The sequence below is a fragment of the Pagrus major genome, chromosome 7, assembly GCF_040436345.1.
Source record: "Pagrus major chromosome 7, Pma_NU_1.0".
NCBI lineage: Eukaryota > Metazoa > Chordata > Actinopteri > Spariformes > Sparidae > Pagrus > Pagrus major.
The window spans coordinates 27,143,253-27,287,431 of NC_133221.1; the positions used below are offsets into that span (position 1 = coordinate 27,143,253).

The window sequence follows — 144,179 nt, forward strand, 5'->3', positions numbered from 1 at the left end:
GTTTCCTCTACTATTAATGCTGAAAAGACAGAGAATGTAACCCCTCCCAATCCAGAGTTACAGGGTGCAGTCACTTTTCAGCAGGGCCTGCCGAAAAGTGACTGCACCCTGTAAGTCCTTATTGCAAGGAGTGATATTGACCAAATTCACTGTACATGCACCTGGTTTCCTCTACTATTAATGCTGAGAAGACAGAGAATGTAACCCCCCCCCCCAATCCAGAGTTACAGGGTGCAGTCACTTTTTGGCAGGGCCTGCCGAAAAGTGACTGCACCATGTAAGTCCTTATTGCAAGGAGTGATATTGACCAAATTCACTGTACATGCACCTGGTTTCCTCTACTATTAATGCTGAAAAGACAGAGAATGTAACCCCTCCCAATCCAGAGTTACAGGGTGCAGTCACTTTTCGGCAGGCCCTGCCGAAAAGTGACTGCACCCTGTAAGTCCTTATTGCAAGGAGTGATATTGACCAAATTCACTGTACATGCACCTGGTTTCCTCTACTATTAATGCTGAGAAGACAGAGAATGTAACCCCTCCCAATCCAGAGTTACAGGGTGCAGTCACTTTTTGGCAGGGCCTGCCGAAAAGTGACTGCACCCTGTAAGTCCTTATTGCAAGGAGTGATATTGACCAAATTCACTGTACATGCACCTGGTTTCCTCTACTATTAATGCTGAAAAGACAGAGAATGTAACCCCTCCCAATCCAGAGTTACAGGGTGCAGTCACTTTTCGGCAGGGCCTGCCGAAAAGTGACTGCACCCTGTAAGTCCTTATTGCAAGGAGTGATATTGACCAAATTCACTGTACATGCACCTGGTTTCCTCTACTATTAATGCTGAGAAGACAGAGAATGTAACCCCTCCCAATCCAGAGTTACAGGGTGCAGTCACTTTTTGGCAGGGCCTGCCGAAAAGTGACTGCACCCTGTAAGTCCTTATTGCAAGGAGTGATATTGACCAAATTCACTGTACATGCACCTGGTTTCCTCTACTATTAATGCTGAAAAGACAGAGAATGTAACCCCTCCCAATCCAGAGTTACAGGGTGCAGTCACTTTTCGGCAGGGCCTGCCGAAAAGTGACTGCACCCTGTAAGTCCTTATTGCAAGTAGTGATATTGACCAAATTCACTGTACATGCACCTGGTTTCCTCTACTATTAATGCTGAAAAGACAGAGAATGTAACCCCTCCCAATCCAGAGTTACAGGGTGCAGTCACTTTTCGGCAGGGCCTGCCGAAAAGTGACTGCACCCTGTAAGTCCTTATTGCAAGGAGTGATATTGACCAAATTCACTGTACATGCACCTGGTTTCCTCTACTATTAATGCTGAAAAGACAGAGAATGTAACCCCTCCCAATCCAGAGTTACAGGGTGCAGTCACTTTTCGGCAGGGCCTGCCGAAAAGTGACTGCACCCTGTAAGTCCTTATTGCAAGTAGTGATATTGACCAAATTCACTGTACATGCACCTGGTTTCCTCTACTATTAATGCTGAAAAGACAGAGAATGTAACCCCTCCCAATCCAGAGTTACAGGGTGCAGTCACTTTTCGGCAGGGCCTGCCGAAAAGTGACTGCACCCTGTAAGTCCTTATTGCAAGGAGTGATATTGACCAAATTCACTGTACATGCACCTGGTTTCCTCTACTATTAATGCTGAAAAGACAGAGAATGTAACCCCTCCCAATCCAGAGTTACAGGGTGCAGTCACTTTTCGGCAGGGCCTGCCGAAAAGTGACTGCACCCTGTAAGTCCTTATTGCAAGGAGTGATATTGACCAAATTCACTGTACATGCACCTGGTTTCCTCTACTATTAATACTGAAAAGACAGAGAATGTAACCCCTCCCAATCCAGAGTTACAGGGTGCAGTCACTTTTCGGCAGGCCCTGCCAAAAAGTGACTGCACCCTGTAAGTCTTTATTGCAAGGAGTGATATTGACCAAATTCACTGTACATGCACCTGGTTTCCTCTACTATTAATGCTGAAAAGACAGAGAATGTAACCCCTCCCAATCCAGAGTTACAGGGTGCAGTCACTTTTCGGCAGGGCCTGCCGAAAAGTGACTGCACCCTGTAAGTCCTTATTGCAAGGAGTGATATTGACCAAATTCACTGTACATGCACCTGGTTTCCTCTACTATTAATGCTGAGAAGACAGAGAATGTAACCCCTCCCAATCCAGAGTTACAGGGTGCAGTCACTTTTTGGCAGGGCCTGCCGAAAAGTGACTGCACCCTGTAAGTCCTTATTGCAAGGAGTGATATTGACCAAATTCACTGTACATGCACCTGGTTTCCTCTACTATTAATGCTGAAAAGACAGAGAATGTAACCCCTCCCAATCCAGAGTTACAGGGTGCAGTCACTTTTCGGCAGGGCCTGCCGAAAAGTGACTGCACCCTGTAAGTCCTTATTGCAAGGAGTGATATTGACCAAATTCACTGTACATGCACCTGGTTTCCTCTACTATTAATGCTGAGAAGACAGAGAATGTAACCCCTCCCAATCCAGAGTTACAGGGTGCAGTCACTTTTCGGCAGGGCCTGCCGAAAAGTGACTGCACCCTGTAAGTCCTTATTGCAAGGAGTGATATTGACCAAATTCACTGTACATGCACCTGGTTTCCTCTACTATTAATGCTGAGAAGACAGAGAATGTAACCCCTCCCAATCCAGAGTTACAGGGTGCAGTCACTTTTCAGCAGGGCCTGCCGAAAAGTGACTGCACCCTGTAAGTCCTTATTGCAAGGAGTGATATTGACCAAATTCACTATACATGCACCTGGTTTCCACTACTATTAATGCTGAAAAGACATCCAAAACATCAAATCAAATCAGTATCAAAAACATACCTCAATTCCCACATATCAACTAAACATCTGACCAAAATCAGACTTTTCTTTTTACCATATTTTTTGCATTGAATTTTTAAATGGTGCAGCAGCCTTAGTAGCAGTAGTAGTAATGACAGTCGTGTCAGTTCAAAATGTATTCATATTAGAGGGAAAGGTGTTTTGGAGGGTCTGTTGGCAATATTCCATTCAAACTGGTTTCCTCAAACAGTGCTTATTGACTGCAATATGTAACAGATGGGCTGGCATGATAATTTCTAATTATTTTCAGCCTGGTTATATATAAACATATTAATTAATGAGCAAATGAAAAATTGGAATATACAAATGTAATTCAATGTAGATCAACCTTTTGAACCACAAACTTGTTTGGCCAGTAAACCTGTTGGAAACTAAAAAACACTTCCAGTGAACTTACTTTGATTGGTTTAGAATTATTGGATATAGTGTTTTATGTAAAATTTTAATATGACCAAATACAAAATATATTATTGGATGGAACATTGGCAAAGGGTCGGGGTTAGGGTTGGTTAGACCCACCTCAACCCCTTTCACATTGTTACTGAGTCATTACTTCATCATTCCTGTTTACATATCTTAAAAAGAAAACACACACACACAAACATTTTAAATGGTGAAATTGAAAAAAAATGTGAAAAACATCCACACTCCCTTATTTTTACTTAGACTCAATAATTACATCTCAGTGTGTGAATATTTCTCCTCTTCTTTAAGTTTTTTATTTTGACTTTCAACTGCAGGGTCTCTAAAAAACTTTTATTTTGAAGAGCAGTGATTCTCATAAATCAGACTTTAAAATATATGGTAGCCATAGTAACAGTGGTAATATTAGCGCATCAGCAAAATGTATCATAGCAGAGGGAAATGTGGTTTGGAGGGTCTGTTGGCAATATTCCCCGAAAGTGTTCTACTCAGTTTGGTTTAATCTTAGTACTGTGTTTGATGACTAAATGAAAAAAAAAATAGATTAGTGTGTGGGGTTTTTTTGTGTTATTTTTTTCCCATGTTTTTATCCACAAGCTCTCAGCTTGTTTTGACTATTTAAAAACCTGTGTGCTACTGAGCTCTTTTGGAGAAGTAAAACACACTATGGATGAGTTCATAATCTCCTGTTCATTTTTTAAATAGTTTCAACATATTGGAGTCTTGTTACAGTGTATATTAAATATTAACAAGGTGAAATACATGTTGGATAGAATATTGCCAAGGGGTCGAGGTTAGGGTGGGTCAGACCCTCCTCAACCCCTTTCCTTCTGTTACTGAGTCATTAAGACGAGTGGAGAGCAAACTCTTCACAGGGATTTTTCTACGGACCAGGAACCATGTCAGGAGCTTAGGAACCTTGCTATAAAATGTAGTTTATCGGCCATAGTCCCTGTTCCTCTAAGTCTTCCTCTGTGTCTTACCTTTTAGCTGTACTGATACTCATATCTTAGAAATGAAAAAACTGTGATAGTTGTGCAGCTGCTTGAGTAGCTGTGGTAATAACAGTAGTGTCAGTTCATAGTCAAAATGTATTCATACAAGGCAGATTTATCTGCTCAGCTGTAGTCCTTGGTCCCAAAAAGTCCCTGCTACAACTTGTGAACTACATCATCCACACTGTAAGCAACTGTGAATGCTGCAAATGAAATGCCATTTGAGCGCTGCTTCTCAAAAATGGATCTGAAAACCTGGACACATACAACATACGAAAACTAGAGGTAAGAGGTTATTTATTGATTTATTTATGATTTAGTTGAATTGACCCTTTAAGTGCACAAGGTGGAGCCAGAGATGACACTAATACCTCACAAGTGGTGTCAACTCATTCAATCTAGATACTCTTGCATACAACAGATGTTTGTGCAGCTCAATGTCAGAAGATGCATTTTGATTTAAAATGAATGTGTACACAATACTTTTAGTGAGTATGCTTTGCCATCCATTGACTTTATATAATATGTAATGTAATTAAACATATTTACGTTAATATGAGCATCTTTTGGAACATATTATGTTTACTTTCTAAAATTGCATTTAAATTTTTGCATATTTAGGGTTCAGCTGTTAATTGTTTCAGTGAGTTGTTATTCTTTTTCTAATATTACTGTAACGCGTTGCTTTTGTAATGCATTTCCTCCAACACTGTTCTCAGAATTTATGGTCAGACAGTAAATCTGAGTAAACATTCATCTATTTCAGGAAGTGAAATCTATGCTTCAGTATTCTTATGATGTATTACTGTATATTTTGTCACCAGGGACAAAGGATACAATACCTGCAGTTATCAGTTATTTTGGAAACAGTCGAAGCCACCTCAAATGGCCTGGTCTTTTATTTAAGAGATTGCTTTGAACTTTCACTGAACTACTTTAAATGTTTTTTTCACTGAGCTTTACCCTGGTAGTTGACCTACATACCTCAAATGAAAAGTCCCTTGAATGCACCGTCTAGACTCTTTATTAAGACATGACAACAGTGAAGCAGGTGGCAGCCGATGACTGTTTCCCCTTGCACTGTTTACAGGCAACACAAGACATAAGTGCATGTGATTCTACAGTATGTGTGTATGATACCAGGTTCCTCCTTTTACTGTAGATCCAAGGACGGTCAGAAACACAACCCTGTACACTTACTTTACATGCACACAATGAACCACACAATGTTGGATAAAATATGAATCTCTTGTCAGATACATTTCTTATGTTCTTTGATTTGTGCTCTGTGGTTTCCAGTAAAGTAGGGTCCTGATACATCCTTTCTAAATTCCAATATTAGTTTTGAGGATGTGTGTATAATACTGTCATGTGCAGCATATTTTAACCATCAACAGCAACCCCTATGGTGCTATGAATTCCAGGTAGAACAAATGTCAGGGCCTTTTGGAAAGGAATGCTGCTGTGCAGACATTTGTGGATACACCTCCTGCCCTTCTGATAAGTAGTTCAAGGCTGCTGACTTCCTTGTTTGCTCTGTTTACTGCTTGTATTACCTGTTTTCATTTTAGATTCACCTGGAGCCTCGCTGGGTGAGAAGCAAGAGACACAGTGAAGAAGAAACAAAAGAGTTTTACAACAAAAACTGAAAGGCAAAGTAAGATGAGGTTTTGACAACAAGGGTGACAGGAGAAGAGCAACAAGTAACAGAAGAAGCTACCAAGCTCATCAACTCTCATCATGTCTTTGTCCAAGCCAGTGGAGCAGCTAGCCCACGAGCTGAGCTGCTCCATCTGCCTTCAGCTCTACTCTGATCCGGTGGTTCTCCCCTGTGGACACAACTACTGCCGAGCCTGCATCTGGAAGACTGCAGACACAAAGGACAAAACACTTCCACGTTGCCCAGAGTGCCGCGAGGAGTTCCAGGGGGTGGATTCCCTGCAGAGAAACTTCAAACTCTGCAGCATCATCGAGGGCTTCCGAGCCAGCGCGCCGGAGCTGGACAGGCAGCCTGACACTGACACTGAGTCTGAGAGGATTGAGGTTTTCTGCGACCACTGCATAGATGAGCAGTTGCTGGCTGTGAAGACCTGCCTGAAGTGCGAGGTGTCGCTGTGCTCCAGGCACTTTCAGAAGCACCAAGAGAAGGAGTCATTCAGGACACACACAGTGGTGGAGCCCCTGAATGAGATGGGGATGAAGGGCTGTGTCACCCACCACCGTCCCCTTGAGTACTTTTGTTCCAACGACATGACCTTGCTGTGTGCTACGTGCTTCATAGAAGGCCATCACCACAACCACGATGTTCTGACCTTCAGTGCAGCCGAAGAGGAGATGAGACAAGCGCTGGAGAGTCGCAGCAAGGTAGTTTTATTGTTCCATGAACTTTTATTCTCATTTTTTACTAGTGTTAGGGGTAATGCGTTACAAAGTTAGAGTACTCAGATAACTTTTTGTTCTAACAAGTAACAGAACAATTTAGTTTTGCAATTCAAGTAATCTTTTATTTAGTTACATTTTCAAATAAGTTATCTGTTACTGTAAGAATTTCAAGTTATTTCCCTGTTTGTTTTGTTTCCAGAAGGAAACACAAAAGGAAATCCCTGATGCATCAGCACTGTTTCTGTTTCTCTCCTATGTCTTGGCAGGCAGTATGTAGCACCTGTGGATGTGTCGGTGCAGTTGTGTTGTGTCAATGCAAAGGTGTAACTCAGCTGCCAAGATGGCCAGAGCAGAGAAGGCAGCCTCTGGTCATTAGTCATGTGTTGAAACATGATGTACTGTAGGCTATACGAGCCTGTGTTTCATTGATTCATAGAAGCAGCTGCTAAAACTGTATGTCTCGGCTAAGCTTGCGTCTGATTGTTTGCAGCCAAAAGGCTGTGCTGCTGCTACCTGTCAGGCATCCTCGGTTTCTGTTCACTTTTATATCCTTCAAAATAATTCAACCTTTTTTTTATTATAGTCGAAAACTAAAAAAATACATATTGTATGAACTTGTTAGACTATACATGCCCCGTACAAACCTGGTGTCATCTTTTGCAATCACACATAAAAGATTAAAGGGCTGTGAAGGGGATAGTACATCTGTCATTCCTCTTATTACTAGCCCGCAGTTACAGATTATGGGTCGTGGAAAATGCTATTCAGTGTGGATAGAGTTAATACATTTAAAGGAAGATGTGTGTCCTCTGGGCAACACAACATGTGCAAGTAATCACAAAGGGCTTTTCATTTTTGGTAACGATCACGAGTTACAGTACTTTTCTAAGTAGGATATGCTGTAACTTAATAAGTTACTTTTAATAGTAGTAATCTCGTAACAAGTTACCTTCAAAAGTAAGGCTACCCAACACTTCAATTTACATTAGACTTTTATTCAACAGACATTTCTCCTACAGTAATATTGTAGCATCACAACAGGAAGTTTCAAAATGGGATTTTGTTGTTAAACACAAACAAGCCAAAATTTCTGAATCATTTCCAAATATTTTCCGAGCAGTTTCCTCAAAAGAACTCTGTCAATTGTTCTTAATTATAGTGAAATGGCATTAAACTGACAACCTAGTTATTCTTTTAGTCAGTGCAACAGTATGTCAGCTGAACCAAAAAAATGTGTGCACAGACAAACATACAATTTGACAAACAAATAGGAGAATGACATTGCAATAATAAATTGATGATAAATTAAAGTTGAATTGTGTTTGAATCAAGCCTTTTTTTCTAAGGAAATTCCTATTTTTCTTAAATTGGCACTTAATAGCATTGTTCTTTCCAGGAAACATATTCAGATATTACAGACCTATAAAATAAAGAGTTTTCTAGACATAATGACGAAGCTTTGCTGTGTGCCCGTGGGAAAAAAAAACAATGAAAACATGACAGTAGAGGTTTGAATAAGTGGCCGGCAGCATCTGACAAACTGCCATTGTACTTTGGAACTGGTGAATGACAGGAACGTAAAAACTGTCTGACTGGTGAGAAAGGCGTAATGACTTATGACAGAATAAAGAGAGTTCTCAGTTCCATGTGACTGATTCAAATGCTTAAATTACATCTGTCTGTGCCATTTTAACAGGTGGTTACAAGAGAAGTACATCCAGTCATTCCAGATTCTCTTCTTAATGTGTTGAACACACAAATCTCAAATTCATTCAACCTGTGTTTGCAGGTGGTTTCCTGCAGGCTGCAGATGACAGAGAGTCTCCTACAGAAGACAGCAGAGGAGCAAGGGGCCTCTGAAGCTATAGGAGACAAACTAGTCAACAAGGCTGTCAGTCTCATGGACAGTATGGCTGCACTGGTGGACAGGTAATACATTGCACGTGTGCTGGTAGTGATACTTCAAAAGTAACCTGTGGTGTACTTGAGCAGATACACTGATGATTTAAAGGTTGAAAGGGCCCGAAAACATATTTTTTTCTTACTATGAGCAATGTTACACATGAAGACACAATTTTCTGCTCAGCAGCTTTGATTATTTCTCACGAGAGATTACCTGTGCTGATTTGAGTGTCCTCTTCTCACTGGTGTGAAGTAGGCGGGGCTTAGTTGGACAAGGGTGAGGTCACATACCAGTCAGGATTTAAATCAGTCAGATAACAGCTGACGGTTGTTTGTTCATGTTTCTAGGTCACTGTTAATCAAATCTGATCTTTATTATGCTTGATGCTTACGTTGACATGAATATTTAATGTGTTTAGTTTTTTTAAACATGCTTTCATTTGCTTAAAGAGGTGAGAAAACTTCTGATAGTAACATCAAACTCAACAATTAGTAGGAAGTAGGCTACTATGCAAGTTAAAAGAAGACGTGTAAACTCCTGTTGACGTGGTGGTTGAGGTGGGTTCTGTTTTTTAGCACCCTCTCTGTATTGTAAAGATATTGTGTAAAGTCAATGACAGTACGTGCATTAGATTATCTCCAGCAGTTCCTCCTTTAGCATTGATGGTCAGGAGGATCAGGCAGTGACTTTTGTAGGTAAAAATATATGCCAAAACTCGTAGCGTGGTGTATCAGTCATTCACTGTATGTGATGTGCCGGCAAACTTTTTGACCTAAGTAGTAGTGTTTAAAATGTGATGGACAGTTCAAGAGCAGCTCTGAATCTCATTATTCGGTGATGTAAAGTTTGATCCATTCATTTGGTCATTCATTTTAGTCAACTTTAAGTCAAAATGTTTTCTCTCTTTTAAGTCATTCAATTAGGCTAATAAGCCTCTGCATAATCAGCAGCTCCATATTTGCAGATTTCTTTTCAGATGTGTCAGTTTGATCAGGCTCTTGTGTTGGTTGTACTTAGAAATACTACCACTAAAATAACGATTGCGCTGAAACAATTTGTCGGTTAATATTGCAAACTGGCCTTAGAGCTCAGAGCTAAATAACTTCCAACTAAACTCTGGACAGATTTGAGAAACTGACTTTGTAACAAACTGAATTTCTATCTTGCGTTGTTTATGGTGAATCTTGAAAACTCTGGACTCTGCACACAGCTCCCAGGATGAAGTCAAGCTGTTGTTGTAAAATACGATCTCTTGATCTTTACGAATCCCAATGACACAGCCGTCAGTGCTGAAAAATAGTTTCAATCAAAAATCAAATCGAATTGGGGATTTAGAAAACCATGACAGTTCTACTAGTAATAATAGGAGAAGAATTATATTTACAGGGGGAAAATGGTTAAGATGAAGTTTGCTCATTGGTGCTCCTATTTTACAACCTATTTGATGTACTGTTGTTGTGTTGTGTTCAGGTACAGGGAGCGCCTGGGTATTCTATTGGAGGAGGAGAGAGGTCAGCGCAGAAAGAGCTGGCAACATGGGATGTGTTCACTCGAAGAGCAACAGCAGCAGTTACTGGAGGCCCAGCACAGTGCCACACAGACCCTCAATGAGACTGACACATGCACGTTCATACACAGGTAGAATTGAAAGAATTGTTTTTACAACTATGGGGTCCATACATGTCCCATAAAAATGTAAGTCAAGTCAGTCATGTTAATCTGAGGTTATACGTATATATGGAATTGTAGATAAAAATGTGCAGTGTCAACACATTTGCAATATTAGCTATTAGAGCATTTAAAAGAAGTAAGGGTTTATACATTATGTCCATATAAGGCCAAACACATTCAGAATAATGTTTGCTGGGCTTTATGTAAAGATATGCCTGTGCATTCATGCAGCCTATGTAAGTAAAGACATGTGATGCCAAGCAACAAAGCCAAGCACGTGGGGCTAATACAATGGAGATCAACTGAGTTAATACGTTTTCCTGTCCAGGTTTGTGCTGATTGATCAGAAGCTGAGAGAAGCTGCCACAGGAGCCATTCCCTCCAAGGTCTCCTTAAAGGCTCCACTCAACACCAAGCGTCTCCAGGCAGATCTCAAAACCCAAGATTTCCGCTCAGAAATGATCCGCCTCCTGGATTCCCTTCATATCCTCCTCAACCCTTTGAGCCTCACCTTCAACCTCTGCACCGCCCACCCCAGCCTGATCGTCTCCAATGACCTGCGCACAGTCAAGTACAGCCCCTCCAAGCAGGCGTATGCGGAGCACCCAGAGCGTTTTACAAGCGCACCCCAGGTTCTGTGCACCCAGGGGTTCTCAGGTGGCGAGCACGTATGGGTGGTAGAAGTTGGGGCCAACACCATGTGGTCCCTGGGTGTGTGTTACAAGAGCATCCCTCGCCGTGGTGACCACAGTCGTCTAGGACACAACTCTGTGTCGTGGCGCCTGCAGTGGAAAAATAACAAGCTGACAGTGTGTCAGTCCTCCTGTAACGTTGCTCTGGGGGAAATGGCCTATCATCCGCTTAGGATTGAGATAGCTCTGGACTATGAGGGAGGGACATTAACATTCAACAGCACCAAAGGGCGTAGGGAGCACCTCCACACCTTCAGGGCTGTGTTTAGGGAGCCAGTTTACCCAGCATTCAGTATACATTCAAACACAGCAGAGTCATGGATCACACTGCAGAGTGGTATGTGAACACAACAACTGTTCAATATATATCCCATGTATAGAATTTATTTTGGTGTTCAAACAAGTAAATTAACTAAGGTCTTGTCTTTGTACTTTTGGATTTTTTGTTTTAATTTCTTTTCAAAGTCACTGTAATAACACAGTAAAAAGTGCAGGCGGATTCACAATTCTGCCAAAATATTGAATCCATGTGTAATAGTACTGTGGTGGAAAATTTACTCTCCCACTTAGAAATTAGTTTTGAGAAGTGATGTTGTTTTGCAGCTGTCATATGCCATAATTCAGAACTTTGGCTACCACAGTTGAATTCTCAGCCACTGGGAAACAGCAAATAAACACTTTGGTTATTACAGCATGGCATTATAAAGCTATGTAGTATGAATACATTATGGAAATTGAGCATTTTAATCACAAGATTTGTTTACAAAAACGTCTTTTTTTTCTTTATGATTAGGGATGATTTCTGTGGACTATAGGTATAGATCAATGCAGGTGCTCCATAAAGTAATTTTGGGGGATTTGGGTGTTGATGTTTTTTTTTATTATTATTTTTTGTATTTAGCATGTTTCCATTTGTCTGTCTACTGAACGTTAATTGAATGTCTGCTGTTTTTTTTGTGTTTGACTGTTATTTTCTTTATATACAGTAAACACTGATGTGCGTGAACGCTGACATTTATGCTAAATATGGGACAAGCTTCTGTTATGCAACAAATAAACCCTGATGATCATGTTTCTGTGTCTGTTTACAAAATGTCTGTGTATCCATAGTTGTATGAATTAATGACTTTATATGCATATATATCTACATGCTATATGAGTGGCGCTGGACAGATCATTTATTCAAGCGTGGTTTATAGTTTGACAATGGGGGTTGCCAGGTTTGGTAATAGGTAAGAACAGCGGTCCCACCGTGTATATTGTCCCTAAATACACATCAAACACACAATTTTTACACATGATAGCAGACATGAATTGTGTTTTGAATTATGTAAGGTACTCGCTTCATCTCTTCACTTCATTAATGGCAAACTAGTTTTACACTGATCTGTCTGAGGGGGATGGTAAAAGACGAATCTGGCAACCCAGATCCCATCTGTCACTTATTCTGTCATTGGGCAGGACACTAACATTATTCCATGTTAGTAACGTTATTCTACGCAAGGCAAAGCAAAGCTGTCAGAAGACATGGGCTCAGGAGAGAGTACGACCAGAAAAGTGTCCTTCGGTGTCGATGATGAGGACAGAGTCAGGATTCTTCGTGGAGTCAAGGTAATGCTATTTTAGCTAGCGTTTGATAAGCCATGCTAACGTTTCTTTAATGTTACGCCCAGCGCGAACTAGCCGTTAGCATGTTGCTACACAGCAAATAAAGTTACCACGTTATTCTGAGATGAACTAATGTAAAGTGTACAACCTGTAAAGCGGCTGCTGAAGTGGGGAGGATGTAAAGGGATGCAGGGGCTGGGTCAGGATGACATACAACCTCAAACATGCTCCTATTTCGTTACGCCAAACTTCAGTTGTAAAAAGCCCCATTTAGAAATATGCCTTGCTTATCGGCAAAGGAACATACCTGACAGATGACCACCGTATTTTGAAAACCTTCAAGGTCTTCTGGTACATTCGGCATATACATTATCCACCAATTACGACTAAATGTATTATAAATCCCACATTTTTCACAACTCACTAGCTACCGTCTAGCGTTTGCTAACAACGTGAAAGACAACACGGTCAGTTAGCAGTTCAGAGACAAACCAATCGTTAATATCTAAATTTCTTATTGGAACATGTCAGGTGCACAGTGGATGTATAGCTAAATCAAGCAGAGGTTCCTATTGACATCTCAGTGGTCTCAAATGTTCTTGTAGCTAATGTATGGGAATATTCTTCCACAACCACGGCTTTATATCGGCAGATTTTGAATGAAGTCTGGTGTGCTGTGCTCTGCCTCTTGACACTGCTGCCTTCCAGTGCTGTTGCAAATGTGGGACTTCTGCGTTGTCATGATCAACCAATGAAATGGTAATACAATCGTAGCTGTAGCCACAAATACTAAGCTACTCTACGTTTACACATGTTAAATTTAGTCACTAGTAAAGCCTGCAATTATGGCTTGTATGCACATAATTAATCAGATTAAAATGGAGAGTTTGATTCTCAATACTAAGTATTGTTTATTGTTTTGCACCTACAGACCACAGTAAATTCCTTGTGTGTGTAAACTTACTTGGCAATAAAAGCGATTCTGATTCTGATACCTGTAGTCATGTAATAACATGAATATGATTCTGCTGCCTTTACATTAGCAAGAGAGATTTGCTGTATGAAAGCAAGTACTCTTAATCCTAATGTGCATTAACAAAGTACAAGACTTCATGTCTCCACAGGCAGGGGGTGTGGAGACAATGATACTGTGTGGAACACTGTGAAAGAAAAAGATGAGCAGGAAAAAAAAAATAAATAAATATGACACCTTAAAACTATTTCATCAGTGTAGGAAAACTACTCTCACAGAATGCACATGAACGCCTTTGACCTTTGTTGCATGCCAGCATTCTCCTCACCTACATCAGATGGAATAGATAAAGGAATGCTCCGTAACAGATAAAGAGCAACGTAACACCATCCTAAAATGTTACTTTTAATTGCTGATCTCAAGTGGTTGTGATTCCCACCTTGCTGCAGAGATGTAGGATTTACTCAGTGCACCCTGACCTTCACAGCCTGTTGAGAGTGGTTACAGGTAAAGCACTCTTCTGACCACACCCAACACTGAAGCTGGGTGTGGTCACAGATGCAACGCACCACAAACTTTCAACTAGATGAGATCTGTGACGGAGTGCTTTCAGCTTGGTGTTGTCTCTTATCTTTCATTATGTGTTGCTTTCAAAATCAAGGGTTAAAGACTGATGCATGCATGCACACTGAAAGTGTATGAATGCCTGATGTGTGCCTGCAGTCATGGCAAATTCCTGCTTTCTGAGTTGTATGAGAACTTGTTGGATGTCCAAATCTCCCGTAGGAGTGAACGCACCTTAAGACCTAGCTGTCCTCAGCTACTCAAGTACTGCATAACAGCTACTTGAATATAAAAGATAACTTGCTTGAATAGCTTAAGTTTAATAGTTTATAGTTGTAGTACTTCCATGCATCATAATGAATTTTGAAAATGTCTGTAAAACCCCAAAAAGAAGAGCCTCACAGATAATCCCATTTACCAGCCGTGCCTGCACATTCAAATTTTGTGAGTCATAGAAACAGTGAGTCAGTAGCTTGTGCTGCCTACTGTGGTTTTTTTGGTGTAGCTATGTTTAATCATTTCCCTGGACACACACAGACACACATGCACACACTGGCACACTGTAGAGGTTCATGTGTTTTGCTTTCCTCCGACTTTCCTCTGTCCTCTCCAGAGCATTTAAAAAGATAAAAGGATCTTTGAATACAGACACCACATGATGTTCATGGTGTGCTTTATACTCTAGTAAACTGTTATTAAGTTAGTTGAAACGTCTTCTTCTGCAGAAAGGCTTCTCTTTGTTTCTGCTGTAAAGTAAACAGATAAAAGAATGAAAAGCTTTATGGGCAGTCCTAGGTTCTCAGCTCTGTGTTGATTTTCTCGTCTGTCTCTTTGTCTTTTTGCGTGTCTGTTCAGCTATCAGAAGATGTCCTCCAGAGGATGAGAGGAGTAGCCAACATCGCTCCAGAACGCAAATCATCAGCCTCAATCCCTCAGAAAGACACAGGTATATTCACCTCCACCTAACAACAGGTTTTCCAGTGAAAACCTGAACAACAAAGTTTGCTGGCTGATCAGGTTGATGTTCTGTTTACATGTTATCAAGACCACATACACATGCTGTATGTGCACAGAGTGTGTGTTCTGAAAATAAAAATTTTGTTCCTTTTTCTGCAAACTTGTGGACCTAAAGTTCATCAAGTTACATTTAGGGGAACATGACAGATTTGTACTACACTTAACTACACTGACTTTAAGTATTTTAATTACATGTAAACATTCCATCTAATTTTACTGCATGAGTTCAATGTAAAGTGTCAGATTTCATACAAAGTTTTGAGTCAATGTGAATAAATTATATCTGGCTAAATTAAACTACCGCAAACATATATATAAACCATGTATGTTTTTTTGGTTATCACAAATACAGATGAGGGGAACTTTCACAGAAACATAATGTGTTGACTCACATGATGGCAGTGGTTCCCAAACTGTTTCTGCAGGGCTCTACTTTTGTATATAACAATATTTTCAAGCCTCCCCCCCACAAAACACATACTTATGTCTTTTGCTTGCAACCTCCTGCAGAATGTATTGAAAAAAACAAAAGAAGGAAAAAGTTACTGCATTATGAATCTACTGTGTAGCAGTTTGGTAAAGTGACTCTGTTGTGCATGACAGTTGAGTAGTTTTTTTTCTGAAGAACTCAACAGGCTTGTCTTTGTTCAGGATGTGTAGTCTCCAAGTGGCATCGTAACTTGTTCGGCTTAATACTGTCTGATAAACTACTATTTTTAATATTTTGAGACACAGAACACACTGCAGTCTCTCTTCATTACCCACTGTTGAACTGGTGAAGCCGAGGGCGAGAAATGCCTCGTCATATTTTCTTATCTTTGTTTTGGCTGTCTGGTAGCCTTTCCACACCCCCCTAGGGGTCCCACCCCCCTTTTTTTGGGAACCACTGCATTATGGGAAGTATGGATCCATCGTGTTTGGAGCTTGATTCATATGGTTTTACTCACTGATTTTCTATTTTTAATCTCTCACCTGGAAATCCTTCCATCTATAATCAGTAAATGTAAAACATTTAATTAATAAAATACAACAAGTACTGCATTGGCTTGAATTCAAGATAACCCTCAGTAAAAGATGACCCTGCAGATAATTTGGCCACGAGTCAAAGATGCTTTTCACTTGTCAGGAATTTATGTCCTCCCTGCCGGAGAAACAGGTTATACATTCAAGCCATCAGAAACTCCCACAAGTTGAATCAGACAAGCCTTCCACAAGTTTTAGGCTGACTGCCTAACAGAGAACCTATGAACAGAGTTGAAGAACTCAACATAAAGGTAACATTCTCTGTAGGAGGTGATATTACACCAGTGCTCTTATCATTTAAAGGAGTATCTGATGTTGTGGATATGTTGGCCCGATAATGTAGTCTTCAAATATAAATAGACCTTCACTTTTTCAAACATGAGTTTCACACATGAGTTTTCGTATGCATGATTATATATTAGGTCTTATTTTATTAGTAAGACTGTCAGTCACCAAACTGCCACAGTTCATAAAAGCTCATCTTCTGCTAGAATTTTGTCCTCTGATATCCACTCTCTCTGTCCAGGTGCCTCTCGCAGCCCCAGCTCAAGCCCTCGACCCCAGCAGAGCCCACAGCACCGGGCCCAACCCAACACCCAGTCCAACACGAGCAAACCAGCCTCCCACTCCAAGGAAGAACAGAGAAGGTGGGTTGAAGTAAATGTCTGATTGGTTGACAAAATTTCAATCTGATTTACAGTTTGTCTGGTAAACATACAACCATTGATGATAAAAGTCACTTTAAATATTGATGTATGAAAATGGCCACACCAGGCTTTGTGTATAGCAGCTAACAGAGCCTCTGTTCTGCTCTAGAGTCTTGGTTTAGTTTACATTGCTCAAAAGGACTTAAACAAAGCACTGTTGTTACTATTCTGCACAGTTTTAAACGCTCAGTCAACAACTTCTATAAACATTCATGGTGGAGCTTGATCTGAAATTAACTGGCCAGCAAGTATGCCTGAGCTTTTTCAGATGTGTCATGCATGTGTGAAACTATTGACAACAACACTGATATCGCCGTGTTGGTGTTGTTTCTGGGACACCATAATTAAAGTTGCTCCAGGACCATCATTTCAACTGCCAAAAGTCAACGTCTGGAGAAAGCAGTCATGGCTTACGTGTTGTTATACTGTACGCTAATTATTTTTAAACTCAGGTCACTTATTATTTCTCATTTTGGATGTTCTAGGGCTGGGCGATAAAACGATCTCAATCATTTTCATGATAAAATTTTCTCTTCCATCATCTCAAAAGGTACCATCCCAAACAGTACTCTGAAAGCATGAGTTAGCGCTATCATGCTAGCATCAGTCTCCCCTCAAGTAGCCACCAGCCCAGCCCCACTGTCTCTACTAGTCAAACTTCAGTTCAACCAACAGTTGCCGCTTCTTTTTCAGCCATTACCCTATATGATAAGAAACCGAAGCGACACAAAGACATAACCAGCGCAGTTATGTACTGTATCACTATACATATGATGCCTATAAGCACAGTGTGGTCTGGTCGCACGTCCGAACCACATCAGGTCTTACAGAACAGGAGGCATTAAAGCTGAACTGAACAACCACCTGCAAGCTCAAGAATGTGCAATATTCAAAGAATACAGCAGCATAATCATCCTCAGCATTTACCTTTTTATTTTATTTTCTTTAATCAATGTTCAGTTCAGTATACTACCTCTAAAATGTTTTAGACACGTTTGAAACAATCAATTTGTTGTACATATTCATCATTTTATTTATCCAGTGTTTAACATAAAGCCATTTGGTTGGTTGGTTCTGTTGAATGTTTGTCACCTATTCATTCTGACAATAAATAATTGTATTTTATAAACCATAATTAACCTTCTGGTTTGTTTTGGATTCTGTCCTAAGGAGAATACTCTTAAAACTGTCAATTCAACATTATTATTGTTGAATATACTGTATATCCTGATAAAAGCCCTAGGCTGTTCTTTTCAATCAGACATGCCTCCTTTCAATAAGGTCTAAGTCAGACTGTCAGATAGAAGATTTAGAACATTGATCAGACACATGCAGTGTGGGCAGTTTTGCTCACATTGTAATGAGATTTGTATCCTGTTGTGGAATCAGAGGGCATCATCACAAAACCAACAAAGAAAAGTGCCGGAGATCAAACTGAACCCTGACATGTTATATGTATTATGTAGGCAAAACAAAACAGGAGTTAAAAAAAAAGAATCTGTGAGCGTAAGTGTTCTATTCGTAACTTCAATGTTAAATCATCGGTAGCTAGGTACTTTAACAGTCATAACCACAGTTTGAGTGAACTACACTGAGGCAGTGAGAATGCCACAGAGAGGTGGTAACCGGGACAGAATCCTCCTCCAGAGAGAAGCCCATTGGATACACTTCCTCGACACTCTGATTACAAAGGGCCTGAATGAGGAGATTTCATTTACTTGTTTCCTGTGATACAAACATGTTGGGTGCTATTCTGCCATGAGATTTTGTTTTGTTTGTATGAGACCCTGTGTGGTCCTTTGCGCTCCTTCAAAAGGACACAGCTCCCCTTATTGGGGTATAGCTGTTGTGCAGTTTTAGATAACCTATAATTAGCACACCTGTGTAGTTATACTGTGATTTTGCCAGAATAGATGCTGAAGAAGTGCTGTGCTTTATTTTTCTTGTGTTTATTCACTACAATAGGGATTCAGCACCCCGTACTGAAGCTATGCACATGAGTTGAGCGCATTGTTTCTTATCTGTATTTCCCTGACAGATTCAAGCAACTTTATTTGTATTGTTTTTCTCAGTCTCTCTCCATGTTCTTCTCATTACAGGAGAGCTACTATTGTCATTTGAGAGTACAACTTTGTCTGGTCTTGTGAAATATATATGCTGGTTTATGCTGCCCCCTTGTGGGGAAATGTGTTACTGACCACTGATGACAGTATGCAAAGAAAAGAAGCATTAGTATGTGTGTGTATGTGTACAGGTATGAACAGCAGCAGACAAAACTGAAGGAGGAATTGGCCAAGGTGGCACAGAGAGAGAGCGAGGAGATGACCAAAGCCAGGACCCGAGAAAGACTACAAACACGTCTTGAAGCTGAGAAGGGCAAAAAACTGGTACGCACTCATCCACCCACCCACACACACACACACACACACACACACACACACACACACACACACACACACACACACACACACACACACACACACACACACATCTTCTTTCCATAACTGAAAGCTCTGTTGTTTGTTTGTGTGAAATGAAATACATGACATTTAAACTTGCTAGCTCAAATAAGGACAGACGGCATCAAAAAAGCGCTGCTCAGCTTTTGCCCGGAAGATGCTGTTACGCGTCTGTTTGACGTCTTGTGCGTGTTTAATTAATTGAAGTTCCCTACCTACAGCAGGTAAACATGAGCCGAAGGTAGGTAGGTTAGACATACTAATCCATAATTAAAAATAAAACTACCCAAAAGGATTATTTTCAAATTAAGGTGGATATGACTTAAAGAACATTAAAAATGGTTTAGTTTTGAGCTGCTTATGAAAAAGTGTTGTCTTTTCCTGGTTTTAAAGGCTGTTTCACAGTAGATTGATGTAACTTTCTGAACTTATAAAACTGTTCTACCTCCAATACGTGTTTTTACCCACTTGGTCACTATATCCACATTACTGAAAAACCTCATTGTGTTAAGATTTTCGTGAAAGTACCAATAGTCATTCCTACAATATTGGTGCAATATTGCTTTCAAGGTATTTGATCATAAATATAGTGATATTTGATTTCGTCCATCTCGCCCCACCCTAGTAAACCTAACACTACTTCAGAGAGTACTTCATATTTGTTTCATGCAATATATTTTATTTTGTGTGTGTGTGTGCATGTGTATTATGTACTTATAAAGCATATATATATATATATATTCATGTATAATGATTTGTGATATTATTTAGATACAGTATCGCCCAGCCCTTCCTCCTGGGCTGTGTTTCTTGGTCAGAGACACTGAATTGGTGGATGATTTTAGAATTCTCTTCCCACTGTAACGTTCACTGACCTGTTGGTGGAGCTGTTGTAGTCTGTGTGTAATGACACTGTACCTTTTTGAGTTTTGGTCAGCAGTCATTCCAGCACTCTGGACTGAAGGCCTTTTATTTATTTTATATTTTTACATACAGTGATAAAGCTGTAAAAGCGGATTCATTTGAGTGTCTGTCAGTAGCTGGAGATACATTTGTATAGGGTCAAGTCATGATTCAGTTCGGTGAGGTTTTTCCCTGGTTTAATCACATGTTGGAGCATTTCGCTCAGACACAAATTGGGTCTTTGGATTGCATTTGTAATTTCCATGGTGATACTCCCTCTGCCTCCTCCTCCTCCTCCTCCCCCTGCTTTCACCTTTTACATCCCTGTTCTCTTTCTATTTCCCCCTCTCTGTACCATTTTCTCTCTCCCTCTCTTCCTTGCTTTCTGTCTGTCATCACACTAACCCCCACCTTCTATCTCCCTCTGTCTTTCTCTCTTTTCTATCCCAGCCCATCACTCTCTCCTTCCTGCCCTGGAGACAGTATTATCAGTGCAGTGCAAGCGGTAAATTGCACCCTGAGAGTTTCCTGTAGCTAGAGATAGGAATGGTGAGGGGTTGGAGGTTCGGTCGTAGGAAGGGGAGAGCTTGTTTTACACACCAGCTGCCGCCTGTTTCACTTGCCTCTTCCTCTTCCCTCCTCCTGTGTTGAGACATGCTGTAGTGCCCGTCTAATCTCCACTCCACCACACTCCCACACCGCTAATAGAAAGCCGCTGGAGGGATGTCATGAGCAGAGTGACCTGTCGAGCGGGACTGGACTTGCTGATGCCGAGGGCTCCTTGTAATTACTGTTCCGTGTGATATGAATACATATACGCACATACGCATGAAGTGTGGGCAGATTTGCTCACATTGACATGAGACTTGTTTCCCTGTTGTGGAACCAGAGGGCATTATCGCCTATCATCTACAGCTCTTTGTCCCATGCAACCAGAAATCCCTGTGAAGACAAGCAAGCACAACGTCAGTGTTGAACTCAGCCCAACACAACCAAGGTTTTGGCTGGTATATGCATTACATTTCTTCAAACTCTGGGAACACTTATTATTCGGAGGCCCTGTCTAAACTAGCCCTAGCTAAAAAATAACACCCTTTGAACTGAGAGCAGGAGAAGCTTCTAGGTAGACCTCTTTAGTCCTTTGTGGCTCAACAAACAGTGTGTTGCCCCTTAGGGTTGTTCAGGAGTCACTCAATACGGTACCTTGCAGATAAAGATCCATGAAAAGACCAAAGTCTGTTTTTGAGTGTTGCGTTGGCCTCTCATCACCCCCAGCTTCTCACCATTAAAGCTTGGCTACTCTGAGTTTACTCATTTTTAAAATAAAAACTCATTCCACCCCGAAATGGAGTAGAAATGGGTATTTATATTCTCTGTCTCTGAGACATAGATGCTACACAGAGACTACCATCTGTGTTTCCACGTAATGACTCTTAATTTTAATTAATATAACCAGAAAATGAAGAAGGAACAAGTGGTTATGCACTGATTCATTGTTGATACATGGATACTGTCAGTTGTATTGTAAACGGAAAGTATCAAGACATGTGGGCATGTGAAGTTTAAAGTTTCCAATAGTACTGTTGAACAAAAGAGCATTTTTTAATGGAGAAGGAAGCAGGATTTCTGTATTGATTTAAAGATGTAATATGTAAGAATTGGCCATCTGTCAAATGCATACTGAAAACCAATAGGGGGCAGCATATCACCAGATTAACCGCTTACTGCTGCTAACTAGAGCTTCCCTTAGCTAGTTGGCTCAGTTAGCTGTGCAGGTAGTGGTTCGGACTGGGAGCTTGAAAGACCAGGGCAGTGATACCGCTAGCACAAGGCGTTCTCATTTCTAAAGTTATTGCTTGAAAGCACTTTATTTATTTATTTACTTATGTATTTATCTATTTATTTCTCACTTTGTGACGACTCCACAAAAAGCAGAATAGCACATGGGTTTGAGGTACAGAGGTGGGTAGTAACGCGCTACATTTACTCCGTTACATTTACTTGAGTAGTTTCAAAGCAGCATACTTTTTACTTTTACTTGAGTACATTTGTGAAGAAGGAGCGGTACTTTTACTCCGTTACATTGGGCTGATTCTGCTCGCTACTTTTTTTTTTTTTTTTTTAATCGATCCGTCTGCCGCATGGTCTGTTTTGTTTATATGGGGAGAGCAATGATTTAAGGTCGGGACTTCCCAGAGGCTCTGTGACTATCACATGACTGCATCTCACCAATCAAATGTAGCCACTAGCGACGTCTAACTCCGTTTCACCAATCAGGCAGAGCCTAGCCATCACATGACCGCACAAACACTCCCCGCGGCAAACAGGCGGAAAAGAGCACAGAAACAAAACGATGGCGACGGCATGCAATTCCGAAGAAGCCGAAGAGGAGGAGGCACAACACCCCTGGCCCCACATAAAAGAAATGTTCACACTCCAGGCAACAAAAAGAAAAGTATCATTGCCATAATATATTTTTGTGCATGCATCATGTGCATTATTTGACATTATTTGACCTGATAAATAAAAGAGGTTACTCGACAGTTACTCTGTACTTGAGTAGTTTTTTCACCCATTACTTTTTACTCTTACTCAAGTAACACAGGGTGACAATACTTTTTACTTTTACTTGAGTCATATTATTCTAAAGTAACAGTACTCTTACTTGAGTACAATTTTTGGCTACTCTACCCACCTCTGTTGAGGTAATATCTCTGTATAAAGATGATGTAAGCAAACAATTGACCATTTACACGTCTAGCAACAATGGAGCAACATTACCATTCATTTAGAGTCGTGTGTCTGACCACCTGGTGTATGTAAATCTAATTTTAAGCCACTATCGTTTATGTAAAAATATTGTTAAGTGCTCCTTTTAAAAGACACAAAGACATGAACGTGTGCATATCATAAATATGGTTTGTTATGACTTAATATCGACTGCCATTTGCTACTTTGTATCATAAAACACTTTAAACACCATGAGAACACCTTTACTGCAGCTATGTACATGTACTTTGAAAATACACAGATTTCTCGTGTATTTTCATAAAGAACCCTCAAATTAGAGGACGTGTCAGCATGGCTGCTGCTACCTGGACAAAGTTAGTGGGCTGCTGTGGTCAGAACGACTTCCATTTGGCGGATTGCCAATGTTAATTTCACATCCTTTTAGGGGAAAGTTTAAAGTAATGCAGTATTGCCTGGAGAAAAAGGATGAGATAGGCTTCACGTATGAGAATATGAGAAGTAAGAGGTGACAGCTGATTAACCATTGACTAAGTAATTGGGCGGAGGATGTGAGGATGAAGAAGAAGTGACTGAATGTTTTTGTGAAGGGGTTAGGATGAAGAACGACGAGGAGCCGAGAATGAATGGGAGTGAAAGAGAAGATGACACGCATTTCCTGTAGAATTGAGCTGAAGAGGAGCGAATGAACCAGAGGGTGAAAAAGAAGCCTTCACAAGTGATTTAACATTTCCTGGAGTATCGTGAAGAGGTGGACGAGTATAGCAACAGTGCGAAGATGAGATGGAGCGACTATTACTTATCTTTGTTCAGTGCTTTTAGGAGGATGAATTCAAGAATATGGAGGGAAATATGAATGAAGGAAGTTTACAAGATGACATGACATTGTTTGCAATTAAGAGGATGGCGGGCTGAAAAAGAGTGTTTGGCAGTAAAGATCAATTATGGTGGACAAGTAGGAAAGGAAAAGAAAGAAAATATAGAAGGAAATAGAACAACATTTGGCACAACATCCCAGCATTCCTATGGATACGAGACAGAATACACTTTTGAATATTTTTTTTTCTTTGTAAAAAAACCTGTACGTCATAAATATTAACATAAATTTAGTTATCTTTGGAAGTATATTGACAAAATAAATGAAATTAATGTGCAGTGCAAGCTTTTATATTTAATTTGCATATTATAAAACAACTAGACTGATCGTTAAGCATTTGTGCATCAATATGTAAGAATCGGGCACCTGTCAAATTCTTACTCAAAACAAATAGCTGTCAGCATATCACTCGAGTATCCGCTAACTGCTGCTAAATGTTGCTGCTATTAATTAGTTAGCTCAGTAAGCCATGCTGCTAGCCGTACAGACTGGGATTTCGGGAAGCGTTGGTATTTTTGCCACTAGCACAGGAGCTTTGGGCCGGAGCTAGCTGGTTAGCATGGTAACACGGGTAGGTCTCTGCATTCGTCATAACGTCATAACTGTTCTTTCTACACATACTGTTGATCAGTTTTGTACATTTTAGTATTGGACTAAAATTCTTGCATATTGCACCTTTAAGCCCAAGGAGGAGACAGTGGAGACAGATAACAAGGCAATCTCTCATCAGCTTGTGCTGGAAAACAGGGAACAGTAGAAAGCAGCAAATCATACAGTAAGTCTACATCCAGATGACATTAAAACTTTTTTTTTATAAAATAGTGATCAATAACATACTGAATTAGACACATTTAGTTTAGTAGTTTAGTAACAATGACAGATGTCAGTGGGTGGTATTTGATTAGGGGTATTTTAATTTTATAATTTGATATTTTTTTTTGCAAGTACTCGAAAAGTAAGTTGCCTTTAATGCCCATCACGTGTGGCAAACGGGTAAAGAGACTGAAAGAACAAGCTAAAGATGACAAAACATCAGTGTTTCATTTAGAATTACTGCAGGAAAAATGGGTGATGATGAGAAAGAAGGAGAAGGGTGCAAGAGGTGAGAGTTTACAGTATACATGCGTGGCCAATCGCTTTGTAAAGAATCACTGCAGGAGCAGATAGAAACAAGGTACGGAGTCTAGCCTTGAGTGTGGAACAAAGGTGTGAGGAGAAGGGAGACAGGTGACTAAGTGCTTCCTGTCCTGTGTGTGCGTTGGCGCAGCACTGAGTCACAAGTCAAAGAGGGCCAGACAATGATGTGCAGCATCGGCTATTTGGTTGCGTCTTTCTTTTCTCCGCCTTTCACTCCCTCACTCATTTCCTCCTGTCTTTTGTCCTCTTCCTGGTGAACTGCCTGATCCCGCTTTTTCTTCTGGCTCTTTCTTCATCTTTCAGCCAAGGCCCTCACCCACTGTGCTGCGCTCTGTCAATGGTCTTTGTTAATGGCAAATCTTCCACAGATTAATTTCAGAATGAGAGAGGGGAACAGGAGAATGGAAAGAAAGGAAGTCGAACTAAAGGGCTAAAAGGGATTTTCTCTTTTTATAATGTATTAATGGCCTTTTGGTGCCTGTTGAAAGCAAAAAAAAAAAAAAAAAAAAAAAATGGTTATAAGTCACATTAGCATATGGTAAATTTCTCTCTCTCTGCAGAACAATTAGGAGGCCTATTTTATTAGCTGCCCTTTAACTTTGTCTGATGGAGCTTCAGTTAATACAAAATGCCATCCAAGCTTTTGGTGATTCTTTGAACACAACTGCAAGTGAATCAGTTGTATATTACTAGGACATAATGTGATGGGGAAAAATGTGAGCTGGTTAAAGTTGCCATGTGTGAATAATCAGGTTTTTCAGGTTATTCTAAAAACGTTTTCTGAAGATGTTTAGGAGAACAATTGTTGGGGCCTCACAGATCTAGAGGCACTTAACTGATACTACATAACATTAACATTTCATCGACTTTTTTAAGTTGACAAGGCGAATTTGTGAGCAAACAGCTGTTTATTTACACATCTAGGAGATATGGAGCAACATTATCCTTCATTCGGTGTCATGTTTCTGGCCACCTGGTCTAATATTCACTCCTCCTCTTTAGTAGTAGCGATTATACTCATTGGTCACTAAATGCTCCACTATGTTGACCAGCCTGGTGTTGAGAAGGTAGTGTACAGTAGGTTTTCATTCAGAGGCTTTTTTTCTGAAAGCTTCTGCCTGCTGTGGCTGAAAACAACACTTTGAGAAGGTGAGAGTGAACCAAAACAGTAATGTTGCGAGCTAAATAGCTAAACATTGAGCTGAAAGTGTCTATTGTGCTTCTTAAAGGAGACCTATTATGCCTTTTTGTTTTCTTCCTTTTATATAGGTTCTTGTGCATATTAAAGATCTTGAAAGTTAAAACACTGTATGCAACAACAGAAACTCCTCTCTCCCACGTAAAACACTGCTCCTGAAGTACCTGACACGCCTGGTCAGCAGTTCTGCCTTTAATTCCGTGACTTCCTGACATCACACTACGTCACCATGTCACACATGTGCATGATTTATGCCCATACTCACGGTAGAAGTGAAACTAACTGGAAGCTGAAAACACAACAGTGCCGACTTAAGACACGGTGAGCAGTGCTGGCTCAGGCATGTGTAAGCTGACCAATCAGAGCAGAATGGGTATTTGGGAGGGGGGCCTTAAAGAGACAGGAGCTAAAACAGAGCATTTCAGACAGGGGGAATACAGTGCTGCTGCACTGGACAGGATGAGAGAACTGATGAGCGCTACAGCATGTAAACCTACTCTAGTATAAACACAACACAAAATTCTGAACCTGAAAAAGAGCACATTATATCTCCTTTAAAGTCGAGTTGAGCTACAGATAAGGGTGATATTCTTTTGTAGGTTCAACACTACATGCAAACCCTTTCACATGTTTCAGGATGTTATTTGAACAACATTGTTAATGGAAAATTATAGCTGCTTGAAGTCTTTTCTTGAGGTCTTCTAGTCCTCAGCCTGTGCCAACATTATGTAAAGTCTTTTGTGACTTTGGAGATCTTCCCAAAGTCTGGAAAAATAAGTATCTGGACCTGGAATACCCACTCTTTAATACAAATGATGTACACAAACAATAGCTAATCAGTTAACATAGAGTCGTGCTCAAAAGTTTACATACACCTGCAAAGAACATTTATATGATGGCAGTCTTGAGTTCCAATGGTTTCTACAGCTCTCAGTTTTCTGTGATGGAATCAGTGGAACACAAACTACTTTGTCACAAAAAACATTCATGACATTTGGTTCAGTAATGAAATTATTATAGGTCTTCTGAAAATATGAACAAATATACATACAGTAATTCTAGTATTTGGTTATATGTCTCTTGGCCATTTTCACCTCAGTTAGACCCTTTTGAGCCACGCACAAGCTTCTGGGAGTCCTCTGGTTGAATATTTAACCCATCCTCTTGACAGAGTCAGTGAAATTTGTTGCCCACCTGGCAGGGACTTCAGCACAGTCCACATGATTTCAATGGGGTTCAATACAGGACTATAGGAAAGCCATTCCACAACCTCAATTCTAGCCTGATTTAGCTGTTCCTTCACCACTTTTGATGTGTGTTTGGGATCATTGTCCTGTTGGAATACACAGCTGCACTCAAGACCCAATCATCTGGCTGATGACTTTAGAACGAATTTTGAGATAATCCTCCTTCTAGACCTAATAAATCCACTATTGGACCAAACTTCATTAATGTTTTTTGTGACAAAGCAGTATGTGTTCCACTCATTTCATCACAGTAATGAGAGCTGCAGAAATCATTGGAACTCAAGACTGCCGTGATATACATGTTCTTTTTGTTTGTAAACTTTCGACCACGACTGTATATTTGTGGTGCATATTCAGGATTTTCACTGGTGATTGTAGAACAGTTGGTTAAGTCTTTCCATGGGTTAGACAGATTGATAGAAAAGCTCAGCAGTGTGTGACAGCTACGTCCCAGAGGGAACACCTTTTGGAAGGGATTTTGACAGAGGGTGAATTTCACCTCCACCAGCAATTGCCAGATGCTTTCTAAATGTTGAACCTCCACAGGATGCACAATTGAACAGGCTTACAAGCTAGTGGCACTCTCCCAGGTACTGAGATTAGAGTTGTCATGTAAACCACAGGGGGATTGTCATGCGAGAGGTGACACGAGATTTGCTTGCAGACTGCGCAGAGCTAAAGACAAAGGTGAAGTGTCAATTTTCCGAGGACAAAGGTTCAGTTCAGCCTCAGTTAAATGATAAGTTGCTGCATATGTGCATGTTTCCTCAACCACCCATCTGTTGAAAATGCCAGATTAACAGTTCCTCGGAGTGACACTAGATGGCAACAAAAGCCCGTTCCATGTTTCACTGATTTTTCATCAAGGTGGGAGCATCTCTCCTCTTTTTTTCTCTCTTATTCTGTCTGTTGCTTTGTCTCTCTCAACATCGTGCACTCTATTAAGTTAAATTTTCAAGTGTGAAATCCACTCGTCGGAAAGCCAGTTACAAATGTTATTTCCCATGTTAATCTAATAAACTGCCTAATCCCTCTTCGCACAATGACCTTTCATTTCTTCTCTTATTGTGGTTACTTCAGTATTTGGTTGTAATGCCACAGTGACAGTGAACATTTTATTATCATGTTCAAATTGTTTTCGTCTTCAGGGAAGTTGTCACTTGAGCTGTTAAGAGCCGTCAGCTTTTTTTGTCTCATCATCTTATATACACATTTGTGAGTGTCATTGTATTGTTCCACAGGAAGTAATTATCTTAGTTAAAATGAATTAACTGAGGGAGTTTAACTGTCACTACAGTCACAACCTGTTCATGCTTGGATTCCTTTCTTTAAGTGACACTTTTGTTTGTGAGTCATAAAAAGTTAGCTTTCCCTTGTTAAATATTTCAAAAAGCATTGCGTCATTTACACTTATATTTGATGATTCACCTGTATCACCCAGCACATTATAAAACTTACATGTCATGATTACAGCTCCAACACAATTGCCACGGTAAGTGATAGACTTGCACCATGTCTATGCAGGAGGCATAGCGTGAGCAGCACTTTAGCAGAGCAATGGCAGCAGCTTCAGTGCTCAGACACAGGATGCATTCAGGCACAGAATTGAGTGTAGATGATCTGAGTTTTGGTGGTGCTCAGAGCCCAAATAAAGGGTGAACTGTTAAGCAGCAATGTGAAGACAGATTTATTATAAGATAAGCATCGAACGACAAGTATGTGTGAGACGGAAGACTGATAAATGCTGTCAGTCAGCCCAGCATGAGAAACATTTCAAGATCAAAATACTCAAATGGAGCCAGTCCTCAGTATGAACTCAAGTGCTTTTGCCCTCAAGTGCTTTTCTTTACATGGCAACATGCGGCTCTGATTAATTACTTTGATCAATCACCAGCTGAGCTGGATCTGATGGATCCTGACACATCTATTCTTGTTACACTTACAGTTACTAGAAGACTGTCTAAACAATTGCCTCACTAATTAAATACCTTTACTGTGTGATGTATGACCACTGCCCTTTTTTCCTGAAACTTTTAATTAGTTTGGTCAGTTTAGTTAATTTAATTGCCTAAAATTGCAATTTCTTCTCATCAATGAAGGTACTTTTTAATTTTAGGTGAGGTGGGGTTCCTCCACCATAAAATGCTACAGGAAACTCTAATAGGAAAGATGTTCGCACTATTCAAAGCTGTGTCACTGGCATTCATGAACTACTCTCTGTTCATTAGTGCAATGCTATACTGTTTATCCCAGTGTTTTCTTTTAAATTGGTACTCCAGCCATTTATTGTTGTACTTCCATAAGATTGTAGAACGGGGATGGGGACACCAATACAGGAAGCTTCAACTCTGTAGGATATCTACATCCCTCATAATCCACTGCAGTAGCGTCTTCCATTATACCCTCGCTGCCTGATGAACACCCCACATCTTTGAATTCCACAATCCCCTGTATGTAATGCAGACTTTTTGTTTACTATTTTAGGTTGCAAGCTGAAGCTGAAATGACCCTGATGAAGTCACTGTTGATTTTTCCAATTTGAATCGATGATCGACATTGATTCATAAAATCCTAAGATCGATGGATAGACATGAACTCTGAAACATACATCGCTTTGTATGGCAAATTCAAGTGCACCTTATAAACTGAGAAAGCTATATTCAAATGGCCACAAAGGTTGTTAAAGGATTTTTCTTATTTCCCTTTGTTAAAACACATAGGCCTTCATCTTTCATTACTGTAATTGCTCTTTCACCACAGCATTTATTTAATAATTAGATGCTAAAATCATTTCAACACCCTATTCATTCTCCTTAGGCAGACTTTAATCACAAATCTCCCACCCCATTTAATTTAATTCTTAATGTAAACATTCATATTTTTAATAATGCACCAGTTTAGATGATTTCTTGTACTATTTACAGCATTAGTTCTCTCAGAATCTCTTTCATATCTAAGCAGAATTGGTATTGTTACTGAAATATCCCAGAACAGAATCCATATTGAGTCAAATTGAATCAGAACCTTGTGAATTGGAAATGAAGTGATTCAGGGAGTCAGTGGGGATACGCAGCTCAAATCACTACGACATCATCAAGGGTCTTTCATTAATTTGCTTCATCATGTTCCTATATTTGGTTAAATAATGAGTTGCAGGTACTGTAGCTTTAGAGATGCCTGAAACCTTTGGATCTTTGCTATAACTTTAGGCTGTTTCAGTTTAACATCTGCACTGATGTATCCCCACATGAGCCCTTCAGGGTTCCTACGGTTACACGTTTTCACATCTTCAATCTAAATTTACACATTACCTCATACTATCATCATTAAAAATGTGTCATGGCACTGCAGTCTGTGCTTGTTTTCTGTTTGCGTATCTTCTGTATTGATGTAATTGTCATAAAAGTACTATATATTTAAAGCCCTAGCGCAGAATTCCGCTCACATCTCAGGAATTTTCCCCTTAGCAACGCCACTCTATCACCACAAAGACCATCGGGCCAAACGTTAAGCGAAATTCCTCGCGTTTTATTCCCAGATGGCATTGTGAGGCGGCAGCGCCACTCGAGAGCAAGATAACGCTGGGATCCCTCCCGTCTGTCTGTCTGTTTGTCAAGCAGCCCTGCTGGAATGAGCCAGATGTCGGCTCTGATTGGACAAACCTGCCTCTCTCGTTTATACCTAAATCCATGTAATCAGCTGGAGATTCTCTGCTGATGGAGCGACAGTGTTGTCTCTCTCTTACACACTCAGGAAACTCATTCAGACTTTGGTTAAGGGTGTGAGCGAAACAGCTGCTTACACACACACATACACACATGCACACACACACACGCACTCACACACATGGGAGGGAAGCAGACTGAGGCAGATGGGGACATGCTTCATTATAACAGTACATATGAGCTGGTGAGTAGCTTGATGTTTTTTCTCATGTACTCCTCTGACTGCTTATTTAGTCAGACATATGGTAATACACTGCTATTATGCCATTTAGATGAGTGAAAAACAGGTTAAATGAGTTGCCTTGTTTAGTGCGCCGGTTTTGTCTGGAATATCAATAGATTCATATCCGTCGAGCAATTTAAAGTTATGACTGTATGAATGCAAAACACACATACGCCTTAACTTTGTATGGATACGTGTACTGCACAAATGCATTCATTCATTTAGACGTATAAACTCAGACGCAGTTAATCACAGAGCTTGTTCCTGTGTTTGGGAAGAAAAGTGAAGGAGGCGGAAGTAACAGTAGAGGGGAAAAGAGAAAATGTAACGCAATAAAAGGGTGAAAAGGAACAAAAGACCGGAAAAGAGAGCGATAAAGGAGAGGGAATGTTGGGAAATGAGGGTGCAGAGGAGATGGGGAGGTGTCAGGAGCGAAGGAAGAGGAGGGAAAGAGGTGAGTGAAGGTGGGGTACAGATAAGCCTGCGGTTGTATCAGTAATTGTAATCTGCAGGCACTGACATGGTTCTGCATGTAAAGCTATTAGGCTGTCTGTGTGCTCAAAAGCCAGCTTCCCCCACTGCACTCTCTGATAGTCGGTAAGGTGAGCCGAGTAAGCAGGCAGGCAGACAAGGCCAGTAAATCTTGGTACTCTTAAACAGGACACACTGAGAAGAAAACGGACATCAGACTAGATTGCTTTTTTTAATTTACTAGGGAGTAGTGAATTAGGGCTTCACAATTAATTGAATTATTAGCAGAATCGCAATGTGACAGAGTGTAATATCCAAATTGCAGAAGCTGCAATTTCTTGACAAAGGGCAAAATGTGTGACAAAACAGCATTATAATTAAGCACTGTAGTTCTGCAAAGATGCCCTGACTGACAAATCTTGTTCTCCAGATGTAAGAAAACATGTTGGATTTGGACGGACCCCAAGAAGTGTCATATCATGATGTTAAAGGAGACATATTTAATCATTTTCAGGTTCATAATTTTATTTTGTGTTACTCCTAGAATAACTTTACACTCTGTAATGCTCAGAAATGCGTCAGTTTTCTCATACTGTCCAGCTTACCAGTACCGTATTCCCCCTCTGTCTAAGACACTTTTAGCTCCTGTGTCTTTAAGCCCACTCCCTACCCAAATACCTGCAGCGATTGGTCAGCTCACACACGTCTGAGCCAGCACTGCTCATTGTGTCTCCCGTTGGATCTGTAGTGTTTTCTGTGAATATAGGCATAAATTATGCAAATGTGTGACATGGTGAAGCAGTGTGATGACAAGAAGTCGCGGAAGATGTCAAGGCGTTTCAGGCACTTTAAAAACGGTGTTCTCTTTCTCCTGTTGGCGCAGACTTATCGCTTTTTAACCTTCATGACATTTTACATGCACAAGACCACACCGAAGGGAAGGAAGAAAATAAAACAAATCATAATAAGTGTCCTTTTATAATTTTAATTCAGTGAAAATAAAAATTGTGATGCAAAAATACATTTAAAATACTATTTATACACATGTCAAAATAATTGCAATGTAATGATTTTTAACTATATTGTGCAGCCCTATAGTGACAATGTTGCAGCAAAATCTGCTTGTCTCTGGCACTATAAAGTGCCTGTAATTGACAGAATGGCCCATTTTCATATAAGAGAGGAATATGCTATAGCTCACTGAAGCAGTTAATGGGTGATACTGGGTCATCATGCAAAATGCAGTTTTTTTAACTGTAATGTCATACAGCTTGGGGAATTTATAGGTGTCACAGTGTTCCCCACTAGTCTGGTTGCACATCGTATTATTGCAAAATCAATATTCTTAAAACTTCCTGGCTAGCTTGAACTGCAGGGCCCATGTCTAAACATCTTGATCTGCTCCCTAAACATCTAATACTCAGTGACAATAATGACCAACTTGGCCTGATCTTGAACATCAGTCATGACCAGACAATTTGGAATGCAGAGGGGCAGATTTTCAGCTGGATTTAGGGATATGATTAACATTTATATATGGTTCTTTACCAACGTAAACACTGTAGATCACTGATTTACCAAAAAAAGGATATAAAAAGACTGGGAAAAAAAGACTGGGAAGTTTATTTGCATTCGGATCAAAGACCTATCCAACACAAAGTCTTAGCGGTACATCTGCTGGCAAAAAGCAATGTTGCTAGAAATGATGTAGCTTCTTATTTTTACTTGCTCATGATTCATGATTCACTCCTAAAAATATCAAATCCTGTCAAATCGATTATGTTAAATTGCATTACATTAAATCACAGCTGAATAGAGAAGACAGTTTGACATGTCACAGTAGGAGAAAACACGTTTAAATAATCAAATTAATGGCTGAATTCCATTTACAGGCTTCGGTTGCAGGATGCTGGTATTGTGCGTGCTGACTCACTGTCACACTGTCACACTGTCATGGCCTGTTGGGAAACTTGAACACCTGTTTTTCCTACTGTGACATGTCAAAATGTCAAATCCTATCAAAGTCAAGCCTGGATTCTAGACATTTTAAATGCAGTACAATTTTTGATTAGATCTATGATTTTGGTGAGTCACAAAAAATGTATATTTAGTGCATTTCGTGTTTCAATAAGTCGTGGGTTTGGATTAGCAATTCAAATTTAACCACGCAAAACCTTAACTGGGACAAGTTAAATCACTCTTCAAACTTCCGGTGACAACATATCCTTATACGCTGTGTAAAATGCTGGAATTTGGCAAATGTACACAGTATATGGGATGATGCAAACAGGGCAGGATCTAAAGATGAGAATAGGGGCTCAAACATTAACACTCATCAAACCAAAGGGACCTGGTCTGATCATGGCGATCCAGAACCAAGAGCTCTCTAAATCAGCAGTTGTAATGATTAGCATTTATTTTCAACAATTTCAAACATTCCTAGTTTAGTTTAAACAAAAAAAAGTTATATAAAAAAATGCACAAAAAAACATCTGCTCTTGACCTGACCACACATGGTGGTATGGAGTACAAACCATACCATACCATACAAAACCATAGTACAATGGTAAACAACCAGAATAGATTTCATGCACAAGAAGTTATTTAAAGAGAGGCAAAACATTACTCAAGAATACTCCTAGTTTATATGCAATCTTTGGTTTATCAGTCTGCAATAATGGTACTGTATAAGTTTAACTATAGACGGATGATTAACAAAGTGATAAGTCATATTAAAGGGAGTAAAACTACAGGTGGAGGAGGGGAGGACGAGCAGGAAAGGACATTGGCCCATATTGTCGTACTCCTTCCTCTGTGTAGCTGCCTGGCTGTAATTATCAGTCAGATTATTATTGAGTGCTAATTTATTGCCTCGCTGGGAGCTATGTGTTAAATAAACGCAGCGGAGTAAATAAAGAGAGGGGGAGAAAGAGGGAAAGGGAGAACAGACTGCTGCTGCTATCAGATGGCAACACAGCGCACACACACTGCTGCCCAGGGGGAAGAGTGAGATGCGTGAGTGTGTATTCATACGTGTCTGTGACAGGCGTACTTGCAAGCCCAAACACTAGTGTTCCATGCCCATGTGTTGTGTTGATGATCCATTGGACTGTTGACATTGGTGCGCTGCCCTCAGATGCTCTCTTCATGTGTTCCTTCAGTACTGGATCAGAGAGTTGGCCCTCCATAGCTGATATCACTGTGATGTCTACCCGGCAGACACACTGACTAACAGCTCAGCCAGCTGCCATCTGTTGTCCCTACAGCTTAGCCTCAAAACCTGCAGTACGGTATGGCTGTTGTAGAGCAGAGCTGTAGCTCTGTCAAAAAACATGTTCTACTTTAACAGAGTTTGAGTATTGGGGGATTGCGATGTCTGATATTTGGTTGGTTTAGATTCAGGGATTTATTAAGAAAGCTGGATATGGCGTCGCCACTTGTCCTTGCTGCCAACGTGTCCTAGTGTCCACTCACAGACCTGTAGCAGAAAAATGCCTCCAAAAAACTCAAACCATCCCCGTAGACCACTTTTATCAAAGTGATGTCTGCATAACTGTTGACATGACACCTCCGACTGCAAACATGGTAAATTATCACTCTTTGTGTTGAACTCTAAAGCCATAGAAATGTTCTTAGAGATTGGTATGTAGCTCTTATTATACATCCATAGTCAGACTAGACCAAATAGGCTTAAGGGTATTTCATTCTGTGGACTGCTTTGATGACCTGTGTCGTCGGCGCAGCGCAGACAAATCAGGGAAAATCAAAAAAGGTTTATTCATCTTGCTCCACAGCAGGTAATGCTGCACTTTACTCTGATCAAAGGCTGTAAGTGTCCTCTCTGGTGGTCAGACCATCAAGGAGATCACAAAGAAATTGTTGGATACGAACATTAGTTTAGACTCAAACTGGACTCCCTCTGATATAAATCACGGGCGTCACGAAACAGAGAAGGTAGACGACCAGCATGTCCCACCAGAACATGATGGGGGCCATCTGCAAATTTGTTTAGCTTTTGAATCCCCAACTTCGCCCTGTGCTCAGCGTGAGTTGTCCTCTGATCACAAATGAACTGCGTCTGAGTTCTTTCAGAGGCGGACTGACACGACTGACACGAGTGTGGTTGCTGGATCCACACCGTGATACAACTGGCTGTGGCACTTCTAGACAGTTGGACACAATTTTAATAACACATCTCAGTACAGAGTGAGTCACCCCTGTGTTAAAGAAGCTATGCCTAACTTCAGGTGGAAGTTTGGGATCTTTGTTACATGTGCTGTAATGTTGTACAGCTACGACATTTGAATCAGCAGAGAGATGGGGTTGTGACGATTTCTTGAGATTGATCCTGATGCTGCTCCACTGGCAGAGAAGATGCGATATGTCTGCACGGAGCCCAAAGGATACTAAAAGACAACACCCGCCCCAGCCACAGTGTCTTCACCCTGCTGCCACCAGATTGTGACGCAGCTTCTGACCTCAGGGTGTGAAGCTCTTTACCTAACTCCTCAGCACTCACACTAAAAAATAGTTTTAATAATACTAATAATTGTTCTTGCGTAGCATAAAGGGACCAGGACTTGGGTTTCATTGTATTATCCTGTGCTAAAGAATGATACACACATGAACCTTGATGCGTTGATGATGTGGTTTCCAGATGGAAAACATGATCTCCCTTGTTGATCAACTTTATTGTCTGGAATCACAAGATTAATGTTAGTGATTTGAATTTGTTTGAATGGATTTTCACTTAAATGAAGGGAAAGGCATATTTTTTTTATGCGTCAGTCATCCCCTCCCACCCCATAATGAAACGATTATGGGTGGGAGGAGTAAAAAAAAAACATAGGAGCTTCCCTCTGTGTGGTCCATCTCTGAAAGATTTCGGAGGAGTTTTTAGCTGTCCGAGACAAAAAAATGTAAACAACAATCTCAACTGGATGTGTTTGGGTCTTTTGGTTGTCAGCCTGCATGGCTCAGACCCCCCTTTTGCCCATTTAGTGTGCATGTTAAACTTGTGGCACTTCTACTGGAGCTTTTAGATCGTTACTCCCGTTGTCAGGTATCCCAGTTAACAAGCAAATGTGCATTGCAAACAATGGGAACTGCCTCAACCCCTCTGCTAGATGTAAGTTCTGCTGAGCGATGTTTCCACAACAGAGGCTCTCATCCCTTGTTCCCACTCGCTCACTCATTCTCGCTGTGATTTTGTTTTGTCGCACTTTGTCATCCTTTTGTTTCACAGATGATAACTGTTAAACCTGTCTCTCCCTTTTTTCTCCTCGTTTTCAGCTCTTGTTTCCCTCACTTACCCCCGCTCGCTTCCTCTCTCACACATTTTTCCCCTTCTGTCTGCAGCGTCTAAATAGATGCTTCACACCTCTAGCTGTGTACTGAATTGATTCATATGCAGAGGGTGCCTGGAGCAGGAAGAATGTATGATAATACGTTTGTAAGCTAATCTCCTGTTTAGCTCATGGCTAGCAGCTGCCTTATTCAATTATGCACCTTCTTAATAACTGAAGTTATTTTTGTTTACATTTGTTATTTGGTCTCCCTCTTGTCTCATGCATCCTCTCTCTTTCTCTTTTCTTCCTCTCCATCAGATGAGTTCTATCTCTTTTGTTTGTTTTTTTTTCATTTTAGTCATTTGGGATATTTATAGAGCAATTTTTAAAAAGTGCAAAAAAAGGAATGAATTTCATATCATGTATGACAAACAGCAATTGTTTTATAAAAAGAAACGCAAGCAGCCGATTTGTTAGTGCAAAGCACGGATGTGAGCTCTGAACAAGTTTGTATTCTGGTATAGTTTGTCTATTGTGATTTAACAATGCTTTTAAAGCTACATTTTCTGTACATAATATCCATCTCGACTCAATTGCAGAGTGAAATGAAACACCTTTTAGTGACAACAATGCCTTTTTCATTCACGTCTAACATCACAATGCATGATATCCCTTTAATTGTACACTACTTTGTGATTGAGCACCCCATTCAGTTGAATTTCTTTTTTGTGCAGGCTCACTTGGCCAGTAAGCTGATGGTGATTTTGGACTATATTTTTTGGATAATAAGGGGACAATCCTGACAAGACTAGAGTGTGTTTGTGAGGTTTTGTAATCGTTCTTGTAATTTAGGGGTAAAAACTGTTTCTTTGTCCAACATTACCAAAACTATGCTGCTGCTGCTGCTGTGCCTTTTAGTAGATGACAAAGATTTCAAGTTGAATTGAATTTTTATTCCTTACCTTTTTAATTTTTTTTTTTTTTTTAATGAAAGTTTTGTGTAAAGTCTTGAGTCTGCTCTTGGCTGCCAGTCAGATTACATATTGAACATCAATCAAGGGGCGGCTGTAGCTCAGGAGGTAGAGCGGGTCGTCTAGTAATCGGAAGGTCACTGGTTTGAATCCCGGCTCCTCTCAGCTACATGTCGAAGTGTCCTTGAGCAAGATACTGAACCCCAAATTGCTCCTGATGAGCAGTTGGCGCCTTGCATGGCAGCCTCTGCCATCAGTGTATGAATGTGTGTGTGAATGGGGTGTGGCAAGTATTGTAAAGCGCTTTGAGCTGTCAGTAGACTGGAAAAGCGCTATAGAACCAATAAGAATGGGTCCGTTGAGTATCAAAAACTGAGATTTGTACTCATCCTTACTTACTCTTTAATCATACAGTTGATTTACATTGTAATCTTTATTTGATTGTGTCTAGAAAGCATTTAACATTTGACAAGTTTGGCTTGTTTAATTAAATGAAACTGGACTATGGCTGAATTCCATTTCCAATTTATAAGTGCCCACTTGGCCCTCAGCATAGAGTTACAAGGTAGTGGTTCAGACCCCCCCCCCTATGAAATGGGTTAACCCTTCAAGACCCTCAAACGTAATCTGTTGTAAGAGCTGGGAATTTATGTAAACAGACAGGAACAAACATTTCCAATATGCCGTCTTCAGCTGTGGTGATTTCTCTTGTGTTACTGTTGGAATCCTGGTATTAGCATAATGTTATTTGCCATTTATCTAATAGAGACGGAAAAGTTGGAGCAAGGGGTGTATTGGGATTGGGCCTAAAAGTCTGTAGCCAGGCAGTAAGGCACCACAAGCGCTTCTTTGAACATACTGTTCTGCCGTTGTAGTTGAGTGTTTTATTATGCTGTCATTAGCTAATGAACACTAAACACAAAGACAATGAGTATGTTAGTTTTGCAGATGTTTTGTCTTAAAGCAAAATATTGGACAAGTCAAATATTTGACCTGATGATTATTCTAGAGGACAAGTTGAGGGTTCACCAAAGTCATGCCTCATGTCTGGCAATCCATCCAGTAGTTGTTGAGACACTTCAATGTGGACCAAAGTGGTGGACTGGCCTATGTGCAGCCACTCCAAGGGACATGCCTGTATCATGGCTAAAATTGTATAAAATCTTGTCCGTGTTCCTCAAACTAAAGTATTGAAAAAATAATGTTTTTGTATCATATTTTGTGTGTCATCACCTTGGTGCTTGTGTTTCGGAGCCAACCACTGTTGAGGTTAGCCAATACCACATTTTGATATATGAGAAGTTTTCAAGAAGCTAAGGCTTATCGGATTAATATTATGAAGAAGGACTTTACAACTCTGAAAAGTAATGATGACATCTGCTGTTTTATCTTTTGTCATGACAAGGTTAACAGTAAAACCTATTCACTTTACAAAATAATCTACCAAGAATGTTTTTGACTGGCCAACACAATCAGCGTCACGATCGCAGGACGCCGTGACAAGAGCTGAGCCAACCTCAAACTTTTTGCAGATGACTCTGTGTCTATCTTGCTGGGGTCCTCTGCGCCAATGAAATGATTTTTACACACTTAAGTAAAGAGAAAAAAGATTCAATGAATGACAGACGCAAATAGACAATGCCAGCTATCCCAACAGAGACTGAACAAACATGAGCATGTAAGCCATAGCCATCATCTGTGTGTGTGTGTGTGTGTGTGTGTGTGTGTGTGTGTGTGTGTGTGTGTGTGTGTGTGTGTGTGTCTACTGTGCTGTGCTGTGCGTAAAGTCACGCCTGGCTGGCTGTTATCTACCATAGACTCGCAGGTCCCTGGAGGGACACCAGAGGAGTCATCTGATTCACTTGCAGTTTCTTCTCTGACTGCAAATTAAAACGGGACCAACACAGAGAGACACAGATAGGAAGGGAGAGCTGTGTTTTTTAATTAAATCCATTCAGTTTCTGCTTAATCCCCGCCACACAGATTCTCGTCTAACATATAAAATTAGCACACAAACACTTTCGTTCCCTCTTTTTCACCTGCATTAACATGCACCAGCTGCAGCTTTCAGCCGACAGTGGAAGTATCTCTCCCATCAGAAGCCCTCTCGCTCTTTGTCTCTCCTCAGTTAAGGTCTGTTTATGAAACACAGACGATCGGCTCTGATTTGATTTGGCGTTCAGCAGCCCTGATAATTATGATGAATCTTCCTCCCCTCCGTGTGTGTGTGTGTGCATGTAGACTCTCTTCACCCTTCTCCACCGGTGCTGCTTTTCAGTGCCACAGAGCTGTTAGTCAGACCTGAGACAATCTTGCTCTAAAAATATTGATTGGCATTAATTTGCTGTGTGTACCAGATGTGTAAGATTTTGTACATACAGAGTAGTTCAAATAGTGTCAGACAGGCTGACAATCTCAGAGATACACTGCGGTTATTATTTCAACTTTCTACGTGTTGACTTTCCCAGTGTGACAAACACACCCATCTGGTGTCAGAATAATCGAACGTCAAACGTTCTCCTGATGTTGATGCATTTTAACGCTGTGAGGTTTGGCATAGTTTAACAAGAATCTAGTCTGAGGAATCAGCTCCGGATGTGTCGCGCAAGAATGCTAGTGTAGCTTACTGGTAAAGCAACACAAGGAGCCTTGTTTATGCAGGCTGAATGCTCAACTGCTACATTTTCATTTTTTAATTCCAGTCCATCAACAGCCACACTTGAGCAGTGAGGAGTCAAAAGAATCTTTTGAACTATAGCCTTTATTGCATAATGGACAGTGCCAGCATAAAAAAGTGAGATTGCATTCGAACTCAAGCAAATAAAAGCAGTTAATGCGGTTGTTCATTTGTGTCATTGTGTCGTTTTAGAATACAACTTTGGAGCTGGCAAATTCATATTTCTTATCAGTGTGTCTTTAGCTTACCACCTCACAGCCAAGATCCAAGATTTAACCTTGGGTTTGGGGTCACCTGTCAGACATATTGATAATGTCAAAAATGTGATTTGCTTGTTGTAAGTTTAATTGAATGTTTAAAGGAACAGTTCACCCAAAATCAAAAATTCAGTCATTATCTACTCACCCCCATGCTGATGGAAAGTCGAGTGAAGTTTGGTAGTCCACAAAACATTTCTGGAGCGTTGCAGCATTCTCCTAAACAACTGAAGTTGACATCCTTAAAAAAAAAACAACAAAAAAACGCCAGCAACGACATCAAATTTCTTTATACAGCTCCTCTGGCATATTCCAAGTCTCCAGAAGATCTGAGATAACAAATTGATTTGAAAAGACATTGTTTACACTGTCAACCTGCGTTGAGTTGGTGCAACCAAGTTTCTTGCTTTAAAAAGCTGTAAATAACATCTTCTCAAATCAGTTGGGATCTTGGAGCCTCCGGAGACTTAGATTATGCCAGCCAAGCTGTATGGAGCCATTTTATGTTTTGGACGGTTGCTTTTAAATTTTTAAATTCATTTTAAAGTCCCCATCTACTTCAGTTGTTTAGGAGAAGAACTGTGAAGCACCAGAAATACTTGGACTACGACACTTCACGTCAGTTTTCAATGGCTTGGGGGTGAGTAGATAACGACTGCATTTTCATTTTTGGGTGAACTTAACCTTTAAGCTTCTCTGTGTAGAATGATGTATGTGCAAGGTTTGACACTTAAAGGCTGTTTTCATATTCATCTGTTGACATGAGAAAGTTTTTTTGTGCTCACCTTAAATCTGAATAAAAGACGAGTGCGAGGATTTGCGATATCACAACTAGTTTGGAAGTCAATCTTGGTCCAGTATATTTAATTTCCACAAGTGTGATGTGGAAACCTCCAGGGCACATACACAGATAATGGACTTTGCAGTGAAGTGGGAGAAAACTTATACTGCAGTTCATCCTTTGAAATGGAAAATATTTGCATTTTCACAGATTCTGAATTTTTCAACAAAGGAGAGGGAGATGTTGTAGCTCTGAGAATGTCTAACAAGTAATTTAACTTTCTTCTGGGGAAAATAGAATCATATCAATTGCTCATTAATAATATGTGAAAACAGCCTGTAAGTCTCATATATACACATATATACACACACACTCTCTCTCTCACACACACTCACAACACACACACACACACACACACACACACACACACACACACACACAGACAGAGTGCACCGCTCCCTCAAGATGCTGCATGATTCATTGGTATCTTTTGGAAACTTTTGGATCGCTGCTAAAATTGAAACATCATTTCTGCAAAGTTGAAACCTTCGATGGTCTTGCAAATAAAGCAGAAAGCAGAAAGAGGTTCATAAATGTTGAAACCTGAAGGTAGACATTGTTTTCGCAAGAGGTGAACACAAGAACGTTGCATTTTTTTCAGTTTCATCTGTTTAGTGATGTCATTAGTTGTAAACAATTGCAGATATTTTTGCTCAGCTGCATTTAAATTGGTATGATTTAACAGCCTTAACCCAACCTGTGTCTGCTGTTGAGATGTATTTTCTTACTCTTTATGCTTCTCTCTCCCTCCTCCTGCTCTTTCTTTTCTTATCCTGCTTTCTTTCTCTACCTACCTTATCTCTCTACTTTCTTTTTCTCAACCTGTTTAGTCTGCAGATGAGATAAAAGCATTGGTAAGCGTCATCATAATCTTCAAGCTCCTGCTCTTTTGTCTGCTCCATCAATCCCACTGGTTTCAAACCCCCCTTACTCCTAGTCTTTAATTCCCCCAGTGTCCTCTTGTTCAGGGTCACTTAAAAAAGGTGATACTATGATAACTGTGCTGATTATTCTCAATAATTTTAACATCAAACCCTTTACAATTGGAAAAAAAAAGATTTATTTGAATATTTTATTACACTCCCGTCTTGTCTTCATCGGGTCTCATGGTTAAATGCTATTTTCTCCTTCTTATTCTCTTTCATTCATCTCTCTGTATCCTGCTGTATTTTTTGCTGCTGTCATGCATGTCTACAGTTCAAAGTCCTGTAACACAAGCATTCTCTACATTTAACAAAGAATTGATTGAAATGGAAGTTTATGAATGAAATGCTAACTAAAGGAAAACTAAGAAGCTGACGAGAAAGTTTGCCTCTCTTCTCTTCTCTTCTCTTCTCTTCTCTTCTCTTCTCTTCTCTTCTCTTCTCTTGTCTCTCTTCTCTTCTCTTCTCTTCTCTTGTCTTCTCTTCTCTTCTCTTCTCTTCTCTTCTCTTCTCTTCTCTTCTCTTCTCTTCTCTTCTCTTCTCTTCTCTTCTCTTCTCTTCTCTGTTTCATTTTTTTTCTCTCTGCTGATTTTTTTTATTTCCCCCTGTCATTCTGTCAGTGTAGAGTTTCTCCTTCGCATGTGCATGTATGAGCCTGTTTGTCAACTTGCTCTTCCCACACCGGTGCATGCGCGTGTTTGTGTGAACACGTGTGCTTGTCACCTTCAGTGCTTCATAACTGCCTGAAAGTAACATATGATCTGCGATGAGATGTTGTGTGGCATTGCTTTTCTGTGCCGGCACGAACACAGGCACAATGGACGGATGGAGAAGGGTGGATAGGTGGGTAGAAACCGAAGATTTTCTAAGAGGTATAATTTGAGGTTTGAGGCTGGCTGTTTTTTTTAACTGTGGGGTGTCTTACTACTAGAGTTTACACAGCACAGTCAAAGTGGTGTGTGTAAGTGTGTGTAAGTGTGGGCCCACTTGTTTGGTTGTCTTTGGGCATTTTCTTACAGCACTTGTTTGACCAAGTCATTCTCACACTGATCTGTACTGCATGCATTTACCAGTGCTGTGTATGCATGTACTGAATGTGCATGTATGTATTCAGCTTTTCTCATGATTCGCACTGGCTTCATTCATTCATTCTTTAATAAATCGGTGCCCTGCTGTATGCCATGTTAATGTCAGAGTAATACAGACGGGAAGAAGTCCAAGTAGTCATAACACATTAATAGCAAACTCATTATGATGATATGATATTAATTAAGTAGACTGATAGGTGGACCACTGCCTCCTTATTTGCATTTTATAGAATGAAATTTGACTTGAAGGTCAAAAGCAGCTTATTTTAGATTTTAACTACCATGGACGGAAACAAGTACCTACAGCACTGTGTGTGCCTGTAGACGCATCAAGAGTCTCTAATATATAGTATAGTAATCCCTCATTTGCTAAGTACCTGCCATCCTCAATGGTTTTGTCTAAACAGTAACCCCAGATCTTGCGAGAGTGATCATATTAATCCAAACCACCATCTTTCCCTAACTCTAACCGAGTGTTTTTGTGCCTCATCCTAACCATATCTCAACCACATCGCGGTATACAACATAATTGGTTTGTACATTTGAGAAACAACACCTACATATCTAGTCTCACAAATCTACAGTTACCCTCAAGCATTGACCATTCTAAATAGCTAATAAACCTGTTTTTATTTTAGTTTTTTAAAAATGTTTTTATTTTTATTTAAAATCAAACAAAAAGGCCTAACTTGAATATATTTTGCTATCAGGTCAAGCAGTTCAAATTTGATGGACATGGAACTTTCCTGGCTGTTTATTTGTTTTTGATAAAAAAAATTAAAGGGACATTCCTTTGATCAAGAAGCTAACTGTGACTCCCAAGGTGCATTTCGACACAAATATTCAATCGCAGGGCTTAAAATTTTGTTGTGAGAGCTTAAAGATTACACTGATGAGAAAACTGATGTTACAATCGCAGGTAAAATCAGGTCGCTTTTGGATTGATTTGGCAACCATGGCACCATGTTTTATGATAAGTTCAAAAGTATTGAGAACAGAAATTAACTTAAAATAACTAAAACTGGTCAAAATGTCATGACATAAAATATCATCATAACATCAAAATCATTAAATTATTACATCATCCTAAATTTCTGTTTTGAGTAAAAATGAGAAAATTGATGAATGAATACAGAATGAATCACAGCCTCTCACACCTGCACACTGCAAGTCTAAATCATTTTTTCTTCATCAGACTTAACTTGGGACCCCTGATGGGGGTCTCGACACCCAGATCAAGAACCTATTGTAGTTCTACAATATGATAAAATACGACAGTGTCATAATTGCAATTGAAATGAATCTAATTACTAACAATTAGAGAAAACAAAACAAAAGCAATGTCAGCATTACAACTTCACCAGTCCACCACCTTATAGTGACAAATCACAGCATTACAAAGTGTCTAATCCCCAACTCTCTCTCCGTGTGTGTGTGTGTGTGTGTGTGTGTGTGTGTGTGTGTGTGTGTGTGTCCGTGTCCTCTTGCAGGCTCAGCAGCTACAGAAGAAAGATTCACAGCTGAAAGCATTGGATGCCTTCTACAAGGAGCAGCTGGCACAACTGAGCAGAGGGTACAGCATTTACACAAACACACACGCACACACACACACACACACACACACACACACTCACTCACTCATGTACAGAGGCTTAGTCCTCACTGCAGAGGCCCGGGTTTGCTTTTTTTTCTTTACCTCGTTATTGTCTATTTTTACAAAGATAAAAAACAGTATGATTCAGACATCAGGTGTATTATTTACTGAAAAGAAAGAAGGATGGAATAATTCAATCTTCCATTTAGGAGCCTGTTTTTCTTTGTTCTCTGCAGTCTTCGCCGTGGTTAAATTAAAAAGTTTTAACTGTGATTTTTCAAAACATAGTATAGTAGTTTAACTGTTGCTTCAGGGTATCTTTGTCTCTCTCTGCCCTTTTAGATGTCAGTCTGGTTAAACCAGGGGACTCAAACTGCCGGCCCACCCATCCCCTCCATCTGGCCCGCGGCCTGATGTCAAAAATATACTACAATTTGGCCTGCAAAATTATTTTTCTATGTAATTATTTTTTTTAGTCATTTCACATTAATTTGTATGGAAGCCCTAAAGGGCCATGCATTCATACATTTTATTTCCTCTGTTTTCCCGTGATAACGAGTTAATTTCATTTGTTTTCTCGAGATCTCGAGTTATTATCTCGAAATAACAAGTCTCGAGATCTTGAGATAACGAAACTTTGTTTTCCTGAGATAACGATATAATTAATTTGAGATCTTGAGAAAACAAAACGATAGCGTAGTATGTTAAATCATTGCAGGAAACATCATTCAGTGTAGCAATGTCAGAGGAGCAGGAGCATATCGATCACCGCGTCACATATCTTTTCAATCAAGGCCTGACAGGCTGAAATAGCATTATGCCTTGCTATTACAGATAATATACACATTAGTGTGCGTAATCTAAAAATATGGTTAGCAAGGCTTCAGCCATATCGGCGGCGCAATCTAAGTGAGCCTGATGTTGTCGTTAACTACATAACTGACCAGCTACGAGGTCCCGGGCGTCTCCATAATCTCAGGCCTATCATATCACAGTCATTATCTCGAGATCTCAAATTAATTATATCGTTATCTCGGGAAAACAAAGCTTCGTTATCTCGAGATATCGAGAAAATTATCCCGTTATCTCGGGAAATGGCAGTTGTTATTTTGAGATAATAACTCGAGATCTCGAGAAAACGAATGAAATTAACTCGTTATCACGGGAAAACGGAGGAAATAAAATGCATGGCCCTTTAGGGCTTCTGTAAATTTGAACTACACTCTCATAGTAAATTTAAATTAAAACAATTATGTTTTAAAAAAAAAAACACAAGTTGACTTTTATTCTGAAGTAGACTCATCACAGGAAATGCATGTCTTCTGTTAGCACCATTGTTTGTTCATCAAAAATTCGTCTAAAGAGCAAAACACCAGTCATTTTCTGCATTTATAAACAGAAGATCCATTTTAAATATGTCAGGGAGTAGTAGCAGTAGTAGTAGTCGGTGGGAGTAATGAACAAGAAGGAGCAAACCAGCTGCACAACCTCCAACTTGTCAGAGAGGCAACAACTCAGCTCAACTCCTTTTCCTCCTTAATGTCATCAGGTTCTCTGTTATGACTGGGTTTAAATCCGAGATATTGCCAAACAGGCGCTTTTGCTTTTTGCTTTGACAACAAATCCTCCACCATCGTCCTGTCACTCAGCTGTCCTACGTAACTCTGTCACTGCTTAAAGTTCAATGTGACTCCTGTTGTGCTGTCCCTGCTGCTGCACGGAGTAGACGCCTCCGGCATGTTTGTAATGTTGCCGTCCGTCGATAAGGAGAGGGTGGTTGGCAAGTAATGTAATCGGTGTCTGACCACAGGGAACACCGACTACTGGGGCGTGCCCTGTGCAAGGTTTAAATAAGTTATTTATTAGGAGAAAACTGTTAAAAAGTAATGTGCATACAGATGTATACTTTCGTTTGCATTTTTTGTTAAATGTAAAGAAAATATGAGTGGAAGTGCTGCCAGGTGTCTGGCAAGAAATAAAGTATAAAATGAATTTCATTTGTTAGTTCAGTACAAGGTTTCAATACATTATTTCAGAGTAGGGAAAACAAAATTTGCAACTCTTAAAAACGTATCTGTAAAAATGCATACAAACTGCTGTTTGCATTTCTGTATTATTATGTTAATAATAGATAATGAATTTGCAGAAATACTGCGCTTTCTTGTAGGCTAAAACCTGAACACTGAAGTGCACCGGCATTGGCCCCAAACTCATTTGAGTTTGAGATGCCTGGGTTATAGCACTGTACGGCGTTTTGTTTTCCATGCACAAAACATTTTTTTTGTTGTCAAAACCTTCATATAAAAGCATGAAAAACTGTTCAAAAATATAGATATGTCTTCTTAGCCATCTGAATGTACAGAATCAAGCTTTTGTGGCAGGCAGTTCAAAACCTTGGAAAGCTAGTGTACTGTATACATAAAAACACCCCCAAACACACAACATAATTGGCCTCATGATGATATGCATTTTCACTGCACTTCGACTGAAAGTGAATGGACATAAATGGTCTCTGTTGTAACTGTCATAATGGAACATTTGCAACAAGAGTCAGGTCCAACACACCTGCTATAAAACACAGCTCTTACACACATAAGTACTACTGTGACAGTGACAGTCACACTGCGCTGAAACCTTTTTAGAGGGTACACTTGTTGTCATTAGTACCTGTGTATTAAAGCAATACAACCCTTGAGTTTTACTTTGCTTTTTGTACAGTGCCAATGCAGCAGGTGCAATGCATAACCATATACTTATGCATTTGAATATACATAATGCCTGAAGTACATCTCAACTTGCTGCTACAGCTGAATAAGACAGCAAGTACAGCACACACACAAAAAAGCACTGCGCAAGGTTTGTCTGTAAATGTGATTCAAAGGGGATTTTAGCCAGCCCGAGGATCTCCAGAGAGCCCTTACAAGCCCTTTCTTTCCCTTTCATCTGTCTGACATTTACCGGGCAGAAAAGGTGTGGAAGCCGTCGGTCTAGAGTTAAGTCTCAGCCTCGCCAGGCACCACACAAGAAGGACCTTTACACGGGCTCTCTGGGGGAAGCACTCGTCTAGTTCTCAGATGGAAAAGACCTTTACAGGACATTATGTGTAAAATCTAAGTATTATGTTCTGTTTACCATGGCTAATTCAAGCCCAGCCCGGAAAAGGGAGCGGTGGGAGCAGTCAGAGTCACACGGGGCAACATTGCGCTGCCATTACAACAGTGTTTCCAGTTTTTCATACTCAGTCACTCACTCGGTCTTTCATTGACTCACTTTTGTATTAATTTACACTCCGTCGGAGTGTGACTGCTGTTGAAAAATTTCAATCTCAATCCAAGGTTGGAGTGAATCTCTGATGGTTGGCCCAGTAGTTAGAATAAAAATGTGTGCATATGTGCATGTTAGAGGTTACGTTTAGTGTCTGCCATGAGCTACCGTAAGCGGATAGAGTTCTTGGAAGTCACTGACTCGATCAATGAGCTTTTTTCTGTTTGGTTAAATCTGAAGTTTGGGCTTTTTAGGCATGTCCAATCCTGTCCGTCCGTCCTTCCATCCGTCCTTCCTTCCTTCCTTCCTTCTTTCTTTCTTTCTTTCTCCCTTCCTGGCTTCCTTTCCTTCCTTCCTAATTGTCCTTTTTTTCCTTCCATCTTGATTCTCCTTCCTGATTTTCCTTCCCTCTATCTTTTCTTCATTCCCTTCTGATTTCCTTTCCTTCCTTCCTTCCTTCCTTCCCGGTTTGCATTCTCTCCTTCCTTCTCTCTCTTCTGATCGTCCTTCCTTCCTTCCTTGATCTTGTCCAGCTTAAATGACTGACAGATAGGCACATACAAGCTTACATCACAAAATCTGTATTCATATATATATCATGCAGTCTTCCTAAATAAACATTTATTACCTTGATGAATAGTTTCTATGCATAGTTGAAACAATCACACGCACACACACACACACACACACACACAGATGCACACACAAACACGGGTCTGGTGTCAGATGCCTAGCTATTTGTGTTAGTCTCATCAGTAACAGGTTGGGTTTGCAGAGGGAGACGAAGACTGGCAGGCTGACATACGGGTGGCACAAGCTGTGTTTGCTTTTAGGCTTAGGATGTTTATAGACAGACCTCTATGTAAGGGTATTTGTGTGTGTGTGTGTATGTGTGTGTGTGTGTGTGTGTGTGTGTGTGTGTGTGTGCGTGTGTGCACGCTCGTGACAGAGAGACAGACAGATGTAGAGAGAGAGAGAGGTGTGTTTTGCATGCATGCTGTATATTCAGGTGCACGTGTACTGTATGTGTAAATGTGTGATTTATGTGTCTATCTGCAGGCTCAGTGTGTTTGCACCAGAAGCCACATAATGCCTCTGTTTTGGTCTGTTTGATCACTCAAAATGTTCTCAATTCCTGAGGTTTAGTTTTCCTCAAAGTGCTCAGCTGAACTGAACCAAGATGAGTCAAGTCAAACTGAGCTAGGCTTATGTTAGTGTTATGTCACCCTTTGCATTAACATACAGTATATATGGTTTGGGATGTAACTGAAACTACTGACATTAGAAATTTGAGCGTATGCATTGGGAAATCGCACAATTTTCGATTTTAAAACGAAAATTGATCAAAAAGAGCATTAAATTTCGATCATCGAAATCAAAATAGGATTGTCGATTCTCCCAATTTCTTTTCTCTCCACCCACGCCTATTTGCATGTGTGGCACACGTCTTAAGGAACAGAAAAAACTTGAAAGACAACGCAGCTTGGTTACAGGTAGTCTGTAGCTGCGCTTATGCTGTGTGCAAGAAGACCATCAACTGACTGGCACTGGAGTTGAATCAGCAGTGTCGGAAATGTTTTTACTTTCCTTTTCAGAGATCCTTCACTGATTTGTTTGCGAAGAGGGTTAACTCGTGGGGGGGAACTGAACTGAACACATTGCCAAACATTGGCGCCGTCAGCCGGAATCCTGTACGCACTGTGCGTAATTTTTTTGAAGGTGAAAACGTCTACATTGAATGGGTTTGAGTGTGCGCAAAAGACGCTTCATCTGAACGGCCCCGTGCATGATGCACACATGGTTGAACCAAGGCGGCGGCCAAAATCACCCATGGTCTTTGCAGACAGGCAGGGAAAACCCTGCAGTCCAGCCGGCTCCCCAAACATTCACGCATGGTGATTTGGGTACCGGGCGTTTCCTTATCTCAGTGCAGGGGCTCACAGGCACACACAAACACTTTGAGCGTGTTTCCGTGTCCCAGTGCATTACAGGCGCACACAGTGACAGAGAAATACAGTACGTAAACTATTAGAACTCAGTCGCGGGCCAGATTGGAAGGTTCGGCGGGCTATATATTTAAATTATGCAAATCAGCGGGTGACACCAAACAACGTCTGCCCAAGCAAGTCAGAGCTTTTCTTTCTCTCACACAGTGACCTGGAGAGACGCAGCCGCATCTGAGAGGACGATCGCGCGTGTGTGCGCAATTGCGCATAGCGTGTGTTGTCCCTTCTCCTCTACACAATACAGCTCGGCTCTACTCGACTCAGTTTATGTGCTTTTCCATCACAGCTGAGTTCTTCATAGTTCCTCCTCAGCGGGGGCGACGTCGTCATATCATGGCGGCTACAGTCGCGTCATATCGTTCTCTTTTTTCTCTCCTCTGGTCAGCTCCAAACTCACTCGTCTGCACCGCGATTACGGACCACAGCGTGGTTTTCCACACAGCAGCCATTTATCTCGTGTCAGAATAACCACAGTCTCACAGATCATGTGGGCGCTGCAATCTGTTATTTCACTGATACTGAAAACATTAGATTTTGTCTTAAAAAAGTATTTTTCCATTTGTTGTATTTGCCGTTTCTGTGCGTACTTTGAAATTGAATCCTGGCGGCGCCAAAGATTTGAGAAACAGAACTTGGTAACAAACTCTTCTTGTTAATTTTCAACTCTAAAGTTTTTATTTTTGGGTTATATTATTTGAACTTGCTGCCAGGATAAATCAAGCTGTCTAACAAAAGCATAGCCTTCAATGCTGAAAAAATTTTTTGGATTTGAATGTCAAATTGAGGGCAGCTATAGCTCAGTGGGTAGAGCAGGTAACTAGCGATCAGAAGGTCGCTGGTTCGAATCCCGGCTCCCCTGGGCGGAACTGAGCTACATGTCGAAGTATCCTTGAGCAAGATACTGAACCCCAAAATTGCTCCTGATGTGCAGATGGCACCTTAAGTGGCAGCCTCTGCCATCAGAAAGGGCCCTGTGATGAGCTGGCGACTCGTCCAGGGGTGTACCCTGGCCTTCGCCCATAGAGTAACTGGGATTGGCTCCAGTAACGCCTGCAACCCCCTGAAAGGGGGATAAGGCGGTAACATCCCCGCGACCCTCATGGAAAAAGCGGCAGAGATGAGATCTGAGATGTCAAATTGAATCGTGGATTTTAAGAATCTTGCCACCCCTATAAAGGGTGCTTGCGATTAAAGTCTAGGGGGAAAAAAGGGGAAAAATAAAAGTCTTGGTTGATTTTAAGAGAGTAAGATGCTATTTATTTTTTGTGATATAAAGAAACATGTAGGGGAATGCATTTGGTGAGAGGAGCATTTGGATATTACTGAGCACTTTTTGTGCTTTTCTGTTGAGAAAACATGAAATCTGGGGTTTAGCTGACACAAAGGACATGAAACACTGTTCCTGGCACTCGTCAGTCGCTCTATTCTACTGTTTGACAATCCAGAAGTGTATGTTGTTTGATGGTTTCCATGTCTTACAAAATGCCAATACAGAAAAGCAGTAGTAACATTTATTTATATGGGCATATAGTTTTGCACCTTTTACTATCTGCCTAATTCTTCCTTTGTCTTTCTCCTCTCTCACACACACTCATGTCATAGTAGGGTATCGTTTGAAGCTGGTGGAAATAGAGCGTACAGAAGGAGATAATAATCCTCCTCCAAGTCTGACAGGTTGCTTGACATGCTGTCAGCAAGGGAATCCACGTAGTGCACCAGAAATATCTGCACACTGAATCTGTGTGCAGATTCAAACACACACACACACACACACACACACATACACACACGGCTTTACTCTAAACAATGCCAATGGCATTACCTCTTTTCCTGGCCAAACAGAGAGGCAGAGGACTTACTTAACATGTAGACATAGACAGCATACTGTATGTGTATGTGTGTTCCTGTTAGATGGAGTCAGGATGGCCCTCTGATCAGAACTCAAGTTACTTTTTAAATACTGTATTAAAAACTCCACTTTTTCTGCTGCATTGCACTTTCTTATGGAAATGCATGCACTCGGGGCCCTATGTAGACCGAGTCAAAGTTTAACGCTTTCATCCTGTGGAAAGCTATCTGCTCAATATGCTGCAGCGAGGGCTTCGAATCTGCTTATTAGTTTAGCTTGTTAGCAATATTTCCACTGAGGCTGTACCCATCTGGAGATGAAGATATGAATTTCATAATAAGTTAACATTGCTAAACATTGCAGAGTTGCGGCTTACATTCCAGTTGCCTCATTATTTTGCCTGAGCAAAAAAAGTGCCTGTGTACATTCCTCAACAGAGGTAATTTAAAGGCACCGTGAGACAGAAAAATGTGATGATTGGCTGGGACACAGAACTTCTAAAGGTGTGGGGACAACAAGCATCTCTTTTTGGGTATAGAGTGCATGTTTTGGACTGTATTTTACATGTTCGGTAACTTAAAAGTTTTGTTTTGATGGGCTGAACCACATATGGGCAGATGAGATATGAGTTAAAGCTGGGGTTGGTAATTCTGTTCAGAAGCATTTTTTATTATTTGTGTATAAAATCTCTGAACATCCAGACAGCAATCAAAATATCAAATGCTTTGTAAAAAAATGAGAAAAATCCATGTTCTGTGGCAGCGACAGGGCTGTAAGAACTTCATCCAATCAATTTTAGCGTCCCGAAGATATTGTATGGACAGCCTACCTGTCTATCAACCTGTCCTTACCTGCCCACCCTGCGCCGACTCCACCCACCACTCATTGCGCGTGACCGGAGTCTCTGCGCCGCACTGCTGGAGCTGTGAGCTCATTGTTTACTGACAAGAATGGCAGAGAAAGGACAGACACACTTTTCATTACCAACAGCAGCTTGTACTGCCAAACAGAGCAAGAAAAGTAAGACTAAACTTGAGAAGCTGGAGTAAAGGATAAGTTCACCTACAGATGAAAATTAAGTTATTATCTATTCGCCCCCATGCTGATCAGTCAGGTGAAATTTCATGATCAACAAAACATTTGTGGAGCTTCATAGTGTCGCAGCATTCTCTTAAACAACTGAAGTAAATGGGGACTTGTTTTAAAGCGAAATAAAAAACAAACCGAAAAAATTGATTTGAAAAGATGATTTTTAGACCCTTTTCAAGCCAAAATCTTTACTGTAGCTGCTAAGCTAAAAGCATTAACTTGCACACCGTCTGCAGTGGGTGCACAAGCTCGACCACATGCCGAGAGTGTTATCAACGTCATTTCAAATCAATTTGGAATCTCTGAGCTTTTAGACATTTTATTTGTTGTTGTTGTTTTTCTTACATTTTAAAACAAGTCCCCATCTACTTCAGTTGTTTAGGAGAATGCTGCAACGCTGTTTCGCTGTGAAGTTCCACTAATGTTTTGTGGACTGCAAAACTCCAAGTGACCTTCTGTCAGCATGAGGGTGAGAGACAATGACAGAAGGATTCATTTTTGGGTGAACTTATCCTCTAACTCAGCTAACACAAACACACATTAACTCTTTTCAAGGTCTTAACTTGAAATTGAAGACCGCTTAATTTAACGTCTGAACCAATTTACAGGCAGCCTTGTAAACTGTTCTTAATAAGCAAAATTTTATAAGCAAACTGATATTAAGATGCACTTTACTCCTAGTAGTAACTTGCTCAACAAACCACGGTGCCACACAATGCATCCGAGCTTATAAGAAGGAGACATGAGCAATAAAGCTAACGTGATTTGCATTTCAAAGTCTATGATTGTTATTTTGGTGTGTTGCAAACTGCTGTCAATACTAAGGGAAACACACTCATTCACTTTCTTGCCCAGTGTCATATTTCGAATGCTAAAGACAAAGCTATACCCAGAAAATTGTTAGCTTAGCTTTGAATAAAGACTGGAAGAATGAGTAAACAGCTAGTTTGGCTCTGTCAAAAGGTAGAACCATCAAACATCATACCAGGAAGTCACCGCACATGGCCAAGATGCTATGTAACCCCCCAGGAAAACTACAATTTGTCTTTTTTTTTTGTAGTGACTAACAAAATAATCATGACATGTTAATTATCTCATCTACCTCTCATCAAAAAATAAATACATGAATAAATATAAGCAAAAGTCAAACTATTCCTTTAAAATAAAAATGTACATTGTGATTTTCATAGCCAGAGCAAAATTTCTCTATTTAATTAAAGAAACAACCCCATTCTAGATGTTATATTCCACTGACAGGGATCACTGTCATGATCTTTATTTTGACGGGGGTATGCCAGAGTAAAAGAGTGGAGACTAACATGCATACAGCTGTGGTCTATGTGTGCTACAGGGTCCCAGCTAACGTTAACAGAGTTATTAGTCAGAACGATTAGCCGACAAGGTGTTCCATTAGTATCTCCTGTGACCCCTCAATGGCTACAGTGCAGGAGAAGAAGATAAGACATGCACACTAAAGAACAATGCTCATGTAGATAGAGGTACATTCAAACATGTAGGACAGGGAATATGACACACAGATTATCTTTCAGAGCTCACACACACAGCGTACACACACAGAGCCCAGGGTCAATAGTGTGACACCATATAAAATTCTTTTGTGTTGTTCAGTGAATGCCACTGCCACCGTCAGGTCAGACCAAAAGGTTAGATGAAGTGGGAGTGTGTGTGGGTTAAAAGACTGCATCTTTTACAGTTGGATCAAAGAGCACCCTGGGTGTTGGAGTGTGTGTCTGTGTGCATCTGTGTGTGTGTGTGTCTAAAAGTTGTTGTTTTTTTGCCACCCACATGTACTCCAGTGTTTGTGATGTCTGCAAAAATTAGAACTTTTGCTGCTTTGGCAAGTGTCTGTTTATTTTTTCATCTTACACTGCATACTACCAGTCTTAACAGAACGGCCTTATCATTGCTCTACTCTGACCCGTTGTAGCTTCTTTGAGAGGCTGTTTATCTTGATCTGTAGCTTGCAAATTGCGTTTTTGTTTTTTTGTTTTTTTGTTTTTTTTCCTCCAGCATTACCTTTAACAAAATTACACTGTTTTAATTAGCCAACAGCAACAGAAATAAAGTGTGAAAATAAATTTACGACTCCAGTGTTCTCCTAGCACTGAATTTACATAATGTCTTCCTGTAGTTGCAGTGTAGTTGTGATCGGGTAGACAGCTGGGGAGAATGGCTGCAATCATCATCAGCAGGGAAACAGAAATCTGTTTGATTATTGATGGATGACAACTGTTACATACAGCTGTTGTCACCTTTTCACAGCTAACACGCTTTGTGACATAACACACATTTGCAAGTTTTTCCTGCCTCTATACAATTCTGTTTATATTTTGCAATTTTCATGGCCATCCTTACAATAATGCACAGTGGTTTTCCATCATTATTTGTTTTTTTCAATACCACACACGTCAGTTTTCTCTGCTTTTATCCCTATCTCTGGTCCAGCAATTATCCATTCAAATTATCCATTCTCTCAAAAAAAATTGATTGAATCATTGTTGCCTGAGTATTTAGATGGAAAGCATGAAAACATAGAGAGAGAAGCATCAGTGCAGCGATGATGTTGGGAGCACCTATTCTATTCTATTCTATTCTATTCTGGCTACAGGGTAGATGGACGTAGCTGGAAAAAGTTTACAAAAAGAGCTTAAACACTGAGCAAGGTCTGAAAGGTCTACTTGTCCTGCTTGTGCCGATATGTTTGAATGTCTGAGATTTTATTGCAGAGCAAAATTTTACACCAAACCAGCATATTCCTTCATCTGTAGTGGCAAATGTAGTTCGTTAGTATGACGGGGTTAAGGTTACCACAAAGACTAATGAAGGACTGATGAATGTATGAACGGATGTATGAAGGTGAAGAAGTTTTAAAGGAGTGTAGGAATTATGTTGAGCAGCAGGAAGAGGGGGATGGTGACAGTTTGGTGCCAGTGTAAAAAGTACACTGCAGACGCCAGCTGCTGGATCAGAAACCCAGCAAACACCCCTTAATTCAGTAGCGGCACCATGGCAACCAGTGATGCCACACAATTTCATTTGTCCCTTTTAGTAAGGTAAAAAGAATAATAATTTTTTTTTAAGGAAAAAAATTGACTTTGATGGTAACTTTATAAGACTGAAACTTTAAATGTACATATAGGAGATGATTCTGGAAAAGAAAAAAAAAAAACACAGATGCTGATAATGTACTAGAGTGACAGAAGTAAAATGTGTCCTTAATTCTATAAAACCACAGGGTTTGCAGGAAGTTCTCAGCAAGCAACATTTCCTGTTCTTGTTCACTGTCACTCTCCTTATTGCCTTGAGGGCAGTGGAGTAAGTTAGTAACGATGGGTGCAGCCTATTATGACGGGCCCTTGGGCTCATCAGTTACCAAGCACACACGTACGCACACACTTACAACTACACTTACTACAAAATTAGGCGTATATATATAGTACCAACCATGTATTGGGTTTTACAGTGTTACCTAGACTATTTTATTTGCAAAGTACAGAAGTCAAAGAGAATTCAGAACCATGGATAGTGTTGTGACAGTCAAAATTCTGAGAGATGACAACAAGCACCTGAGTGCAGGGGAGCTGTCCATTTCACTGTTGTGCTGAAATGACCGCAGACTTTTCCATGCATTTTAGTACAATAACTTCACGAATCAACCGCATTCCTCTTCGACATAGAGGCAAGAGATGATAGTAAATAAGAGAGAAGAGAGCTGCAGTTCTTATCAACAAACAACGCCATGGCCAGCTAAATCGGCATGCGCACAGTTTACCCACGAAAGCACACGCACAGAATGAAACAGGTGCTCGCCGGCGACCTGACTCTGAAATCATAACAAGCTTTTAAACAAGGGCACGGCAGCCCGGATACACCAAATCCTCTTGAAAAAGCATTTATACTCAGCTATTTGAATGACATCAATGCATAAAATACATGTATGCCTTCTCTAAGAAGTTTCATCTAACACAATAGCCCAACGTTATAATTATTTAGACCAACGTTGGCTAGCTTGCTTCTAAAGGGTTACCTGCTGCATGTTTGCTGACACATCACTGAGGCAGCAGCGTAGCGTGCTAGGAAGGAGCCTGTCCGTGGGCTGGCCAGTGTTCTTAAAAAACCCAAACGTATCTAATTTAGGGAGCTTTGCCACATTCTCCTCCTGCTCTTTTTGCTCCTGTCTTTTCATGCAACCACTTTTATGTTTAAATGGCATGACTGCTCTTTTCGCTTGTCAGTCTTGACAGATTGGATGCGGAGACTTGTCGCCTTATCACATGATCAAATAAAGATTGGGCAACAACATACACACATTACCCAGCAATCATCATTGCATCTGTATATGACATGAATACCCAAGAAAATAAGAAAACATTCATTGAATCTATTGAATCATTTTTAATAGTTTTTATAGTAGCCTTTGTGTAAAATAAATGAAATTAATTTTATACTTTACTTGCTATTGACTTTTTTCAATAACATTATTGACACCATGACAGAGGTGGATGTGCACATGTGAGGGTGTATATACCAAATGTCATTTGTACAAATATGAATATGCTATGACACAAACAGTACGTGTTAAACCCACGGTTGAAAAGTGGTACAGAAAGTCATGATACGCTCCCTCAAACAGATGTTGTCCTACACCGCGTTTCAATGCTAACAGCATTTTCTGATCTGTACCTTAAGGGGCCCGCCATAGTTGACACAGGGGCCCAATGATGCTACCAACGATTTACAATTCGTCCACCCGAATGTGCCCCAGTGTATTGCACCGGATGCACTGCCGGTTGTTACGCCACTGCTTGATGTACTGTATAACCAATTTGTAGGAGCACAAAACATGCTTACTCCAGTTTACTACACAAAAACTTGTAGTGATAAAAATAAGATGTGTGGCGTACACACGGTTTTGTAGACAAAACTTAGGGTGCAACGATAAAGAGTGGAAAACCAAGGTGGGATGGAATAAAATTAATAAAAACACATTTAACTGTGATTTAGTACTTATATTAATATCTATTTTTTAGTATTCTAGTTATCATGTTGAGTATGTGATGATGATTTATAACCTTATATTTACATGTTTAAGTGTGTAAATGATTCATACTTACCAGGATGTTTTGGGATCAGTCCAGTAGATCGCCGCAGCTGGCAGACGCAAAACGGCTGCAACGCAATCCTTTGGGTCAACTCTGACTGTCAAACTTAGGTCCACTCGAGACTTGTGTTTCTGGTCATAGAAGGGGTATTATTATTATTAAACAAACAGGTCTATCTCGGAATTGTTTACGTAATGTTAAACACAACACAACCTCAGCATGACAGTGGCAAAAATAAGCAGTTTTAGTGTATGTAACTTTGATAGTCGGAGTTGCCCCAAAGGATTACGTTGTAGCTATTTAGCATTTTGTTAAACATGTTGTGTTCTCAATCTGACTCTTTGTGCTGGCCATTGCATTTGCATTATTTAAAAAGTGCCTTTCACATTTTTAATTAATTGATTTCTTCTTATTTAATAAGTGCAACTCTTTTCCTCATATGCACTTACAGCATTTGGTCTGAATCGTGACTTTAAGTCCCATCTGTCAAAATGAATTCACATTGGTAGACATCCCATTTTTATTATTAGCTGCACAGTCACAAAACCATATTGTGGTTCAGTGTTGGTTGTGGCATGAAAGTTGGTTGTGTGAGTTAGCAAGCCATCCTTTAGAACAAGGGTGCCCAACCTTTTTCTCTTGGAGGGTAAAAACTGAAACATAAGGGCGGACCACAAGCCAAAAGTAAACACCTTTTGTATTGTTTAGATGAAAAATGGTGCTCTGCCCAGAGAGGCAAGTGAGGAAAGACAATCCTGGTGATCCATTTTCTAAGTCTGGTTTATGTTGTTTTCTGTCTTGTGTTAATGATTTGGTGAACAAAATGTTTTGCCAGGATAATCTTTCGAAGTTCTTTCGTTTTCCTTTTTTTCTCCACTTGCCTCTCAGGGCTTTCGTAGTACGACGATCGCACAATCCTTAATTAACTGACTTCCTGCACACATTGTCACTCTGCCAGCCTTGCTTTCGGCTATTAAATTTTATTTTTACCTCCCAAAAACATAAAACAGCATAAACTGCGTATCTTAGTTTATCAGTTGGGGTCTTATCGCTCAGCACCCATTGTTTTTCCTCCTGAGAGGATCTCTTTGTGGAGTTTAAACATTCGTTCAGCTATACGTAGCTTTGTGCGTTTAATCTTTTAAATAACAGCCCCTTTGGATCAATACAGTGTTCATCTGTCACAAGCAGGACTTCTTTTGTACCTTGCATACCTTCTTATGTGTATTCATGCACAGACTTATTACATACAGAGCCCAATCCAGCCCTAAGTAGTCAGGGCAAATTGTTTTACCCCAAAAATCCCAGTTCACAAATCCCTCTCCCTCCCCCTTCTCTTTTCTCTTGCCTCACCTCCATGCCTTCTGCTGCTCCTCTTTCGTTATTCTCCTCTTACCTCCCTTCTAGCTTCTTCTCTCTTTTCTTCCCCCATCATCCTTCCCTCCCCAGCTGGTACAGTTTGCTGGTTAAATATTTGGGGGGAAAGCTTGGCGCTGGAAGGCCTAAGGAGGATCAGCAGAGGAAAGGCTGCAGTTGTTGTGGATTAGCTGCTTGTTTTATCATAATACCATTGCCTGCTTGCTTGGGGTTTGGTGCTCACCGGGCAAGCTGCGGAGTCAGAATCCACAATTTCTTAAAAAATGTATGAGTAACGCATTTTATTACTACTGAGCTTTAGTTTCGCTAGAAGAGGCTGGAATGGCAAAGCCTTCTTCTGGATGAAGATATAACTTCATAACTTTTCCTTCATACTACAGGGCCCAGGATTTCCTCTGTGGTTCCAGTAAAGTTATGTGGTTTAAAAAAAATAAAAGAAAGTGAAATTCTGCAGTGATAACTCATAAAGGGATTGATACTTTTACACCCAAGAGGCACAAAATGGGAAGTCAAGGGAGAAAGGGAAGCTGCTACAGATGGGGGAAAGAGAAAGATGAATAAATGCAGTGAAGGAAAAACACTGATTTGATCATAAGTGGGGACATTCAAAGGAGCAAACCAATGGGATGTGAGTTTAAGAAAGAGGAGGACACAAAAAAGCATGTTCACAGTGCAGAATGAAGTCTCCATTAAAGATATGTTGTTGAAAATATGAATTGTGAAATATGAGGAAAATCAGAAGATCAATTCCACTTTTATGTCCATTTTAACTATGAAGCTATTGCCAGCTGCCAATTAGCTTAGTTTAGAATTATTTAATTTTATTTAATTAAGACTAGAAACGGGGAAACAGCTAGCCTGGCTCCGTCAGGATAAAAAATGTAAAAAATAAAATATTTGCCTACTAGCACCTCCAGAGTTTACTAATGAATATTTTATATATCTTTTGTTTAACCGTTGCAGAAACCAAAATATAGAAACAGAAAGTTTTGCTTGTGTTTTTTTTTTTTTTTTCACCATTGGACAGGGCCATGCTAGCTGTTTCACCCTGTTTCCAGTCTTTATGTCAAGTTAACCCCAGTAGCTTTTATATAGTGGACATAGTTGTATCCATCTTACTTTGCCAGGTGGCTGGATTTGCAAGTTCATATAATCACGTCATCTCACCAGTCTGTCTTGTAAGGCTTCAAGCTAAGCATTTAGAGCCAAATCACAATGGTTTGGATGAGCGTTGAGGAACTACTTGCAGCTATGGGTGTGATTTAAATGTGACGACCAGTGAGAGAAGCTACTGTCTGTTTGAAACCACCAGTAGCTGCTCCTCAAGAGGTTAGCGTAGCTGCTGTAGCATCAGTAATCTCAAAAGTGTTGAGAGTATTACTTCATTGAGAGAAGCGCAAAGGACAAAACTCAAGTAAAAGTTAGGTTTACCAACTGGCTCCTCTGGTGGTTGCGCTCTTCCACTGTTGAAGTGAGCCCGTGATAGACTTTGATCAGCATATGGTTCATCCAATCACCAAGCATTTTTTGGAGTGCCTGTCTTTTCCTAACAGTTTCTGAGGATGATTTCCCAAATGGTTCTGTTACACGAACCATCTGGTACGTCAGGTTTGAATCAGTCTTCTCATCTAACTCTTAACAAACTTGTGAACAAGTGTATTTTCCAAACTGCCAAACTATTCCTTTACATTTTACAGAAAGTTCTCGCCAGTGACTCTACAATCCAACACTTTGCCTCATGTCTGTTACCAATGTTATTTTAAATATTGGTCCCATCGCTCCAAAATATAATATCCCATTCCTCAATGTTATTGGTTTCAAAAGTGATCTTTTTACATCTCTTTATATTTGGCATAAACATGTATAACATGTGTCCTCACACTATCAAAATTAAAAAAAAATGCATGGCTTCTTGACACAAAATTTGTCAGACAGTATTCCATTTTTTTAATTCATAAACATGTCAAGGGTTGTATGTATGGCCACACAAGTGGACAAAAAGGCGTTCTGCGTGAAGCAGCTACTAGAAAACAGATTATTATTATGCTGTGAATAAATGTTAAATAAAAAAATCCCTCCCTTCCTTTGTCCATTTAGAAACACACTTACTACACAAGAGAAAAGAAGACACACTAATGAACAAATTAAAAACTGAGGAAAAATACACCCAGCTAATACTTTCTGTCTCTGTCTTCTTGTGTTGTCCTTAGAATTTGCAAAGATACGAACAGAGCAAGGAGCAATTCCACGAAGCTGCCTCCAAGACGGAAACGATTGTGAGGTGAGGGACGCGCACACACACACACACACACACACACCTTCACACATACACATTCACAAACTAATTTGCAGTTTCAAAAGTGAGGAGATGTTTTTCCCTGGGGCCTCTGACACACACCCACCAACTCACACAGTGGCTCGCACACAGCAGACTAATAAGCAGTGATAGATAGTGATCTTCTCTTTTCCTCATTTTTTAACCAGTTAAATGCATACATTCTCCAGAGCACACCTGACTAATGTGATAAGTGTTTTAATTGGCTGCTTTAATTAAGCCGAGTTTAACAATACCCTATTTCGCCATCTACGCTTCTCACTGTGGACTTGTAATGAGCCACAGCCAGGGAAAAGGTAGCTAATTATTGCCACTGCAGTCTGTAAAACACCCAGCTGAAATTCACATTAGAGACCGGACCTTGACTTGCTGTTAAAATTTGTGTCACACCGGTAACAAGGCGTTCCAATGAAAAGAGTTTACAGCTTACTGAAAGATGCAAGCATTTATGGGTGAGGACAAAATAACAAACATTTGTTTATGTGTCCTTCAGTGTGTCCTTATCCCTGACAACAGACTTCAGATAGTTTTGTTTTTCTTATACTAGCATGATTTTTAACACATTTCAATTTTCATTTACATCAAAACTCTGTCCTACTTCAACTTGGATCTTGTAGTTGTGCTCTTTGTGCATCATTCCTAATGGTAATTGGACCACGGTACTCAACAAGTGCGACATGGCATCATTGCAAGTCCATGGGGGCAACACACGAGCAGTCAGAAGAGTGTACAGGTTGTAAACAAACCTCCAGTTTAGACAAATGTATTTGGAAGCAAAAATTAAGCTTCCGTCGTTGCTGCATTTGTGTGTTCTGTAGGTGTTCTGACTCCACTTCATAATGTCAGCAGGCTAAGCAAGGTAGCCTAGATGCTAGGCCTTGGGCTGATATAGATATCATTGAATATCGTGATATTTGCTATCGTGATAGTTTTCACAATGTTGAATATCAAACAGCTGTTACTGATCTTTGGGCTTTAGTATTGGAAAAAAATGCACAAGCGCTGTGGCACTTTGACATACAGACAAGGAGGACTTAGTTTCTAAGAATTTGACAATTTGGCAGTATTTCAGGTTTAAAGCTGGAGTTAATGGCGAGCTAAGGTATTTGAATGAGGCCACATGTTGCCTTTTCCCTTAAGCAACAGGGCAACACCACAAATTTGCGTCCATCACAGAGCGCCATTCCTTTGGTTGGAGCGCCAACGATATCATGTATCGTGACATTTGGGGCGGGACAATAATGTGATATAAAATTTTAGATTCCGCCCGAGCCTACTAGATGCCTTTCTCCCTACTGACGTCTGACCTCTCCTCCTGAGGTATTCAAAGATATTCCCAGCCCAGATGTGATCTTCCAGTGTGTTCTTTGTCTGCCCCAGGGTCAGTTTGACAACGCCCGATATTAACAATGGATCAGACTGTTTGTAATGCGAAAGGCGTCACTCATAGAGTTAATTCAATGATGAAGTTTCACCTGGCACTGATGTTTGTTTGAGCTCCTCGATGTGTTTTAGCGACTTTCAACAAAATGTTTCAGTTTCAAGGCCTTCACTGTTTTGGTTCAGTCTCACCACTTTCATCAATGCAGGCTGCCAAAAACCCATAGTTTGCAACTAGCTAGTAAACACAGGAATTCATAGAGAGTTAGGCAGAGTGAGAAAGGAGGTAAATATTGCGCCAATGTGCCGACTTGTGAAGAAAACCAAAAGATCTGATAGTTTGTGGTTCTTGGCTCAGATGCTGCAAGTATTGTATGTACTGGGCTGCTCTTATTAGTCAACAGCAGCCTGGAGGTGCACTGGAAGCAAATGTAAGGAAGCATTAGACGTCTTTACTGGTTGAGCGGATGCTTGGTCAGTTAATTCTACCTCTACAGCTCCAAAAAATTAACTAATTGAAAAATGGTGCATATTTGCCACAGAATCCAGAATGACCTGCTGATTACACATTCCCACCAAAGCCTAGCATTTTGGTTTCAGCCCAACGATAACAAAGAGCTTTGGGCCCCCCACATTCACACATACATACACAACTCATTGTGTGCCAGCCCTGTAGTTAATACACCCTTTCCATGGTAATCTGGAGTGACTGAACACTGTTATCAACAGCTTAGGAATGCGAGACCCCCATTACAATCAGATATAAAGCAATGCCAACGAGTTTGTGATCTGTGCTGATGCTGAAGACCAGGTGATCGTACCTCTGGGGAATGCTGTAGTGTAATACTGCTAATCCTCTGCTCGTTCGGATGTTGTGTATGTGTGTGTGTGTGTAGGGGGGAAGGAGGCTATTCTAAATCCACAAGTGTTTTTATCAGGGGAGATAAAACGATCTGAGCTTCCTGTATGGCACTACCTTTATGGTCAATTATATACTGCTTTTACAGGCAAATGGATTAGGCTCTCATTCTTTTCGTAATCTAGTCTAACCCCAACCTCCGGGGAATTCAGTGGTGAATAGTGGTCTTTAATGAGTGGATTAAGGTGTGAGGATGAGAGTGTGTCTCTGTGTATGGTGTTAAAATGTACAAAATCATGGGGTGTATTTGATGTGGACATGTATACTTCAGTGGCTACAGCCTGGTTCACTTCAATAGAACCTGGCCATTGTTAATATAACAAAACATGTGCATTTCCTACTATGACAAGTCAAAACGCCTGGAGTGAAAAAAGGTCTAAAAGGTCTATACCATTGATTAAATGTGTTTTTTGTCACTTCTAGATATGTGATCAGAAAGTCTGGAAAGAAGTAACATTTCTGAGACTTTTCTGAGATGAAATGATCATGTGACATTATTGGTAGTTAGTATGTAGCATTACCCAAACTGTAATAGTCTTAATTTGCTGTACTGGCCAATTAACACTTCAGGTTAGTCGCATTAATGATGCGTGAAAATCCAAATTAACAAACACAACATATTATCTGTTGTGTTGGTATGAATTTCAGTTTTTGTGCCTGCACTGAATGCATCACCGTCTCCCTAAGCGCAGCTCAGACCAAAGATTTGTCGACGAGGCAAGTTGAAACTTGCAACTACTTGTAATGTGCCAGTCTGCAACGTTCCGAAAACCTGCTAGTTCACACCAATGCAACTGCATGAGATAATGTATCATCTAAATTGCTACGATTTTCTGTACTCCTGCGTTAACCACCGGCTTTTCAGGCTTTTTATAGCTGGATTTCTTATTCTTGCTAGCTTCTGCACTATTCAGAAAACTTGAACAGGTTTATTGACTTACTGTTGTTCACGTATGTTTTATACAAGTGAGAATTCTGATTTCATTGGAAGTAAATAGCCTTTAGCCATCTGTCTTCTTCTACCCAAAGTTGTGTGAGAAAGGGCCATGCATTACAGGGTTTGTCCCAGATCTTGGCGCATATTTTCCCATGGTCATTTGCTGTTTAAAATAGCTACTATGCTCTTTTTTTAAAACTGCATCACTTGGACCAAATTCAGTCCATTCAGACTACTTAGACAGTGAGTCAGTGAATAATACAGTGAATAGTCCATTGTAGGAGATATCTTCATTTTACTTTAGCAGTGACTTGTAAATCTTGTTTTCCTTAAAACAAGTGAAAATGTATATAAAGGCGATGAGCTTCTGCTCAATCCATATCCATCCACATGATAAAACTCCGTATGCAGAGAGACCCATGTAGTGTTCGTGCAACCCCGGTTCCAAAAAATTTGGGATGTGTAAAAACATCCATAAAAACAGAATGCAATCATTTGCAAACCTACTGTGTTAACTGACAGTGGTTTAACAAACGTGACCCCTTTCCTTGTTCCAAACAGGTGCTTCATAAGCATTCCACAACTTTCTCTGTCTTTTGTTGCCCCTGTCCGAACTTGTTTGAAACATGCCACTGGCATCTAATTTACAATAAGAAAAATAAGTGTCTCAACTTCATTGTAGTTGTAATAGAGGCAGAGTCTGAACACTGACAGACACTTTGAATCATTCATGTATTTGAAAACAACAGACAGTGCCATGTTCTAACATTTTCAGATGCCAAAACTGTTGAGTAATCTGTAAGAAACTTCTGACAGACAGACTCTGGTTTTATATTATAAAATGTTTGAGTGAAGTTTCTCTCAGTGCAAAGCTGCAGAACAAAGCTACTGTAAAATATGACGTGGGTGACTCCAAACCCCCCCCACTGGCTCCACGGTCTGTGTCGTTCTCTGCTCTGTATAAGTATGTGTGTATACATGCTTATATGTGTGTACATGTGTTAATCCACATTTTAATCCTTGAAGCAAAAAGGGGGCTTTGGCTGCCAGCACTGCGAGGTTTGAGGGAACCAGAGAGCATAGGGCCAGTTTGTCACTGTCCTGTGTGTGTTTGTGTGTGTTTGTGTGTGTGTGTGTGTGTATGTGTGTGTGGTCGTGTGTGTGGTCGTGTGTGTGGTCGTGTGTGAGAGAGAGAGAGAGGGAGAAGATGAAAAGAGCAAGAAACACTGCAACCTGTAGGACTGTAGAAATGTCAAACTCAATGGAGCATGATAAAACAATCACAATAACTTTCATTCTCTCTCTCTCGCTCTCTCTCTCTCCGCTTGCTTTCTTTGTCCAAGCCTTCAAATATGCTAGCACAAATTTAAAAAGTTCACTGCACACCAGATCTGTAAAAGTTCTTTATTCTTTAGTTTGGTTTGCTTATCAGACTGTCAACAATATTACAGGTATCTTATATGCCAATCACATAACCAGAAAACTGAACCACAGGCTCTGTTGGGTGTACACAGCTGTGATCTTTGTCACGGCACCAGGTACCTTGTTTCCACCCAGTCCAGTTCAGTTGAGTTTGTTTCATTACACATTAGAACGATTATTTTTGCGTTACCATTTTTAAAAGTTGTGGATGATACCAGAAGAACTCCACGCTGTCCTGTTTTTTCATTGCCTTTCTGTTAAGGTACCCAGCACACTGGTCCAATACTAGAAGGTGGAGTTAAAACACTGCAGACCAACGATTGGTCAGTCGGAACAGCCCACTCATCATCTGCCAAGACAACTCCATGCACATCAGAAAATCTAAGAAGGTCTCACGTTTCGGTGCACTTACCATGGGTTACGTTCAGGTTCAAAGGGTACTATACCAAATGTTCTTCGGTGGAAATGAGGCTTTAGATAACTTTAAGTTGGTCTCTGATTGATATTGTACATATGAACACTGTACAGCACCAGTGTCGGCTGTTGATTATTTACTGTGCCTGGGTGTTACTAGTACTGAGCTAGAATCTTGTGGTGAGAGATAGTCATTAGCTCTGTAAGAAAGTAAAACTAGATCCTGGCAATAGCTCAGCACAGCTACTCATCTTAACGACTGATGGGGCGCAACATGTTAACCCTCTATTGGTCACCTGCTACAAAAAAGAGGATGCCTCTTTAGCAGTGGTCTGTGGCAACAGGTCCTTCTGGAATTGGCCTAATTTGAAGCAGAGATTGCCACGCATAACTGATGGCCACTTAGCGGAGGCATTTTGCATTTGCTAACTCGGCAGGCTTTACCTCGCTGTGGAATTACACATAGAGTGAAAGAGACATGAGGATGGAAACAGTTGTCCTTTTAGTCTGGATACATTTTATTTGATAGAGTGTGGGAGACAGCCTGCTCTTCAGAGTTGAAAGTAATAGAATGAGAGCGAGATGGAGACAGACGAGGATAGATACCCACGTCAAACTGCTCAGGTCAGGATCCAAGGCATTTTAACAAGGCCCACTGTCTGTTACAGTAGTGGTCGAACTAGCCTTAATAGCCAGTCTTTGTCAGATCCTCCCAGCCTGTGTCAGTGAATACCAGCCTACGGAGATCACTCAGTGATAAGGCTGGAAACATTGACAAGCCCAGAGTACAACTTAAAAAGCAGGCAACTTGGTTATTATTGTTGTGCTGCGAGAGAAAGGTCAACCAAAAGCCTGGTGTGTGGTTCACTGACCCCAGTAAATTGCAAATGAGTACATTTTATGCTGATGAACATTCAAGTGACTGTTTGAGCAGAACAGTTATAACCTGATTTGGATGGAGAGGGAAAAATAAAACAGCTACAGTATGTCACTGAGGTTATCAAATGGACTCAAGTGATGAGGATCCATCAGTTCCACGACTCCTCTAAATGGATCCACACACTGCATAACTCATAACTTCTATTCATTTTTTATCTTGTTTTTCGAGGGGCATTTTCTTCTCTAGTGCACAACTTCTCCAATGACAAGTTGTAACTACTGTTTTTAAAGCATTTCCTGAATCTGACATCGCAAACTTGTACAAGCCCCTTAAAAGAATAAAGACAGGAGAAGGTTGCTTTGGGGCCAATAGGATACAAATACTGCAGGGATTAGCTAGTGAATGGTGCGTTTCTGTAACATAGTTCACCACAAGTAGCACTATCAGGCCCACAGGCCAGTGTGCGGTTTAACCTCAGCCCCATGCTGTTTTAGTGGGAGTTCTACAGGACTGCGCATGATTACACCACCAGCTTTCCTGTCACAAGTCTGCCCCTTTAATGTTAAGGTAGCTGCCCAGTGCAGATTATGTAACAAAATGAATAAATTATTCTCCTTTTGGTGCAGTGACTGTTTTTGCAAGAGGTGTTATGGAATATGACCACAAAGATACTCCAGGTCAACAAAGTGATTAAGTTTTAAATTCTGTACACAGGGGCTTTAAGTTTTGTGCCTGGGACACACAGGGAAAGAGGGAAGGTAAGGCTGAATGGTGAGTGGCTTTATCAGAGGAAGGCAGGGTTTAAGCCAGGATTGGGACCAGGAGTTGTTTTCGAGTGTGTCACTGGTCCATTCAAGGTGGGTAAGTACTAGAAAGGGTAGGTGGGAGGGAAGTTGGCTAACTTACAATTTAACTCTCAACACAGATGATTTAATCTATAAATGTGAAGGTTGCTACCAGCATTGCTCCTGCCTATATTTTATGGGGGCCAATGATGGCATTCAGTCGTTGTTGCAATGGTGCGCTATGCTCAAACCCTGGAAAGGATAAAGATAGAAAAGAGGTCAATAGGGATATGTAGCAGTGGCTGTAGAGATTAATAAAGAGATGATTCCCTTTATGAGGTGAAGGATAGGAAAAGTTTGTAGCATGATATAAGTGGTTGGTTGATTTAAAAAGTGGTAAGAGAATGACAAGCATGCATGGAATCAAGTAAAATTAGTATATTTCAAATGAATGTATACTTTAAGTACTAGAAGATAGATGGGGTTGTTCCTTTTAAATGAGATGGGATTAGTATATTTAAGCTCTGAATTGCAGTGTATGAATATTTCATAGATGAGAATGCCAGGGAATATCAACTTTACAGGTTGTTTTCCACAATGTGTCAGCCTGTGGTGGAAAGCAGGCTGTTTACCCCTTCGCAACATTTCTAAGCAGCAAAACAACATAAACGAACTCCTCACAAAACTGTATTAACGTCATGGGAATGTTTCTACCTGTTAAAGCCATGCATATTCATCGGGGCTGCTGTGGAAAACTGGAAGAAAATATAGTCACACGAAGGAGTAGCAAATGCAAGAGGCAGAGAGAAGAAATGAAGTTCTCTACCTCCACTTCAATGTTTTATGAGAGACAAAGTGTAAGTGCTAGTATATAGAGGACCCTCTCCTCTTGGTTGCAGTTGTGATAGGGATGGAGAGATGGGTGAGGACGAGTGAAAGAGTGTGGAGATACAAGATAGGAGAGAAGAGGATGTGTGCCCTCAGTCAATTGAAAAGCTGTCAGGCTGCAGGTGCATACAAGCTACAAGCAAAAGATAAGAGGCAACTCTGTCTCTCTGGCTGTTTTCCTCTTCACCTCTCCTGCCCTCTTTCTCCCTTGTTATCATCTCTCTTTTTCTCTTTACTTCACCACTGCACCAGTATTAATCAAGGCAGTAATGGTAAAGCAGTCTGTTAAGGAATTCTGACCCTCTGACATGTCAAACGCCATTTCCTGCCTCAATAGATAAGGATGGACCTGTTTACCTCGTACTCTCTCCTTCTCCCTGAGGAGCATCAAGGTTCTTGGGGGAGGATGAAAATCTGTGTTCTTCCTCACTACACCAGGGATTAAACATCAAAGGACCTAAGCAAATTATTGGAGTGTTGCAAAACAATTCTAAATATGTACATTTCTATGAGCTGGATTCAAGCTAATGGGAAGACTTCACAGGAATAGTTAGACATTTTGGGAAATGCATTAATTCACATTCTTGCAGAGAGTTAGATGAGAAGATTGATACGACTGTCAGGTCGGTACACAAAATATGAGACTACAGCCTGGGGATTATGGCTATTTGGTGATTAGCTTAGTTTAGCATAAAGAAAGCAGAGATAGATGGCTAGCTAGGATACAACATTTCAGAGAGATGTAGAGGTTGCTGTTGCTGCAGATTTGTCCCTAGATATGGTTTTTGTCATTTTAGTTAATTAGTTTCACTCTGTCATTATGTTCAAGGGTTCTTTTGTTTGAAAAGTTTTGTTTTAATTCACCATTTGATGCTATAAAAAGGGATGAAATGTAATGATTGACAGTTGATCTTATGATTGAGTCAGGCTGGTGTATGGGTGGGATCTCGATACTCGGCTCAATGACCTGATTACTACTGCTCAGACTCAAAAGGAAGCATCCAGCGCAAGATGGCAGCGCTTGTATCCGGGTTATTTTGGCTTCATTTTTGTACAGCGGGAAAAAGTGGAGATGCAACATCCAATTTATATACGTCAAAGTCTTGGATCATCAAATGCAGTTGTATTTACTTCTGTCTGAGTTTTTTACCTGGACATCCAAATATTAACAAAAGTGTCTCTATTATCAAAATCACCTGTGACTGAGTACATGTGTGCCATATATTCCTCTCTGCTAAAGGACTGTATATCCAGGTAATCGCAGTGTAGCAGTTCACAGATTGAGTGAATCTCAATGGCAATAACGTAAAAGTGTAGCAGCAACAACAGCAGCTTTATTGACAGGAGGGTTTAGAAAAGGAATCCACAAGAGTTGAGTTGCAGGAGGAGAAGCAGGGGAGAGTGTTAAACAGAATATCAAACATGATGTTAGTCCTGACAGTGTAGGATGGTGTTTTTCAGGGCAAAGAGAACCATTGGACTCCAGGAATAGAAAGTAGACAGAATGGCTAGGTTTAATGGTTGGTGATATGAGCTTGATGTCTGGCCTGAGAAATGGTTAGTATCTGGATATTTAGAGATTTGTCAAGATTCAAAATTCAAGATAAACTGATGATTTTCATTGCTCTTGTGTTTTTGATACACCCGTGAACTTGATGTTTTAACATCTTGTCTTGACATTTGTTGGTTTTATTACCCTGGTAATGAGAGAAAGGATATTTTATTCAGCTTTATTTTGTTTCGTTGGAATGTCAAACTTGAGATCAAACTTTACTCCCCAAGGATTCGGAAACTTTGAACGCTAAAACTAACCTCATTAAATAGAGCCACCTGGGATTCATCTTGGCAGAAAAATGTGATTCAGTCGAAGTTTAAGATTTTATTTAGCTTGTTGGTTCTGACAGAAATATGATTTCAGCTGCTGACAAATTGCACAAATCACAATAACACATTCTCACAGCTCAATGTGATAATAATGATTGAACCTCTTGGGTCACAATATTGTGAGATATGTTGAGAGGTTAATTGGTCACGATAGTGTTGCAAAAATGTTGTTTCTTACAGTCTTAGGCTGTAAGTTAAAAAGATAAAGATGTGTTTTTGGCCAAGTAAATAGAGTGGTGTAGGGATGACATATTGTTGTAGGCTAACCCAGAAGTTAGCATCGCCCTGGTTCCCTTGACAAAAAGCCTATGGGATTGTAGCATTGGATTTTGGAATATCGTCCAAAAAGTTTATGATACTTGCACGTTTTGTTCATGAAGATAATCCTCACAGGTCAACTCCACTTTTGTGGACTACGTTGCAGTCGCATGACTTAAACGTCATCACCACTATGCGTCTAACTACATAACTACTATACACCTTTTCTATAAATTGATCAGTCTACAAGTTGTAAAGTTAGAGTTAGAATAATTTACAACTGAAGTCCACCTGTAAAGACGGACTAGACAAAAATGATAAAAACTGATTTCTGGGTTTTAGGACTACAAACTACACCACTCTAGCATAATCATCAAATTGGTTGATTTAATTTGTATAGATTATCGAGCAGTTGTTCATGAAATTGGATTGGGTGGCACTTTATCATTGGACATTGTCTTGTATCACGAGACAAGCTCACATACAGTACATGACAAAAGAAAAAAACTATAAAAGTCAGATATTGAGTCATTAATCCTGTCTCTTCGTTCAGGTTGTGACTTGACCACTTTATAGTAAATTGGGTGCTAAAACAATGCAGGCCGGCAGCTATTTTGCTGCCACTTTGGGAACCGTCTAAACTGTGATGAGGGAGTTTTGTACAACAATAAATGTTTACCACCTCTAATGTTTAAGCACTCTTTTAAACAGGCACTTGTTTAAAGTTGACACTGAAATAAACAGCCAGAGCTAAGAATTATAAAAAAAAATTTAAAAAGTAGGGGACACTATAATTATAACATGTCAAAAGCTGCAATACAACATTTTCGTGTGCTGGTGTGTCGGCACACGAGCGAGATGTTGCAGACTTTCACTGAAATTGTGTTGTAGCCCTCAAGTCAGTCACAATATTGGATTCTCCTCATCTTTCCTCCTTGGGCGCTACTTCTTGTGAGATGTTAACAAGATTTTCTAATTAGCTGCCTGAAACACAGTAGAGATACCAGTACTTTGTAGTTGACAGGATAGAAATAAAATGCCATGTAGGACAAACAATGCCTTATATGTACTGCCAAGGCCATTAAGAAACACACACAAAAACATCACTCTAACTCCGAGAGAAGCATGGTTTAGAGGCGATAAAAGCATCTTCCTTATCAGTCTCATAGCTTCGCCCGAGGCTTTTGTAGTTGGTGGTTGTGTTTTGTGTCTTTTCCATTTTCCAATTTCTCTGCTTTCATTTCTCTCCGTCTCTTTGTCTCGGTAAGCCGGTCTGCGTGGTCCAGAAGTCTGAGGCCTCTGCGTTGCGCCCGCCTCCGCCTCCGCTGCCGGAGATTAAAAATAATGGGCAGCACCATTAATTAAGCAACTAATCTAACTGTTTATGTTTTGCCGTATTTGCCGCTCACAAATGCGTAGAGAGCTCCCCCAAAAATGACTGCTCCCACACACAGTAAAAAGCCTTCGCAGCACACACACACGCATTAACAACAACCCTATACATGGCTCGACAGGCTGTCAGGGACGCAGATTTACCTCGTTCCAGCTCGAAATCCAAGGCCTCCACCCCTCACTCTCTATTTTTATTTATTTATTTTTGTAAGCGGCTCAGTTAATATTGTTGATTTAAGACCTCACCTTCAATTTGTAGTAGCATGTGGACAGAGCTTTAGCTTTTGCTGCGGCTGAACCAATTTTCTGCTTCAAGCGCCTTTAATAAACCACGCAGCGCTATCAGGAGGCTTTGGCTTCCCTGATGAAGGCCATTTATTTCAAATTAAAGGAGAGTTCCTTATCTTGGGCGGCCTCAAACGGAGAGAGAGATAAAGATGGCGCGCCTTGGTGTCGTCCTCTCTGTCGTTAATGTGATGAGAGAAAAGGAGGGGGTTGGGCGCGGGAGAAGTAAGAAAGGAGAGCGAGTTGGAGAGAAGACGGAGACAAAAAAGTAGAAGAAGACAGATTAAACAGGCAAGATAAAGCATTGGAGGTGGTGTGGGGGGAAAAGAGGAATCTGATAGGCTGTCATCTTTTTAAAATGGTCTTGTGAGAGAACACCAATGGATGCTTCATTCCCTCCCTTTCATCTTTTTATCTCACTTCCTTCCTTTATATGTTTTTCTCTCCGTCTCTGTTCATTTTCCTCTTTAACCTCTGTCACCCATGCTTAGATAAACTCAGTCATAGCATCCATGATACCGTTGCTGATGATAAAGTGTGTGTGTGTGTGTGTGTGTGTGTGTGTGTGTGTGTGTGTGTGTGTGTGTGTGTGTGTGTGTGTGTGTGTGTGTGTGTGTGTGCCTGTGTGGAAACGGATACGCTGTAATAGAAACGCTGGGGTCAGCTCTCCTCCGTGAATCAAAGCCAAAAAGAGCCTTTAATTTGGCTTTCAATTAAATCCGGTGTTAAATGCTCCTCACAGAGAAAGTGTGTGTGCAGGGGCAGCGCGTAGAGGAGATCGACGTCTAGCGATGTGTGTGCGCACGCGATCCTTGTGCTTTCATGTTTACGGTGTACTACAAAGTGCGTGTGGGTGTGTACATTTGTGCATGTGCCTTTCTTTACCTGCGTGGGCGTACATAACTCGCTTGCCTCTGCTTCAATCAGTCAGAATCCATTACAGCGAAGCACCCAGGCAGCGAGCCTGTCATAGTTAACAATCACACAGATAGACAGGCAAAGACCAATTATAATACAGCCCACATATCAAATTAAGCACGGCTGATTCAATCTCTCAAAGCACACTTTTCTGCTGTATTTGATCAGAATGATCCTACCCACTCAATTAAATGTGATTTAGCACTAATTGCATGATTTGCGATGAAGCACGTTCCATACTCACCATGTTAAACAGGTTGCAGTGGGTGAGGTTGTTAATTGTTTTTCATCTTTGTCTTGCCTCATTTCATCAAACCTCTTATTTCTCATGAATGTTTTTTTTCATCCTTTATTTAACCAGTTCTTCTTTCTTTTTTCTGCTGTGGCTAAGACACACATGAAGTTAACTGTTAAACTTCTGAATACGCATTTCAGTGGCTGTTGTCACATGTTCTATTACTGTAGGTATTTCTAATGTGTAGACAAGAGAAAAAAACACTTTTTTTTTAAACTACTCAAAATGTGTTAGGGATGTGGGTACATTATTCTTGGGGACCAAAAATATTCACAAAACACAAAATAATAATTCTGATTAAAAAAATTCAAGTAAAAATTATATAGTGTCCTGAAAACTAAATAGGAAACTAAAATCTACTCTGGAAATGTTACATTCATGTATGGTGGCAGAAGATTTGTTTTTAAAAGCAAAAGTGCTTGTTTAGCAATATTTAGGATTTAAACCCAGTGCTAGGAGGGTACCTGATATTGTTAATGAGAGAAAAGGAGTTGGTTATATCACTGAGAAATTGGAGGTGTGCAACCATCACCGACAGCTCTTCATACAACAGCTGCTTCTTGTTCATTACTCCCAAAGCCTGTATTAAACTACTTCCTGACATATTTAAAACTGATCTGAGGTCAACAAATGCTAAACTCACTGAACACTTTGCATTTCCTGTGACTAGCCTACTTCAAAATAAAAGTCAACTCTTGTTCCACCATGAAATGCTTTTAATGTGAAGCTGCAACTGTGAAAAATGTTTGGTTAGCAGTAAATTAGTATAGTGCTGTACAGATAGTGAGTGTCTTTCCTTGTAAAAAGCCCGGTGTACCAATAACGCCTGTGTTGTGACTAGCTTATTAGTTGGATATTTTAAGCTCATGCATATCTTGAGGCTAAACATAAATATTGATTTTGGTATGTATTGTTAAAGAAGCCGCCTAGGCCAAAGTGCTGTGCTTAAAAAGCTGTTGCTCCTTCCTTCCTTCGTTAAGGGTTTTTATTGATTTATATATTTGTTACAACCAATACAAATCCTCAAGAAACCTAAGCTAAAGTGGTACGTGAAACTTTGATCTACAGTAGAATCAGTGGATTTGACACATCTGGTCCAATATTCATGTTTTGGATGTCGAAGCCCTGCAGCTGTTCAATTTCATCAATATTTTCAAGTGACTCTAGTTTTTCAGTCCACAATAGTTTTCAGGCCTGAATTTACTGTTCATATATATATATATATTTTAATTCATGTCATTATTCCATCTGTCTATATCTCTTTGTCTGTCTTTTGCAGGTCTCGCAATACAGAGCCAGTGTGTTCCGGCCTGCAGTCTCAGATCTTATCCTGTTACAAGGGGAACAGTGACCAGACCCTAAGGTGTTCAGACCTGGCCAAAGAATACATGCGATGTATCGATGCTGCAAAGAAGGTGAGAGCTTCTTTAAAAGATCTAAGATTGATAGGTTGTGGAATATCAAGGAAGATTCAAAGGGTTGATATTTCAGGAACAAAAGCATTATAATACACATATTTTGATAATAATAATTTCATACTTCACATGGCCCGTGAAAGAGCAAGGATTTGGGGAAGCTTGTGACATAACAATCCAGTGTGAGTGGTGGCTTTTGAAGTTTCCCTTGGAGAGATGTGTTGTTATTTTCAGAGCAGCTCTCTGTCTGATGTAAAAGAAAGAAATTCATTCTTTTTCATGTTCTCAAGATGATTCTGGGGTAGTTAAGGACCAAAAAAATCAGATTGATAGGATTTTGAGTGCTGTCACTTTAGCTTCTTACAGAGAAAAAATCTTGTCATTAGATGCAGCTTTCAGAGTGAGTGTCTGATGTAAAAGTACGAAATCCAAGTTCTCCAGCGCTAGCAAACTTGTTTTCCTACCAATGACACCTTTTCAAAGGCAGACACAGTTTTGGTTGCTGTGAAATAAGTCTTCGGTGGCAGTTCAGCTTGTCACTGCAGCCTTCACCATTACAGGTTCTAATTTTAGGTAGTTTACAGGCACAAAATCATTTAAAGTAAGTGAGAAAACGAGAAAAGGAGGTTGTCATCTGGAAACAAGCAGTAAAACTTAACATTTTCTGAATATATCAGTACACTGAAGTGCATCAAGATTGCCACTGTATGTGGGTTTTATTTACCTGCTCAAAATAAAAACAAAGAATTCCTAAAAGTGGAACGTTGATACCAAGTGTCGTCCAATCAGAGACAGCAATAACGTCTGCAGTCCTGTCACTGAAATTCTAGGAAAATATAACATTTCTTGCACTGTTGACTGTAAATAGGATTATATAATCTCAAAGCCTGTTTAAAGGCTTCTTGTCCTGTTTATTTGCATCATACATTTACATTTCTCTGCCTCTGCACAGACGATAGCCGTGGTCGAAGACATTTTTGTGAATGCTGATAATCCTTATATTTTTACTGTGTTTCTGGTGTTATTTTGGCTATGAGGTGAGATTGGAAATCAACAGCAATGCACTTGGAAAAAGTGCAACACAGTGATGTGAGACTGACAATTTCCAAGTAGACCCAAATATCAATTACTCTGTTTTTACATTAAGCTTTGTGAGTATGTGGAAACCGGTTCATACCGACAAATGCTCGCAAATATGGAGCCCAAATACTGACAAAAGGCAAAAAAATAAATAAATAATATAGTTAATAAACTAAAAAGTATTCTGAAAATATTAATAAAGCTTTTTATGCCTTTGAGTTGTCTGTCCCATTCTTGTGAACATGATATCTCAGAAACTCATTGAGGGAATTTCGTACAAAATTGTGTACAAATATCTGATTTTTGATATCTAATCAAACTGATTAGAGTTTGGTGGCCAGAGGTTCAGGTCACTGTGACCATTTTTAGCCATAACTCAAGAATTCAAATGATAATTGCAATAAACTTTGACCTACAAATGTCTAATGGGATAAAATGATGAGGTTATGACATTTGATATCCAAAAGGTCAGAGGTTGAATTCACTGTTACATCATAATATTCTGCAATGACGAAAAAAAATGATCTGGCCATTATTAAGCACCACAGTTCAGGAACAGCAGCTAACCCTTAACACTGATGCATGAAGGCATACAACCGCAATGCGGTAATTCTAGTTGCTTTTCATTTCACCTCCAATCCATTTGTAAGACAAATCAAAACTTTATTTTATACTCTGTCTAAGCTTATAGCTCATTTTACTTCCCAAACTCAAATGTTAAAATATTAAAACGTTTTTTAAAGTTTTAGCAACATATTTGCGGTAAAGAAAAAAACATCTGATTGGAAGTAAAAGGAAAGGCATTCACTTTTACATTTTGTTTTACACTCAATTTAAATGATTTAAGACTTATTTTTATTTTATTTTTTGTTTATGTATTCATGTATAGTTTTGACTTGTCTGATAATCTTTAGTCAGTTAAGGGGCTCTGTAGATGAAGCAGCCAACTACATGCAATTTTACTCAGATGACTGCATGAAGAAGACTTTGTGCACTTCTCTGAGGAATTGTAGGAAAAGTAGTTTCTGTAGTTTTGCCTCCGTTTTCCCACTCGTGCCGTCTTTGTCTCTGAGCAGTCAAGTCAGGTCATAAACTATGTATTCACTCAGTCAGGAGATCTTGCCTCTTGCTCTTTGTCGCTTTTTTTCTTGTGTGTGTGTTTTATCGTTGGTGAAAACTAGTTAAGAACCACTGCTTAGACATGCTCTCAGTAAAATCTAGCCTTTGTACTTTGGTTTCCAGCCTTCACCAATTCTCTTCTGGATCCACAGCTGTATTATTCAAAAGCAAAGACAAGTTCTCCTCAAGTCTGTGCATCGCTGCGGCAGTTTTAAGTTACAAATTCACAGAAAGTTAGAGAGAAAATGTGAGGAGAGGAGGAGGGGGGGGGGGGGGGGTAGGACAGAATACTGGAAGCTTGCCCTTCCAAAGTTTGTACAGTAGAGGCATTTGAAGGTGTAGCTGCTCATCATGCACCCAGACAACGTATTTCTCTGCCTCATGCTGCTCTCTGCGCACATCTCCTCTGCGTTGCTCAGGGGCACTGAGGCTTCCCCTGGCATACAGTAATACAGCATGTGATAATCAGCTCACTGAAACTTGATTCCTCTGCTCTTGTACTGATGTTGTGTGTGTGTGTGTGTGTGTGTGTCAGAGAGAGAGGGTGTGTTTGTGTGTGTGTAGCTGCCTGTACGTGTGTGCACTTTCAATAGCATCTTGTATCTGTCTGGCATGAAAACCCATGCACACAAAAACACACTTTTATATACAGATAGCTATGTTTGTGTTCTTGAATTTCCACACAATGTCCTCACAAGGATTGGTGTGGTGCGCGCGTTTGCACATGTATGTGCGCGCGCGTGTGTGTGTGTGTGCCTGCGTGCGTGCGTGCGTGTGTTTGTGTGTGCCTGCGCGCATTTGAAAGCTTCTTCCTAATATTAGCTGGTGTGAGATAACAAGGAGTGAAGTGAAGACTCTTTGAAGACTGTCTTTAAAAGAGCACGGCAGATCATACACAATATGTGTGTGCGTGTGCATGTCTGTGTGTGTGTGTGTGCATGTCTGTGTGTGTGTGTGGTGCGTGAATAGCTTGCTACATTGCAGTCTGCTTTAACTTACACATCAAGGTCTTGCCTCTTGATTAGCCCCTGAGGCATCTCCCTGACTTTCACCCTGTCAATTTGAAAGTTTATAAAGTTCTTCCTCCATTTTGTGTCTTTAAAAGCTGTCACTGTTAGTTTGGTTATCGCTGATAACTTTTTTTTTTTTCCTGTGGAGCAGACGCGTAGGCTGAAAGTGTACTAAATGTACTGACACACCGTGGATAAAAACAAACAAAAACCATCGCAGCTCATCATGTTGAACTTATATTTTAAAAGAAATGTAATGTTTCACAGAGGACTAGTATTATGTGACTGATGCTAATTAAAACTAAGAACTATTTGAATGTGTTCTTGGTCTGATAAGCCAGCAGACTTCATTTGATTTAAATAACAATACAATTAACATAATTAATGGATTTTCACATTGCGTTGGCCTTGAAATACTTTGGTAAACTTGACATAGTGAGTATAATTATATATAATTTTTGAAAAGTAATTCAGCAATAATTGTGGTGTTCTAATGATGGAAACGTTGACAAACTACCTGTAACTGTTCAGAAGGCAGGCAAATCTGATTAGTTTCTAAAATCATATCTGAAAGATGGAGTATCTGCACTTTCATTTGCAAGTGATCAAATGCATTTTTGGGTCCAGACATCAACAACATATCTGCGTGGGTTGCTATGGTAACACCGTAGGCATCAGTAATGCCATGGCTTTCGTACATGAAAATTGTTAAGATTGATCAGTGAGCTAAATAGCGTAGCATGTGCTTGAGACTGAACCCAGCTCGTGACTTTTAAAGCCACAAACCTTTGGGAAATATTGATGCCGTGCTGATTCTTCTCTCTGCATTTATAGTAATACCAGCCAAACATCCTTCCCTTGTCTTCTTTCTAATGCGTATTAACTCACTGTATCTTAAGGAAGTCAGTGTGATGTTAGCCTGGGTATTTGTTTTCATCTTCTTTTTAAGCAGTTCATCAGTGATGCCTTCTGTTTTGTGAATAAAAGTCACAATCCTTTCATTGTTGGTGTGGCCTGCCAGAGAGACCACTGCTTATTCAGTTAATCACAGTTAAGAATGAAATGATATGAGAAAGACAGAAGGGAGACAGACGATGACTTTAAACTCCTGAGCTTTCAAACGAGTGAAAGAAGACTTCATTGAGACTGAATTTGTTCCAGTTCTTGTTTTGTCTTTCACGACTCCCAGAAGCAACTGTGATGTGTTTTGATCAGTGTCACAGCGGGTCAGTGGACAGGCCTGCATATCACAGACGTCTTCCTGCTGGCTTACGCTACCATCTTTATGTGTGCGTGTGTACATGCGTGTGTGTTTGATGGCAAATGAGGGGAGGATCCCACAGAGCCCGCAGAGACGGAGCAGACAACCTCGAGTCATTATCCCTTAGGGAGGCTGAGCCTGACGTGGGCACTGCTACATGTACCACACTGTCCAGACACTCCGTGGGATTCTCTAGTCATTTATCTGCACTCTCAGATGAAAAATACATGCACAACACACACACACACACACACATGCACACACTGTCTGTATTCCTGGTGGGATTCTGAAGTCATTTAGCGCCAATCTCAGAGAGCCTGGCTCTGATGCTGATCAATGTCGGATTCCTGGCTCTCAATGGAGAGAGGAGATAAAGAGAATACAGACTGAAAATTGAGGGACAGTGTGAGGTACAAAAGAGATTTTGAAAAGTAGAGATTATGAAAATCCGGGCAGAAATCTACATGACAGACCAACATAAATGGTGAAAATACCTGAATGGAGTGAAAAAAAAGAGCAGGTGACGGATAAAGAGGGAGTTGAAACGGCAAAGAGATTTAGAAAAACAGAGAAAGAAGGCTGTTAGAGCAGCATGTCAATCACAGACGCAGGTGGAGCTACAACGAGGTTGGGATCTGACCGGCTGCAAGTTGAGACCTCTGAAACTTTAAATGCGGTGATTTTCCCCTTCAGCAAGGCCAACTACTGAGGCGCACACACACGCACACGTATGTATCCGGAGCCCTGCTGCGGAGTACAGACATAGCTGGCTTTGGGTCTAATACCCAGGGAGTTCCTCCTAAAGTTAAAAGCTGCCTGTCAGACTGGAGAAAGAGCGTGAAACAGAGGTGGAATCAGAGAGTGCAGCAAAAACCTAAAGCAAAAAAGTTTAGAGAGTGCTGAGGAGCAGAGAGTGATTCAGAGGGAGATTTGGAAATACTGTTACTGTTGTTGTGTACCTGGACATTTTCCTCTGTCTTGATACATGTAGACAATCTTTCCATGCCCATGTTTTCCTTGTCATGCTATATTGTTTTATTGTCATGATTTGATTTTAGAAATACACAAACACTATATACAGTAAATAAGAAGTGGGTTGGTCGCTCCAATCATTCCTACTGTCTTCTTTTTAGTGCTTAATGCTGTCTTTGTTTCTGTGGACTGTGGACAGCATATTTCCATGGGTACCAAACCTCGTTACTAGTGAGTATCAAAAAATGTCATGTCATTCAATACCAAATTTCAAAACCTAAGGAGATAATCTCATCAGCATCAGTGAGCCAAAAAGCATCCAACTTGCTTGCTGTGCTAAGATTTAGTTGTGCTGGTGATTGGCTGTCTCGAGGCATGCAGAAAAAAGACTAGGTTAAGCCCAGAGACAGGGTTCTGAAAGCTACAAAGTGGCGCATGAGGCCAAAAACGTTTGAATTCCCAGGTATAAAGTTACCCAGATCTTCCGCATTGTGCGGCTCATAGGACGTTTGTACTAGAGACTTCTGTCGGTTGAAGCAGCTAACTTCCAGTGTAGCCCCTGGCTAACTTGAATGGGAAAAAATGATTATCAGACAGAATGGATTAAATTCTAATAGTCTTTTTGGGCCCCTGTGCATCAGGTTATGTCGCAATTACACGGTTTGGGCACTATGTCTGTATGCCTTTAAAGCCTGGTGCTCTCTCTGGGGGCTTGGCTCTTACGCTGAATGCTAGCAAAGTCCGCTGAACTGCTTTTAAACCAGATGCTGGCACCACTTCGTCGACTGCCATCCAGTGTGGTCAACACTTGGGCTGTCAGTGCTGTCAGCAGTCAGACAGGAAAGATGCTACGTTGTGTGCGCCAGGACTTTAGAATTGAGCTTTGAATTTTTAGTTATGTGACTATGTGAAAGTCTGATGTTAAGTTTATTGTGGGGTGGCTGCTCCGGATTAGACTGCAGTGAGTCTGGGTCTAGTAACTGGGTAAAAAATATATTAATTGTCATAGGTGAGGCACATTACAGAAAGAAATATCAAGAATAATGTGTGAAAATAAACACCACACTACATCACAGAGACCAATAACCCTTCCAACATACACGTCATGTGAAAATGTATTTACAATGTTAAGCAGAAATTCAAATAATAACTATAAAGTGAAAGGAAGACAGAATTATCCTGTTCCTGTACACATGTGCCGGCAATCAATCACACATACATGTATCTGTATCTTTCTTATCAATTATAATGAAATTAGATTATTGTAATTTTGCTATTTGGTGTTCTTGGTTAGCCGTCCAAGTCGAACTCCTCAGTTTCTGGCAGCCAAGGCAGGGAGTTTAGGAGTAGGCGGACTTGCTGATGAGATGTCAGATTGTCAGACATTGTCCAAAATTACCCAGTGCTTTAAGATTGACTGTCCCTCTCCTGCGCGAGGGGCATTAATTTGCACTTTAAATTCCCCTTTCTTGTGCTAAGCTTATAATTTAGCTTGTTGGACTATTCAGCTGTTGACAGTCATGCCAGCCAGGACTAAAGGCAGGTACAGTGGTGGGTAGGAGGTTTGACTGATGACATGTCATGTCTGCTGTCCATCAGAGAACACTTTACACGTTAATAAGTACTGACTTAAGACAGAGCTTTTCACAGAGTGGCAGGATTTTGCATATGAATTTCTCACATTTAAAATCTACCAACTTGATGTTTTTAAAGGTAGTGTTGTGTAACCAATAGCAGGGTTTTATGAGGAGAGCAGAAAGGGGGGAACGACCCAGAGCCCTCGTTTTTTTAACCATTTAATTTGACTGTTTCTTTAAAACATTCACCATTGTGTTGTATTGTAAGGCAGAAATACTTACATACATATATATGTACTGCACTGCATTATAATGCAAGATGTTGGCAGTGTTCTGCCCCTCTCATTCATGTAGCAGGGCAGTATTTTAGTTAATGCAAGGGAGCTTCCCATGCTCCCACAGAGGGATGGTATAGCATTTTTAGGAACACTGTTGTGATTTATAATGGCCCGGCTCCATCGTGCAGGAGCCCGTGTGCTGTTTCTGAGGCATGCTTAGTGTGCAAGTATGATTCCCTGTGGACAGCACAGCAGAAGATAAGAGGAAAGAGAAAAATAGTTTCATCAAGTTTTGATAAGTCCATTCTCAAAGAAAAACCCTATTGACAATACTGATATGCTGATAATAAATCTGTATCTGTTGCCAATCTGAATGCACACTGACTTTCGCAAAGCCAGTGAATCACAGCGGTATAAAACCTGATATTGATTCCTTTTTTCTTTTACCTTCAGTTTTATTGTTGATTGAAAAGGAGTCATGCCGGTAGAAAGATCACAACAGCTCAGCTACTCTGCTGGCAGATAACAATATAGACAAACAAACTGAATAAAAATACAAGGGGAAGGCTGAAGACAAAGAATCGTGCTGAAGAAAAAGAAAACATGCAGTAGATTTACAGACTGTTGGATAGGGGTGGTAGATGTGAAAAGCCAATGAGAAGTAAGTAGAAAGACCCTCAGAAACAAAGGACGGACAAAGAAAAATGGAAAAGAAGGAGAGGAGGAGAGTGCTAAAGCATGACAAGAAAACAGTGAAATAAGAAAAAATTAGGTCTAAAGTGAAGGCTGAGATTAAATGTTGACAGGAAGAAGCTGAAAATCACTTTGAGTGAAACAAATAATGGATCAGACTTCCTCTATGGGCAGTATGAAAGAGTGAGAGGTTGGAAAAAGGAGAGATGAAGCCTGCGATGAGCACTGATGGAGAGACATTACAAGAAGAAAAACAGAGAAATGAATGAGGGGAAAAAGAAAAATCTAGAAAAAGTATTAGTAGTCAGGGGAAGAAAAAGAACTGTGCTGTAAAAACACACAATGGTGAACACTAAGAAATTGAAGAAAGCGAGAGGAGAAAAGCGGGAGGTGCGCGGAAGCGATGAGAAAATGATGAAGAGGAGGAGGTGTACAGCCGAAGAACAGAGGCAGACGAGGGATGATGGGAGATGGGGTAGGTGCGCCGGTGAGAGAAACAGAAGGAGGAGAAAGACTCGGACAGATAGGGGCGAGGAGAGAGAGAGGGAGCGGGTGTGAAAAGACGGGTGGATACCGTGAGGAGATAAGTGGTCATGGAGGAAGAGTTGGGGATGGACAGAGGATGAAAAGATGCAGAGAGCGAGAAAGAGATGGCAGGCCCCTCGGCAGTCAACGCTAATGAAGAAGAATGAGGGGCTTTCGTTGCTTTCTGGACCTGCTACTGACCACACACACAGAAAGTTTCACACAAACTTTCACTTAAGTATGTTCTCCTCAATTTTTGACACAAAATTTATGAAGCGAACAAGTAGTCAAACTCCACTTTCACCCCATCGCTATGCGTGAATAAATATTACAAAGTGTCTTGCAGCTTTCTTCAAACTAGGCCTAATTAAGGAACGGAGTCTCCTTCAATTTTTATTTTTGCTCTCAGAGAATACATCTCAGATTAAAAAATCAGGCACCGGAGTTACACAAGGAGCTTCTAAATAAGCGTAGGTTGCTTTAATTGGGGCTAAAGTCTTGCAGTGTCTTTATATCCTCCTTCAAAGCGCAGAACTTTTCTACAAAGTTGATGTACCATGGAGCAGATAGCACTTTTTTTATCCTTTGACATTCTGTTCGTGACTCTATGCTTCTGTAAGCGCGGTTTCCTGCCCACTGTAGGAAGCAGGAATAAAACTTAAAATTAAAAAAATTAAATAATAAAAATTAAATCTTAACAAATTGTTCAGAATTAATGTCTTTGTTTTTTTAAAAAAGGGTATTGGATTGGTTTGAAAAGGTGGCATTCATTTGGAGCATATTTTCGTCAGATTCTTGTTTCCCCTCTGCTCTCAGTGGAAGGTCTGTTTGTGCCTCATTAGCTGTGACTGCCTACAGACACGAGAAAAAAAAGAAGCTTTTTAGAACTTTTTTTCCTCCCCAGCTCGCAGTGGTGGAATGTGTGGTGCAGTGATGAAAGTCTTTTGACCAAAGGTTGTTTTTTTCATTTTTATTTTTGAATTAGAAGAACACCCGTGACATGTTTATCATTCATTATTTTGCTTGTGTTTATTTATATGTGGTCATGTGTGCCTAAAAAAATAATAGCCATAGTAAATTATTTTTTTAAAAACTGTGGCTGTAAATGTAATTGGCTGTGTGACATTTGATGCTCGTATGCATCATACAAGATGGAGGAAGTAGTCAAGGTATGGTAGATGATCAGAATATTTCTGCCTTTATGGGACTTTGATGCTCAGAGGACAGTGGCATATCCTGACATAATGACATGCTGCCAGTGCAGGGGCTAACTTCAAGAATGAACGACGTAGGGCTGTCGCTTTTCCTTTCATCAAAGCATCCCCCACACAGCCTCATCCTAATGTACGCCATAGAACCAACACTATCTCATTCATTAACCTGCCTCTCCTGCCTCACTGAGTGGCATGTTTACAGGTGACTTCATAACTATAGTTGTGGTAACTGTCATTTTTTGTTATTTTAATTTATTTTTTTCCATATGGCTACTCAACACATTGACCAGTTTGCTTATTTCCACTGCACTGCACCAATGTGACCACTAGAGCTATTGGAATTAATTCAGGGAGTCTAATATAATTCAAATCGTGTAGAACAAAATTTGAGTTGAACCTCATTTTGGAGTGGAGTGCAGAAGAATCTCACAGCCTGAGAAAATAAGCTCCGTAGTCTCATTGTATGGCTGTGGATACTCCAGATGGCAGCAGGGTGAGCTGACTGTGGTTGGGGTGTGTGTTGTCTTTTAGTATCCTTTGGGCTCTGTGTGGACATCTCACCTCAATGATACTGACACTGACACTGATGCGAGGTAGATAGGTACCGATGATGTTCTGGGTGGTTTTAATCACCAGCTGTAGAGCCTTCCTGTCCTTGGCCGTCTTTTTCCTCATATAAAAAATCAGCTCCTTGGTTTTGCAGACGTTGAGCAGTAGATTGGTCTCTGGGCACCACACTGTAAGATTGTTGATTTCCACCCAATATGAACTCTCACTGTTGTTTTCAATGTGCCAATGATGAAGGCGTTGTCGGCATACTTCACAATGGACTTCTCTCAATGTCTGGAAGTGCAGTCATGGGTGTACAGTGTGGACAGAAGGGGACTGAGCACAAAGCCCTGGGGGGCTCTGGTGTTGTGAACTAGAGAAGAGGAGCTGTGACTGCCAATCCGTACTCTCTGGGGTCTGCTTGTAAGGAAGTCCATTATCCAGTTGCAGAATGTGGTACTCAAGCCCAAAGTGTAAAGTTTTCCAGTAAGTTTCATGGGTGAAACTGTCTGGAAAGTGGTCATAGCGGTCATCGGTTTGGCTGGTTAGTGTTTGGCATGAGGACTGAGAGATCGTCAGTGATAGGGTGAGAGAGAGCGGGCCTAGCAGTGGCGGGTCCTGCACTCTGCCCTGTGCGCTGCTGAAACGTAAACGGATGCAAAAAAACAGACGTGTCTGGGAACATTCAAATGCTTGGCCTGACAGTGACAGCGAAAATGAATACAAAGCAAACTGAAATATGTCAGCGCATGATTTCTGTGGTGCACGGTGGCCTGGCAGACGTGCGACAGCACGCTGCAGGAGAGCAACATTCCCGCAGTGTCAGGACCACCAAGAACCAAACAGCAGTCTCACAGTTCTTCGTGTCCCAAGCGGCTGATACAGTAAGCCTCTTAATCCCTTCTATGATGGGACATTGCGTTCTATTCTGATTCTATTTCATTTATGGCTTATTTACTAGCAAATAAATTAATCACATCACATACAAGGGACTGATTTCCTGGTTAAATCTCAGTCCCTGAGGTGGGCTTGCCCTCACATGGACTGGCCTCAATAGTAGGCTATGTGATGCATAAACATTGATTGGTTTAAATATGAATCAATATAAATATATTGCCCTTGATGTGAAGAAAATACACAATTATTATGTTAATCACTAATGCTTTATCAATGTGGAAAATTGCATCCTCCAGTACTTATGAATTAACCGTATAAAATGTGACAAATAAATAGTCCCTCTTGCTGTACAACACTTCAGGCCAGAAAGTGGGATTTCATGGAGAATACAGATGAGTCAGCTGCTGGGGTTATAGATTGCATACAACAATCCCTTGATAAACTTGGTTTATCATTAGATATAAGCATATAGTGCAGACAATACTAATGTAAATTATGGAATCCACAACTCCGCCTTCACCAACCTGAAGAAAAAGCAAAAAAGTCTTCTGCAAGGGAACTGCCATGCCCATAATATGCACAACACAGTAAAGCAGGCTCTTGACCAGCTCACTGTAGATGTGGAAAACATTGTGCTGAAGATCTATGTCTTCTTCTCCTCATCTGCCACACAAAGAGAACCCCTCAAAGACTTTTGCCAATTTTGTGGAGTTTTGGTAGATTCTCTGACATGTCACAACAAGCTGGCTCTCCCTCAGTGAAGCCATCACCCTTCTAACACAAACCTGGACTGCTCTCCAGTCTTACTTCATAAGCCTGGGGGATGAGTGTGCACGACAGATCGGAGCTTTGTTAAAGCTCAGTGAAGACTCCACTGAGGAAGATGATGTGGAGGTTTACCTCCTGTTCTGTAACAACATCCTCCTCCTCTTTGAGGAAGTTGTGAAGAAGCTGGAGAGTGATTCAACAGCCTGTGTTGAGTGATATTCCTTCATGGATACCTTCAAGCAAAAACTCACACACAGAAGAGATGACCAGTTCTGTGGCTCCTTAACTGCGTTATCAGTCCAGAGATGCTGCAGTGAAGCTGCTGGGTCTCCTCCCACATGATGCAAACAAGGCAAGGACAGATTTCATTTCTCAATGTTTTGAGAAACATCTGGCTGTCCTCCCTGCAACCTCTCTCTCTGCACCATGGCATGATTCCCTTCAGCGATGTTGAGAAGATCACTAATAAGCTCAACTTCCTTGATAAAGTGAACATGGATAAACTATATGATGAATGCACCACTGCAAATACCATTCTGAAGAGAGGATGCAGTAGATGAATGGTAGTCCAAAGATGTTGCTGCCAGCTGGGTGGCTCTCTTTCAAGGAGCTGACCTGCCCAACATGCTGGCCATCATCAGCCACATCCTGATCATCCCGGCATCCATCGGATATGTGGAAAGGATCTTTTCCAGAATGGCCAACATATTGGAGTGACAGCAGGAACAGGTGGATCTCATAAGGAGTGAGCTCTTGATCACTCTCTCTGGTTTCTTTCATTTGTGTTGAAACAGGAAACATAAAAAATATGAAAATATTGACATGAAAAGTCGTGTGCACGAGGAGCAGCAACATTTTTTCCAGTATATTTTTGAATGTATCAAAGCATTTGTTTAATACCAACTTAATAAGTTCATGTTAAGTTAATAAGTTAAGCTTAAGGTAATTTGAAGTTTAAGTTAATAAGTTAGTAGAAAGCATCTGCTGAAGTCGTCTGATGTACATTTCATTGTTACATTAATATAAGTTTATATATAAAAGTTATCTATATAGATTATTTCTAAAAACATTGTTAATAAAGCACTTCAGACTTTTAGAATGAATCTTAATCTTAATCGTGTGTGTGTGTGTGTGTGTGTGTGTGTGTGTGTGTTTACAGCTCACACTTGGATCTCAAAACTTTCCAGGACCTTCAATTTTTTCTGTTATTTTCTTCCTGTAGGTCTCTTTTTTTTTTTTACTTTCCGGTCTGTACATTCATGAGTTAAAGTTGTAAACCCTTGCTAACACCAAAACAGTTTAAGATTGATTGTGTGGCCAATTTGGGGCAGTTGCCATTAAAAGCTTGCTCAGATGATGCAGCAGTGTGTGAGCGTGCAGGATGGCAGTCAGAGCGGTGATGATTTATTTCAAGCATGGTTGATTTTACAAGCTGAATTTGTACAAGTGTTGACTCAAAAACATAATGAAGGCTGCTGTTCGCCGCAGGGAGTTTACTGCAAGAAAAAGCAAAACGAGAGAAAGTGGAAATCAAGGTGCTCAGTATTTAATTGCGTTTGTTACAGTAAAGAGAGCGTTTGTTTTTATTTTTAATGGGTGGGGGGGTTTGAGGCATGTGTTCGACGAATCCAGTGGATCCCACTGAAAAGACCATGTGGATGAAAGTGAAGGGTGTTCTGTACTTTTTTTCAGTCAGTGCGGCCTTATTATTAAGCTCTTATGCCACTGCACCAGCGACAGCCATGTCTGGAGACATGTTTTCAGGTTGTCCGCCCTTCTGTCCCATATTTGCGAACAAGATATCTCAAGAACGCATTGAGGGAATTTCTTCAAGACACCTTTTCCACCATTACTCAACAATTCGTATGATAATTATGACAAAATGGCAGGATCCGCAACTTGACCTGTGTGTGGAGGCGTATAGCCACAAGGAGTTAACTCAAGTTTAACTCAGTCATCATTGTGTTTTCTGCAAGTATTTTCCTTGTTGCTGTACAGACTTTGGAAGCCACAAATTCATTGTCACTGTAGTCATGGTTTCTGGCTCATTGAAAAACAGCCAGGGACAAGAGGACAGAGTTCAGACGAAAGAGAGTTGAAGACGAGATCCACGGCAAATTTACCTTGAAACTGAACTACTGTGTGTGATGCAGCTGTAAAAGTTAGTTTTGTTGGATTTTCTACTTGTCAAATATTTCTATACAAATACTTTTAATTCTACAATAGGTATACTCTCTTTAAAAGGACACATTTCAGTGCTTATTGAAGTGTGCATAATGAAGGAGGTTTATTCTATGGTTACTTACATTACACATCCTTACATCAGCGCCGAGGGTTTTGTAAAAAAGTTTGCGTCAGTTGGTTTATCTGATTGTTCCTCAGTTTGTTTTTGCTGTAGCCTCTTTTTTATCTATCTTTAATGAATCTTCCTTCATCTGTCAATTTTGTTTTTGTGCCTCTGCTTTCTTTAAACCAACAGCTTTCATCTAGCTTCTACGTCTGTCTGCTGATCTTTTTTTCTCTTTCTCTGTGTCGACTCCACTCTCTTTGTCTCTCTTGTTTTATTCTGTCTTCTCCTATCTGTTTCTGTCTTTCTAAACCCTTCTCTTCTTTTTCCCAGCCACTTCCTTCATTTCTCTCTCCCTGCTCCGCAGCTGACTTATTGATTTCATTTTCATACTGTTGGCAGTTGTTCCCGCCGTCATAAACCATCAGTGTTGCCTCCTTTCAAGCCGGCATTGATCATTGTACAGCCGATCACAACCAATCACCACCGAGCGTCATTATCTGCTCTCGCTCTTTCTCTTTTGTTGTTCGTCTGTCTCGCATTGTGTGCTGTATGGGTTATATTTTTTAATCTAGCGATTCAGCACTCCGGTGAAATAACAACCCTGTACATTTATGTATTTAGGTAGAGAATTCTCTTTTCTTCTTCCTTTTTTCCCCTCAGCCTCATGTTGTGAAAAATAGCTCACTCAGAAGCCGAGGGCTTTCAAAGAAAACTGCATCACAGAACTGTGATAAGAAATAATCAGAACCTTACTCTTCCTGTTGCAGAAAAATCTAACTTTTACTGTCCATGTATGTGTCTGTGTTTGTGAGCCGACTTTGACAATGAGTGTGCACATCTCTTCCGCTCTTAGTCGCTGTTGTATTACACACAGAAGTTTCTCTTACTTTGTCTTTCTCTGAGAGACGTAACACTTCCTGAGTTTCTATCTGCCACCTCTTTTTCTGTCCCCATTCTTCCTTTCTCCCCCCCCCTCCCATATTTTCCTTTCCCCTGTCTTTTGTTGTGCTGCAGTGTTCGATCGAACAGCACATCAAGCCAAATCTAGAGCCACTGTTTCCTCTTTCATCCGCCTCGTGGCCCCCGGTGGCCCTCAGACGCCTCAAAGCTTTCAAACGAGTTGCGAGTCGGGGGTGTGGAGACATGGAGGGAGGGGGTAGAGTTGAGGGTACTCACAATTGCCTCCTGAGGGAGGCATTTTCACCAGCTTTTGTACCCCTCGCTCACTGTACCCTGACCTTTCTGACAGCCGCCGCGCCTGTCGGCTCGCGCCACCAGACCCCCTACTCTCTCTGTCTTTCTGCGTTCTCTGATGGGGGTCCCAATAATAATACAACACAGCCCTGTATTGTGTGCCATTGAAAGCCCCCATGGCTGCATAAGCAATCGACACATTCAGTTGTTTTTTTTCTAGGGAGCATTTCACACCAATATTCTGGTCAGCATTTTATCGTCCTCTCTCTCGCACACTTAGCAAGAGGTTTTGTGGAACCAAGACCACCAGCTGGGATAAGAGAGGACGACAGCAGGGCTTTTAGGTGGGTTTTTCGCTGGCTTTTGTTGCCTTGAAGCAGCCGCAACATTATCGGAACAGTCCACTTTGTACCAGCCTCTCTTTTGTGTCCCGTTGTCACTCAATCCATCTGTCTCTCCACCTCCTCTTACTCTTTATGAGTTGAGGCCTGCCTCTGCTTTGTGATTGCTCTCCAATTCACACCCTGTACTCCCAAAAGATCGATTGTTTTTTTTCTTCTCTGGCCTTTTTGTAAGTAAATAAATACCATTGTGTTATTGTTTGCTCCCAGAGCTATGTTGACAAGTCACTTTCATGTGAAACTTTGAAATTGGGTTTTTATAGTTTGACTCCAGTAAATTGTTTGTCGAGCAAATCTTTCAAAGGCAGCTGCGTATTTGCATTGTACCGAAGTTATAACTGTTTAACTTGTCATTTGTGTTTTTGTCAGTCTAAAGTTCATTAGTGGGTTTTAAAGTCTAACATCCTCATCTGCATCATCAGTTAATGCAATTAAAAGTGTTGCCTTACAATAAGCCTGAGGGTAGTATCAGCTATATCTGTTTACTACATCTGTGTACACTACCTCCCCCCACTGCTGTACAGTGTATTTAGTGGCCAGAGGCTAAAGTTTCACTCCCATTCAGTGCTTGAAGCAGTAAGATAAAGTTCTGTCTATCAAAACTTTTTCCAAGAAGAGTGAACTCAGTAATAAAACACGACTTAAGAGTCTACAGCCATGGTAGCAGCTCTTGAGAGGCTGAACTTAGGTACAGAGGTGGTTTGAGCTTAATGCTAATGTCAGTGCTAACAGTGAAAAGGTTGCAAGCAAACTTCTGCACACTGATTGACTTACATTTGTTTGCAGCATTTCATTGCAAGACCATCAAGGAAATGCTAGCATGCTAACTGACATGCCTATATTAAGCCGGTATAATCTAAACCACGTTCAGGATTAATATTTACCACTTTCACCAGTGGGTGGCACATTGCCACCAAATGTCAGCTGGGATCTACTCTGGCCCGCGACCCCCCCAAAGGATAAGCGGTTATAGATAATGATGCAGTGGATGGATGTTGAACATCTAAATTCATTGTGTTAGCATGCTACTTGGTTTTGAAAGTATTGAGTCACACTCCAAAATATTAAAGTAATTGAAATTTACCACAGTCAAAGGATCACCAAGGTAATGTAGATACTTTATATCTGTAACAAATCAGAAGGCAATCCATCCTAATGGTGTTTAGATGTTTTTTACTATCTTTCGATTTTACTAAAAACCACATGGTGGCGCTAGATGCAGGCTAGAGTCAAGTAGTAACTAATGTCATAAGGAAGAAATCTGGTGATCTTAGAGTTGTTATTATCGTTGATGTCGCCCAAACTTGTCACAACTCTTCATAAATCTTATGGTTCATTACCGTCACATTGTTTGTCCTGATCAACTGTTATTTTTTGTAATAGATTGATCGTTTATCAAGTAAAAATTCTCATCATGTGTCCAACCTCTCAAGTGTGAGGATTTGCTGCTTTCCTCCGTTTCATATCATTGTAAATTGAATATCTCTGGGCTTTGGACTAACTGGTTACTTTAAAAAAATAATGAACTGATTAATTGATAATGACAATATTCATTAGCTGCCCTCCTAGTTCCTGCATTTTTTATTGAAGTGGAAGACGCTGATTATCTAGGTATCCTGAACTGAACTTTGTTAGTGGAGAAAATCTTTGCAGTACGTGTACTCCTCCACGTTCCCTTCTATCTCCATCCCTCCGTCCCTCAGCAGTGGAGTGGTCAGGCCTATCAACCACAGAGCCTGAGCCTATCACCTGGGAGCCCCAATTGCCTGCCAGTCATCAGATAAAATGGATTTCCAATTGAGTCAAGGCTCCCAGGCTAGGTCAGGCAGAATGGAGAACAGGCGGACTTCTGTTGCCCTTCTACCTCTCCTGACTTTCTGTTAGTTATTTGTTTTTCTCTTTCGATCTCCTACTGTGCTCGGTCCCTGTCCCTCTTCTCCTCTCCTCACTCTCTCTGTCTCTCTGATGTGCTGGCCGGAGCCACACCAAATGATTATAGGCTCGTAGTTCAGATACCAGTGCGCTACTTGGGAGGCAGTGTGTTGTAACCCCAGCACTATCTTCTTAGTCCGTGATTACTTCAACTCACCATGGGTCTTCAATTAGATCAACAGCTGGGAAATCCATTAGTTTGTTAGTGGGTGAGTTGTGAAGTGTTACCAGTTTTTGATAAGACAGTAGAAGTTCACAGATGCCATTTTCAGAACCTGTCAGAATACTTTATCCTTCAAGTCATTCATCAAGCAAAAATTCTCCACAGGTTTCCTGTTTCTCAAAGGTGAGGATATGCTCTTTTCCTCTGTTTATATCATTGTAAAGTCAATATCTTTGGGATTTGGCATTATTGGTTAAATGAACAAATAATGAACGGATAAATTAATAATGAATTCGTCATTAGCTGCCCTCTTAGTTCCGGTACTTTTGATAGAAGTGGAAGAAGCTGCTGTTATTTGCATTTTCTTGGCTTAGCTTCCTCAGTACAGCTAGCCAGCTAACTTTGTTTCAAGCATGAAAGACTGAACACAATTAAGTTCTGGAAATATGGTGCTGAGACAGAGACCGTTTCAAACCTTGCACGAGGATGTGTGTCGGACACTTGCCCGGCAGGGATGTGAGAGTTGATCTGACTCCCGTTTCTGGTGATGGGAGCCAGAGTTGGAGGCTGCTGTCAGAGCCACAGCGGGAGACCCAAACCCCCAGGAAGAGCGCCAGGCTTTGAAGCCAACTTTCGTATTTGCCCAACCATATACTTACAATGTCATGTGGTTCACTGGGGCCCAAAAGACTTTTTCCCATAAGCTTGAATTGATAAGAAGCGGCTGTAAAACGGTGGATACATTTTTTTAGGCGTCACAACCCCCCGAGATGTTGTAGAACATTGTTGACCAAAAACTGTTAAAAACACATTGATGAGCTTCACCGTAGCACTTGGTGATATGTTCCTTCGTTACCAGGAGTATGGCTGAAAATTGTCCCCAACAAACAAGCAAATGTTGTTTTGTTTGAGTACCATTTGCTTAAAAAGAATACAGAGACCTGCTCCTCTAGAAAATTACTTTTAAAAGGATTCAATGTATTGATTACCTTTTAAAGATTTACTTCTTCATTAGGGGCCAAAGGACCTCGAGCTGAGTGCAACAGATAAGGAGGAGTAGTCATGAGGTGTACTAACATGTAACAAAAGACACTTAAAAAATATACATACACCAGACTTATCCTTTAACCAAACAAATTATTGCAAGCACAATTGTGCCACTGCATCACGTAACATTTTTACAGATTGAATATAATTTCAATTTTGTTGCTAGTTTCATCGTGTCACATGATTTTCAAAAGCATAGCAAAGCAAAGTGAATATTGTCCAGTTGTCATGGAGAATTGTAGCTATTTAAAATGTTCCCGACCACTTTCCAGACTTTTTTCCCTTGATGGCTTAAAAGCTGAGGTTCAAAGTTAATTATTGACCTAGGTAATAACATATTATCACATTTTGCTGCAAAGACCATTTTTATACCAGGTATGTTTTTGAAGTGAAGGTTTACTTTGTGTGTAATTATACACTGCCAGTGATAAAATCAGAACACTCTTGGCAGATGCATAGAAAAGGGAACAATAACACAGGTAATGTGTAGTCATAAATACTCTGTTTTTGTTTTCATTTTAATAAAATGTCTTTCTTTTTTTTTGAAAAAGAACAAATAGCTGAAAGGAAATATTTATTTACTTGTCATAGAGTTGTTATTGAAAATTGCATCAAAATCCATGTAGACTGGATGAACACTGAACACACATAGACTGGAAGAGCATGTACTCCATGTAAGACATAACCCACTCAGCAGGCAACTTCTGTGGACGTCCAAAACAGGTTGAGGCCATGACCTGGACGTCCATTGACAGCCAGAATTAGTCGATAAATGACGTTGAGAATAGAGGTCCAGTCAGGCCATAATCTAGACATCCACCGACATCCAGAATTAGTTGAGAATAGACATTCATACTGGCTATGATCTGGACGTCCACTGACAGCCAGAATTAGTCGATGAACGACATATAAACGTCTATACAACGTCCAGAAAAGATGTATAAAAAACTTTCATTCTGGCCCCCCAGAGGACGTCTTTTAGACGTCTTGGATGTCCTCAAATGACGTTTAAAAGACGTGATCTAGAACACTTTTTGCTCACTGGGAAGTGATTAACTGACACAGCTACTTATCACAGATATTGTTTTGATCTGACAAATGTGATTGCACAGTTAAAAAGGCAACAACACGTTATCTCTTTCCTTTTCCCTTTGACTGGTCTCACTCTGAAACATACATAAACTTTTGTATGTTTCGGAGTCAGACCTGTCGCTTTATTTCTTCAAGTACTGCCACATTCAATCAAGCTAACTTAAAAACACCGACTACATACAATAAAGGGTAGAGGAGTAAAGGCAATGACAGATTGGAGCAGATAGGAGATGGAAACAGGAGAATGGGAAGAGAATGAAAGGTGAGGAGAGGAAAACAGAGGGATGAGATGAGAGGACAGAGAGGGGAGGCCATATTGATCACGGTGCTCTGTGAGTCTCTCTGTGGTTTTAATAGTGTGAGTTTCACAGCTGGAGCGATCTCTGCAGTGCTAAGAACGGAAACCATGCCCTCTCTACACACACACACGTGTACATACAGTACAAACACGCAGTCTGCCTCTCTACCAGCTAGTTTCAGGTCAATGCACCCCTGGCTTTTAGTCAATTTAGCTCATTGCATCGTTCCACATGGGCTACTGGAGCAATAGGACATCAGTGGGACCAGTAGTCATTTCTGAGACAACCATCATCCCTGTCGCTGTCCAGCCACTGAAGCCAAGCATGCAGTGCTGAGCCTGATGTGTCTGACTGCGAAACCAAACCAGATTTACAAGAGATTGTGGTGTTACCTTGATATTATGATAAAGAACTTTGGATCAATAATTTACACAGGAATTGATGCACATGATATTTAGCAAGGTTCTGTTTACCTTCTTTACCATCGTAGTTCAGCGGGTTCCCGGGCTTATATTTGCTGATTGGCAGTAAACAAAAAGTACAACTGAGGCAAGTATTTCATCATAGATGAAAGTAATGGACAATTTAAAATTGTGAACTGATGAGAGGTCGGCTAGTTATTAAATCTTTATGTTTGTTCTATGAATGTGTTCATTTACAGCCAAACATGTCAAACTCATGATAGATATAAGAGGAAAAGTAACATCAGACTTTTTCTGTGGGGACCATGAAAGTCTGTACAAATGTTTTGGTAATCCATCCGGTATCTGATGATAAACAGTATTTCTGTCTGTACTAAAGTGGTCGACCACCTGCCATTGGTAGCGCTAGAGGTTGGCTGCTTGCGCTCCAGATTCAGTAGTGGGTTTTGTCAGAAAAGAGATAACGGTGATCTTGATTTGAAAACATTTACATCAGCCCCACTTCACCATCACTTGATAAGAACTTTCATAAATAAGATTATCACATTACAAGCTTAGGGTCTAATGCAGTAGGAGTCAAGCAAACCTTATTGGAAATGAAAAAGAGATTGAGTGGCATAGCAGGACACACAAAAGGCACAAATATATTCCAGCCACCGCAGCTTGTGAAGTGAGAGCGATTGGAAAGGAGCAGCAGGTCCAGCAGCTCAGACTGCAGCAGGTGGAGATGGTGTTGATACAGCTGGTATCTCAGCAGAAAGTGAGGGGAAAGCAGCCACTGTTAATCTCTTATCAAAAGAAAGAAGTGCAGTTGCTGTCTCTGGTGATTTCAGTTTGTTGAATGACAAATTCAAGTTTGTGAGCCACAAGACTCCTGCTGTTTGTATATTAACACAAAATAATCAGATATTGTGTTTAGTGGAAATCTCTTTTTGGTTAGATCAACATTTTTATTGCATCTTAAACAGTATTATTAGCTACTCGAGAGGTGCAGCTCTAAGGATGGCGGTGCCAATGAGTCTGGTTATCCTTCCTTCAATTTGCCCCATACCGAAATACCTCAACAGCGATTGGCTGGATTTCCATGAAATTTTGCACAGACATTTTGTCCCTTTAAGAATAATGGCTCGACAAATTAACAGTACTCTTAATGATATTCATGTTACCCAGAGAATGAATCTTAAATCCCATTTCCACCAAGCAGTCCGCTTCATTTGGGTTCAGTTCATCACACATTACAATGGTGATTTTTGCATTACCATGATCAAAAGTTGTGGATGGTACCAAAAGAACCACTTCATGTCAGCCTATTTTTTCTTGTGTTGAGCAAGAGAGAGAGAGAGAGAGAGAGAGAAAGAATAAAATGCAAAAGTGGATACGGGTTTAGGTACAGTAACCGAGGGATATGTACTATACCGAAAGGACTTGCACTAATCCTGTGAATGATCTCAAATTCTACTTGATTGGCACTATTTTTTGTATAGAAATTCATAGTTCCAAGATGATGTATCCAAATGACTTTGGCGATCCTCTGACTTTTCCTCTAGTGACACCACAAGGCTGATGTTTGTGGTTTTGAATGAAATGTGTCAACAACTATTGAATTGAAGTTGAAGTTTGGTACCAACATTCATGTGCCCCATGAGATGAACTGTAATTGTGGTGATACATTAACTTTCCGTTTAGTGCCATCAATAGTTGAGATCTAATTTTGTCCAAAACTCTGGTTTATGACTAAATACTAAGAAAAATAACAAATAATAAGAAACTAATGGCAGTCCCATCAACCTCGTTGCAACATGAACAAGCCTGTTGACTAGTGATGTAGGGCTGAGTAACATCCATCAACAGGTTCACTCCTCTTAATTTCTGAGAGAATTCATACTATAACCAGGTCTGACCTTTTAGTTGTGGTCAATCAAAGCTATAAAAGTTTGCTCAAAATGTGAACAGCTCCTACCAGTAAGAGCATCTCAAAGGTCAGAGAGTTGGGCCGGAGTGCATATGGACTAATTCTCTGTTATTATTTCTCATTTTTTCTTAGAACCTGCTGGTCAACCACGGATGAAGACGGGGAGGAAAAGGGTAAAACACTTACTCAACGAAGGCTTTTACTTTGGCACTAAGAGCGGCTCCTGTCGCAATCCTGTTTTGACATATGAGAGAGTTGATTTGCTGTTAGCATGCCTTGTTTTTAAGAGTTTCTTATTATGCTATTTATCCTCGGTATCATCCAGTAAAGTTGCTTTATTATTCAGCACAGCTACAGGGAAGCTTCTGAAAAGAAAGAGTGTGTGTGCATTAGATTCATGGTGTGAGTCAGTACACTTTCAATCAAGTCATTTGCAACAGCAAAAGAAAGTATTACTAAGATCTGAGTTGCAAAGATCCATTCAGGGTCATTCCTCCTCCATCTGAATGTGAGATCCAGTTAACGTCCAAACTTCAGCTGCTTTTGTTGGGATGAAAAAAAAAAAAAAGAAAATCATTTCAGGTGTGAAATGAATTGCCTGCATAGGGGACCGTCCATGTCTTGATCTCTGATTGAAAGAAGAACTGAATGAGTTTTATCGCTTTTGAGTTTTCTGGTTTTGTATATTTTTAACACAGGAATAAGCTCAGGTAATCCTGGCCATGACTCTAATTCATCAAACCTGTGATGTATCGTATGATTTTATTAAACCATTCATATCCCATGACAGTTTTATGTGTGTCTTCAAGTCTTTTCTTCCAAACTCAGCCGGTTTATATGTGTATTTCATTATTTTTCTTTTAATATTAAAGCTAAATACATTTCATTTTAACTGAGTGAATTATTGATTCCTAAAATAATACATCATTTCTGTACACTGCAATGTGAGAACATTCACAGTAATAAAATGAACCCTTATCTAGTTGCACAGTTAGTTAGAGCCACAAGCTACCCTACAGTGTTGAATCCTATGAGATCAAGGTACAAACTGCCACGCGGATGTTCCCCAGCGAGGCACCCCCGACTGCACCTTTCAAAGCCGGGCCACAACTCAAGTTTTTTACTATAAAATAGCAGGGCTTGAAGACCTCCGGCACGATGCCGGAAATCCGGCGTAGGAATATTTTAAGTTTTGTTTTTTTTTGTTTTTTTTATCATGTTGCCACACCAAACTGTAACCAGTCGTTTAAAGTGATAGTTCCAACTACCAATGGTACTCAAGGTAACCAAGGAGTTCTAGCCAATCAGAGGCAGAGTAGGGCGGGCCTTAAGTTTTCAGGCACCTCGGACAACGTTAGCGAGCGGTGAGGAGCTGGTTTACTGTATACTGCTAGCATGGATGCCAGGTATATTAAACCAGGCGAAGAAACCTCAAGATGGGAAGCGGGAGTGAAAAATAAGTGGCGCTGGGGTTGGATAGAGGAGGCCGGAGCAGATGGAAAGCCTCACGGTAGCTGGTGTCAAAAACTGAAGGAGCCAGGAGCTTGTTTTTGTGTACCGTGCTCCAGAAAACTAGTGTATGGCAGCAGCGGGGAAAAAAGTATTAGCTCGTCATGCTTCAGACCCGGGTCACATAGCGTCACATAGCGTCCGTGCGTGCTCTCTCCCACACATCGACCTTACCGGGAGCGACGGCTACAGGTACCACAGCTACATCTATGACCGACCGTGTGTGTGAACAGAAAATTCGTATGACTGCGTTTATAGCTGAACACAATCTCTCGTTCACAATGGCCCGGCCACTTGTGGAGCTGTGCAAGAAGTAAGCAGAAGACAAAAATGCGTTGGCTAAATTATCGGTTTCCAACAACCACGCTAGTTACTTAAACACACACGGCCTTGCCCCCGAGTTCAAGAGACAGCCGGCTGTAAAGCTAAAAAAGGCCACCTTTTCTATGAATGTAAATTTGACAAAATGTTGGAGTCATGGTAGATGATGTTTGGGAAATATCAGATTTCTATCTCAAAAACAGAATTTTTGACAGCATTTTGAATTTTGATCTCATGTTAAAGGGATAGTTCAACAAAATGTTGAACTATCCCTTTAACAATTGGAGTCAGTGCAAGAATGTTAGTTTTTCAGTTATGGAGCAAATCATTGTTAAAAATGCTGCAAATCAACTACAATTTTATAGTAACTGATGATCAAATTTTCATTGTTTTGGTGAACTGCTCATATTTCATTATTAAAAACCTTGAAATTGTCATTCCAACTTCTTGATGTGATACATGATTGATACTCTCAAAGTGCACCAGATTAATTAATTTAGATTGCAAATGTTCAAAATGTTCTTCCCCCGGACCCACCTAGACCTTAAAACGGACCTTAAAATGATATCGCAGTATTTTTTTAGGCAGTATCACGATACACAACATATATCTCAATATTTTGAAATGTCCTCAGAAGCACTTCATAAATGTTAGGACCGGGCGGCAAAATCATGTTTCACAACATTTTTGACCAAATGCCTCGATATCAATATTGCAACAATATGTCTGGATGATTATTGGTACAGTATTTTCACAAAACATCAACACAATAAGATTTTTGATAAATAATCATTAGTAGTATAGGTCTTGTAGAACAGTCCGGTAAGTTAAAAAAATTACATCAGTTCACTGTAATGCAGCCTTTAAAACCAGGAAAAGACGACACTTATGCCGTAACACGATATGACGATACTCAAAGTCTCAGACAGTATATAGTCTCATATCATGATAACGATGTATATCATACATATTGCACAGCCCTACTTTGGATTATGGGGGAATGCACCACAGGCACCGGGCTCAGCTCAACTGTGCTCAGCTGCCTCCCAGTGAACATTGCTGGACATCAGGCTGAGAGTAAACAACCTCTGAGACCAACAGATGCCAGTTTGACATACAGAGGTGATTTACAGCGATTCTTATTAGGACGAGAAGACATGGCAGGCAGGAGCAGGAGTGGCATGCAGACAAGAGAGAGTCGGGGAATCGGCAGCAGGCAAACCACAGGTGATTGTGCAAAGTTTTTAAGAGTTTTATTTTGTTTATGTTGAGTTTGAATAAAGTGTGTTTTATGATGAGCTAAAAAGACAATTACGCTGGTTTTAGTTCGATAAAGTGGGAAACGTTAATTCAGAAAGTGTATGGTTGTATGTTTCTGTCTTTTTAATAAAATCAGTGTAAAAATATTAACTCTTTAGACATGTTGTGGGTTAATTTATTTATTACACTAAAAGCTAAGAGCTACATATCCCAGCTGAAACTTTGGGGACCATCAGATTGTTGCCTCTTGAGATACAAAGTGGTATTACAAGACAGGATGGTGTGGGGCTAGCTAGTTAGCATGCTACTTCAGTAAACATCTCAACACAGTACATAGACATCTTTGACATAACGTGAACACTGTTGTTTCTTCACATTCTGATGACAATGTTGCTTCATTTTTGGATGATTCAAAATTACATTCCAGGCCATATCTTACAAACCGCCCTTTTGATGCAGTGTCAGTGAGTCCCTGCATGAAGATATGAAGATGAAGACACCTACAAACAAAGTAAAAGTCTCAGTCTGATGTTGAAGAGGCACATAGGAAATATTAATTATTAACAAGGACATTGCCAGAACTAAATGAGCCTTTGTGATTGTCTGTATTAATAAAGTCTGTGGAATATACAGCTCATGTCTCTTGCCAAGTAGCATGCTCATCCATTCATGAATGTACTCCAGTAAGACAACTTGACACAGTCTTCCGCACTAATGAGCCCATAGAGTTTATGCATTAGGTCCTTTTTGGCTTAATCAGCTGACTCCCCACAAAGATGAATGGCACAAAAGTAATTTGCTGACAGCGGTTATGAGAATTTTTACCTGCACTGATGGCAAAAAGTTATAATTCTTAAGATTTTCATGAAACCAAACTCAGTTTTTGGTACAAGGTGTGGGCAGCATTTATTCTGCAAAATCCAATCAGTGCTTTAACGTTCTCTTGATAGTATTTTTGTTAATCGAGGAGTCTGCCAGAGTTCAGATTGCCTTCACATGCACAAGGGATTCACAGGAATGATGCCTGCATTTAATCCATCATCTCTGTGATTTCATATCAGTGATATCAGCTGGAGCTAGATTAAGTTACTGCCAGTGAAAACTAAAAACGTATAGCTGTTACTATAAGTAACCATGGTTTTGTCACCAAATCAACTAGCACTGAAATCTGAAGTACAATTTTTCCTGCAGACTCGGTTCATCCAGGCCCAGCGGATATCATTTATCATACATGGATATAGGGAACATACCTGATCATGAAAGGATCAATCAAGTGCAGATAAATTAGTATTATTTGAATGATGGGATAACTGAGACAAATCCTGGTTTATCTCAGTTAAGTTTAGACTTTTATTGTCCTTTGATTTGCAGAAGTGCATGGGTAAAAATCAGAATCAAAATCAGAACATACAAGAGAACATGGGGCATCACAACAGTACACAACCGAAGAAAAAGAATCAGTCCATAGGTCCAATGTCCATTGTCCAAGGGTAGCTATAATCAAGAAGACAGGATGCACATGTTGTGGCTTTAAGAGGGAATCCTGAAGATCATCACTAAATATGCACAAGTTTTTAGAAGATGAGCTCAGTATTCGACTGTGGTTTAAATGGGCCCCATGCATCATGCATAAAGTTGAATGTTTCAGATAAATTTCAAAATTCAGAGGCATTGAAGGAATCAATCGTATTAATATTAAAACAAACAAATGCTTAAAACCAGCAGCTTTTATCTGTTTTGTGAGATCAAATCAGAGGTTAGGTTTAATAAGGCAGCACACAACAATGCAACAGATGGCTGACATTGAATCGTGAACCAGCGCCCTTTAAAAGTAGTGAGTTTGTATTCAAACTCAAATAAAAAGTTTCAATTTTGAACAACTGTTAGAAAACGGCTGCGAGTCGTCTCCCTCAGCCTTTTAGCCTGTGGGCACTAACATGTAAAGGAGGACAGAGAAGGAGATTGCTGTCCTCGGGCCTGAGCTGGAACTACATGCAAAAACTAGGATATTAGTTGGATTGAGGAGATGATAGAAGAGAAAATTATTGTTGAAACCTATTATAATTGACTTCCATTAATGTTGAATTGAAAAAATACTATGATTTTTATTTTTTTTCAAAGTTGTGTGGACGTTTTCCTGGCAGCTGTGTGACTTGTACAGCGGGAGATATCCTGTCTGAGGAACGCTGAGGTGTACCCAGGTGTGCAATAATGTACTTGATTGACTTAATGTAACAAGTTTGACTCAAGTGGCTACATTTTCTCTGCTCGGGGTAATTCTTCCTGAGTTGTAGCTTTCAATTCTGTAGTGAGGCTGTGGTAATTGGCTTGGAGCGAGGAGTTCGACTGGCAACGTTCTGCTGCTATGCACCTCACACACACACACACACACACGCACACACTTGGGCACTAGCGGCCAATCTTAATAAAAGAAATGACACGGGGGTGGAGGAGGGAGGGTGCGGGATGCGGTCACGCAGATGTTGCTACGGTAACAGCGGCGAGCGAGGGCTGGGAGCTGGAAGGCAGCAGGTTAGAAAAGAGAAGTGAGGAAGACGACATTTGGCGCATTCAAATGCGTCCTCGCTCTCTCCCTGTTGATCCCATGTCATACCCAATTACCACTGCAGCGAGGGGAAGGAGGGGGCGCAGAGCGGGGTGGGGGTGCAGGGGGAGCTGGGGGTTGGGGGCGGGGGTTGTACGGGGAATACAGAAAGAGAAAAAAGGAGTATTCTGGTGTCTGCTTGAACCTTTCAGACGGATGCAGCACGTGCGCATGCCGAGGTAAACACCCACGCCTGTCATCACACGTTTAGAAGAGGAAGGTTGTGGCAAAAAAAGTCTTTTTTATCTGCAGCTTCAAGAGAAACGTGTGCAAGACAGGTGAAGATTTCAGCGTGTGACAAGTTCTCTGTGAAATGTAAGAGGATGTGGAGTGTGTATGGACTACAGATCCAGCTCTGCATACACATTAGTCTCTGCACCGTATAATGTTGAGACAAGTGTCTTCTGTGTGTGCATTGTACAGTACAACGTGTAAGACCATCTGACTTCTTGAGTTTGAGTTTCTTGCCCCTTTGGACTCCTTTTTAGGAATGTCAGCATGTTCCCAGATCTCAAGGATTATGTAAATATAAACATAATATATACTAGAATAATAGAGGCAAGACTAAATGTTAACTCAGCACCGCTCTAAAGGATGGGGCCTCAAGTTTACGTAATAATGCAGGTGCTGTTTTAAGACATCACTTAAGTTTGAAATGTGCTGACCCTGGGCTCAGCAGACTGGCCGTTCGATACCTGGTTCTTCCTGTCCACTTGGGTCCTTTTTTTTCACATTTTTTAATTTTCCAAAGGACACGGAAGACGATGACAGCAGCAATCCACAAGACGTTGTGATTAGTGCATTTAATTGGATTTCTGCCATTGTCCCAGTACACAAGCACCAGGGGAGAATCGATTTATTTGACATAAGAATGTCTGACTGTACCACAGAAGGTGGTGATATGCACCGTTTCAGCTTGTTGCTACTGGACTTCATCCGGTTGACCTATTACGTCACAAACCAAACAAGTTAAGAAGCGGCAAACGGGCTGCACGGCGAGCGGTGAAAACATGGATGACTTTTCGTCGCTGTACATTACATAATATATATTGTATTAATAGCTCCGTTGTTGTCTTCAGCTCCCAAATGTCCTCACCATTGATTTAACTCCCAATCATTTCCCAACTGAATCGATCAGTCATTTGGTCCAAAAAATGACGGAAAACAATGAAAAATGTCCAGTCGTAGATGAGGTCCTGTCCATATTTTTCTATCCAAAACCCCAAGGAGAACTTACTGGAGCCCAATATCATAGTCTTTAAGGATTGAGGCCCCGCTCTCCATCTCCATCGTGTGTCCAGACGTGTGTCTGTTACAACAATCCAGTTTGCAGTTCATAAGTATTGTTCATAAGTAGTGTAGTTCTTGCTTGTACATGTTCCATCATATTTCCAAGTAAACATACATCAGGACATTGAGGAATATGAACATTCATTAACTCCTGTAAAACACTGAGTACTTCAGCTTGATATCAGCTGCTGGGGAGAGTATTATTACTTACCCATGCAATGGGAATAACAACAGTAACATGGTCAACCACTTTGCTATTGAACTAAGAGGCTGTTCACCTTTGGTATTAGCCTCCGTCCTGAGTGATCTGATCACAAGTGGACAGCTTTCAGCCCGTCAGTTCACACCTGGTATTAATGACTTCTCAACATCCGTCTCGAGTGACCTCTTGTGATCGGATTGGAACGTTTTTTACACAGTGAAAGAAATATCTTCATGTATAACATTTGCCAAATTAACAGCAAGGCCCAAACAGTTTAGAATTCGTTTTAGACATCTTCCCACAAAGTTTATAAAGTGTCTCTGAACACAATAAGTCTTAAAATTGAGTTTGTTTGTTTTTTTAAGGGAGTCTGGGGACTTTCTCCATGGACGACAAAGAAGTATTATTATGTGTGTACTAACAGACACACACAACCAGGAAGACAATGAAATATTTTCACACCTCAATAACACAACAACACAATATTAGTATCTTGTATAATTACATACAATACATAAAGACTGTATAATTTGCTTTTATTTTTTGTATTGATATTTTTAATTACCTCTTTATAATTCAATTGTTGTATTCAATTTTACCAACTTAGGTTTGCTGCTGTTTTAGCAGAACTGCTTTTCCACTGTTTCTGTTCCCTCATTTCATCTGTTTGTTCTTTTTAATTAAGCTTTGTGGCATTTGAAGTATGAAAATTGCTATACAAGTGAACTAATTGGTAGTATTGTTGTCGTTATTGTTGTTATAATACAATAAGATGAAATAAAGACAAATTAAATGGATGTCCACTCGCCGATCAGTGAGAGAAGAAAGAGTGATGGAATGAGGAAAAACTTTGGATGTCGGGCCTGTGTTCTGTTGTTGCAATCCTGCGCTGGAAACTGTTTGTTTCCTGGTTCTTGATAGAGTTCATTGAAGAAAACGATGGCTGACATATGAAATGTATGGAAACATCGTGAGTTTGAGCCTAACAAAAGCTCTCGAGTTTTTTAATCAAGCATGGAGAACCATGTTCATCCAAAAGTCACTCAGCTCGTACCCGTCTAATGTTCGTCTGGATGACCTCCTGTCTCAGGATGAGGAGGATGTCACCTGAGAGTTTATGGAAGCTTTCAAATCGTTTCTTGAATTGTTCGTTTTCCGCCTGGGTTTGAAATCCTTCATCGCTGGATCTCCAAAAGGTTCAGCTTTGACCAGAAAGCTTCAAACATGTGGTTCTTGCTGTGTTATGGCAATTTCATGTCCAACCAGAGAAGAACATTATCATCACCTTGTCACTTTAAAACCTCTGAAATTCTTGAGCTTTTGGGCTCTGCAGGCTGGAAGAAAATTACACAAGCATATCTCACAGGTCACAGCCTCTCCAACACACGAACATCATTATGCAACAGAACGATCCTTGTGTTCTGCTGTCATCTCCTCCAACGATTCTCTGAAAAGGCGACCTTGCAGACTACGACTCTTGCAAACAAATTTACCAGTCTTGTCACAGTCCCAATTGCCTCCTTTATTTCCCTGCACAGTTTAGTACACAACACTGATTTGTGAATAAAGCAGTGAAGTGCCAAGAGCACCGGGTAAGCGGGGTTACCACGTCCTTGTGTTCTCCCACCATCGACAGAGCCCCATTGGTGACTACGGACACAATTTTGCGAACATCAAAGACTTTCTTCTTGAAGTATTCTCAATATTCTTCTGGAGAAAGATACTTGATTGTTGAGTGTCATTCCCAGGTCGTCAAATACCAAATTCTTGGTCTGTATTCGGCCCAAAACAATAAACTATCTTCCTCAAGATTCGCCTTTCCTACCTTTAATAGCTCCACAATTGTTTTCTTGTTTTTCTCATCGTGACTTTAAACGTTGCCATCCATATCGATTGCACATTTTAATCAATTCAGCAGCAGCAAATGTCTTCTTCGCTTTAGGAAGGCTCCATGAAACATGTAAGGGATGCAGCCGTTGTGCTCTGGTGAACAAGTGCTGACCCATCTTTGTCGTGTTATGGCCGCGCCACAGTCGCAGGAGCTTGTCGCATCAATTCAAGTTGGAAATATTAAAAATATACACCTTAAAACAGCCAAACAATGAAACCATTTAACTACATAGCCAACTCAACCACAGCAGAAGCACAAAAATCAAGGAAAAACTACGAAATAAACACGATCTGAGCATGTTAACAGTGCAGGCAGGTATGACGCTCTGAAAGGGCGTTTTTTTGTGTTGATTAATTCTATTTCAGGGAATAATGCATTGAGCTTGATGAAAAAAGACAGACATTTGGCTCTAACAGGCCACCTATTGGGGTTCAGTGCATGACTGGATTACACAAATCCAATAAAACACATACTGTACTCTCTCATCATCACATACATACAGTACATGCACACACATACACATGCACAGACACTCGTAGAAACCTGCCACAAGGGAAATCAATGACTCTCTCTGTTATCACTCCCCTCCATCAGATTATCAGAGACACTGACATCTATTAGCCCGACACTCCATCTGCTCTCCACTCGTGTGTGTGTGTGTGTGTGTGTGTGTGTGTGTGTGTGTGTGGTGCTCCTCACTACATTGCTTTGACGATTAAAGACTTCCACTTCTCTAATGCCATTAGAGGGATGAGAAAAGGAGAGAAGGTGGTGGAGGGAATGAGAGAAAAGAAGAAAAACCGAGCAGGTAGAGAACGGTCTGCTTAACCTCTGCCGTCTGACGGAGCAGGCAAACGCGCAGCCAGAGAACGATTTAATCCTCCTGTAGTAGCCCGGATTAGTCCTCCGATTTATCACTGCCTCTGTCTTTTTTCTTTGCCTCGCTGTCATTTTCTCTCCCCTCTCATCCCTTTCTTTAGCCCCTCTTTCTCTCTGGGTAATGCGTCTGGTGCAGAGTGGCTTAATGCTGTTTAATGTGGTGACTTCCCTTTATCTGTCCATTGTCATTATGCTTTCCTGGGGACAAAGGGCTCCTGTAGTGAAGCTTCTGTGAACTAAAATGGTACTGACTAAATAAATAAATGTCCCTGAGCTGTGAGCACTTGCCAAAAAAAAATAACATATAACTCTCAGTTTGCTCTTTTAAAGGGAAACTTCAGCATTTTGAGAAATATGCTTATTTGCTTTCTTTCCAACAGTGAGAAGCTAAATCGATGTTTTCTATGTGCGTTAAGTACAGAGCTGGAATCGGGATGAGTTTAACCTATCTTCTCATAAAGACTGTTAGCAAAAGGCAAGCTGCTAGCCCAACCCTGTCCAAAGCTCGAAACACACCTACCTGCAACTCTAAAACTGAGCCTAATCATCCCAGTTGACGGGATAAAATGTAGGAACTTTGTCACTGTAAACCGCTGATATATTCACATTTGTATGTGTCATAGGCTATGTATCACATTAATATTTCAACAATATGAAATATTAGGTTGACATTACATTTTTATGACCTGACTTTCATGTCTACAGCATGGCGCCGTGCTTCTGGTGACAAAAAAATTATATTTTTGACGAAAAGTCAGGACGTTTCCAGCCATGTTAGTGCTGTGATCTTTTCTGAACCCTAACCAAGTGGATTTAGTGCCTAAACCTAACCAGTGCATAAGCGCACAGCGTTTCCCCAAGATAAAATTAAAAATTTGACCTAAAGAAGCGGAAAGTTGTAACATGAAGAAATGTTTCAACGTATGGTTTTACAGAAACGTACAATGCCAACACCTGTTCTTGATTTCTTCGATTGGGTTGGCATATTCAGCTGTTGCCCAGGATGGTGGCAGGATGGTACCCACACCAAAACACCAAAACCTGTGCTTGCTTACTGCATCTGGTCCCAAACCTTGCAACACCAATGTGAAGACTCTACTAAGCTGCACACAGTCACTGCACCTGGATATTGTTCACAGAGAGAGAGTTCAAGGAAGTTACTCCCTGTAAACCACAGATTGATTTCTAATATTTCTGTTTATGCTAAGGCTAAAAAAACAGGACAAAATATATAACTAATTCAATTCAACAATGTTGTATTGTCCGCCCACCGCTTTGGGCCAGACTGAAATATGTCAACAACCATTGGATGTTGTACAAATATTAATGGTTCAATCGATGGATGCCTATGATACAGCACTTAGATTGTCCACATGAGGTTGACTATCGTGGTTTTGAGGGATATCTCTCAGAAAACTGTTGGATTGATCGCCATAAAGTTCGGCACAGACATTCATTTCCCCCTCGAGATGACTTGTAATAACTTTGATGATCTACTTGACTTTTCATCTAGCACCATAATCAGGTCAAAGTTTTAATATCTCTAATACTTTCATGATAATAAGATAAACAAATAAATATAATAATAAACAAATACCTGAAAAACTAATGATATTCCTATCAGCCTCAGCTGTACGTTGTCTTAAGGGCTAATTAGCAAATGCTAGCATGCAAAGGTGGTAAAGAAAATAAATAAATACTTACTAAACATCAGTGTTGCTGGCCTTGTTATTGTGAACATTTTAAACATGCTTAATCCTTTAGCATTTAGCTCAAAGCACAGTTCAGCACAGTTGATAACAGACATGGGATCGCCATAAATTCTCAGAAAAATAGAGTAAGAGTTTGTAATATGCAGAATGTTGAACTACTTCTTGCAGGATTATGAGGAGACAGTAGAAAGTAACAGCTTCCCCCACACATGATGCAGCAGTCCTCTGGACCGGGTGGACCATCAGGGACCAATGTGTCAACTTGGTCTGACCTGTAATTGTAGCTCACTTCCTGGGCGGTATAATCCTTGCACATCCTGGATACCACTAGCATGCATCTCTCTCTGAAGGCTGTCAGAATTTGATCAGATGACATGTTTGACAGACAGACAGACAGACAGATCCTCAGTCCACCGTCCTTGTTAAATTTTAACAAACCGACTACCACGCACCTGCTGTCAAAATGTTTGCTCTCACAGCCACTGTCAGGTGGCTCACATTAAACGGCATCCTCCTTGCTAGGCATAAAAAAATTTCTGACTCGCTACCTCCTTATTAAATCCAGTGTTTTAGTTGGAGAAGTGAAGAGGAGAATGACAAATGTACTGTCCACCAGCCTTGTTAAAACTGGACAAATCTCCTTCTGCTGAGGATTTCTGGGTTAAGGGATGATTCCCACTGGGGCTGCGTGTAGGATAACAGAGCCTTTTATACTGTGTATGCATTTCAGCCAACACTAAAACTAAAGTTCATTTAGAGGAGCACAGATTTTGTGTTGCAAAGAAGTGCAAGAAACAGAAACACAGTTTATCATTGCTATTCTAAATTGCATGTTTGCATTGTGATTCTTTGTCACCTTGTTGCATCAGCCACCGGCAGAAATGTAGCCAAAAACTGTTCCTCGTGTCAAAGTACTTTTCAAGTACTCAAGTAGAAGTAAAACAAGTACAAGTACAAAAGTTCTTACTGAAAAAAAAAAGTCGCAAGTAACTCAGAAATAATAATAAAAAAAAAATGAAAAAACACCAGCACCCTGCTGTCTTCATTTTTTTGTGGAAATATGGAAAGGTCACAGCAGTGCACAGGCTCAAACTCAAGAATGGCAGAAACATGAGTCAAATCCACGCAACTACTGTATACTGTAGCCATTCACTCAAAACCAGCACTACACCAAAAGAAGAGCTACCAGGTATGTGTTATTAACCTCCCACGACAACGCCTGTGTGCATCTCCCACAACAATTTACACTAGTTACATAACTGCACAACATTTTCCAGAGTGTTTCTTTCCAGTAAAAGTCACATTTATAAGAAACTTGTTTTACATTTATAGACTGCTTAAGTATGTTAATCAAAATCATATGAGTTTCTCATAATTTATTATTGATATTATGATATATGATATTATTATTGATTATTATTATTAGCATACAGATGCATTTTTTGTGTTTAACAGACTCAGTTATTACATCACTAAGATACATACATTATTATTTATTTATTATGTATTTTTTTACAGTTGACTATGCTTTTTGCAGCGACCGATGTGAGAACAATGCCTTGTCAAGGTTGTCCTTTATTATGCACTTAATTTGACATTATATGTACTTTCCTAATAACTTGATACTGTTGCTTTAGTGTTACCACATCCTCATCCAGTAAGGTTCTTTAACACAGAGAACAAGGATTTTCTGCTGCATATCAGAGAGCCAAGGACATACTTTTAAAGTAGCTTTTTTTATAGATTGGGTAGAAGTGGCAAGGTGGAAAATTGGAAAAGAGCTTTTCACCTCCTTCAGCCCACCCACTCTATGTCTGTATCCATTTATATGTCTCATGAAGAAACACTTTCTGTAGGACCTTTGTTTTGTTTACTTTTTTTTTTAAGTAACACACATTACAAAAGAACACAACATGGAAGAGATGCATATGCACGTTTTCTTAACCGTATTGTGAAATGAAGTGCTTCCTCTATTGAAATAATACTTTCCATACAAGTTGAAACATACAGTAGACAGCCCACAATGAATCCACACCCCTCGTTCCACCTATGACTTAAAATCACGGTAAAATTAGTGTTGTATGAACATACTTTGTGACTGATACAAAAAAAAACAACAATAACAAGTGTAATACATAAATAATTACAAATAAATACATGAAAATAAATCAAAATAAAAGAGAAACAGAGGACTGTTCTGACATCGCCTGTATTAATAGGGACCATCTTTTAATAAATCTGCCAGTTTTCATCAGTCATCTTACTGTGATTTTCATTTTTTAGGACCTTTGTTTTCTTTGTTGTTAACCCAGTCGCAATTTAATAAATATTCGCAATGCGTGTTTCTGCAGACCACTGATATATTGAAACTTGACATTTGTTTAAGTTGCAACATAGCACCTTTTAGGTTCAATTTACTATTTTATGTTGTAATAACAGTGTCCATATGTTGTTGTTGGGTTTAGGCACAAAAAACACTTTGTTAGGGTTAGGAAAACATCACGTTTTGGCTTAAAGTAGCATTTTTCATTCATCACAAGCACAGCTGGAGATGTCCTGAGGTCTTGTTAAAAACACCCGGTTTTGTCCCAATTGTCCCAAAATATCTGGTGGTTTAGAAATTACAAATGTTGAAAATGTTGTGTGAGATACAGTGTTGTGTGAGATACATAGCTCCCACAACAAAACATTTGTCTTTGATGTGTGAGTGTGCATGTGCATGTAAATGGTGAAAGGTGATCATCATTGTGGGAAATGGGAAACTGGATTCATGTCCACTATATGACCCATATACACCTCATTATAGAACAACCGCTTGCTTTCACTTACATCATGTCATTATACTTGTGTGCATGTGGGTGTGTTGGTGGATTTGTGTGAAAGGGATACAACACCTTGTTACGAAAGACGAGAGAGAAGAATAGGTCATGTTGCTAATAAAGCCTTTTCTACATGGTCATTAACAGTGGAGGTCGATCCTTTCACTGAAGACTGACCCAGGTGATTCACTGTTAGCGGGGTTGATTTCATATGTTAGTGTTGATGTTGGACTGATGATTAAATGACTCCCAGCATGTTATCTTCACCACTCAGCCACCACCAAGTTGTCTTAGAAATCTGCTTCTCCATTACACCTTCGACTGTATGGAAACCATTATTAAATACCTTATGGTCTGCCCACACAGGTGTTTTCACTTATTGCACCTTATTCAACATGCATTGATACCACAAGTTACAGCTATCATCATTACATGATTCATGTCAACATTAAAATAGGCTAACTAAGACTCATCTCTGATATGTTAGACTTAGTTTGTGAATATTCTTCGTAAAGGTGACTGAACCCAAACTTAAAAGGACAATGTGTAAGAATTTTAGTTTTTTTCACACTCACTCCACAAACCCATAAATCTACCTTAAGATGTGCCGTGACATGAATGGTCATTAAGATTCACAGCGAAACAGCGTTGCAAATCTCTGTTTTGCTGTGAAGCTCCAGAAATGTTTTATCGGCTTCGAAACTTAACTTGACTTTCAGTTGGCATGTGGGTGAGTAGATAATGGCTGGATTTTTATGTTATGTTTCCAAAGTCCTTTTAGGCAAGTCTTGTCAAGTCTCGGCAAAGCCCCTGGCAGTTATATTTTAGTCTGACAGAAAAATTGCATTTATAGACTCACCAGTCAAATCTGATAAAAACGCATTAAAACGTTTGTTGACTTCACCTGAAAATAAGGTCTAAAACATTTTTTTTTCCCACAGGTTACACTTGTATGACGCATGCGCACAGTTTTACGGTTCAGTACAGTGTGACATGCTGTGTCGTGCCGTGCTGTTGTCAGCTCATCCCACCAGAGCACTTGAACACATGCAAATTAATGTCATGGTTTGAGTTTTATTTTGAAAGCTTATCCCGATGTGTCGTGTTTTACTTTCCACTTCCTGTCTTTGTCTGTTTTCTGGCACTTTGTTCTGCTCAGCTGTGTTCCCAGTGTTCTGTTTCCCTCCTGCGTTCCCAGTTTTCCTGTGCTCCTCCCCAGCCTGTTTTTCCCTCCACACCTGTCTTGCATCAGCCTCATTAGCCCTGCCCTCTTACCTGTGTTTTACCCAGCTTATCAACTCCTTCCCTGCTTTCTTTCCTCCACTCATTACCCTCACCTGTGTTTCTCTAGTCATTAACTCAGTCTTTGATGGTTTGTCTGTTTTCATCCTGCATCTCCTTTGTTTTCACATCAGTTCCCCGGCCCTGTTTTCTCCTCCTGTGTTACTTGCATTTTACCTGTATTCCTCGTGTCATCCTGGTTCCCAGCCCTTTTGTTGCCTCTCTTCGTTATTTGGAATACGGCTTTAGTTCATAAAGCTCGCTCTTTGTTACATCTTCTGCCTCTGCGCATCTGCATCTGGGCCCTTCTTTGATGAACTGTGACAGTTCAGTGTCTAATGTTTGAATAACCTCCCCCTCTTTGGTAATCCTGTGTATTAGCGTGATTTTACTCCTCTTCCATGCTCATTAGGAGTCTGTCTGCAGCCTCGCTAAATCCCTTGAGACTTTCTTGAATCCCAACTGTGCGCTTGCCTCAGTGCAACAACAGCAGTGGTTGATGTGTTTCCTGGTTCGGCTGTGATAAAGCAGACAATTGGCTTTTGGGGGAAAAGGGGCGGGACATTTGATACACAACTGCCATCTCTGGCATTACAGACTTTTTTCTATCCCGAATGCTTGAAGTGGTTTGTTAGTCCTGGACTGTGTAAATGTGTACAGACTGTGTTTGACATCTTTCTCACTTTTTTGTTGCACTTGTCTTTATTGGCATGTTGAATGTGATGACCCAGCATAGTTCTTTTGAAGGGTACTTCTATTTTATTAAATTTTTTTTTATGTTATTTTTTTCACATACAGGCCTGAAATATACACATGCACAAACAGGACCTATACACGCATTAAAACAACCTTATGTTTGGGCGGTTTGGCGCCCCCCACAGTTTCTGAGTGCAACAACACTGTCGTAAATACTTATCCCAGGTCTGTAACAATTAATGTAGGTGCTAACTACAAACAAAACTCATTACATCATAACAATGTTATGTGTTGAAAACTTGTATGTTGAAGTAAACATGTATGTAACACTGTGATTCTCCCCTCTCACTGAAGTTACACAGAGCAGAAACAAGTGACAGAGACACCATTCACTCTGTTACAAGACACTGTACCATCAACATGATTTGGAAGCTGTTATTTGAATATAAAAAAAGTTACATTATGTTGCTTTAATTTATGGAGAGAAGTCAGAGCGAGGGGCCCCAAGTAGTTTAAGGTTTGGTGTTTTGCTAAAGGGTACCTCATCATTGCCCAGGAGGTAAACTGGCACCTCTCCAACTACCAGTCTATTCTCTGTATTGACTGGTTCGTGTGAGCCTTGAACCAGCCACCATCCACTTCCCAAGCTAAGTCCATACGAACCAAGCTACTGCTGCCCCAAATCAGAATAACTTCAGAACAATCTAAAATGAATAGTCATACATATTGTTTAACCAATTATCTGTGGACGATTTCAATAAATTATTAAAACTCAACTTAATCAATCGTGTCAAAGGTAGTCTGCTTTGCGGAAGCAGTGAAGGCTGGGTGGTGGAAAAAGGCTGAGTTGAGAGAAAATAAAATTTTAAAAAAAGATGCACATGTGCACTGTAATTACAAAAGTACAAAGCTCTGCATTGGAGCAATCACAGAGATATGTTTGACTGAGAAGGACTTGGACTCAGATGTAAAAATTGAAAGGCTCAGCAAACCTTTACTCATGCACCATGACACGTGGATTGCCGGCAGATCAATAGAAGACGAGTCTGTCTCTACATAAATGGAGGTATAAAAACCCTTTCTTTTTCCTGATAGAGGCCTCGCAGATTGGACCAGAGATGGAGCACCGCTGTCTTTCTGCCCTGCAGATATGCCTCAGGAGTTCCTGTCATTTGTTTTGATGCCTTATGGCGCTTGCTGCGGATATCATAATTTTTCAAGGTGCCGTGGACAACACAATCCATATGTCTGATCCCCATTATGGAGACTAACAAATGCTTGATGTCCAAAACCCTAAGAATTTTTTATCATTGAATGTCTCGCCCCACTAAGCACAACAAAAACCTTGACTTTCCGCCGGAGAGGCTCACGCTGTGAATCTCTGACCCTGCATGCACTGAGGACAGCTGATCACTACTGTATGCACTCTATCCTTGCGAGCTGCACTCTCCTTAAGATGTTCAGGCATGGTCTGATGATTCTGCCACAACTCTCCAGAGCCGTTTGGACTGTCTGAACTGAAACATGTTTACGGAAAGACAATGGCTTGCAGTGATATTGATGACCTCAGAGATGTTTTCAGCTCTTGGGTGTCGCTTTAAACCGATACATGTTTCCCAAACAACAGCGTGAAAGTCTTTCCAAATGGACTTTGATCACTAAATCTTCTCCTGAACAACAAAAACAAGTGTAAAGCAGGATGGACTGCAAAACTTATTCAGAGCTGAAAAAACAAATCAAAGAAGAAAATGATGATAAAAGACTCATTATGAACACAGGACCTGAGGTTTGATGCCCACATTTTTAATGATGGTACCTTTGATCTTAAAACACATCTTTAGCTCCTTTTGCCCTTCCTTTTAATGAGAGCTCTGCTAAACGTGTTAATGCTCAAACCCAAAACTAACTCTTGCCCAGAAACACTTTGTAGCTTGCTGCTTATTAACTGTGCCGAGCTATAAGGGACGCGTGTAATACATTTCCTGATCGTTCTAAGCCGGCAGAAGGTGCCAAAGAAGTGAAGAAAACGTCTGATCTCAAACCTGTTGCTAACAGCAACCACACGGATGCTTTAGGTAAGTCGACCAGAGGTCTTGATATCTCTAGTTATGAATTCTTTGGATAAAAGTGGTGAAGTGAAAGCTGCAGGTGGGAGGAGATGGATAGTTTGTGATGAAGAGACATAGATTATTGAATACATTTCTTTGACCCAATATATTTTTTTGTATTGTATGTATTTGGCTCTATTAATGGAAGATGCTTAAATGTCATTGCATTTATTTGTTTTTTATAAGGTGTTGCTGCTTTAGGTACTACATATGAGATATTGTGTCACTGATGTGACATGTCCATATTAGGAGGACAAAGATCTTCTGCATAAAGTGTCTTCTGTATATATTCCAACCAATGCAAGATGTTAATCTATATCGGTATGACCAGCTGTTGCTAACATGTCCATATTTCACCAATTAGCAGAGGTTTACAACCGTTATTAAATATATCAAACAAGCTTAACTGGAAAGACAGTTTCTGTGACTGTTCTTTGAGGGGCTTATAGACTGTATAATTGCTGTATTACTGTACAGTTGAGGAGCGTTAAGATATGGGTAAACCCAAACGACCATGCAACAAAGAAAAGTGATAAAATCAGTAAAATAATTAACATTTTGGACCAAATTGACTGTGTACCAAGGTAGAAAATAAAACTGAATTATTAATAATAATAATATAATTAATTATTTTAGAAATATAATTTAGGTATTTAAAAGTTATAAAAAGTTTACTTACCTTTGTGTGCTTAATTTGAAATATCTTTATATTTAATTTTAAAAAGCACACTTCAAAAAATAGATGTCCTTAAATTCATCTTCAGTGTTTCCTGAAAATAAATATACTTATTCTACATCACTGTTAGTGGTATTTCAGTGTACTTCTAAAAAAGTGTGCTTTTTTTGTAAGTGAATTGTAAATAGGTCACAAATGTTCCATACTAAATTGCAAGTACTCATAGTATGCTTTCTTAAAGTGTTTTTTATTTCACTTCACTGTAAGTGTGTTAAAGTATAATTACAAACAGTGCACATTAATGTTCATTAATTTTAAGCTGTACATCATTCTACTTCACCACAGGCATACTAAATTGAATTCATTTCCTCTCTAATGACTATTAGTCTGCTTTATTAGGGTATTAATGTTGGCGTCGCTGTCACATGCACAGTGTTAGTGACATGGCTACGGCTAATGGCCTGGCTACTGTCCAAAGCAACCGTAACAACCATAAGAATCTTAATTTGATTTAGAAACCCTGATCTCAATGCTATCCAAAGGCAGAATAAAACACCTGGTTGTATTAATACTGTAAGTAGGCAGGTTTGTTACTTACTAATCTAGTAGAAAGAATGTTGGTTTGAACCGTCTCAAGTCAAGAGGACACATATAAGCTGGGGAACAAACTTCGACACAATACAAGCACTTTCCATTGAGTTAATGCCTGTTCGGTCTCTGTCACTCTCCCTTTTTATTTTCTTTGCCTCCCCCATCAGTAGGATTCTTTATCTTTTGCAGTGAAGAGTTTCAACCGTTATTCCAGTTGTTCCACTGTGAGCCCAGTGACAGACTGAGCAGCAAAGTGAAAGCAAGATTTGTAGAGAACCAATCTATATGCCGATGGTGTCATTTCTCTAAAGCCATTAAACTGTGCAACCAGTATTAACTTCGGAATGATTCGCAAAAACGTTGTCTATTGCCAGTTTAATAAAGGACTTTAAAGTAACATTATGTAACATTTTCACTTTAAAATAACGGCTTCAAAATCATTTTGATGGTACAGTGTATTGTAACAGGGTGAATGGTGTCTCTATTACTTGTTTCTGCACTATGTATCTTCAGTGAGAGGGTAGGATCACACTGTTACATACATGTTTACTTCAAGATACAAGTTTTCAACACATTGAAACACACATTGTTATGACATTATGAGTTTTGTTGTAGTTAGCACCTACATTACATCTGACAAACTGTGTTGCACTCAGAAACTGTGGGGGGCGCCAAATCGCACAAAATGTCAATTTCTACATAATGTTGCTTTAAAGATGGACAATGTTATGAATGAAAACCCAATTTCTTCTTAATACTTTTGATTTCTTTCATTAAGAAGATGCTGAAACTTTCTCCCCTCCTTTTTAAATTATAACGATCATTTTTTTGTAACACAACCTCATCTTTTCCAGTCAAATAACGATAATGGTCACTATTTCCACAACAAGTTTCAGATATGATGTACTGTATGTCATAACATCTGACCACTCTGTGTAGACCTCTTTAGAAAGTTGAGATTACAGCAAACAGATTGGAAATGATGAAGGGATGGCACAGACTGTGTTGTCCTGCCATTGATTTACATGTAGTTTTTATGCTTAAAATGAACTGTTGTGTAATTGTTAAAAACACAAAGGTTCTGGTTTCAAGCAGCAGTAGTGGATGAGAAAAGGTGGACATTAAAGGTGCAACATGTAAGAACTGGAGTTGATATCATTGCAAAAATTACTAGAATTACTGCAAAACCGATTACTGAAGTTAGCATGCTAATCAGCTAGCCCCATTCTGGTCCAAAGATCCCATGCTAACGGCAAAAGCACCAACACTTCCTCAATGCTCGAAGCTCACCCTTTTGACCGCTAGCTGCATGGCTAACTGAGCTAACGAGCTGATGCCAGCTGCAGTTAGCAGCAAATAGCAGTAACTCTTGTGATAACCTGCCGCCTATTTGTTTGAAATATGAATTTGAAAGGTGGCCACTTGTTACGTATTGCACCTTTAAACATAGTATACATTGTGATTTGACCTGTCAGTATAAATTAAATTAGTGCAGCTTTCAAGTATAAAAATCAATTCAGTTTCTCCTTTGTGCAACACGAAAGACTATGTAATAACATTTCACAATTAATGGTATTTAATTTATTCTTATTAAACTGCTGAGTGCAGCCTAGCTAACTTGGGAAATCTTGTTTAAACTATTTTTCATTATCAGAACAACCCTACTTATTGCTATATGATAAATTGAGCAGCTGGGTCAAATTTAACAAGAAGATTGTGGAATATATTCTCAGTTTACCTGCACCCTAAAAAATCCATTATTAACAAGGAACCAGGAGCCAAAACATCTATTTATTTGCTACCAGCCAGTCTCATGCTCCCTCCAACTACCCCCTGGACATGTCATTATTTACCCAATTATAACAAGACTGCATTTTTTTATATTGCCATATCCACAGCTTTCAAACCAAGCCCTATTTAATGATGTATGACAGAGTGTCTGGTTCGCCTCCCCCTATGGTCCCCTGATTGGCAGACAAGCACTTGACACAACACCAAGAGGAAAAACATCTATTCCACTCAATTCTCAGTTTTTTTAGATTAGTTCTTTTTATATATATTGATTTGTACATAACCTTTATGTCCAAAAAACACTCTGTATATGTGTCTCTGTAGGTCTAATGCATTGGTTTAAAAGGAAGACGTGTGTTTAAGGTTCATTTGGTGTCTCTTATTGCAGGTGTTTGGACTGATGAAAGGCTTAGCGCACGCACACAGATAGACACACACTCTCACAATGCTTTAGGTATGGATGAATATTTCAGATTTTGCCTTGATCTAGTCAAACAGCTAATCATGTCAGGCTTTACTTTGTTAAAGTCCTATTTCAGACAAATATGCAAAATTAGATTTCTGGAATAAAAAGCCCTCTGGGAAGAATGGCTCTGCGATTTCCACCCTGGCCTTCTAAATTTGTGTGGGCTGGCTTAATTGGGGCTAAGTCTTATCAAAACCTTGTAGTATTTTTCTGGCCTAACTAGAAGTTGCTATGGCAACGTGCACGTAGGCACCAGGGGTCTAAAAAACAATTGGAGAAATAAGAAAATATCTTACAAGCTGGAGACACCACACGACTTCCAAAACCGGCTAATGAGCATCCAAGTTTTTCTTGTTTGTCAACATGTGAAAAACATATTATATAAACTCTACCTCATAAGGTCTGTATGGAAAATGTCAATGCTTTAAAACACATGTGTATTTGTCTGTTAATCATCTCTTGTAAAAGAAAACCTGCTCAAAAGTAAAACAACGTTCACACTTTTTCTTCAAGATTTATTCATGTGTAGGTTTATATGGCCATTACTGTGAAAGGGCATGTGGACATCCTGTTCAAACATTAGAAAAACGCAGAGCAACCTCAACCACAGTAACTGTAATAATAAAAAAGCTGTATGTCAACAGAATAATCACCTCTACGCTTGTAGCTTTTCATCTTAAAGCTGCAAACATACATTTCGAGGGCACTCTTCCTGCATCTTCTCACAGCTAAGCCCGTCACATAATCCAGCAGAATTGAAGCAAAACTAACCAGATAATTTTTTTCACACGTTGGAGGAATGCAATTTTCTCTCCTGGAGTACTTTATTGAGTCAGAAGTAAAGAAATATATTGGTTTTTGACTCAGAGGCTCATCCTTGCCAAACATCATATTGCTCTTTGTGGTTAGATCTTGCAGCACAGATCAGATCTTTAGGCAAACAACTTCACTGCAGAGCTTTAAAGAAAGCCGAGCAGTAGTTTTGCTTCATGTACCGGTGCACCGTGGACTAGCCCATAGCCAAAAAGTAACTTTTATTAATTGTGCATGAAAGTCCTTTGTCCAGTCTGCTATTGAATTATTGAACATTTCATTAGGTATGCAGCATATTCTGGCGTATTCATCTTATGAGGTGCATCCACTGAATTCTCGGATCATTACTGCTTTCACCCATTAATTCCACTGCTGTCGTGAAGGTAAGAAGGCAGCCGAGCGAGGGATTTGTAACTTGTGGAAATTGGTGGAAAACAATATTGAAGTATTGGCAATTTAATTTGTACCCTCTGATTCGAAAAATGCAAACAAGTGACAGAACAAGGGTTGGTCTTTAAAGGGGCACTGTGTAGTTTTGGAGAAGTAATTCAAACTCAGAATTTTAATATTTACTATGTTCATGAGGCAATAATACAAACTCAGAAATATATTTATTTTTTCCATAACTGAGTAAACAAGCTGTTCTCAGAGGAAAACAAGGTCCCAGAACACTGTTTGAAGCTGGAAAGTTGGCAGGGTCCGCCATATATAAACAAAGTAAAACAGCATTTCTAAATGAAAATTGAGTAGCATGAATGCAGCTCTGTGTGGCTCCTCACTGGAAACCACTTTGATGCATCCACACATGGTGAGATCATGCAGGGACGATAGATGGCAGCCTTGGCTTCAGTTTACACACACACACAAACCTCATGCCATATTGCTCACGCTGTGTTTCTTTCATTGAACTTTGATTTTTCTTTTTATTCATACCTCAGACATTCACATTCATAAAATGTCCAACTAAACTGTTGGTCAAAGACAGAGAGAGAGAGGAGAGAATATTTGAGAGGGAATTAACAAATATAACCTCAAGAAAAAAATCGAGGATTCATCCAAAGCTGATTAACAGAAGTTATTATCCATTCCAAACTACTAACACATGCACGCATAGGAACTGAGAGGCAACCTGGAGGCAACAGGCAGATGATTAATCACACAAGGTTAAATTCCATGAAGAAATTACTGAGAATTAAACATAGACTTGTAATTATGAATTGATCTGTTTTGAAATTTTAGTTTTTTATCAAGCATGCAATGTTGTTTGGTTTTTGCTTTTAGCTTCGATTGACCATCTTTGCTCGTGTTGCTTTTAACCCTGCAGCACCTCTGTGCTGAGGGGATCTGATCGCATCGCTTATTACCAATCCACCATTTCTCCACACATTATTCATATCAGCCTAACAGGCAATGGGAAGGCGCCTTCGGCTGGCAAAGGAAGTGTGTGGAGGAGGGGAGTAGTGTTGAAGGAAGGAAAGAAGGAAGGACCAACTATTGCGACTAAAAAGGGACAACTGGGCCAACAGACGCTGACCAACAGCCCTGGGTCAGGGCTCTAAGGGAAAGGAAAGAGGATGCATAGGTGAACAGAAACAAAGGTTGGAAAATAAACTATGGGTAAATGAGTACAAATGAGTAAAACATAGGAAAGGAGGGACAAAAAGTTAGAAGAACGATGAAAGGAATGAAGGTGCAGGAAAAAAAAACAAAGGAGGTGCAGATGATGGCAAGGAGTAGAAGAAAAAAGCGAAGGAGGTTTTATAAAGAGAGGAGGTGAGGAGTGAGGGACAGAAGCGCAGAAGAGAGAGCCGGCAGTGCAGAGGAGAAGGAAGAAGGTGCAGAATCGATGAAAACAAAACCTAGGAAGTAGGGTGCAAAAAGAGAAAAACAAGGGAGAAAGGAAAGGAGACGCAGAAGAAAACAGGAGGTTTAGACAGGACAGGAGGTGAGGGAAGACAGTGAGGGGGACGGAGGAGGGACAAAAATGAGAAGAACTGAGGGAGAAGAGAAGGAAGGATGTGCAAATAACAAAGGAGTTAGAAGGAGAGAAGAGGAGGTGTAGAGGAGAAGGAAGTACAGAAGGAAATGGAAGTGGAGAGGAGGAAGGAAGAAGGTGCAGAATAGAGGAAAGCAGAATGTGGGAAATAGGGCGTGAAAGAGAAAGAGGAAAGAGGAAAACAAAAATGAAAGGAAAGGAAAGGTTAAGAAATGAGAAGAACGACAGGAGAGGAGAGAAGGGAGAAGGTGCAGGATAGAGGAAATCACAACATAGGAAATAGGTTGCGGAAGAGAAAGAGGAAGACGAAAACAAGGAAAAAAGGAAAGGAGATGAAGACAGGGACAACAATAAGGAGAGTGGAGAGAGATGAGAGGGAAGGATGTGCAAATAAAAGAGGAAGTAGAGGGAGGAAAGAGGAGGTGCAGAGGGGAGCAGAGCAGATGCCAGCTACAGCAGCGCACCACTAATCTGCGTCTGTCATGCTCCGCATATGAAACACCGAGTGATGACCGCTGTGAATCACTACTGCTGGATACAAACCAGCCACTGGCCATCGTGTGTGTGTGTGTGTGTGTGTGTGTGTGTGTGTGTGTGTGTGTGTGTGTGTGTGTGTGTGTGTGTGTGTGTGTGTGTGTGTGTGTGCGTGCGTGCGTGCGTGCGTGTGTGTGACTCTCCATTCAGTGCGGAGGGCTCCTTTTAACAGCAGATTTGCAGTGACATGATTCATGACGACCTGCCTCCAGGGGGGGCACAAGGGACACACACGCACTCACAAACACTTTAAATGCTTGGAGTCCACAAAATGAGATCAGAATTTTACATAAAATTGAAATCACGCAGAAATGCAACGTCCCTCGGGGTAACGTAATGTGTCCACGCATGCACACACACACATACACACACATGCACACACACAGAACTTAATAAGAATAATCTCATCCTCGCTTTCCTCATGAATCAACACACACAGATGTGTTTGACAATGTGTGTCTTTGTTGCTTCCTGTCTGTGATTGTGTACCGACCGTGTGGCCATGGTGATGTTTAAACAAACACACACACACACACACACACACACACACACACAAACAATACAAACTCCAATGGGAAATGTGTATACATGTGTTGAGGAGGAAACACAGTGCTGTCATCTCCCATCCACGTCGACAGCAGCAGACCCCGAGCCACCCAGCCAAGTAGCCACTAATGGAGGCTTGATTGACAGGTGGGGACACACACACTATCACCGTGACTCACTCTTGTGTTGGTGTGTGTACGACCCCTTTGTCTAATGGAGTCAGCGGGAGCAGGTAGAGACGGGGACAGATGAGAGTGGAGGAACGCAGGGAGCTGTAAGGGGCGGTCAGTCTGAGGCACTTGGACGTGAATTCACACAGATTTTTTCAACATGTAGTTTGGCTCTGGACAGCAGTCTGTGCTGGTCTTCCCTCTTGATGTTGTTGAGGATGTGAAGAAAATGATCACCCGTTAATCATTTCAATTTAAATCTCGTTACATCCTAAATGTTGCATGAAAACTGAACTCAGGTATAATTTACAATCAAGTAAATTATTTCTTTGACTGGTTAGGAGCTTATAATTCTCCAAACTTCCACAGGAGTCGACAATGTGCTGCATGACAAAAATGCTGAGGTACAAACAACAAATTGTATTTTTTTAAATCCACTTTTCTGATGAATAATAAAGGCAGAACATGCTGAAGCTCAAGGCTTCGCAGCACCGGGCTGCAGCTTTCTGTAGCCAACAACCATGTGGCAAAGAACACAAATGAAAGTTAAACGGATTATCGCTTTATAAGGACAGCAGTCGAGTTTACAGCATAACATATCTGCAGGGGGTCAGCCGAGTAATTAATACCAATGTGTCAGTGAATATTTTGAAATACTTTAAGTCTCCTTTTTTGGTTTGCAGCAAAAACATGACCAGGGGAATTTCAAGTAACTCATGATAAATTAAAAGTGTATTAAGAGGTTGAAGGAACGGTGAAGAAAGCCAGACGTCTCCTAGAATAAGTTCACCAGCGAGACTAACCGGGCTCCTGAGGCAAGCACTGCTTTAAATAAAACAACACAACTCCTGGTTCTGCCTTATTACATGACCCTCTCTTTCTAAATCTAGATTATTTAATATCAGCTGAAGATCTCTGAGGCCACTCCCTCATTCACTTATTAAAAGAGATCTAGCATGCTTGTTTTTTTTCCTTTCCTTCAGTGTGTTAGAAAGGTTCTTGTGCATGTAAAAGGTCTTGAAAGTTAAAAAAGCCCTAAGTCCACGCCAATTACAGCTCCTCTCTCCCATAGAAAACACTGCTCTTGAAGTGCCTGAAACACGTTGTCAGTAGTCCCGCCTTTAATTCCATGACTTTGTGACATCACACTGCGTCAGAGTCACATATCTGCATAATTTATGGCTTAATTCATACTGGAAGTGAAGCAGAGCCAACAGGAGACACGGTGAGCAATGCTGGCTCTGACGTGTGTGAGCTGACCAATCAGAACAGACAAGGTATTCAGGAGGGGGGAGGGGGGGTCCTTAAAGAGACAGGAGCTTAAACAGAGCGTTTCAGACATATGGGGAATACAGCGCTGCAGCACTGGACAGGATGAGAAAACTGATGTGTTTTTGAGCATTGAAGCATGTAAACCCTTTTCTAGTAGTGACCCAAAAAAATACAATTACGAACCTGAAAATGAGCATTGATACTTCTTTTTTTGTTCCACTGTGGGATTTTTGAGGGCAACTTACTAAATAATGGTAAACAGTAAGTATAGTGCACTATATGGTTAACAGGAAGTGATTTTGGACACAGCCCAGGACCCTGGAGCCAAACAGAATTCCGCCATCACTAATTTTCCACCTGTGTTTTCCTCACTGTGACGTGAGAATGGCCTCAGAGCATGGTGCATTGCTGCCACTATCAGTGACGTATTAGCAGCATGCTAATATAACATGCTAAACAGGGCCTGCTGTTGAGAGATGTTAGTCGCTTAATGTGAAATCTAGTTCATGTTCATGCTGAACAAGTAGGTCAACACTGAAGTACAATAAGAAAGTGCTGCTGTTTGAAGGTAGCACTTGTGGCCATGCCCTAATCAGTGATGTCACAGCTGGTGTTTCCAATCAAGCTATCAAGTGAGAACACCTGCTGTGATCCCAGGACTTGCAGCAGCAGCAGTCTTCTGGCCTGTGTGCTTCAGTTCTGATGTACAACTTAATATTCCACACTTAGCCAGGAGCTACAATGCTCATAATGCAATGAACGGGCACATTACTGAGGCCATTTAGGATCAACATTGTGAGTGGAGGTAGCAAAGTCATTTCTTTCATGCTTCCTTCTACAGGCAGTGGGAGCACAGTGGCCATCTTTTATTCACCGGACAGCAGCTTTGATGGTGTGTTTGGATTTAAGTTGGGGGGGCAGACAGATCCATCACCTGACGCAGAGGAAGATATCTTCGGGCGGAGACAGAAGGTGAGAATCCGTCGAAACAACTAAGTGAAAAATCTGAAAACTGTATGAATAAATGAGCTCATGGACAGTTGAGCTTAGAACAGAGAATGTTTGGATTATTTTATCAGCTTTCTTAGTGTGCATGGTGTACACTTACTTGTCCTATATGATCTAAAGTAAAGCATGGTACATAGTGAGGAAAGAGTACAGGGAACTCAGTGGTCCATGTCCTTCAGGCGGAGGTGACAGAAGAATTAAAGGAATTTTTATTGTCTGTGCTCTGTTTCCTGAAGAGACTTTCCTAAAAACAACCTCCCTCACAGGGTGTGTGTGTGTGTGTGTGTGTCGCCTGGTGTGATCTGACCAAGTCCATGTCGTGGTTACAGCTTTGAAGAGCAGTCTAATAATGCATCCTCTTGTTTGGGCCTCGCAGCTGCTGTTGTGTTTGTCTTGGCAGTCATCAGAGGTTGAGGACGGACACAGAGCCGCGAGGTTTCCAGTGCCCCTGTGTCACATAGTGTGCGTGTGTGTGTGTGAGTTTTAAACCTCTGACTTGTCCAACTGCTGTGCGGATGGTGATGGGGTTGGCACAAGGGTATGGCAGCTACTGTATGTTAAGGCTTAGAATTTGGTTTTTCTCGGTTGGTTTTAAGCGCGGAGGAAAATGCCAGCGAAGACCAAAAAGTTTAACTTTTTTTTGGCATTTTCTCAGACTTCCAAAATCCCAGGGCCTCTCGTGAAATGTTTCTTAGCGCTGAACTTGCTTCAGTCTGTCTATATGTCTTACTTTCCATCATTCCTTCCCTTCAGCCTTTGCCTGCATCTATTTGAGGGTCACTCTGGTGTAAATGAGAGCATTGTTCCAGAAGGGGAAGGCTGGCTTTGCAGAGAGGATTATCTGTTGCTGTTGAGCTGTGGGATTCAGTTCCTTCTGGAGTATGAGCCGGTCAGCGAGCTGCATCACTAAGCTTGTTATTATTGTTTTGGGAGAGGGAGACTGAGTTCTGAGGGAGAAAGTCGAGGAAGATATAAAGTGGGAAAGGCAGAAAGAAAAATGGAGGGAGAGTGTGGTTTTGAGGATGGTTTAAAAGTCCAGGCCCGATCTTTAATGATTTGGAAGGAAGGACAAAGATGAGTAACAGCAGAAGGATAGAAAATCACTGCATCTGCAGAAACCCTCATCGGACGCAGGTTTTAATGGGGAGGAGGAGAAAAAATGCTTAGATGTGCTTTTTCCCACAAGCAAAACTGGGAGGAGAAACCTGAGGAAAAAGCTCAGTTATCTCAGCAGACGGCTGTAGACAGACAGTCAGTCAGACGGACAAGAACATGACTCCATTGAAGGGTGAAGTCTTCATACCGACACTGGATCCTGCAATCTTTCTTTGGAGTCTTGTGTGACTTTTCAAAAATAGTTTGAAAGGGCCAGACACTTGCACCAGACTAAGCTGATACCACTGTGTCAAATATAGTAATACCTCGTATAGTGCAAATTCTGAATGGCAGTAATGAATTTAGTTTCAATTAATTGTCTTTTTGTACTTTTTTTTTAAAAATGTTTGTTTTCCTGTTGACTATGATACACTGGTTGTAAAGCAGGTACCTGCATATTCAATAAAGAGACAGTCCTGTGTGCTTATGAGCAGGCAGAGAGCGGGATCCTCACTACACTGACAATGGCGGAAAGCTACCAATTCAGCGCTCATGGCGACGGCTTGTACTACTAAACAGGCCAAGCGACGAAACGCCAAAAGAAAAAAGCAAATGGAGCTGCCTCAAAAAAAAGAAAGGAGTCTTGCTAGTGTGGTTGCGTAAAGAGGAGGGAGCTAAAATGATGATGGCAGCTTTAGGAACCGCAAAATAAATTTATATATATATATATATATATATATATATATATATATATATATATATATATATATATATATATATATAAATATATATAAATAATATTATACTGTAAATACAGCACAAATCTTAAGATTCAAGTCACTACTTTTGGGCTTGATCCATAGACCTGGTTACTTGTTTCTCTAGTGAGATCTGGCAACACTGTTTGTAGGCTATCAGGAGGAATTAGTCCAGGATTGATGTGTGCTGTCAACCATAAATCTTCCTTTTATCTGATGCTGTAGAGGCTCATCTGAAGCTAACCCTGACAGTTTGGAGTACTTCAGTAAAGTGGATAGTGCATGATGAGGCTGCTCTGCGGTCAAGAGCACAGGTAGCTGCAATAATGCCACATTAGCAAAAACTACCACAGTTTGGTAAAATCAAGTGCAGTAAAATGACTGTGTGTGTGTACTACCATACCTTTTCCACCACCTTAAAAGCAGGTGCCACAGTGACCACTGCCTTCATTTTTTGGGATCTGCTGAACAAACAGATCTTATATTTCACTCAAAAAGTAAAGGTTAGCTGACATCCCGGCTCATATCTCCAAATCAAACAACTTACTGAACTAAATATTGAAGAAATGTCAAGAGCAAAAATGTTTAAATGTAATTTATGTGCACTTACTGGTTGGCTAGACTGCTGGTTGATTCCTCTTCTCATCCCCCCATCTCTCCAGCCTGTCAGCGTTTTGACTGGGGCTGCTTCAGGTACTGTACTCTGCTGACACTGATGGTTGCACCGTGCACATCCCATGCACTCAGGCTGAAAACTCAACCTGGCATTTTCCTGGAGCTGGATTGGAGGCAGGGGAGGCAGAGCACTCCCGCACTGACAGGCAGGTCCGGAGCTGTACTTATGACATAGTCTTATCAAAGAAACCAGGGGCCGTAAACATCCTGAGGATCTAATGCTGCTCGGAAAACAATTACAGTAAAATGTATTCTCAATCTTCTCTCAAAACTACTGGTTTCCATAATTGTCTGGTGTCTGAGGACGTGCTGATTTGTATTCATTCCAAGCAAAATACCTTTCTTCTTGGTCTGAGAAATCATCTGATGTTGGGCTGGAATGAAAACCGGCAGGCTATTTGATGGCATGGGACCGGACACCGCCGACCAAGAGGAAACATTCTCTCTGATAACAAAAGTATTCAGTTTGATTTACAACTCTCTCTGCAAAATAAAATGGGGAAAGCAACACTCTTCGAGAAATAAAACTTGCTTGACAGTGGGAAGGCGCATGATTTTTCTAAATTTTACAACTGAGTTGTCTGAGGCTTTGAAATGTCTCTGATGGAGAAATTAAAGGGATTCAATGTTTGTTTTTGTTTCCGTTTTAGCACATTTTTGGAAATTGTTGTAATATTACAATGTTGATCCTGGGTGGGAGCTTAATTTTTGCAACACCCATCAGCACGCTGGCCTTCTGACCCATAAGTATTCAGTAGCCTAGTCATCACTACATCATTGCTTTCGTACTTACTACTCTTGGGTCAGGCCACACCATCCTTAACTTTCGTGACTGTATCTTGCATGATTGTGATGCTATCATGCAGACAAAATCCGTCCACAGCCAGCCAGCTGCAAAAAAAATTTCTAAACTACCTCTGTGTTAGGTTTCCACTACAATAGGCGTCTCCAGGACCACATTTCACCATAATGACTCACACACACAGACTCACAAGGTGTAAAACAATACCAGAAGACACTGAGGTGTTTGGAAATGATCACACAAGTCATATTTTTTTATGAATAGTTATAAATTAAAACAACAGCGTAAAGTTGTTTTTACAAAACTGTCTCAGACCCATTGTTCAGCTTTGTTCAGTGATGACAGTCCCAGAGACAGTTCTTTTCCTTTGACAAGCAAAGGCAAACATAACACATAGCAATTTGGTGTATCTTTTATTGTAGTGCTCTCTCTTTGCATTCACTGGGAAATGTATGATTAGGTCGTCGTGTACATCCAGTTGGGGTGTGTACAATGATATCGTGGCTGGGACCTTGTGTGATGAGAAAAAAAAATGTACCACATAAGGAGAAGGTTGGGCTGGTGGAGGGAGGTGCAGTAGCAAATAGCGTTGGCATGAGCTCAATCAGCAGAGTAACCTGAAGTAAGTGTCAGGTTATAATTTCCGAGCTGTACACCTGCATGAATACGATTGGACGTTACCAGCCAAAAGGCAGCGAATGAGCCAATGACTGCAAATCTAACAGCTGGTAGCAGTTGGCCAGTAGAAGCACAACTTCAGTGATCTGGCTGAAATAACACAATGCTCCATCAATTCATCCTGTTGGCAACATAAAATATCCATACCAATTTCCATATTGTAGTACAGATATTGTATGGGATGAGTGGGGAAAAAAACACTAGGATTCATCCTCTCGCGACCAAAGTAAACAGATGTTCATGGGATCCCGTCTAATAGTTGATGAGATATTTCAGTGTAGACTTAAATGGTGGTGTGACCAACCAAACAACTAGCATGACTTCCAACTCTCACTATTAAGGAGTGAAAGGCAAATAGCCTAAATGTCTCATGAAATCACTGTCTCAATTTCACCTTATATGTGCTCTGGTGGTCACTTTGAAAAGTATTTTCTGATTGAGAAGAAAGCTTAAATGTCAGTTAAAATTGGCTAAATGTCATCATAGACATCTCTGCTGAACTGATAAGTACCTCAAACTTTAACATTTAGCTTAACCAGGGTTCCCCTGTTGCTCCATTTTACGCAGTAGACGGAGTGCTTTGAGTCATCTGTCCACTTACATCTTCTCCTTTGTCTCTGTTTTTCACCATATGATTAAGAAAAACCTCATGTTCATCTCCTCTCCACCTTCAGTTGGGGCAATGTCCTCACCTCACCCTACATCTTCTCATGTTCTACCCTCCCATTTTCTCCCTCCTTCTCCAACATCACCCTCCATCCACTTCCCCCTCCCCCTCTTCTCCGGTGTTCTTCCTCTTTCTGGCCCACCGTCTCTCTGGTGTTAATCACAGCATCTCCATCTCGCCACGGGGGAAATCTCCATTGCTATTCCTCACTTCATCTGGAATTAATGCAGGATGTCAGAGAAGGATGGGAGATTCTGAGCTGCCAAGAGTGTATAGTCAGGTCACTTGGGAGAGGATACAGAGAGGAAGAAGTAAATACATTATTTACATTAGGTATTTACATCCAGGTTGGACAGTGCTCAGTAAAACATCACCCATTCAGGATTCTGAGAGTGCATTGTTTTATCTGATTACATGCAACATGCACATAAACCATTTTATTTCTTGTGTTTGCACTTTCTCCCACCCGTAGGCATTTGAATTCTAGTGAGGGCAGAAAAAAAGGTGGAAAGAGGAGGGAAGGAAGCATAGAAAATGAGTTTCATGGTGTGAAGAAGGGGCTGAAAGAGTGAAGGAAAAACGATGCATGTTATAAAAAGGCTGGTCGAGGTAGATTAGGGTAGAAAAGATTGGTTTAAGGGTTACAGGCTGGATCCATCCAAAAGAGGGGTCAAGTCAGAGTGTCTCACAGCCATCAAGCCCTCTCTTCGGACTTCTTGCTTCTGTGTTAGGAATTATCTATGCTGTGGATTAATGTCTCATCGTGACATGAAAGAAGACAGCCCTGAGTCACTCAGTTCAAAAACGTACAAGGTTAACAAGTGAATATGAGTGACAACTGAATGAGCAAGGGCTCTATCAAAGAGAGCATTTTCAATTGTAGATAATCAAGGTGATTATTCAAGGTACAAAGGGATTAATTTGTCATTGTACAACAAATAACAAAATGAGAAACATAATGTGTTCTGTCAATCTGATTAACATGTTTATAATAGAAGTAATATACTAATATAAAAATGGTCTTTCACCCATTCACACACCAATAGCAACCAAACCGCCATGCAAGGTTCAGACCTAACCACTGGACTTCAGTGTTGTGCAGAAGGACACTTCGACATGTGAACAGGGGAAGCCTTGCAATCAACCTTGCAATCAATGGACAACCCACTCTACCTCCTGAGCTAAAGCCAGTGTGATTCCCATGTGCTTCCATTTGTATTTCTCGATGGGGAAGTAGTCTAGCCAGCATCTGGTTTGCACAGCCTGTGGCAGCCTAGCTGTGGAAGTACATTTGTCTTACCTTGGCAACAATTACAAGACTGTAAAGAAATAATTTGCACAGAAAAGTAGTGGCGACAGTGTAGTCTTTGTTGTTTGTTGAGTAAATCCTTTCGATGCTTGTCCTCATTAACTCCTTCATTACTGTCTCCCTTGCAGCTTATAGTTAACTAGCATGCTTTTCTGTGTCAAACTTGAGTATCCTACTATGTCCATATGTTGGCAATGGTGACATTTTTGACAGAATTCAATGTATAGTTATGGTTTCAGCAAAGTTGTTTGAGTAACCGAGATGAAGTTCTGAAATCAGGTAGAGCAAGTACAAAGTAGGAAACTCCCTTTACATGGGAAAGAATAACATCTTTATTGTGAAGGAATTTTCTTTCTTGAGTTTTAAGGTATTTACTGTAAACATAGTGGACAGAGCCACCCTGACATGACCAGGATGAAGCTCAAAGTGGGTGGTACCAGCCGTTGACATTTGGTAGTACCTGATATCGCTGAGATGAGCCAAATGAAGCCTGGGTACTGAAACACACCTACCTAGCTGGAAGCTACCAAGCTATCAGAAGCTAACAATCTAGCTGTGGAAGAAAGAAACACAAATCACCTTGTTTTATTTGCATGAATTTAATTGAGGGATCATTTGTGTTGAGGAGTTACTCAGTTTTGCCAAGCTCGGCTATCTCCTCCATGAGCTCGCCAGGTCCAGCAGCTGTCTTCCAGTTAATGCTAACAGGGTCATTTGTTAATATAAATCAATGGTGTCCCTCCAATCCACTTTATTACAATTAACTGTGCGGCAAGCCATCTGATATTAGCATCAAAAATGATCCAAAAAGCCCATACACCACAAACATGGCCAAGAAGTCAAGTTCAGTGACTCGAATTAGCTGAAGTGAAGCCTAGCAGACAGCATGTGGCTAGCCGTCACCAATGGCTGTCACTCAAAGCAGCAGAGTATGTTATATAAAAATTCACTCTCTGTATAGTTGTCATGAATAGGGAAATTTAGCCAAATCTGTTTTTGTACCCAAGTGTAAACATGTTGATTTCTGCTGTATAATTGGGGATTTGGACAGAGGGTCTTGTGGGGACTTGCATCACTTTTTGAGCTAGCCTCAAATTGCCATCTGAGGAAATGCAGTTTTTGACACTTTTGCGTCAGCTTCTCAGAATTGGTCTGGTACCACAGTGTCCTCACTTGTAACACTTATTCATTGTCCTTGGTCGAGCTTCAGTAATTGCTTCAACATAAGACATCCAAGTCTCCTGAACCTTATTCAGTAACAAGTTGACCAGTTATTTCACAGCATAATGTGCATGTTCATCTTTGACCATCTTTTTATATCCATGTATGGTAAGAAATAAACTAAGCTGTAGTCGGCTACGTTAATACGAGCTGCTTGAACTGGTTGTATATACATGAGAATGCATTTGAAAATAGGTTTTCAATTTAATAATATAGCTTGAACCTGGACATGGTGTATGAATATCTCAATAAGTATCAGCTGCATCTGCACAAGTGCCCCCCTGAGTCCATGCTGTCCTGATGTCTTTATTTAGCACAGCTATGATGTTTCAAATTCTGATCCCAAAAAGAGAGAGAGACCCAGAGACAAACAGTGATCGAGAAAAGAGAGAGAGAGAGAGAGAGAGAGACAAGGGCAGTCTGCTTTCTTGGGTCAGAGCTGTTATATAAGGATGACAACTCAAAATTGATTTGGATGGACAAGTCTCAATCAAAGTTGTTTTAACTGCTCAAGGTTTTTGGAATTTGACTTGTCTTAGAAACATTATCCATGCAGCCTGGAACTGCACGACTGTCAGGTGTTCAGTTTTACACAGTTTCAGTCTCAGTCCATAGGTTATAGAGACATGTAACTCTTAAAGGACATTCTGAGCAATATACATATTTGTTCCCCTGCCGAGAATTAGATTAGAAGATCAGATCTGCACCCATGTCTGAGTGGTAAATGTAAAGCTACTACTAGCAGCATCTACTGGTCCTAGTCAAGACATAGTCCGGCACATAAACCACTGTGAAAAGGTGATTTGGTGTTATTAATTGGTGAGCTTTAGAAGTATCGGAAGTCAGATTTTGTTACTTTGCACAGTGCCGGGATATCTGTTTCCCCCTGTGTACAGCCTTTATGCTAAGCTAAGCTAACCAGCTGCTTGCAATAGCTATACTTTTCCTCTTCAGATAGGAGTGTGAGGCGAGAACGAGCTGAGATTCAATCCTGTCAGCTAACTGTGACAGAATCAGGGGTTAGAACAACTGTAAAGTTTGGCAGAACATTTTGGGCACGTACTGTAGTATCTAATATGTCCCAGGTTCAAACAAACACAGTAAACTATTTTATAGTATATTAGGATTCTGCCAACGCTGCAGCCAGTGATGTATTTGCTGCAGGCAGTAGCTTAAGGGCCTTGCTCACTGCAGAGCCTGTCTGTCTGTCTGCAGCCCCAGCTGGTTAGAACTGAGCTTGACCCACATCATCAGATACAGAGGATGAATAATGAATGCACAGACAGCCAACTAGCCATCCACAGAGACAGCCAGCCAACCTTTACACCCTTCAAGCACTCTGTCAGCCAGTCAGCCCGCCATGTAGCCAGCCACCAAATCAACACACAAGCCTGTTGGTCAGAAATGCAGTCAGTCAGCCATTCATCCTTCAAGCCTCCGATTCAGCCAGCCAATGACACAGCCTTGCATCGAATCAGCCAGCCAACCAGCCACATAGCCAGCCTCGCAGTCATGCCCCCACTTGTTTTTCCTGAGACCACCATGACCCCACATCGTCGTCTCTTCACTTTCTCTCCTCTCCTGTCCTCCTTCACTTCCTCCTCACTTGTTTGCATTGTTCCCCGATGACCCCTCCTCCACCACCAACCCAGCGCTGCGTTCTCCCTTCCCCTCTTCGTCTTCCTCGTGTGTAAAAAGGGCAGGCCTGTCAGAATAGTTTAGCTACAATGCGTTGTTTTCTCTGAGGCACAGACAGGGTCAAGTGACCCCGACTGTGTATTTACTGTTGGGAAGGGGAAGGGAGAGATTCTTGGCAGAAAGATCTAACTGTGGCTGAGTGTGTGACTGTTCTGATTTCTTTTTGTGATCGACTCAAAACATAACCATTCGAGTTGTAATGTAGGAATTAAATTACACAGACAGAAACAAAGAGATATAATTAATTGAATTGCTCAAAAGTGCAGCAAACTGTGTTCGAGTGGAAACTGTGAACACTTACTTGCCAATTCAAAAAATACCAGTTATTCTGAAAGTCTTACTGTTGTAAGGCGTGTTGTCTCTATTAAGTCAAAATCATTATAAGACAAGGGTTTGGCAGAAAGAGATAATATATGACAACAACAAAAAAAAAAAATACCAATGAAAAATGCCAGCACTCATTTTTTACCTCTGCTTAATTAATTTATTTGAAATAGGTCGACATTTTGGTCACCAAGACTTTTCTCAAGACACAATACTCACAAAGTGACGCAGTGCTTAAATACAGCCCACAATTACATGACGATCCACAGCTGTACTGGAGGTGTGCTCACAGTTGCATGCAACAGCTCATCAAATCAGGATCACCATGAGCTATGAAAGTCATACAATATCTATAATACCCCACACCAAGGAGAACATTTTTCACTTATTATTTATACAAAAAAAGGGGTCCAGTCCATAGCATTTGGTATATAAATTCCCTACAGGGATCCTAAAACATTTTTAAAATAAATTAATCAATACAGAGGTACAGTATAAAGATGTGTGCAGGAATGACTATTTTTCATTGGAATTGACTTCTTTTCACCAAAACAAGTAGTGTTTGTGTTGTTGACTCAACAAAAACAAAATAAACAGCATCTTCTGTTGGCCATTTTTTTTTATTTCAAACAGATGTATCTATAGTTTTGCAGGACAGATTAAAAATCCACCTGATCACGGTGTTGAAAAAGGCTCACCACAGGAATTGCAGTTCATCTTGTGGGGACGTCCATGGAGTGAAGTTTGATGGTGATCCACTTAGTAGATGAGGGTGTTTTAATATGGATTAAGTAGTGGACTGAGTGGCAGAAAGTGTCATCCTTATACAGCTTCACTGCGTTCATGGCTAAAAATAGGGAACATCACTATAATTAAGCCAGTGATTGAGTTATTCTAACTGCTGCTATGGAGCGTGTGACACATAACAACATAAAGGTTAATTATTTCAGCATTATAGGATGATTATTTATGCTTGCTTTTCTCTCTCTAACTACATAACTTTTTTTTCTTTGTTGTAAAATAAAAAGTTCATGCACAAGATCCTCAGCAATATGATTTTTACGTGGAGGAAGAATAACTGTGGATCACAATGACAAAAACCTTTAAGCGAGAACGCAGCTTCCGGTGATGGCTTCACAGCTGTTATGTCATAATTGAGGCTAATGCTATTACAATAATGAAAAATAATATAAACAGCGCAAACAAGACTGCAGCGTAATTCTCTTGCATGTCCAATATGCAATTGATTCTGTGCACCGGGCCGTGCCGGGGTGCTAACCCGAGCTCAAGTCAAGCACGTCCTGGTTAAATTGCATAAGAGGCTGAGCTGCCTTTTGGGCAAATTAAGCCCCTCTGTCGCCCTGCTGCTGACTGCCCCAATCCTTCGCCGCCTCGTTCACACTGCACCCTCCCTCTCTCTTCCTCACAATCGCCCTCTGTCTCTCGTCCTCCTCCGTCCTCCTCCGTGCACTCACTTAATACTCTCTGTCCCCTCCCTCCTTGTACAGTACGTACCCACACAGCCGAGCCGAGCCAAGCTGAGCTGGCCGGGCCCGCCTGCTTGCCTCGATAGTAACGGCTTTAATAAAAACACCGTTTGGGGGATGAGAATTGAATTTCATACTTGGACGCCCCGACACTACATGTGTTTCTTTTTAATAAAGAAAGGAGAGCGAGCGGAGTGAGAGAGAGGGAGAGCAGTGCAGAGCCACTCGGCCAAAAGAAGATAGGCTGAGGCTTTTCTCATTTCTCTTCACATTCTTGCTTCCTTAAGCTCAGCTGTGTGCTTGGTGTTCCGTGGGGGAGCTGGAGGGGACATCTGGCTTGTCAATCAGAGCATTTCCGCACCTTTCCACGATAAGGCCGAGTGTTCGACTATTTCAAAAACTGGCTCTCAAATTTGTTTCCTCTCTCGCTGTCTCTTATTCCGAGACAAACAGCCCAGTCACCAGGATAAAATGTGAGCAGTTAACATTTCTGCAAACCACAGATAGGTTCAAATTTGTACGTGTCAGAGGCTACACACCATACCGACATATTCACATTACATGTTTGTCATTTGAGGAGGTGGAGGTGACGGCGGTGGATTTAGAGGCTACAAAGCTGCCAAGCCAGTGGCCGCAGTTTGAGTCTGCATTTAAATATTTGTAAGCGTGACACCACTGGATATCTTTAATGAGGCCCCAGGACAACTTCCAGCTGTGTCTGTGGCAACAAAGACCGGATAGTTTTAACGAGAAGTTTCCAGCAGTGTTTGTAGCAATCCAAACAGGTATTATGAGCCAAAGCATCATCTTCTCCGAACCATAACTAAGTGGTTTCTGTGCCTAAACCTGATTAGGTTCATCACAGCATTTTGACAAGAGAAAAATTGAAAACGGAACCTAAACAAACACAAGTTGCAGCATAAAGAAAGTTTGAACTTATCTGTGTATTTGCAGAAATGCACTTTTATTTATTATTCTGACAATTGGGTCGAGACCAACACATTGCCATCAATATTTTTTTATCAGCTGACACATTATTCAGTGAAATGATATCCAGTTGCATTTAGTTGGACAGTTCTGGTTTGTTGAGATACAGGAATAACTTTGTAGTTGGCATCAGTGTGCGACAGCCATCACTTTCAGAGACTCTCACAGTCGTGGAGGGGAAACGACGAATTCAAATAGAAGACTCATAGTCACTGATGCTAATGCTGCAATCACATGAATTCAGACAGACGCTAGACATCAAACTGGACATAATTTCTGTGGATTAGAGATGCGGCCGGAGGAGAATACAGGCAGAGTTAATAGTAGATGCCAAAAAGTTTAAATATCGTAACTGTGGAATGTCATGTAATAATTAATAGTTCATCCAATTGTATATCTATCAATTGATATTTTTTTGTTCACAATATGACATTACCTGAGCAACTGATCGTCACGCATGTATTGCTGTGCAGTCCTGTTCTTCATATACCGTCCAGAGGGTTGTCTGTCACCGTTCCATCACCACATCAATACCCACATCAGTAGTGATTTGAGTCAGCCTTCAGAAAGTTGAGGCATTTCAGAGTTGTTTCCTGCCAATTGTTGCTGCATTCAAAGCTTTTGTTCAATACAGTTCAAAACTAAAGCTTATGTAACTACTTTTGGTGGGTCAATAGCTCATCATCCAACCACCTGCTGCATGTTCATCACATCGGGTTTTATTCCTGTAGCCTTACCGTGAATAATGAGGGCTTCGATGCAGGACGCTACCTATTTGATCAACAATACTGATGATTTTTGCATAGTCAGTGCAGCTCGAGGATTCAGTTTTTGTTTTTTTTTTTGAAAAATATTTTTATTGCATTTTCAAAAACACAGAACACACAAAACAGCTCAGACATGACAGAAAACAAGGAGTGGGAAGAGCAAAATGTGGGTACAATAAATAAATAAAAAATAATAAATAAATAAAAAAAAAAGTGACCATGGGCACATTTTCTGACCAGCCCCCTCCCTATCAATCTCCTGCAGCAATACATGGCAGTATCCAGATGACTATGATACAGAGCATATAAGCATAACAAGGCCAGAAGGTGTTTGTTAGAAAGTGATCACTTAGAACAAAGTTATGAAAACAGGCTAGGCTGATTTGGGAAAACCACGAAGCAAGGAGGATGACAGCGTGGGACCAATATGCTGCAAGTAAGGGTTCCAGACCCTATAGAAGGCATCTATTTTGGAGTGAAGCATACATGTGATATATTCACTAGGAATGCAGTCCATAACGATGTTGTGCCATGATTTTTTTGTTGGAGCAACATTCTTGATCCAGATGAGCAGAATGTTCTTTCTTGCAGCAAAAGTCAGTATATTGAAAAGTCTCCTGTGTTTTCTGTCAGTGATCTGATCATCCGGAAGACCAAGTACCAGGCACATAGGGTCCATCCGTATCGAGACACCAAAGATGGCAGACAGTTCATTCACAATACTAGACCAGTACAATTGTAACTTCACACGTGACCAGAGGCAGTGAAAGTAATCACCAGTCTCAGAATTGCATTTCCAGCAAAGCGGTGAATTATTGGCGTCCATTTTGTTCTTGACAACAGGTGTTATATGCGTGCGATGTACAATTCTGAACTGTATGGATTTGGTGCGATTACACACAGAGATTTTCATGGCCTGAGACCAGACCTCCCGCCAGTCAGCATCATCTATGGCAATGCCAAGATCTTTCTCCCAAGCTTGCTTGGTGGCTTGTGAGCTATGAGGAGAGTTAGAGTTTAGGGCTTTGTAAAAAACAGTAATGCATTTCTTACTAATCTGTAGAGACAGGGCCTTCTCAACACGTGAAGTGGTATTATTCGTCCTTAAGGTGGTGTTTTTAATTATGAAATCTCTAATTTGTAAATATCTGTAAAAGTCACCTTGATTAAATAAATCAAATTGTTGTTGCAGCTGCTGAAAGGATAATAAAATCTGGCCATTAAACAGATCACCCAATTTCTTCAGCCCTCGAGTGCTCCACACTTTAAAGCCCTGGTCCTTACAGCCTGGCAGGAAGTCCGGGTTGTCAAGAATGGGAGTGAGAGGAGATGTTAACTGAGCCCGGCTTTCTATAGAGCGAATGGATCTCCAAGCTCTGATGGTACTGAGAGTAATAGGGTTAGAGCAGAGTTTTTTGACAGATTCAGGGTTATTCATAAACAACAGATTTACCAAGGGACACTTTGACTGAGAGGACTCAATATCATGCCAAATTGAGGCAGGATCACGGTTAAGCCAGCTTGAAATCACCCGCAGGTGTGAAGCCAGTTGGTAAAATCTAAGATTAGGTACATCTAGCCCTCCATCACAACCTGCCATTTGAAGTTTTGTCATCTTGAGACGCGGCCTCCTCTTGCTCCAAATGAAGGAGCTTAGCCAGCCTTCAAGCACCTTAATAACCTTGTTTGACAATAATATAGGGATCATCTGCAGTGGATACAGCAGTCTGGGCAGGACGTTCATTTTTATAAGAGCCACCCTCCCTAGCCAGGAAAGAGGAAGAGTGGCCCAACGGTCTAAGTCAGCCCTTATAGCTTCCAAGAGGGGGGGGAAATTAGACTTAAACATCTGACCAAACATAGGTGTAACATGGACTCCTAAGTAAATGAAACCGGCAGGAGACCAGCGGAATGGAAAGGGCTCAGTCATATCTGGAACACAAGTTAACGATCCTAGGGGCATAGCTTCGGATTTTGCAAAGTTAATTTTATATCCTGAAAAGACACTGAACGACGAAATGACCTTAATCAGGCAGGGAACAGAAGTTTCAGGTTTCGACAGATGTATCAAAATGTCATCAGCGTATAAGGTGATTTTGTGTTCCCTTTCACCAACGAAGATACCCGAAATTAAATTGTTTTGCCTTACTGCTTGGGCCAGCGGCTCAATAGCAATATCGAATAACAAGGGGCTTAGGGGGTCGCCCTGTCTATTCCCGCGGTGGAGGGGGAAATTGTTGGATCTCAGCCCATTAGTCAGAACCGCCGCCGTCGGAGTATTGTACAGAACCCTAATCCAATTCACAAAATTTTCGCCGAGGCCAAATTCTTTCAAAGCAAAAAACAAATACGACCACTCGACCCGGTCGAATGCCTTCTCGGCGTCGAGAGACAGCACGACGCCGTGCGACTCTGGGTTAGCTGGATGATGTTAAGGAGCCTCCTCAGATTATCACAGGAGTTCCGGCCCTTGATAAAACCGGTTTGGTCCTCCTTGACAATATGGGGCAGCACCTTCTCTAAACGTGAGGCCAGAATTTTGGAGAGTAGTTTTTGGTCAGAGTTAAGTAAGGCTATTGGCCTGTATGAGGCACAGCTTTCAGGGCATTATCCTTTTTTAAGGATGAGAGAAATATTGGCCTCCCTGAGGGACTGAGGTAGGATCCCATTTTCAAACGAATGATTGAGCATAGACAACAAAGGGTCTAAAAGAATATCACTAAACTCCTTATAAAACTCGCATCCAAATCCATCTGGCCCTGGGGCCTTACTGGACGGCATAGATTTCAAAGCAAGTAGCGCTTCCTCTCTAGTAATTGGGGCATTTAGTTGTAATTTTTGATCCTCTGTAGCTTTAGGGAGTCTCAAATCTGCGAAAAACTGATGCATAAGAGTTAGGGCATTGTCAGGCTGTTCAGAACTATAAAGGTTGGAATAAAATGATGCAAAGTGTTTATTAATGGTTCTAATATCAAACGATCTAATACCATTAGGGTCAGTAATAGAGACTATATTTTGAGAATCTGCCCTCTTTTTGACAAGACTGGCAAGATATTTTCCGGGTTTGTCCCCAAACTCATATAGTTTCTGCCTGGCAAATTTAAGCGACTGCTCAGAGTCCTGGATCAGAAAAGTATTCAATGCAGCACGTGCAGATAACAGTTCCTTGAGTAAGTCAGGACTTGGGCTAGATGTGTGATTTTTCTCCAATTCAGCTAGTTGGGATTCAAGAAGTTTACGCTGCTCATTCTTCCTACGTCTTTTGGATGCGACAAAAGACATAATCAGTCCGCGGGAGTATAATTTACATGTCTCCCAGAGGACAGAGGGACTATCTGTGGATGGTGAGTTGATAGAATAGAAAATCTTAAATTCTGAAGTAAAGTAAGAAATAAACTTGTCGTCTTTGAGTAGATAAGGTTGAAATCTCCAGCGCCGTGACAATGCCCTGTCCTCAGCGAGAGAATACACCAAATAAAGAGGGGCGTGGTCTGATAACACAATGTTGCCTATGGAACATGATAAAGCAAGAGACATTTTTGATGAGGGGATGAAGATGTAATCAATTCTGGTGTAGCTTTTGTGTGGCGCTGAAAAAAAGGTAAACTCTGAATCAGTAGGGTGAAGCTGCCTCCATACATCAGAATATTCAATATCATGACACATATTAGCGAGCACCTTCGCTTGCTTAGAGGGGGAGGGAATAGCAGATGGAAGTTTGTCAAGAGAGGGATTAAGGTGACAATTAAAATCTCCTCCCACAAAAGAGTCCCCTGAAGCATGTTCCATAAAAACTGCAAAGGTTTTGGTGAGAAAATCAGGGGAATAAGCTGGGGGACAATATAGATTCATAAATGTTACCTCTTTTCCTGCGAGTATACCTTTAACAATTATATACCGGCCCTGGCTGTCTTTAACACAGTCAAGAGACCTAAATGCCAGATTTTTACTAATCAAAATGGCTACACCCCTACTGAAAGAAGAATATGAAGTAGCAAAGA

The 144,179-nt window shown here is 40.5% G+C and overlaps 2 protein-coding genes across 2 annotated transcripts; both read left to right on the plus strand.

Annotated features, from left to right (window-relative positions):
- Positions 1–5,866: 5,866 nt before the first annotated feature.
- On the plus strand, positions 5,867–12,014 carry LOC140999213 (E3 ubiquitin/ISG15 ligase TRIM25-like). Its single transcript, XM_073469517.1, has 4 exons — positions 5,867–6,661; positions 8,469–8,608; positions 10,053–10,220; positions 10,582–12,014. The coding sequence occupies exons 1-4, from the start codon at positions 6,038–6,040 to the stop codon at positions 11,288–11,290; spliced, it is 1,641 nt and encodes a 546-aa protein (XP_073325618.1). The 5' UTR covers positions 5,867–6,037; the 3' UTR covers positions 11,291–12,014.
- A 393-nt stretch (positions 12,015–12,407) lies between these two features.
- On the plus strand, positions 12,408–100,063 carry chchd6a (coiled-coil-helix-coiled-coil-helix domain containing 6a). Its single transcript, XM_073470225.1, has 9 exons — positions 12,408–12,556; positions 14,946–15,036; positions 16,657–16,777; positions 19,092–19,224; positions 45,361–45,443; positions 55,302–55,323; positions 62,383–62,453; positions 76,444–76,579; positions 99,407–100,063. Exons 1-9 carry the CDS (start codon positions 12,473–12,475, stop codon positions 99,428–99,430), a joined length of 765 nt encoding a protein of 254 aa, XP_073326326.1. The 5' UTR covers positions 12,408–12,472; the 3' UTR covers positions 99,431–100,063.
- The last annotated feature ends 44,116 nt before the right edge of the window (positions 100,064–144,179 follow it).

Bases quoted from the DNA above. Each gene is read 5' to 3' on its own strand.
- LOC140999213 (XM_073469517.1), top strand. From the start codon at position 6,038: ATGTCTTTGTCCAAGCCAGTGGAGCAGCTAGCCCACGAGCTGAGCTGC. The intron at 6,662-8,468 runs GTAGTTTTATTG...CTGTGTTTGCAG, and splicing joins CGCTGGAGAGTCGCAGCAAG to GTGGTTTCCTGCAGGCTGCA. The intron at 8,609-10,052 runs GTAATACATTGC...TGTTGTGTTCAG, and splicing joins ATGGCTGCACTGGTGGACAG to GTACAGGGAGCGCCTGGGTA.
- chchd6a (XM_073470225.1), top strand. From the start codon at position 12,473: ATGGGCTCAGGAGAGAGTACGACCAGAAAAGTGTCCTTCGGTGTCGAT. The intron at 19,225-45,360 runs GTACGCACTCAT...GTCCTCTTGCAG, and splicing joins CTGAGAAGGGCAAAAAACTG to GCTCAGCAGCTACAGAAGAA. The intron at 62,454-76,443 runs GTGAGGGACGCG...TGTCTTTTGCAG, and splicing joins AAGACGGAAACGATTGTGAG to GTCTCGCAATACAGAGCCAG.